The 120,372-nt window shown below is 41.4% G+C and overlaps 2 protein-coding genes and 1 long non-coding RNA gene across 13 annotated transcripts in view; 2 read left to right on the top strand and 1 right to left on the bottom strand.

Moving 5' to 3' along the window:
- The window catches only part of LOC129681913 (interferon-induced protein with tetratricopeptide repeats 1-like), a 10,937-nt gene extending 5,493 nt beyond the window's left edge, over positions 1-5,444 (top strand). Inside the window, exon 2 of the mRNA XM_055614147.1 lies at positions 2,380-5,444. Coding sequence (XP_055470122.1) covers positions 2,380-3,766 — 1,387 coding nt within the window. The 3' untranslated portion in view covers positions 3,767-5,444. The remainder of the gene's footprint in view (positions 1-2,379) is intronic.
- Positions 5,445-20,230: 14,786 nt separating this feature from the next.
- On the bottom strand, positions 20,231-97,812 carry Slc16a12 (solute carrier family 16 member 12). 11 transcript variants are annotated; one of them, XM_055614041.1, is made up of 8 exons: positions 97,624-97,808; positions 88,382-88,521; positions 39,591-39,840; positions 31,503-31,606; positions 28,571-28,714; positions 26,344-26,923; positions 24,143-24,402; positions 20,231-22,710 (listed from the first exon to the last, which is right to left on the bottom strand). In XM_055614041.1, the coding sequence occupies exons 3-8, from the start codon at positions 39,698-39,700 to the stop codon at positions 22,448-22,450; spliced, it is 1,461 nt and encodes a 486-aa protein (XP_055470016.1). In that variant the 5' UTR covers positions 39,701-39,840; positions 88,382-88,521; positions 97,624-97,808; the 3' UTR covers positions 20,231-22,447. The 11 variants fall into 11 exon arrangements, with proteins under 11 accessions (XP_055470016.1, XP_055470011.1, XP_055470010.1 ...); XM_055614036.1 differs by lacking the exon at positions 88,382-88,521 and adding an exon at positions 59,181-59,238; XM_055614035.1 differs by lacking the exons at positions 88,382-88,521; positions 97,624-97,808 and adding exons at positions 59,181-59,238; positions 67,895-67,996.
- A 121-nt stretch (positions 97,813-97,933) lies between these two features.
- On the top strand, positions 97,934-107,859 carry LOC129681850 (uncharacterized). Its single transcript, XR_008720888.1, has 3 exons — positions 97,934-98,073; positions 101,803-101,965; positions 107,684-107,859. It is a non-coding gene; the product is annotated as an uncharacterized LOC129681850 (long non-coding RNA).
- The last annotated feature ends 12,513 nt before the right edge of the window (positions 107,860-120,372 follow it).

Below are 120,372 nucleotides of genomic sequence, written 5' to 3'. Positions count from 1 at the left end.
CACACACACACACACACACACACACACACACACACACACACACACACTTTAAATGCCACATGAAAAGGAGGACTATAGAGAGAACAAGTCTTAGAAGAAGTCCCTATAAAAGAAAGTTATTTCCAACCCTGGCCTCCTAGGCAGATGCCAAGATGTAAAGTTTGCTTGCCATGTTTTGTAGTGGGTTTGTTTTCCACCTTAAACTCTAACTAACTACCATAGCATTTCCTTCCTACTCTATTTTAAAATTCATTACTATAGGAGACTTAAAATACCCCCATTCTCCAGACCTACAACATAGAAATGCTGTCAGTAAGTCAAAGATCCCTTGGCTATACTAATGTCCAAAGTGTGGCCCCTTCCCAACCACTGTCAAGAATAGTTCATATACCTGGATAAAGGCAGGGGAAAGTGATTACACTTTGCTGAGGACATGAGGACAGGATCTCCTTCTACAAGAATGGGAGGCTTTCCTACCAGAACAGGATACAGATCCAGAAGTCTTCAGAGATCCTGACACCTACAGGAGAGAATGCATGAGGATGGAGCAGGAATGTGGCCCTCTGCAGGTCAGGAAGAAAGGCCTGCTAGGTGAGGTGCTATATATGCAGACAGTTTGATTTGAGATTCATAACTTGCTATGTAATGAAAAAACAAAATTTTCTGTGTAAGCCACGTAGTCCATAGTACTTGCCTATGGCAGCCCATGCAGAAGGGCTCAGACATGCATCCACTGTTTTGCTTCCTCATCTTCTTGTGTCCCCATCCCCTATCGTATATATGTCCCTTTTCTCTTTCAGGACTATTCATGCTAGTATCATAATGCATTGATTATCATAGGTTTAGAATGAGTCCAAATCTATGTGTTCAAAATCACTTTCGTTACTAGGGTGTCTTGAAGATTTCATAAAATTTTGGTCAGTCACACAAAACTTCCCATGGGTCAATGGTGCTGCATACTGTTCTTGAAGTATCCAGAACTGAGGTCACATGGACCACAGCAGGTGGTTTTCAGAAAGAAGACCTCCCTGAGTGAAGACAAGATTCGTAAAGTCGAAGTGCGTCCCGGAAGTGGAGGTTCCCAATGGCCCTGAGCATATAGTTAATAATATTGACTGGGGAGAAGCGTGGGGGAAGGCTGAGCTAGTCAGCCAAACCTGGCTGATCCGCGAGGTGACTAAATGGCTGTCATTTTCTATTGGTCTACCCCTAAGGGCTTCAAGCTAGAGTCTCTTAAATGGGAAAGCCCTCACAGGTTCTCACACCTCTATGCTACTATTCTTGGCATCTGACCAGAGCAAAACCAAAGACAGCTGTTTTAAGATATGTGGTATATCTGGCCTCTGGCAGAGAAAACTACCAAGAGAATGGAGGCCCTTTTTGCCTTCCAGCCATGGACAAGACTCAAACCTCCCTGCTCTTACGTGCGTATCCAAAAGCTGAATTGACTAAATTCTACCTCTTATTCTCAACACTAAGGGAAAAATAGGAAACTCTTATGGGGTTTGCATGATGTATCATGTATTATATTTTTATATCCTCACCAATCTCCCCAAACACCAGGAATGGGAAACACTAATGTTATTCCCATATCATAGATGGTTACATAGTGATACTGAGGCACGCAGTGATATGCACCTGGAAAGTGATGGAACTGTTCTGCAGGGGGACAAGAACATGCATTCAGTCTGTATAAGCATCTTTAACAAGCAGATATTCCTTGTAACCATCGAGAGGAGAGCTAAGTCCAATCACTCTCTAGAGGCACCCTGCCTGAACCACCCAAAGATGAAAGGACCAGAGAACAGTCATGCACCCAGTGTCAGAAGGAAGAGAGCTTGTCCGTTTGTTCTGAGTCAGCCTACTTCTTGAGAACGTCGTGCCAGCTCCATGTTTGTGTCTGAGAGGAAGGGAGCAGGCACAACAATGACTTCTCCTCAGTTTTCAGGGATTAATCAACAGAGAGGTCCTATTTATGTCAGCTAAGGGGGCAGGCACTTGTGAACTCATCAACAGTAGGAAAGGAGGAAATAGTTTTTAGAGCAACAAACCTCAGAGTAGGTGTGTGACATGTATGTTTGTGTGTCTGTATCTCTGTGGCCGTGTCCAGCCTTGATGGATATGGTTAACTTACAATCCAAGGTTATGAAATCTAAGATTGTAAGCACAAGTATATATCCATGCTTGCACAAGGAGTCTCTGGCATTTCACATAAATGGAGCTGAGGTCTTGATGTGAAAAAAAAAATCAAGGAATTCTAAAGGAACAGTAGATGTGAGACATTAAGTAAGTAAGTGAGAATGTTGTACCATGTGTTTCGTTTGGTTGCAATCTCTGGTCATTTCTCACCTAAGAAACTATTCTGCTTCCTTCTCACAGAGAGAACGCTGGGGACAATCAGGTCAAGGAGAATCTGCTTCAGCTGAGATGTCACTTCACATGGAACCTGCTATTTGAAGATACTGACATACCTGATCTGGAAGTGAGAATCTCAGAGCAGGTCCAGTACCTTGACATCAAGAACCCAATGGGGATGCACAACCTCCTGGCCTTCGTGAGACACCTGAAAGGCCATAACAAGGAAGCTCTGCAGAGCTTGAAAGAAGCTGAAGCCTTGATCCAGACAGAGCGGTTGGGCAAGAGAAGCCTGGTGACCTGGGGCAACTGTGCCTGGGTGCATTACCATATGGGCAGCTTGGCAGAAGCCCAGACCTACCTGGCCAAGGTGGAGAATGCTTGCAAGGAATATGGAAGTCCCTATCCCTATAGGATGGAGTGTGCTGAGATGGACTGTGAGGAAGGCTGGGCCTTGCTGAAGTGTGGAGGAAAGAATTATAAACAAGCCATGGCCTGCTTTGCAAAGGCCCTGGAGGGGGAGCCAGAAAACCCAGACTATAATACTGGTTATGCACTGGCAGCCTATCGCCAAGACCTGGATGATGATAATATTTCTCTAGAACCCCTAAGGAAGGCTCTCAGGCTAAACCCAGAAAATTCATACATTAAAGTTTATCTTGCCCTGAAGCTTCAGGATGTAGGAGAACAAGCTGAAGCAGAAACATATATTGAAGAAGCCCTCAGCACCACATCCTCCCAAACCTATGTCTTTCGCTATGCAGCCAAATACTACCGGAGGAAAAACTGCATAGACAAAGCCCTCCAACTCCTACATAGGGCCTTGGAGACATCACCTTCCTCTGCCTACACCCATTACCAAATAGGTCTCTGCTATAAGAAACAAATGATGCAACTGAAGACATCTAGAAACAGACAGCCCACCAGGAAGCACAGCATGCAGGCCCTGGCACAACAGGCCATTTGCGCATTTGAAAAGACTTTGAAACTGAGGCCTACATTTGAGATAGCTTATGTCTGCTTGGCTGAAGTACAGGCAGAAATTCATCGCTACGAAGAAGCAGAGAAAAACTTCCAGAAGGCACTGAACATGAAGGACCTTGCGGCTCACTTAGAGCAGGATATTCACTGTCGCTATGGCTATTTCCAGCAATTTCATCAGAAGTCAGAAGACAAAGCAATCACCCACTACTTAAAAGGTCTAAAAGTGGAAGAGAAATCCTTTGCCTGGAGGAAACTACTCAAGGCTTTGGAGAAAGTGGCTGAAAGACGTGTTCAGCAGAATGTTCAACTGGTGGAGAGCACCAGCCTCCTTGGGCTAGTCTGCAAGCTGAAAGGACAGATGGAGGATGCCCTGCTGTTCTATGAGAAGGCCCTGAGGCTCACTGATAAAATGAAACCTGAATTTTGAGTGAGCTCCCCTCTGTGAAGTCAACACACAACTAGGTGTTCCAGCGCTACTTCCTGGTGTCTTTCTCCAGAACTGTATAGCTTGCTGCAATGCCAAGTAGCTAAATGCACTCTCTCTTGCCACCTCATTCTCAACCCCACCTAGAAGGAACTTCAGGCCCCATGCCACCTGCTCACTTACTGTCCAAAACTGACTCCTACTATTCTTGATTCCTGTGAGATGCAGGGTAACAGATCCTGTTTCCCTATGCCTGTGCCTTTTGAAGGAACATCCTCCTCCTTCTGCCTGACAGTGTCCTGGACAAAGAATTCTCTAAAGAAGATTTCTTCTTATATTTTGATTGTGAGCCTAGCCTTCAATGGTTGGGCCATCTCTCCAGCCCAAGATTTCTTCTTTATGTCACCAGAAACTCTTACTCCCATACAATCTCAGAGCAAAACAGATGAGCAAAGGAAAACATTTGAAAACAAGAGAGGTCACACACATACCTTCTAACATGCCAGGACTCCTAGTGGAGGAAGGGGAATAACAACCTAGCCACAGAAACTTTGACCCAAAATTTACCCTGCCTACAAGATGTGATGGGATAAAGATAGAGCTGAGATTGAGGGAATGTCCAACCAATGCCTGGTCCAAATTTAGACCCATTCTATGGGAGAGAGCCAACCACTGGCACTATTAATGATAGTCTGCTATGCTCTAAGACAAGGAGCCTAGCATAGCTGTCCTCTGAAAGACTCCACCCAGATCGAACCAAATGCTTGAGACTCAGAGCCAAACACTGGGCAAATTTAGGGAATCCTGTGAAAAAGTGGGTGGGAGGATAAAAGGACCTGAACATGGCCGAAACTCCATGAGAAGACCAACAGAGCCAACTAATGAGAGACCAGAGAGGCTTGTGGAGACTAGAGCAGCCAACCAGGGACCATACATGGGCTAGGCCCAGATGCCCTACACAAATACAGCTGTTGGGAAGCTCAGGCTTCATGTGGATAGCCTAGTAAGGGAAGAGGGGCCTGTCTCTGACATTGACTCAATTGCCTGCTTTTGGATCACTTTCCCTTGGCAGGGCTATCTCGATAGAACACAGGGGGAAAGGATGCACTCAGTCCTGATGTAATTTGATGAGGTGTGGGTTGGTAGGAGGGATTCCTCCTGTCTGAGGAATAGGAGGGGAAGGTGGAAAGGGGAAGGGAGGGAGGGTAGAACCCAGAGGAGAGAAGGGAAGAGGCTATGATTGTCATGTCATGTGAATAAACAAATTAATTAATTAAAACAACAACAACAAAAAGAAGTCACACATTACTGGACAGTTATTAAGAACCAAGAAGATGTTTGGCTTGTTAGAGAAATGAAATGAAAGCCCTCCTTAGGTTGTAAAGACTGGAAATTACAGAAATAACTTTTTTTCAAAATTTGTACACTAAAAATATTCAGTGAACGTGACTGCAATAACAAATTTGATATAGTTTGTTGATGACATTATAAATAACATACATCTGTGTTTGCATGTTATCTTTTATTCCCAGCTTAATACATCCTGGGGGCATCTGAAAAGAACTGTTTCTATCAGACTGGCTTTTGGGCATACAGTAGCATAAAAGAATATACTTTTAAAAATCCTTTAATCTCTTTTCTCTTGTAATAAAAGCATAATTAAACCTACCATAATAATTAAGTCAACTTTTTCTTTGTTAAAAAAATGTATTTGTTTATTACAATTTATTCACTTTGTATCCCGGCTGTAGCCCCCTCCCTTATCTCCTCCCAGTCCTACCCACCCTCCCTCTTCTTCTCCCCTTATGTCCCTTCCCTAACCTACTGATAGCAGAGGACCTCCTTCCATTCCTTCTGACCCTAGCCTATCCAGTCTCATCAGTGCTGGCTGCATCATCTTCCTCTGTGGTCTGGCAAGGCTGCACCCTTCAGGGGGAGGTGATCAATGAGCCAGCACTGAGTTCATGTTAGAGACAGCCCCTGCTTCCTTTACTAGGGAACCCACTTGGACACTGAGCAGCCTATGGGTTTCTTCTGATACAGGAGACAGAAGGAAGAACCAAGGCAAGGAGGTAGGGCAGTGAGAGCCACGTGTAAAGACACAATGGCAGAGAAGCTGGGTTAAGTTAGAAGCTAGGTGAGAGACTGCCCAAGCAAAAGGCCAACAGCCTTAAACTATATGGATCTCTCTGTGTTTTTATTATTATTAAACCTCAAGCAGGGCCCAAAAGATCCACAATACACGGCAACTCTTATGAAGGAAACATTTAATTATGTTTCATTTAATTACAGTTTCAGAGGTTTAGTCCATTATTGTCATGGCAGGAAGCAGGGCAGTGTGCAGGCAGACATGATGATGGAGAAGGAGCAGAGACTTCCACATCTTGATCTGCAAGCAGCAGAAGGAGACTGCCCCACTAGGCCTAGTCTGAGCGTATGAAACTTTAAAGCCTGCCTTCACAGTGATATGCCTCCTCCATCAAGGCCATATGTTGCAGTAAATAAAAAATAAACGAGTGTTGGTCTATATAATGTTTATTATTAGCCCTAAGATTACCACAGTGGTATTATTTAACCCGCTATCACAAATAATAAGACACAGACACCTGTTAGATTGTATAATTGCCTTATTTACCTTTGGCTGGGCAGATATCCCTACAGGGATATCTGTCTAAATCACCTCACCATCCATCTCCCAGCCCTCATCCAATGCCATCCTCCTTACCAATCCTATCTTCCATCCATAATCTTATAAATACTTGCTTTTATTCTTCTTCTGGGCCTTTTCAAGCCATTATTGGAGTCCTTCCCCCCAGCCCCATGTGGTTTCTTCTACAGGTTAAGCCATCCTGGCATCCTCCTTTCTTTCTTCCCATCTGAGTCCTCTTCAATCCCTGGAACCTCCACCATGCCTACCTCATTCTGCCCTGCCCAGGTACAGATTGTTTAATTAGCCAATCAGGTATAATGAGCTAGGCAGGTTTACACAAAGACCAGTAATTAGCATCAGACCAACCTCAACAGCCGTACTTCCTAATAGTGCCACTCCCAGTGGACCTATGGAGGCCATTTTTACGCAAACCACCACAGTCCCAGAAGACCCCCATTAAGTAAAGATAGCATTCTCCAACTTGATAAATTGAAAACAATTACAACCATATAGAATGTATTAGTTATTTTTGTGTTCTGATAATAAACACCCCAGAGAAGTAACTTGAGAGTGAAAGGATTTATTTTGGCTCAGAGGATAGAGTCCATCCTGAAGGGGCAAATCTGATGGGGCCTCAAGTGGTGGCAAACAAAAGCAGGGAGATCAGGAGACCAGAGTCCATGCCCAGAGCCCGTTACACTAATCAGGCCACACAACTTCTCAAAACAGTACCACCAGCTGGGAACCAGGTGTTCAAATACATGATCCAGTCGGAAGCACAATAGCTAGAGAATGGAAACAAATCACATGTCCTTCAACTAATAAATGAATAATGAAATGTGCTATATGCACACTATGGAATGCTAAATGGAATGAAATGTTATAAAAAATGGAATCATAAAATTTTGCAGGTTGGTGGATGGAATTAGGAAATGCTATATTGACTGAGGTAACTCAGACCCAGAAAGAAAAACATTACATGATCTCTCGCCAGAGGCTGCTAGCTCCTAGCTCCAGTTCTTCAGATGTGAGTACATAGCCTTGAACAACTACAGAAACCAGGAAAGTAAAAAGGGACCATTGCCTGAGGAGAGAGGTTGGGGGGATGGCAGAGAGAGGAAGAGCAGAGTATAAAGGATCTGGTGGGCAGGTTGAGAAAGAGGGGCTCTTAGGACGAGGGAGATAAATACAGAAGAAAGAGAGTAAAATAACAATAAGAGTGCCTGAAAAAATCAGAACCATAATAATAAAGAATCATACTATTAACTATCTACATTCCCCCAAGCTATGACACATACAAATGTTTCATAGGTGTGGGTAAATATACATATAATTTAAATAAAGTTTTCCCATCTAACAAAATCCCCAACACCAGGCATGAGAGAATCTCTTTAAGTTGTTGGTTCAGCTTGTCCAAAAGACTCCCAAAAAATTGTAGGGTATCGCTATTGCCTTTGTTTGTGCTCCATAGGTGGAAGGCGAGCCCCCATTGATGAAGACACCAGGCTGTTCAGACAAAGTCCAGGGGCCCCAGAACTGAAACTGGCCTAAAATCCTCCTCCCTGAGGAGCAGCTTTCCTGACATAGACCACATAGATAAAGCAAGCTACAAACATGCAGTCTAGAGGGCAGAACAGGAAGGATTTGGACAGAATGGCTAAGATTAGCCATGTTCCGTCTTTAACAAAAGTCCACATCTTATACTGATCTACTTCTAATACATAATACTGAAGTGAGGACTTGAAGAATAGCTGGAAATATTTTCCAAAGATCATTATTCACTGAACTACCCGAGAAACAATTACTGTAAGATGAATATTTCTCCTACGGCCAATATTTAGGATTCAGGTTTCTCTCAAAAGAAATCTGAAGCTGATTCAAACAGGCGTTATTTACAAACAATTAAAAAAAAACACAAATACTTTATTTACCAGGGATAATATTATGGGTTGTTTGAAGACATCTTTACAGAAACAGGAGAAATGTGTTAGACCTGGAAGGCTCCAGCCTCCTTGGGGTTGTCTGCAGCCTTGAAAATGTTACGACAAGGCTAAAGGCTGACTGCCAACTCTGAGCAGGTGAGACACTTAGTCCCGCTCTGCTAAGATACCAGCCACGTTCACTTTGTATTTACTTGTAGGTTTACACATACTCACAATCCATTCTGTTTGCTGCTTTTAGAGACATATAGCATGATCCACTATAATGTTTTAACTTTTCAACAGTTTTTCAAGCCTGATAAAATGGTAATTGTATTCAGAAAACAGTTAATAAGGACTAGGAATGCTTAATAACTAAATGTACATGAAGAGATGGGAGTGGAGAAGAGAGTTCATCTGTGTGAATGCCACATAGTAGAAAAAGGTTTGAGCAAATGAGGTTTGAGGTTAAAACATTGGACTTACATATGTTAACATTTCAGTTAATTCCTTTTGTCAACCAACTGTTTAGAGCTAGACACCTAAAACACAAGTCCAAGAGGTAGGCTTTTTTGTTAAACCTCAAACAGCTTAGAATTCAGTGAAAGTAACAAAAAGGTAGCTGAGCCCAGGGTTGGCTTTCTCTGTGAAATGGTTTACATTTAATTCACTGCCAAATTGTTCTCACCAGTTTCTCATTGTAGGCTGTTTTACCTGAAGCATTACATAAGCCGCTTGGGGATAGCAATCTGATTAAGTCAAGAAACAGATGCAAGATAATCTGAAAGCAACTGCAATTAATGCAAAATAAATACCTGGAAGGCTCAGTGTGATGTGTGAGGGGCGTGGCGATCTCCAGGAATGGAGATACTCATTTAGTGTCTCCTTGTTAACCTAGCAATGCCACTCTGTCCTGAGCAACCCTTCTAAGACAGCAGTAATGGTACAGTGTGGTGCAGTTTGGATGCTTGCAGAGTAAAGCAATAAACAAATCCTAGGGCAGAATACATTTTTGCATGGGCAACATGGATGTCCTCTTATTCAGGATCAGATGCTGACATAACAGAGATGTCTTACCAAAATGACCAGTGAATTCCAAGAACACGTTACAACCGTAAATGTGAGAACAGAACTCACTGGGTGCCCTTTTCTAGGATGACGCTTAAATCAGGGTAATCTGCAGCTCCTTCCATTTGGCACACACTGTTGTAGGCTCCAGGCCCCCATGCTCTTCTGGGCACCTTATGATTCGGCGGGAGCTAGAACTGCATTGGAAATCAGAATATCCACCCCACAGTCTGCTCCACCTTGGACTGTCTAGTGGATTAGTCTACTGTGTTATATATAACATTCGAGCATGATAACGTAAAGAAAACATTTCTTTACTTCATGGTTTGGGAAGTTAAATCCCCAAAAGCATAGCATAGCCAACCAGCTCATGTGTGGGGCGCCAGAACACTGCAAGACAGGAAGCCAGAGAACAGGGAGGGGCCAGCTTTAACCTCTCGCTATACCTCACCTTTTAAAGATCCTACCACATGACCAGTGTAGGGGCTTTTAATGATGTGACTCTCGGAGATTCCACAGTCAAACTATAGCCAAGCCATAGCACCCATCATTAGCCTGTGAACACAGCTGTGTAAGTATCTTGTCCCCAAACAGACCAAACGTGGTAATGACCTTCTACTATGAAGTCCCGGCTGAAGGGACTTCCAAAAGTCTTCCCTGACTTTTTGACATGTTCTCTTCTTGAATCTTAAAGCCCACCTACGATCTGATTTTATTACCCTTTCTCCAGTCTGGATCCTGCCTCATGTTTTCAGTTAGGAAAATAAATGAAGGTATTTACAGCCGTGATTCTCAACCAAAGCAGAGAGCTTTAGCAAGTCCAGTGGGAATTCTGGCTGCCCCAGCTGTGAGGTAACACTGACATCTAGAGGCTATACACAAAGACGCAGCCTGAATATTCCAGGACACACACACACACACACACACACACACACACACACACACACGACAGCTTCCCACAATGTCAGAAGTGCCACGGTTCAGAAATTCTGAATTGACCCTATTTCTTGGCGGAATTGCTAACAGCGAGGGCTCATTCTGAAGTGTTGCTTCAGGATGCCCTACCTGCAACTTTGTGGTGATGGTTCTGGCCTTAATACAGCCGCCAGGGGAAGCATGCGTATGTGCGTGCATGCATGCGCACAATGACCCTCCCTTGACCAGCTGAGTTTTTGCTAAGGAATGTGGTCCCCGAGTTGGCTGGGCAGACAAGCAGGAGCTGGAGTCAGGGAGCTCCGAGGCCCAGCCAGGCAGGGGTACATAAAATGTACATTTTTGTGCACACAAATGTTACATGTAAGTGAAAGTAGAAGGGGGACTATGAAGAGGCGTTCCAAAGGCAGGACCAGGAGAGCTAACGGGAAGAAAGACAAAATATTACGTTTTCTCTCACATGAGGTATGTAGACTTAATTATATATACGCCAGTGTGTCTGTGTCTCCTGGTTTTTGTTCTATTGCTGTAATAAACACCATCATCAAACGCCACTTAGGGAGGAAGGGGTTCATTTCATCCTATGCTTCCGCGTTCACAGAGAAGTCAGGACAGGAGCTCAGGGCAGGAACCTGGAGTCAGAGCCTGATGCAGAGCACACGGAGGAACACTGCGGACTGGCTTGCTCACCCCACAAGGCTTGTTTATCTGCTTTCTCCTGCAACTCCGATCGTTTGCACAGGGTTGGCGGCACCCACAGTGGGCTGAGTCCTTCCGTGTCCATCAGTCATTGGTCATGAAAACATTCCACAGACCCATCCAGTGGGGTTGTCCTCTCAACTGAAGTTCTTTCTTCTCAGGACTCTATTTTGTGTCAAGTTAACCACAAATCTCACTTATATGTATTTATACGCAATGTGGGGGTGGAAAGGTGGTTGGTTTCCACTGAGGACTCTGCCCATTTCTTTCCTGTTTCTGTATGAAGTGGATTGATGTTTAGTTTGGGGACAAAGGCATCACCGTTTCATAGTCTCACCTACCAGAATTTCTATAGCTATGACAGTCTTATCAACATCAGCATTGTCTATGCAAGATTAGCATGTGGCTAGAGAAGCAAGGTAAAGCACTCCCTAACCTTTCACATGAGGGTTCCCAGTGATATGATTAGTTACTGGGCCACGAATTGGACAATTCCCAGAGATGGGGCTGAAAGCAATAACTCCTTCAGTTTTAGAATATTCCCACCAGCACCGGTTACTATGAAAATCTATTCAGAAAAGTACACTGCGTTATTGATTAAGGCAGAGAGCAAAGCCTCCATACTGAAAGGAAAACTAATTAAAGTATGCATTATTGTTAGTTTAAGATGATTATTTAAAAAATTCTGTCATGTAACAGATATTGTCTCTGCTGCCAAGCTCCACAGCAAATGTGGTTAATTTCATGGAGTTCTTTTCAAAGTTCTTTGTATTTATTATTAGTGTATATCTGTGTGTGCATGGTGTATTTGTGTCTGTGTGTGTGTGCTGTCACAGGCACTACAGCACACACACTGAGTGAAATACTCAGTAGACAATAGTATGGAGTCAGCTTTCTCCTTCCAGGAGCTGCACATTGGAACTCGGAGGTTTACAGTAAGCATCACCCCCATGCCCACCCTAAAGGAGGCCACCCTCTTTGGAAGTCTTAAGAGTCACTGAATAGTTAGTTGTCAGGTTACCCCATCTTTTGTCCTTGGAAGAAGGCAGCATGCTCCCTCAGATCACCAGCCAGTGTGAGGCCCTCCCCCAACGCCGAGAGCCACGTAAGAAAGCAAAGGGACGCCTCACCATAGCCATCCCATGATGCATGCATGTTTCAAAAAATCACATTGAATATGACAGGTGCATGTAATTTATGTGTGTCAGTCAGAGTGGGGAGAGGGAAGGCAGATGCAGGGATCAGGAAGAGGGAAGGAAAGAGGGAGTGACTAAAATGGAGCACTCTAACATGGCTTAGCTAGGACTATGGCTGCGATGAAGCATCATGACCAAAAGCAACTTGAGGGGAAAGGGTTTATTTCACTCATAGCTTCACAGAACAGTTCATCATCAAAAGCAGTGAGGGCAGGAACTCACTGAAGAGGTAGGAGCTGATGCAGAAGCCGTGGAAGGGTGCTGCTTACTGGCCTGCTCCTCAAGGCTTGCTCAGCCTGCTTTCTTCGTTATAGATCCCAGGACCGCCAGCACAGGGATAGCACCAACTACAATAGGCTGGCCCTCCCTCATCACTAATTAAGAAATGTCTTTCAGCCGGGCAGGCGCTGTGGTACACACCTGCAATCCCAGCATTCAGGGAGGCAGAGGCAAGCAGATGTCTGTGAGTTCGAGGCCAGCCTGGTCTACAAAGCAAGTCCAGGACAGCCAAGGCTACACAGAGAAACCCTGTCTTGAAAAACAAAACAACAATGAAAGAGAAAGAAAGAAAGAAAGAAAGAAAGGAAGGAAGGAAGAAAAAAAGAAAGAAAGAGAGAAAGAGAGGAAGCCATTTGTGTCTAAAACCTCTTTCTTGAGAAAGTCTCAGGAAAGAAAAGAATCTACAACTTAGCTCTAGAGAATCTTTGGGGGAAACGGAAGACAGAATTAGTGGGAAGAAAACAAAGACGAAAAAGAGAAAGGGAAAGAAGGAAATAGCTTCATTTCTTTTTTCCCCTTTTACTGAAAGCAGATTCTTATCAGATTCTTATGCCATACATCACAATTATAGGCTCTCCTCCCTCTTCTGGTTCCTCTCCACCGAAATCTACCTCCCTACCCCCACCCCAGGATCCACTTCCGTTCTGTCTGAACAGCCTTCAAAGAGAAAGCAATCCAACACGACAAATACAATACTATACAATACAACACTCTCATATGGAAGTCGGAAAAGGCAAGCCAACCGAAGGAAAAAAAAGTCCTACGAGCAGGCAGAAGAGTCAGGGACCCACTCATTCTCACGGGCAGGAGTCCCAGAAAAATATAAACTAATGGCTATAATATAGACACAAGGATCTGGCACCAACCAGTGCAGGCCCTGTGCTTGCTGCTTCAGTCTCTGTGAGCGCATATGCACCTTGCTTAGTTGACACAGAGGGCCTTCCTGTCTGGGGTCCTTCTCTCCCCTCCCCCGTCTCTTACGATGCTTGTTCTCTTAAGGTAGTTGTAATCCTAATCGCATCTTCCCACAGTTTCAGAGGAAACAGGCATTCTAAAGTAAACTCAGTCACCACACTTATTATCAGGCTGATATAATAAGCACTATATTTTATATTTCATAATTGTCACAAAACCTGCTCTCCTCGGCCATTAATGTCAATACTTCAAAATCTGGCTACTTACAAACGGTTTGAGATCATGCATCTCACGTTTTTAACTCGGTTCTCCGTCCATCAATGTTTTAAATCACTTCGACACACTGTAGAGTTCAAAACGTAGAAGAAAAGTGGGGCAAGGGCGGGGATGTCATCTTTAGCCTGATAGTAGCACTGTAAGAGGAAGAGGACAGACAGATAGCAGCACATCTCAGTCAGTGTTCCTGCTAGGCAGCCTTTCTCTACAGCGCTGCAATGTCTCATGACATCCAGCAGATGGCAGTCCTGCATAGGATCTCAATATTTAAAAGGTTTCCCATGCTTTTGAAGCTCCTTAAAGAGGAAATTGTTTGGTTCCTTTTTACAGTTAAAAGGTGAATGTTGAAGTAAGCCTTATGCTTTAAAGATTCATCCTTTCAAGGAAGAGAATCCAAATGCATCCCCTAAATCTCAGCAGAGTTCCCAGACACCTCTGTGGATCCCTTCTCTAGAATATCTATTTGGCTCTTGGCTCCTATGGAACCTAAAACTGTCACACAAGGTGGTCAGCTAACCTTAAAGTGTGCCACCCGTAGTTTCCAAAAGGAGACCAACAGAGCCAAAACAGAAAAAAGAAAACAGATCCCCTAAGGCCCTGCAGAGACTGATACCCCAACCAAGGACAATGCATGGAGAGGCCCTAAAACTCCTGCTCACATGTAGCCCATAGACTCAGGCTCCAAATGGGTTCCCTAATAAGGAGAGCAGGGGTTTTCTCTGGCATGAACTCAGTGACAGGCTCTCTGATCACCTCCCCCTGAGGTTGCAGCCTTGCCAGGCCGCAGAGGAAGACAATACAACCAATCCCTATAAGACCTGATAAGCTAGGGTCAAATAGAAGGGGAGGAGGACCTCACTTATCAGTGGACTAGGGGAGGGGCATAGGGGGAGAAGAGAAAGGGAGGAGACAATGGAGGGGGCCACAGCCAGGATACAATGTGAATAAACTGTAATAATAAAATATTTTTTTTTGTTTAGGAATTTTTTTTAAGATTTATTTATTATTTATACAATATCCTGCCTGCATGCCAGAAGTCGCTAGACCTCACTATAGATGGTTGTGCCACCATGTGGTTGCTGGGAATTGAACTCAAGACCTTTAGGAAGAACAGCCAGTGCTCTTAACCTCTGAGCTATCTCTCCAGGCCAATAAAATATTTTTAAAAAGCTTTTGAAACTTCTTTTTATAAATTAGTTTACTTTGTCAATTAGGCAGTTACCTTTATATCATGAAATGGGTGGTGTGTGTGTGTGTGTGTGTGTCCACAGTATATATACACCATGATACCAGAGAAATGTCAGTTTATCACTTCATCTCACCAACTTTTTAAAATTAATTAATTTATTTGCTTTACATCCTGACCAAAGTCTCTACTCCTTCCTTTCCTCCCAGTCCCTCCCTCCCCCCTCCGCTCCCTCCACCATCCTTTTTCCCTTTCTACTTCCCTTTGGTTGAGGGACATCTAAGTTGTTTCCAGTTTCTGGCTATTACAAGTAAAGCTGCTATGAATATAGTTGAGCAAGTATCCTTGTGGTATGTTGGAACATCTTTTGTGTATATGCCCAGGGTGGTATAGCTGGGTCTTGAGGTAGATCTATTTTTAATTTTCTGAGAATCTGCCAAATTCATTTCCAAAGTGACTGTATGAGTTTGTACCCCCACCAGCAATGGAAGAGTGCTCCCTTTGCTCCACATCTTTGCCAGCATGACATGTCATTTGAGGTTTTTGATCTTGGCCATTCTGACAGGTGTAAGATGGGAATCTCAGAGTCATTTTGATGACTAAGGATGTTGAACATTTCTTTAAGTGCTAATAGAGATTACTCTGTTAAGAATTCTCTGTTTATATCTGTATACCATTTTTTAATTAGGTTGTTTGGTTTGTTGGTGTTGAATTTCTTATATTTTTTAATACATTTTGGATATTAGCCCTCTGTTGGATGTAGGGGTTGGTGAGATGTTTTCTCATTCTGTGGGCTGCCATTTTGACCTATTGTCAGTATCTTTTGCCCTACAGAAGATTTTTTCAGTTTCCTCAGTGTCTGTTGTGATGTCCTCCTTTTCGTTTCTTATATTTTGATTGGGAGCCTAGCCTTTAATGGCTGAGCCGTCTCTCCATCCCTCTTTTCACTTCTGATTTTGTTAATTTGGATATTCTTTTTTCATCTTGTAGTTAGTTTGGAGAAGGGTTTGTTGATATTGTTGATTTCTTCAAATAACCAACTTTTTGTTCCATTGATTCTTTGTGTTGTTCTCTTTGTTTCTAATTTATTGATTTCAGCCCTGAGTTGATTATTTCCTGACATGTACTCATCTTGGGTGTGTTCATTTCTTTTGGTTCTAGAACTTTCAGGTGTGCTGTTAAGTTGCTAGTATGGGATCTCACTCATTTCCTTATGAAAGCACCTAGTGCTATGAACTTTCTCTTTAGCACTGCTTTCATTGTGTCCCATAAATTTGGGTATGTTGTTCATTCATTTCCATTGACTTATAGAAAGTTGTTAGTTTCTTTATTTTTTTTCCTTGACCCCAATGGTCATTAAATGGAGTGTTGTTCACTTTCCATGAGTTTGTAGGCTTTCTGTTGTTTCTGTTGTTATTGAAGTCAAGCTTTAATCTACAGTGGTCTGATAAAATGTATGGAGTTATTTCAGTTTTCTTGTATCTGTTGAGACTTTCTTTGTGACCCAGTATATGTTCAGATTTTGTGAAGATTCCGTGAGGTACTGAGAAGAAGGTATATTCTTTTTTGTTTGGGTGAAATGTTCTGTAGATATCTATTAGGTCCATTTGAGTCATAACATCTGTAAGTTCCATTATTTCTTTGCTTCATTTCTGTCTGGATGACCTGTTCATTGGTGAGAGTAGGGTGTTGAAGTCTCCCAGTATTAGTGTGTGGAGTTTGATGTGTGATTTAAGCTTTTACAAATGTAGGTGCCCTTGTATTGGGGGCATAGATGCTCAGAATTGAGATGTTCTCTTGGTGGATTTTTTTCTTTGATGAGTGTAAAGTGTCCTTCCCAACCTCTCTTGATGGATTTTGCTTTAAAGTCTATTTTGTTAGATATTAGAATGGCTACACCAGCTTGCTCTTTGGATTGACTTACTTTACTCTGAAGTAATGTCTGTTTTTGATGTTGAGGAGAGTGTCTTGCATGCAGCAGAATGATAGATCCTGTTTTTGCATCCATTCTGGAATTCTGGTGAGTCTTCAGGTCTAGTAAGGTGTCCCCCTCACGTTTTTGTGGCCTGCAAGACTTCTGGGGTTTTGGATGTCAATGTTGCTCTGGGCTTCCTAGAACCAGTGTGGCCTTTGGGAAAATAAAGGTCTTCTGGGGTCCCTGGTAGCAGTGTGGCCTCTGGGTGTCTCACCAGCTTTTTAAAATGCTCTAGCCCCCTCACTCATCCCCTCCCAATCCTACCCTCTCTCCCTCTTTTCCTCACATCTCCCTCCCCAAGTCCACTGACAGGAAAGGTCCTCTTCCCCTTCCATCTGACCCTAGCCTATCAGGTCTCATCAGGCCTGGCTACATTATCTTCCTCTGTGACCTGGTAAGGTTGTCCCCACCCTCTTGGGAGGTGATCAAAGAGCCAGCCACTTAAGAAGCTTGCATGTCAACCTTGCAGTTGGCCCTCCCTTTGTGCCCCAGGTCTCTTCAGCATTATTATTCATTCTTTTCATTTATTCTTATACATTTTTCATTCATCAAGTACTTTTTGATGATATGATTTGTTTATTTTTGTTTGTTTTTTCATGAACATATTACTTGAAGTATAACTTATACTTAAGATTTGTTAACAGTAATACCAAGGCTAGAAGTAATGTTCAGATTATTGATACCATGTTAATGACTTCCAAATTAATTAAGTCCAAAGAGAGTTTTTGAATGTTCAGGATATTAGACACTGGACCAGTGTCTAACAAATCAACATAATTCCTATTCTTTGGAAAGCTTCTGGGTTTTGAGGGTGGTGATAGTTTGTATGAAAATGGCCCCCACAGACTCATAGGGAGTGGCATTATTGGAGATGTGGTCTTGTTGGACTAGGTGTGGCCTGGGTTGGAGGAAGGGTGTCATTAAGGGTGTGCTTTGGGGTTTCAAATGTTCAAGCCAGGACCAGTATCACTCTCTCTTCCTTCTGCTTGCTAATCCAGACATAGACTTCTCATTTGTTCTCTCCAGTCCCATGTCTGCCTGCATGCTACCTTGCTCCCTGTCATGACAAAAATGGACTAGACCTTTAAACTGTAAGCCAGCCTCAATTAAATGTTGCCTTATAAAAGTTTCTGTGGTTATGATGTCTCTTCATAGTAACTGTATACTGATTAAGATAGAAGAGAGGTAATTTGGAAATAAACACATAGATAAATGTGCATTTATAATTAAGATATAGTATTGAAAGAAAAAAATCAGATGATAAAGGAAATAAGAATCTTTGTTCAAGGCCAGTCTTATCTACATAGAGAATTCTAGGATAATCATAGTAAGACCTTGTCTCAAAAATTAGTTTTAATTGGGCTTAAAATCCCGGAAGGGTAGAGTTTATGATGGCAGAGTGAGGGCACAGAATCAGGCACCTGGAGCAGCAGCTGAGAGATCGTCACATCTTGATCTGTGAACAGGAAGCAGAGAGAAGGCACACTGGGAATGGCGTCAGTCTGTTCAAACTCTAAAACTTGTCCCTAGAGGCACATCTCCTCCAGATAAACCACACCTGCAGTCCCACCAACCGAGGACCATCCTCATCTGGCCTATGGCGAACTGGGTGCTTGGAGGTGCCAACAGAATTCGTGCAGGGTGTGCTCAGGGATGCCTCTCAGGCAGGACCACACCCTGTCCATCTTTTAGGTCATACTCCGCTGCCAACTATGAATGTCCAAGCCCGTAAACATTTGAATTCTAAAATTGGGCTTTATCTTAAGTTTGAACTTTATCAACTTAAGTTAAATACATAAGTTTGTCTACCTTTGCTTGTACAGAGACTGGTAAATTTAAAGACAAAGAAGACAATGATGTCTGCTGGGACCTCAAAATGACACACTCAAAAAGGAAGCCTCTATCTCCCTTTTCCCCCACTTTCAGACTCTTTCTCACCATGACCCACACTTAGATCCTGGCATGACCTCAGCTTCAACATCTCCGGGACCAAGAGCAGCTCTCCATCTTTCCCAGAATTAATTACACTATTTTAAACACTAAATACTAATAATTGGAGCAACAGTGGCCTCCAAAATGTTTTCACTTGTTTGATATTATCCAAGGCCTCGAGTAGAGAAGACCATATTGGTATGAGAGGAAAAGAAATAAATTTTACCTGTGATTGAGGCTCTAAGCCCATTGGAAGAGCAAGGCCCAACATGCTTTTTAAACAAGATGACTCATAAGTAACACTGCATTGCCTAACTATGCCTTCTTCTAGCATTAACCAAGTTATCATGCCAAGTTCAGCTACTTCAGCAGCTGAAGGAACGCATGTGATGTTAGCATGTTAACATATTCAACTCATGTCATCAAAGGGGAGATTGGTAGCAGGGTGTTATAGATGCTAAGGGATGTATTTACCAAGTTCATTGTATTATTCTTTATGCTTTTGGGTATATCTAGAAAGTTCAATATTAAAATGTTTTCTCTTATAAATAGTCTTTCTATCATGATTTAACATTTCCCACTTCTTCTACAAAATGCTTTTCTGTTCTAATGAGAAATAGGATACTTCCCATTCACTTGTCTCTGATAACTGCTCTGGCAACAGACTATATGGTGGAGTTGAACAAAAGTTAAAAACTGTGAAGTGTGAGAACTCAGTATACCTACCCTGAACGCCACTATTTCATTTTCATAAACAGTTTCCAAATTAAATTTCTCCGAACCAGGAAGTAAAAACCAAATAGACTGACAACAGAGCAGAGTGCACAACTAAGGGAAGCTGGAAGGTAAAGCTCACTTTCTCCTCACGACCCTGCTCACCCCAAATTCCCCAAAGACAAGCCTGCATCAATCAACGTAAACTAAGCCACGTTGCTGGAAGAAGTGGGGTTTTGATTTTGTTTTTTGTTTTTCATTTTTTGTTTTGCTTTTTTAGACACAACAGAAAATCCTCTTGGAAGGATCTCTTAGAAATTTCTAGTTTAGGTCCTTTCTTTCTATACTGACTCAAGGGACAGATACATAATCCAAAGGAAGAAATCCAAAGAAGATGACCTTAATGGTCCCAATGGGAAAGATGTAGGATCCAGCATCAGACAGTATCAGACAGCATCCCTGCCCAAAAGTTTGGTAGCTACTGACTTATGAACCTGGTACCTCAGTTTCCACATCCACAAGATGATGATAGCTTAGGTTAATATTGGAGTTAAGTAGGAAGACATATAGAAAATGTTTATCACTATATATAGTGTTCTAGAAGGACTCAATGGAGGACTTAGGGTTTTGTGAATCACATTATCCCTGTCTTAATATGATCCACATAGGCCCACTTTCCATTCTGTCTAAATCCCTTGTCTAAGAAAAAAAAAGTTACAAACATGTGACTCTAAATCAATTTTATTTTGCCTTTGTACTAGAAAAACATTAGCCTACATATCTGATCCATTAGTAAAATTATAACTTAAAGGAATAAATGGCACATTGAAAAGTTAGATTATTTCTTGTTTTCCTACTTAGTCAGTTCCAAAGTAGAACTTACAGTTGAATAAACAAATATTTAAGGCATAGAATCATTCCTCTACAGTTTTATTCTTGATTTCATAAAATGCACTGTTCCCATGAATTCCTTAGCTTTGGAATCAACCACTTAAATACATGGAGGAAAAAAAAAAACAATAAATTTTGTATAGATGCCAAAACTGTAAACTCTAAGAGCTAGAGATTTTTTTACTGGTTCTTCAAAAATGTTGCCCCAAGAAAGTTAGAGTGCAAATTTATTGCATGTATAAAGTCAAAAGATTTGAAATATTTTTATATAAATTTTAATACCTTTGATCACTATCCTAGCTTTTCATAAACACAATAGAGAATTATATTATAGAATCACATAAACAAAAATTTACTATAGTCAATGCTTTGAAAACATACAAATAAGAGCACTTAATTTTTTAAAATCACTTTTAAAATTTTAAAAAATGACACTTAAGGTAAAGTGCTATTCCAAAACAAGTATTTCATTTTAACTTTAAATTTTTACAGATATACTCAAAATGTTTTGAAAGTCGCAAATAACAAAGTAAATAGATACAAAACGAAAGCCCCAGATTGAATAAAGACAGAACATTTAAATTTCTCTGTTAAAATCTACAATGAAGTAGTATAATTTTCTCCATCGAATCAAGCCATTATCTCATTATGAAAGCAATATAGCAACACAAACATGCCGCGGTTCAAGCAAGGACTCAGCCATCCCCTGACTTTCCTCAATGCTTTGTTATTTCTCCCAGCACCATGTCTGGCAAAATTCACTCTGAGGCCTCTTGGGGGCAATAGGTTAAATGGCCTTGAGATCAAAATGTTTTCTTGTGACTTGTATTTAAACTCTTGAACAATTAAAAATCCCCTTTTAATAATTACATAACTTGTCCTTCTTTGCAGATGGAACATGATGGAGGACTCAGGACTCTTCGTTCTGTGGATCTGAAACAGCTGGAGATAAACAGAGAATGCCACCCTTCCTCTCTTCAACCCTTGTCCTCTTCTCCAATCTGAAAATTCAGGAGAGTCAGGCTTTTGAGAATGAGCAGATGATTCTAAGCCAGTGAGTCGGATTTACAGTTATTATCCAACAAGAAACACTGAATGCCATTTTTAGACCATCTGTACGATAGGAAAAAACCGCAAGCCCTCTTCTGGACAACGACGAATCTAATAATGACTGCTTTGCAGAGAAAACTCCTCGCACCAGATACCTGCTGACTTGAGAATTCAATTACTGCTCAGTTGGAATACAGTCAACATTTTTCTAGTCCTAACAGGAATGTGTCTACAATTCAAATCAAAACTTTTTTTTTTTTTTTTGAAGAAGGTGGGGATTCCTGGTCTGTGAAAAGATGGAGCAGTTGCCCCATCCCTTGAATGGGTTGTGCTAGTGACAGAGGGGAGTGTCAGGGACACAGTCTGACCAAGAGAGCTTCCTGTTCAACAAAACAATTTCAAACTATTACTACTAGCCACCCTCTAACATTCAATCCAACCATGGTGTTTCATGATTGTTCAGACTCTGGAGTGATGTCTACACATTGGAAGAGTCACAAGTCGGCTGGGAAACTAAGAAAAGACAATCAGTTGTATATTAACCATTGCCTTCCAAAAAGTCTAAGATACTTCTTTGCCATCTAAAAATTGAGGCACTCTGCCCTCAGGCAATCTCTGCCTCTCCACTCTCTGCCAGTGCACCCCATGCTCACTCAGAATGAGAGGAAAGAGAGAGAGAGACTGGGACTTTGTGATGACAAAACTGCTACTCAGTGGCCCCTGCCCTAGAGTTACCCTTGCTAATTCCACCAACTACATGCTGACCTCTCTGGTGGAATTAAGTTGTGTACTGAGTATAAACCCCGAATGAGAAAATCCTAGGCTACTCCAGATTTCCTTGCTACGGGTTATTTCCCCCTTATAAATATGTTAGCCAAACAATATTCATGATTTTCCTGGGAGGTGATACATTGTCAAAATAAGACACTTCCAAACTCTGAGCAATCTGGTAGCCTCTGGTCCATCAGACTTGAAGATTCCCAGGGATAAGGCCACACTGGTCACGTGAGGTTGCAACCAGACACGGCGGTGGCCATGGATTCCTCGTCTTTCTGATCTAACTCCTTTGCTACAGAGTAGGCCACTGATCCGTTTGTCCATAGCTGCCGCTTGGGATCTGATTCTTTGGCCAGGAATGGCAGCTGTGTTCTCTTCATCCTCTTTACAATTCTGGCGAAGCCAAGCAGTACAGAACTAAATATCATGGCAAATCCGCATAGAAGGAATGCTGCGGTATAGCTGCCTGTCGTATCCACCAGCCATCCTACAACAAAGGCAAAACCACACTGCTGAACTAAAAAATTCAGTTACCAGACTAACCCACTCCCAAATCTAACCATTTCTCAGAATAATCAAAACAGACCACGGCATATCATCCTAACTTCAAACAAAAAGCAGATGGCCTAAAATAGTCATGCAGCAACTGAGAAATACGTGAATTAATGATTGCTGTTAAGTGAGGGACTTCGAATAATCTCTGTATTTGGTAATCACCCAATAAATATTAGTGATCATCAACTCAATGGTTTTAAAAGGATTCAAATTTGTATTTCATAGTCTGTAACTTTAAATATCATTTGAATAATTGAAGTTGGGGTCACTTACATAGGGGGTTAAGTGGACTTGCAAAATGCTAATAGGACTCCCAGAACCCACACGCTGCTTTAATTAACCTAATGGGCTTCAATACCGTACACAGCTGTCAATGGAAGACTAATTTTACTTATACCTCATTTGAAAACCAGGACTTTGCTCCACTCCTTTTTGGCCCTTTGGCTAAGGTCATGTGCGTGCAGAACCTGGTGGTGTGCGCTGCTGGAAATGTACAAACCTGAGGCCATACACCTAAAATCACGTATTGGAGCATCTATAAATTTTTCCTCAGAACATCATTCATATGCCAAAAAAAAAAAAAAAAAATCCACCAGGAAAGCATACAGTTTCTCTATTCACCTACTTCAAATCCAATTGCCAAAATGGAGTGTAAAAATTAATTCACAATCTACAAAGTTTCCCACGATCCATAATCCCTGCACATGTTTTTGTGATGGTCTGATTTACATGTGCATTTCTGTAGGACCAAAGTAGTTAGTTTGCATTAAAATGGAATTGTGATTTCTTGTCATAAATCACTAGTCCACATTTTCTAAAGTATACTTTAGTCATTGTTCATTTGCAGAGAAACCTGCATGTTAGCAACACCTAGTACATACAAATGGTAAAAAACAAAAACAAAAACAAAACAAAAAACAAAAAAAACCAGAGTGCTGTCCTGTACCCGGCTCTCAGAACTACACCATCACATCATCACTCCTCCTTTTGCCCTCACTCCCCACTGCTCCATTTTGGAAGCAAACTTCCTTCTGAATGTTCTCCACTTACTTAGAATTGGAACAAATGTTCTATTCTTTTACTTCTATCAGTAGTAGTTTGAACTGGAACCAAGACCCCAATTTGGGAGTTTCTCTTTCCAAGCTAGCTACTATCCTTACTTGGTTGAGAAAAGATTATAGAAGAAGAATGTGGGTAGGGCCATGATACTTGGGTGACTCTTGCATTCCTATTATCTTTCACTCTTTCCTAACTCACTTGATAAGCTTTTTCTCGTCTTTGGCACATGAGTTGTATCCCTAGGTGTGTGTTCAGTTCTTCCACACCAATAGGATGACAGTGGCTATCAGACTTTGAACACTTACCTGCGATGGGTGGGCTCACCAAGTATGGCACTGCATGAAGGAAGTATACCACGCCGAGTGCTGATGACAGGGAGGTGGTCCCTACTATCTCTGCGGTCACTACTGGGATCAAGGTAACATAGGCACCATCAAAGTAGCCAAAAGTACAAGAGAAAGGCACAAGAAGGGGGAAACTTCGAAGCATTGGGAGACACAGATAGCACAGCCCATCTAGTGCCACAGCAAAGAGGTAGCAAATATACCGGTAATTCTTCAGACACCTACGGATGTGAAGAACAATAATGAGGGTGAGGCACACAGACTCCATAGGAGAAATTTTTAGCCAAGCCATGCAGCTGTTTATACGGGTGACTTCCTATTTGTTGGAAGTCAGGAGAAGGGATTGAAGTCCCCGGAGCTAGAGTTAAAAGTAGTTGTAAACTGCTCAGTGTGGGTGCTAGGAACTAAACTCCAGTTCTCTGCAAAAGAAGCAAGTACTTCACTGCTAGGCCATTTCTCCAGCTCCTGCTATCCTCTGATTGTTCTACTGGCATAAGTAAATGAATTTGTGTCTCTAGGAAGCATAGCGTGATATTGCTTTATACGTGTACAAGGTTGCAAGCTCATGACCTGCATAACTCTAATCTAAAATTCTTTCATCATAAAATGAGATTATCTACCTCAGTATATGTAAAGCTGGTTGCAAAATAATACACAGCCTGCCAAGAGGCTACAATTTTCTAGGCATCTACCATATTAGGTGCTTTGAGCTACGGCAGTCATTGGCACTGAGCACATCACACATGCTTGACAACCCAAGTCCTCATGTCTTGCTGAGACGAGTGGTGAAGGTCTGACCTAGGACTAAATGCTCCATCCAGACTTTCCCAATGGTCTTCCACTACATCCCTTCTCTGTGATTCCATCTCCATCCATGATACCAGTTATCTGAAAGACTGACTGATGCCAGCTCTGTCAATATGTGAATGTTTTCTTTCATTATCCTCCAAATTGTGCACCAACCTCTTTGGCAGATGGAGGTCCTTGAAAAGTTCAGCATTGGGTGACTTTCCCTGGGTCATGGGTTTTCAAGGGGAAGAACTGGCACAAGAACTTAGACCTTGTGCCCAGCCAGCCACACCTCCTTCGACTTACATGTTGCTCCTTCCTGAGTCATCACTGTGCATGGGCATCGCCCTTCTTCCTTCCTTCCTTTGTCCTTCGTTTAAAATGTGGAGGTGCCAGGGCATGGCTCAGTGACCATGTCCAGCACAGGAGGTGCTGGTTTTATAACCAGCCAAGCACAAAAGAAAACAAGTGGAACCTGTCCTCAATATTGTATTATTGGTGCCAGGGAATGACTGGGTAACTACCAAAGTGTAATTTGTGAGAAGCCGTGAGCTCCCTGAGCTCAAAACTCAGATATAAGTAATTCCTCACCTAGGACACCATTAGAACTCTGCAGTCTTCCAGTGAGTCAAGTTATTGATTATTTGCTGTAAAGGTCCTATAAACTCAGGCTCTAAGCTTGTGATATCATGAAAGTATTTTCCCACATTCCGATCTAAGTATGTGCTTAATGACGATGTGTGTTATTTTACCTGAACCTCCTACCTGGACTAGGTTCGGCTCCTCTTTCTGCTACTAGCTATTCCCTGCGATGATTCAAAACTGGTTAAAACCACAGCAGACAGGTAGCAGTTGTCTCAAGGACTAACGTGCATTGGGCTAAGATCAGATCTGTCACTGGAACTTTTAGTTGTCCTTACCCTGTTTAGACTTGCCAACCCAGACAATCTAGAATGAGAGTAGACAAATTAGGATCACATCTAGCTTGTTATCTGTGTAATTTACCTGGCTTTGTTGTTGTTGTTTTGGTTGGTTGGTTTTGTTTGTTTTCAAATGGTTGGAAATAGTAAAGAAAAACAACATTGGGTGAAATATGGAAATTGACATTTCAGTGTGCATTGATAGTCACCAGAACACAGCTGCTTTTGTGCTCTGATGGCAGTCCTGGGGAGTAATGACAAATACGTGTATGTTCTACAAAGTCAAACGATGTCTACTCTACGTCCACTTACATAAAAAGTTTGTCAACATCTGATCTATAAGGGTCAGCAAGAAAGCTCCTCCAGATAGCAAAACTAGCCTCCAGGTGGTGGTGGTGGGGGGGGGTTAGAGTCCCCTAGGGGAAACCAGTGGTGTTTTTCACAGATTTTTACCTTCGGTCAGTTAGCCATCCAAATGTGATGTTGCCAACAATGTCAATCACACCGAGTATGGACATAAGGAAAGCAGCTTGGTGGTGGCTCACTCCGACACTCAAAGCATAAGGCACCAGGTACACGAAGAGAGGGCTGCAGCCGTAAGCCATGAACAGAACAGAGACAGCTAACACGACGAAGTCTGACATCAGCAAAAAACCATATTCCTGCTGCAAAGAGCAGCAAAAGCGGGTCTCTGTCCATTCTTTGGTCAACGGTGAGTAGGGAGATGCCTGCTTACAGTCTTCTCTCGGAGTTCCGTGGTCGTGATTCTTCTCTGGACACGAACGGTCCTCTCTGAGAGTAATCGGACGCATCAGAGCACCACAGACACAGAGGTTCAGAACGAAGCCTCCGAGAATGAGCAGGGCTCCTCGCCAGGAGAACTGTTCAATCAGGAGCTGAACCACAGGAGCCAGGATGAAGGTACCGATGCCGCTTCCGGACAAGGCAATCCCGTAAGCGAGGGCTTTCCGCCTGCTGAAATACTTGCCCACCATGGCAATTGCCGGAGAGTAGCAAAGTGCAAACCCAAGACCTCGGGAGACAGAGAACGCCATGAGTACTGGCTCACAGCGAGCGGCCAGTGGGGAGAATGGTCTGGGAACAGGATGACCGGGACGGGAGAGAATCAGCTCTTTAAGGAGATCCCTTTAGAGCAGCTTGGGTACCCAGCTGAAAAATTAGTCTTCCTGACATTCATCCATACCATGCAAAATACAGGACTTATGTGAATTTCTTCTTAGGAAGAATACACTAGAAGCAATGATTTCTCAAAGAAAAGTAAATGAAGAACTTGGGGAAAAAAGTCACTATTCATGCGAAGACAGAATTTACCAGCAAAATGCTGAATCAAGAAACTGATCCTGCCTCTCTCTCTTTTCCCCACATCCTCTCTGCCTTCCTCCTCTGTCTGTTTTGGTAGGCAAATTTGCTGAATAATTGCCTCCTCTCTTCCCTGCCTGGGAAGACATACCCTTAGGTGATCTGTGCCACTCTGGGTTTGTACAGAAATAGTATATATGAGTTCAGGAAAGTTGCAGAACTATTTCATTTAGGCAGGAAGCATCATAGAATAGGGAATATTATGTAAGAATAAGGAACCTGGAAATATCCCTCAGGGCCTTCAAGGAAAAACAAAACAAAACAAAACCCTGATAGAACTGAGCGTGTTTTAAAAGCTTTTTGGCTTTTACTGCCTCAGCTTAACTTAGAAAATCTAAAGGGATTCACACCTAGGTTTCAGAACTTGTGGGTTATTTACCCCAAATGCACCTAAAGGTAGAGATGAAATAATACATGGCATTTCAAAAGACTGATAGATAGTGCCAGGGAAGAGAAAAGAAAACCACTTTCAGTGACCATTCCTGTCTGCAGTACAGGTTGTCAACAGATTTGAGTTTTCAGATGTGGGATTTTCAGTGCTGAAACCCGACCAGTTCTGAGCGAACTGAGCAGTCAGGCCCTATGAGTTTCTCGGAGTAGATCCAGATGCACAGCCTTATCATGAGGTTACACTCATCCCTGGCCTAATTCACACTTCACTCACAGCGCAGTACCCAGGCAGGGGAGGGTACCACTTTCCACGTCCGTATCTGCGATGAAAAGAACGCCCCTCGTATCCCGCCAGCCAACCTCATCATGCCCCATGCAGTCCCCTTAAGTTTGTGGAAAGTACATGTTCTTCTCTTTCCATAAACATCCGTCATCATTTTCTAAAGTGATGTTTCTATAACACTGAGAAATAATGTGAAATATAAGAATATCTGAGGCAAGGTGCTCTCTTTTTCCAAATTGAAACTCCCATTCAATGGATTACTCATAATAAAGCCAAGACAACTTGGGCTGAACACAGTGTTTGTTGTCTTAGCAAAGGCAGATGGAGAATGACCACTGTTGAAAATTTGTGTTGTGCTTAGTAATTTATCATTTCTTCTGAGTGCAGAATCTTGGACATATACTGCCAGAGAGAAAAGCTAAATTAATGTGGTGAGGCTCAGTCGGGTAAGAAAATCGTATTTCTGACTCTGTGTAATTGCTAAGTAGGTAGCCATAGACTAAGTCAGCTGCATCATGCACCTACAAAAAAGAAAAAAAGTGAGCATTTTATAAATCTCTGTTGTGTTTAGGTGCTTGACACACCCGAACAAGGTGGAAGCAGACACGTGGAAGGAAGTGTACCTACCTGTAAGGACTCCCAGAGTGAGGTAGAGGTGCCTCAGGCTCGTGGCAAAGGAGCTCAGGATGAAGCCAGTAGATGCCAGCAAGCCGCCGAGCATGATTCCCACTTGACAGGATAAGTGGTTACTGACAACACTCCCAAGCGGAGCTTTGGAAACAACAAAGGGGTCAACAGAAAGAAAGGTTTTGGGGGTACCTTGAAGACACTGTGGTGTCGCACTGACAGAGAAGAGAACCATCCACCTTTTAAACGTCAGGCCCACCCCTTAGCTTTGGAAACTGAGACCCAAGGAAAAGTGACCCTTGTTACTTACACTAAAAAAGAGCCGGGCAGAGACAGAGCTTAAACGTCCTGACTTAAATTCAGAATCCTATGACATTCTCTTACAGTCATGCATTCAGGTCTAGAGTAGGATCATTCTGTTCTATTTTTCTGTGCACAAGTGTTTGCCCGCAAGCATTCCCGTACATAATGTACACACCTGGCACCAGTGGGGATCAAAAGGTTGGGGGATCCCCTGGAACTAGATTTACAGAGCATTGTGAGTTGCCATGGGGATGCGTGGAACTGAAGCCAAGTCTTTTCAACTTCTCCTACATGCTCCTAGCTGCTGAGCCATCCAGACCAAGGGTGTTTTTCACACAGGGGTCGATTATTTATCTAAACTGCATGTCACTTGCTCAAGGGTGCTGTATACAGCACAACAGTAATGATGACAGTTACTTGAGTGAATTTTTATTTTGAAAGGGAAAAAGAATGGTATTACCAGTACTCCTAGGAAAAAGTATTGGAAAAGCTCTTTCTCTGATATCCGTTTAATATGACCAGTGCCGTACTGATCAAGTTAAAATTAGGGAGTCACTCCTGATAGGCTCAGTTACCGGGCCAGCATCTCCTACCCAGTTAAAGCCATGGCTGTCAGTAAAAAAACTCTGGGAGAACTGGAATGAGCAAGTCTCTAGAGACTATGCTGAATTCTCAGAGGTTGCTCCTGTGGTTACTAGAAAGCAAAAGCACCTGAGTCGTCTAAACGAAACTTGCTGAGGAAGTTACACCAGCTGCAGGAAGCTGTACCTGTCCTGCTCCTCACATGGCAGATTTTCTTCAGGGAGAGTCCCCGTGCAGCTGTGCAGTGTCTTATTCATGCTCTAAGTTCTCACAGCATATGACGTGGTAAGTAGGTGAATGCATGTCAACGAGTAGGAGCCACGGCCATTCACAGAACAAGAATCCACAGTGTTTGACCCTGCCCGGGGCCTATGCCATCTTATGACCACATTTTTTTTTTTTTTTTTTTTTTTTTTTTTTGCTCTGTGGAGAATCACAAATATTCCCCAGAATGTAACACTGAGGGAAATGAGTCCTGCATAGTCTCTGAGGCCTGCCAATATGAACTCTGTGGCTAACAACATGATCCTGAAAATACAGTGCTACCTCAAAGGGAAAAAAGATGGGCCGCATATGGAAGATGAATGTTTGACTTTGTTAATCCTTATCAGCTGAAAGAGTAAACTCAGTCTGTTCTAAAAACTCCCAGTCTATCCTAGAGCCAAAGAAAAAGCCTTCAACACAATTTCATCGGTTCCTAAATATAGACATTTTAAAATAATGTTATTTTGCTTAATTGAAACTATTAAAAGTAAAGAAAAAATTAACAAAATTCAATATATTAACAGTAAATACATATGAGTCAATACCTAGAATGGAGTCAGATTAATTTATCATGAGTTACTGATTAATACAGTACTTCCCTTTTGCCACTGAAACAGATAAAAATTTTAGATTCATTTATTTTATATTATGTGTATGGCTGTTTATATATGTGGCTAGTTCCAATGGTGATCAGAAGAGGGCATCAGATCCCCTGGACCTGGTGTTCTAATTGTTTGGTTGGCTGCCATGTGGGTCCTGGGAATTGAACCCTTGTTGTCTGCAAGAGCAGCAAATGCATTGAGTATCTCTCCAGCACCAGATAAAAATTTCTCAAGAGATAAAATTTTCTAAACCATCCTAGGATTTATCTTAATGAAAAGATTGAGTGGGTCCAGATTAGAAATGGATTGTTCCAATCTGTGGCAGCCTCAGAAACTCACTAGGAAACCAAGCTGGTAATTTTGGTTCAAAATTTTAATAAAAAGAAGAGTTTATCACCCTCTTCTACAGGTGCAATGTTAGTTCTCATGAAATTTAGAACACTATCCAGGTCAAAGGGAGACCATTTGAGATTTTACAAATGAAATTGTAAGCACAGTGAGTGTGCTTAGCTCTTGATTACACACTATTATTTTTCCCCAATATTTCTCTTATTCATGAAAGGATTAACTCTCTGAATTGAATTTGGAACCTTCTGGTGAAGGAGCAGAAAGAAAGCCAAGACTTGAAATAAGACACATCACTGTTGTCACTTATTTAAGAAGGCTGTATAGAAACGGCTCGTGGACTATTTGTAGCCATACCATCCTGAAAGTACCTGATCTCGTTGAATCTTGGAAGCTTAAGCAATGCTGGTCTCAGTATTTTTGTTTGGAAAATGTCTTACTGTCCAATGTATGCTTGTGTGACTGGAGAATGAGAAGGTAATGAAATCTGGAGACATGCCATTTATACTCTGCCCAGAAATTCCTCCCCAGATCATCACAAGTTCTAAGATACTCAGCATCCAGATGAACCCGATGATTTGTGTCCCTCCCAATGTATTGATGAACTCCCCCATTAGGCATTAGTCAAGCCCATCAATTCCAAATTAAACCTTGTTAGGTTCAGCTAAAGATGAGATTGATCTTCTACCTCTTTGGTCTTACCCAACTTATAACATAGTCCACTTAGAAAATTAATAGTGAAACCAATGTCACTTGACTCTGTCAAAGGTCATTGTCATGTTCAGTTCCATAATTTCCAGTAATTGTTCATTATGATAAATATAAATTACACTCACCACAGAGCATTGTCATACAGTCTACAATGGAATGGATCCATGCTGTTTGTGAATAATCCTGAGCAAAGTACGTCTGAAACTCCACAAAAAATATGGAGATACATCTGAAAAATACAATGCAGGCATTTTATACAAAAGATAAATAAATATGGAACTGAAGCAGAACCTAAAAGTTTTGTTTCAATTAGTTGTTAAGTTTCAAAGGATTTTAATTACTGAGACATGATCAGTAGGAAACCAGAAGTTGACCACTGGGGCCATTCTGAGGAACCAGACAACATGTATCAGAGAGCCTGCTAAGACCATGAAAATGGGAAGATTCTTTCCCAACCTGTAGGCTGTTGTTTTATATTTGATGGCAGTGTTCTTTTCTTTACAGAAGATTTTCATTTTCATGAGGTCCCATTTATTGATTGTTGCTCTTAGAGCCTGTGCTGTTGGTGTTCTGTTCAGGAAGTTGTCTCCTGTACCAATGAGTTCTAGGGTATTCCCCACTTTTTCTTCTAACCAATTTAATGTGTCTGGTTTTATGTTGAGGTCTTTGATCCACTTGGACTTTAGCAGGGTGATAAGTATGGATCTATTTGCATTTTTCTACATGTAGATATCCAGTTAGACCAGCGCCATTTGTTGAAGATGCTATCTTTTTTCCACTGTATGGTTTTGGCATCTTTGTCAAAGATCAGGTGTCCGTAAGTGTGTGGGTTTATTTCTGGATCCTCTGTTCGGTTCCATTGATCCACCATTCTGTTTCTATGCCAGTACCATGCAGTTCTTATTACTGTTGCTCTATAGTACAGTTTAAGATCAGGGCTGGAGATACCTCCAGAAGATCTTTTATTGTAGAGGATTGTTTTAGCAAATCTGGGTTTCTTGTTATTCCATATGAAGTTGAGAATTTTTCTTTCAAGTCTGTCAAGAATTGTGTTGGTAATTTGATGGAAATCGCATTGAATCTGTAGATTGTTTTTGGTAAGATGGCCATTTTTACTATGTTAATCCTGCCAAGCCATGAGCATGGGGGATCTTTTCATCTTCTAATTATATCTTCTAATTCTTTCTTCAGAGACTTGAAATTTTTTTCATACAAGTCTTTGTCTTGCTTGGTTAGGGTTACACCAAGGTACTTTATGTCATTTGTGGCTATTGTGAAGGGTGTTGTTTTTCTAATTTCTTTCTCAGCCCTTTTGTGTTTTGTATACAGGAGGGCTACTGATTTTTTTTTGAGTTAATTTTGTATCCGGCTACTTTGCTGAAGGTGTTTATCAGCTGTAGGAGTTCCCTGGTAGAATTTTGGGGGTCACTCATGTATATTATCATATCATCTGCAAATACTGATACTTTGACTTCTTCCTTTCCAATTTGTATCCCCTTGATCTCTTTCAATGAGACAGAAGTTTTATGTGAACACAGGATATGTATGTCTGTTACTCTTTGCGGCTCCATTTTCAGGGAGTGGTGGGGATGTCTCATGAACACAGAATTCTGGTTGGCCTATAGTCCAAGAGAACTTAGTAAGATGCAAAGCTAAAACATGAATACTTTGCATCCATGATAGTGATTACATGGGAACCAAGAGGAAAGACCAAACAGCCCAAGAGAGGCCATGCTTTCTTTCTACACAAAAATTAAAAAAAACAAAAAAACAAAACAGAAAGAGGCAAAGGGACCCTAAAACTGACAATTCCAATCACCTATGGTGAAAATGGTGACACAGAGAAAGAGGACAAGAGGGTTACTCCTACTTCTGCTCCCTTTCAGAGTGTGCTTAATGAGCAAACATGAGGACCCAAGTTCAGATCCCCAGCACCCATGTAAAAACTCAGTGTGGCATAATATGCTTTTAACACCAGTGATAGGGAGATAAAGCCAGGCAGATCCCAGGGCCCTCTCTGTGCCTAAATGTGTTAGTAGATCACACACAAAAGCACAGCTGTATATAATACACATACAAATATAAAGAGATAGATGATAGATAGGTATATATATGAAAAGAGAATAGAAAGTAGAGAAAATGAGAATGATCCGCAAAACTCAAATGAAAATAGTGGTGATAGTCATATCCAGCATTTCCACTGTTCTGTTGAAAATCAAATTCACATGCGTATGCAAGCTATAAGCCATGAGCTATACAGGTTCAATGGTTCTATACTTAAGTCAATGCTCACATTTGTATTTAAAATTGGCATTCTATAGCATAGATTATCAGTAATTTCATAATATTAATTTAACATTCCCATTTTTATTTTTGGTTAAATAGCACTAAATGCCAAAGGAACACCATAAAGACTTGAGAGAGACTAGTCAAGAAAGAAAAATAATTTCCCATTATAGTTTGACAATGCTCCCCACCTCTTTTCTTTTTTAAACCAAAAGTTTTGCATTTTTGTTTTGTGTTGAGCTCTTTGCCAATCCTGGTGTCAGAAAGCAGAAATGGAAATTTTATAGGTAGCTAAATAGTCAACCCACAAGCAATGGTGTGGAATCTGGTGTTTGTGTTATAAAACAGAGGTAAATGCCTGGAGAAGGGATGGAAAAAAAAAAAAAAACAACCCACAAGATTAGCAAAGAGAGTGGTCAAACTGTGCTATAACCTAAGGCTTCCTTCCTCATCTAGGCCAGAAGAAATAGCCTGCCCTGTCTCCACCAATCATCGGAGATGATGCTCCCTGGAGGACAGGCAGCTTCCTACAGGTGATGGAGGGGGTTGCTCTGATGGCTACAGCTGTGTGCTTCTGTCTGTGCACTATTCAGCTGAGACCATGCTAATGACACATCTCTGTGTTGTCCACAGTTCTGTGCTTCTCCACAGTGTAGGCTGGCAGAATTGCTTCAGTCAAAAAGATATGAAAAGTGCTCTTTCTCCACCCACTGATGTGAGAATCCAGACAACACTTTGCAATAGATCTGATGCAAAGTCAATAATCATGTCACAGGCTGGCGAACTGAAATGCATGTAGGCTCCCTCGACAGCACAGACAGTGAGCATAAACCACCCAGACAACTGTATGACTTTAATTTGAATTAAAATGCTTAAGAAGTTCTTAAAAACATGAATTAATTGCAACTCCGTTACGCCAGTTTAATTCAGAGCAACAAGAAAAACAAGAACCTTCAATCCAGTACAAGAGCCCATCTTCTGATCCTGCTTCCTTCCCCGGATATGGATAGCAAGAACACTCACTAATAAATATCTGCAAAAGAGGCTATCAGCAGAGCAAACAGAGAGCACAGAAAATGGGAGAGAAATTCTCACCAGCCATACTTCAGGCACAGGGCTAATAAGAGTGTGTGAAGAACTGCAGGGGAAAAAAAAAAGTACAAAGTGCTAATCAGCAAATGAACCCAGAAGATGAGAAGTTTTCAAATGAAGAGACCCAGATGGCCAATAAGTATTTTTTTGGGAAGAGTTCAACATCCCTAGTCATCAGGAAAGTGCAAGTCAAAACTTCTTTGCAATGACTGCTTATCTTAGACAGCAATCTGACAAGCATCTGCAAGACTGTAGATAAAGAGGAATGCTTGTTCACTGCCAGTGGGAGTGTAAACTAGTATAACCATTGTGAGAATTAGTAGGACAATTCCTCATATGAGCCAGCTATACTATACCTGTGCATACAACCACGCCCAAACGCCATGGCCTAGCATAGAGATACCTTCACAAGCACTTTCATAGCTGCTGTACACACAATAGCAAGGAAAAGGAACCAATGAGTGAATGATGAAAATGTGGCACACATACCCATTGGAATTTCAGCTATGAAGAAATAGGAAACTTGCAGGAAGTGAATGGATCTGGAAAAGTATGTTAAGCAAGGTGACCCAAACTCAGAAAGTCAAATGCCACCAACTTCTGCACCAAATGTCCCCAGACCTTGTCAATAAACCTTGGAAACCAATATGAGCCTGGCTGATGACAAGTGATCTAATCATCAAGTCTTCCAATCCCTCTCCAGAGCATTCAGATTCCTCTGTGGGTCTCACTCCCCCTTAGTGTTTGTTCAGATTGACTCTAGCACCTTTCCCCTGAACTGTAGCTCACAGCTCCTAAGTGATGTTTCTGAATTCACACTTGGCTGGCTTTAGTACATTCTGCAAACAGTGTTCAGAGTGACCTTCCTAGAATACAAATTGGATCCTGGCATTTCAAACATTTTAGCCTGACTTATGAGGCTGTATGAGCTGGCCTTTGTTTGTCTGTGTTCCTTTTTTCCTTTCTGTTGGATATTTCACTTCAGCCATACTGAACATAGGTCTACCTCTTTTAACATGCTCCCTGTGTTTTACATACTTCTAAACATTCATTATTGTTTTTTTTCTATGACTTGGGTAAAATTATAGCGTTGTTTGTAACAGCAGAAGCAAGAAAACAATATAAAATCCCATCAACAAAATGTAGACACAAGCATGTAATAAAATTTTAAGCAGCTATTTTTCAATGAGATAGAATTGTGTTTGTTGATATAGTACAATCTCAGGAGAAATTATTAAGGAGGTGAGGTTCAGAACAGTGTATTCAAAATGTCTTGCTTATGTAATTAACAGCAATGTACGTTTGTGTTAGCTCAAGGCTGAGGGAGCTTTTGTTTTAATTTTGAGACTGAACTTTAAAAAATATTGTTAAGATTAATTTTTAGGCAGTAGAATTAAGTCAGAAAGTAAGAAAGGAAAATATTTTCAACATGTTTGAATTTTATCATCGGAATACAAGATATTTTGCCTGAAAGTTTATTTTTAAATAGAAAGCAAGAAGTGGCTGTCCTGTAGATGCTGATTATCTATTAGGCAGATAGCCTTGGCTTGCTTTTCATGTTCTCATCTCCAATTCTCTTGGCCGCTTCTTGGTTTGTGACATTTAGATTCCTGGGCTGGCTGAATCACCACACTTCCTCATCTGCCTTTATTCTGCTCAAGTATTCTTCTCTTGGCCTCTTCTGTTGACCTCTTTCTGGTACTCGGCCTTGGCCGCCAGCCACTACCTTCTTTTCTGATTTTTGACTGAATGTTTGGCAGTGAAGAGTGGTGAGTGTTAGTATTTATATAAAAATGCCATGCACACAACAGATCTTATATTTGAAAGAGTTTATTTGGGGGAAGGGAAGCAGAAGAGAGTTAGGGCCTGAGTGAGCCATAAGGGGAGTGAAAGAGAGAGAAATGGGGAGGGTACTACCCAACAGAGAAAGAAGAGAGCAAGAGAGAGAGGGGAGATGGCCAGTTGGTTCTTTTATAGCTTGTGTCTGCCAGGTGCATCTGCCACATACATAGCAGGTGACACATGATGACATCATAGGTTACTAGGCAACCCAGAAGCAGGCTGCCTAAATGCTAACAGTGAGGAAGGGCAGACACTGATGCAGGCTGAGATATATTTCTCCTTCATTTCTGTCAGTACAAATTATTTCTATCCTTTAAGATTTCACTCCAAGGACTTCTCTAGAAAATCTACCCTGAATCTCCAGGCCTGACTTTGTCTCTCTGCTAATCTTACTTTAATTCTGTATTAACCAAAGTTAACATAACTTCTTGATGACCTACATCAGGAGTTTGGAAGACCATCCATAAATGGGTGGTTTGTCTTAGGATGTTGAATCCCTTGACTATCACCAAAAGTCATCAAGCATAATATAACTTTGGTCAATACAGGTATTCTTATTTGTATTTCAGTTAATTGTGCATGAATCTACCATAAGAAACCCAATCTATCCATGGTTTTATAAGCTGCTAGTGCAAAGTCATGTCTTCAATGAATGTGAGATAGACATCAGTGGAACTGATTTTAAATGAATTAAAATTGAAACTTAAAAGTAAAACCTACAAAAGATAAAAGACTTTCAACTTTTGGTGGTATTCAATGGATTCAACACCCTACTAATTATGACAAGCCATCCATTGATTGATGGTCTTTCAGACTCCTGAAGTAGATCATATATATATATGAACTTCTACTCCAAGCTCCTTTTGTAGTTCAAGAAAGTTCAGTGAATGCATACAGTCATTCATGTGGAGCTGTTTGTACAGGAATTGGTGTAATATCTCCTATGGCTGATTATCAACCAAACAAAGAGAGTAAAGACCATCTGTAAAACAAACTTAGAGAGATGCATCCCCTTGGTACCATGACTTATTATCATTGACATGACAGCTCCTCGGATCAGAGGTAACCACCTTCAGACAATACTTAGTAAGGCATTTTTAAAAACCTGTGTCTAATGCTACAGTGGCTCTTGATGACACTGCAGATATGCTAAAAAGTGTGCATGGTGATCAGAAATATAGTATATGTATGAAAATAGGATAAGAAGGTATTTAGTTATATTCTAGAAAGAGGAATAGTGAGTTCTGTGTGTGTGCGCGCACTTTAAGCATCTGTAGATGATGAATGTGTGCTGTAGCAAAAAGCAAGGTAAATTAAAACAAAAATTAAGTCGCTGTTCATCTCTTTCCTGGTAGCCATAGGAAGAGGTCACTCGGTCCTCTTATTAAGCGAGGATGAACATGCCCATTTCACCTAAATCACAAGTGCATACATGTGATTGACAGAAGTGTCTCAGTATTGCAACCAGGAGCTCCATGGACAACCTTGTGAATGCAGATTCATCCTGAAGACTCGACTGGGCAGAACGCTGCAGCATAAGCCCTCCGTATAATGCAATGAGCCTGCTTCCAGAACCTAACTCAGACAGAACTAATAGAACTTTTGTTTACAAGAAGCTACACAAACACACACACAAATGTCTTTTTAATTCCACCTGACACTCAGAATATTGAAGGAAGAAAACTCAGAATCAGCATCAAATTATTTTTTTTAAAAAATCCATAATTTATTAGGACAAACCTCAATGATGGCAAATATGAGGCCCCTTGCAGTATGTACACTAGTAGGCACGTTTCAATATCTTCTTCATTTATAATATCATCAAATAAAGTTTTTATCACAAATACTCTCTTGTTCTGTATAAAATGTATTGCCAGAGAAGAGAAACTTACTTCCCTTTGGACAAAAGTGAGGAAAGAGCAATCCTATGCATATCAGAAGCATTAATTCATAGATACATGAAATGAACTAGTTGAAGATTAAAGTATGTGGAGTACTGTGCCTCTGGAGGAAAATCAAACGAGAATGAAAGTGTCACTGTATAAAGTTGCCTTTCTTCAACCTAAAATCCAGCCACCATCACCACAGCCAAAATACAAGATGAAGAACATGAATTTGAATTCTAGTTTTGATGCCTGCAAGTCTCAATATTTAACAAAAAAAAAGGATTTTTTTTGAAGTTTCATAGTTTCCCTCCTGAGAGGGAATCTGTTTAGAAACAGAATCTAAACCTGTACAAGCTTGAGTTCAATTATGATCTGTTCACAAACCAATTGTAAACTTCGTAACCATACTTCAATCTTGGGAATATTTTTTCTTATTCCTATGTTGCAGGCTTGAAGATATATTGCACTCTATAGTCTTTTGACATTGTATTTTCTCATGTATGGGTTATGAATCACAAACTCAATTGCTTCCATTACAACATCTTAATGATCAATACTTATCCTAATTAAAATTTCTCATTAATATTTTATGTAAGAAAAACAGACTTATAAAGATCATCTTATACATTCCTAAGGCTAACTCAGCTTACGATTAACAATCTTTTGGGGTGTGCATTCAGCAATTCTTTAAGATCCCTAGAAAAGTAATTTTTTAAATGAAAATACCATAGGAAAACATTCCTCCTCTCATTAAAAAAATCAGAACAATTTCCATGTTATTTTATATAGAATGAGTTTATGTGTTTTGCATTAAAATAGGTGCACTATGGAGAGTGGGAAAAATATGTATCACACATTTCCACATTTTGTAGAGCTACACATGAAGACAAATGTCTGGATTAGATTTTGTTCAACATACACAAAAACTCCTAAGCGTCCTAACATAGATCAGATACTGGGGAAGAGAACACTCTTCAGGACTCTGTAGCATTGCCCTATCCTAACCTGCAAAGGAAAAGCTACATGAACAGCACAAAAAATGACATGAGGTCCTCCTTAACAAATGGCATGAAGTCGTCCTTAACAAACCAAGAAAGACCCACTTACCTGGTGACTGCCCTGGTGCAGATGGTAACAAGAAAACAGCCAGCCACAATCATCCAGCCCCAGCCTCCATCAGGAGGGGATGCCGAACCAGCTCTGGCTATCTTCGCCATGCTGCCAATTCTGGATTTCTTCTTTTTCGAGGTTACTTCAGCAGTAGTAAGTTATGATCTTGAATATTTGCTACCAGCCACTTCCTGTTGATATTCAAAGTTGGTACAGGATGCTACCTGGCGCAGGGGTTACTGGCCATCTAAAATGAAAACAAGGACATGCTTTTATTCCATTGCCTTGTCCAAAGGTGTATTTTCACTAGGTAAGAAATTATTGGTCTCCAATTAATATGATTATTTATAACTATGAACACCGGGTCACGGTATGGACCAAGAGTTATCCTGGTTTTTTTTTTTTTTAAAAAAAAAAAAAATCTTTGAATGTAAAAAGGTTTGTTCACCATCCTTGAAAAGTTACTATTCCTTCACAAAATTCTTTTTTTCTATTTTTCTTTCTTTTATATCAATTACAGTTTATTCACTTTGTATCCCAGCTGTAGCTCTCTCCCTCATTCCCTCCCAATCCCACTCTCCCTCCCTCATCTCCTCCCATGTCCCTCCCCAAGTCCACTGATAGGGGAGGTCCTCCTCTCCTTCCATCTGACCCTAGCCTATCAGGTCTCTTTAGGATTGGTTTGCATTGTCTTCCTTGTGGTGGTAAAGCTGCTCCCCCATCAGGGGGAGGTGATCCAAGAGCCAGCCACTGAGTTCATGTCAGAGACATGAACCCTCTTGGAGAACACACTTGGAGACTGAGCTGTCATGGGCTACATCTATGCAGGAGTTCTAGGTTATCTCCATGCATGGTCCTTTGTTCGAGTATCAGTCTCAGAAAAGACCCCTGTACCCAGATTTCTTGGTTCTGTTGCTCTCCTTATGGAGCTCCTGTCGCCTCCAGGCCTTTCTAAGCCCCCTTCTTTCATAAGATTCCCTGATTTCTGCTCATCAAAGCTGATGAGCCTCAGAATCTCCTTTGATACCCTGCTAGATAGAGTCTTTCAGAGGCCCTCTGTGGTAGGCTCCTGTCTTGTTCCCTCTTTTCTTCCTCTTCTGATGTCTGTCCCGTTTGCCTTTCTGAGTGAGGATTGATCATCTTTCCCAGGGTCCTTCTTGCTTAGCTTCTTTAGGTGTACAGATTTTAGTATGTTTATCCTATATCATATGTCTAATATCCACTCACATGGTATATAAGTGAGTATATACCATGTGTGTCTTTGTGCTTCTGGGATACTTCACTCAGGATGATCTTTTCTAGATCCCACTTTTGCCTGCAAATTTCATGATTTCCTTGCTTTTAATTGCTGAGTAGTATTCCATTGTGTAGATGTACCACAATTTCTCTATCCATTCCTCAGTTGAGGGGCATTTGGGTTGTTTCCAGGTTCTGGCTATTATGAATAAAGCTGCTATGAACATGGTTGAGCAACTAGAAGAAAAAGTAAGGAAGAGTCTTAAACTCACTGACACTGGAGACAACATCCTGAACAGAACACCAACAGCAACAATTAATTGTTGGTCTAAGATTAACAATTAATAATGAGACCTCATGAATCTGAAAAGCTTATGTAAAGCAAAGGACACTGTCATCAGAACAAAACAACAGCCTACAGACTGGGAAAGGATCTTCACCAACCCTATATCTGACAGGGGGCTAATATCCAGAATATATAAAGAACTCAAGATGTTAAAAAGCAACAAATCAAGTAATCCAATTAAAAAATGGGGAATAGAGCTAAACAGAGAATTCTCTATAGAGGGATATCAAATGGCAGGCAAGGAAACACTTAAAGAAATGTTCATTATCCTTAGTCATCAGAAAAATGCAAATCAAAACGACCCTGGGATTTCACCTTATACCCATCAGAATGGTTAAGATAAAAAACTCAAGGGATGATGCATGCTGGAGAGGATGTGGAGAAAGAGGAACCCTCCTCCATTGCTGGTGGGAATGTAAACTGGTACAACCACTTTGGAAATCAATCTGGTACTTTCTCAGACAATTAGGAATAGCGCTTCCTCAAGATCCAGCTATACCACTCCTAGGCATATATCCAAAAATATGCTCAAGTACACAACAAAGACATTTGCACAAAATTCTTAATAAAAAAAAAAAAGCCAAGGAAATTACAATAGTGGCTTATGCCAAACCAAAAATAAACATCTAATGTAATATAAACTTAAAAAAAAAGAAAGGCAATGTGTATATGGAGCACCTTTAAATTATTTCCACAACACACCTGCAACTTAAATTTTAAGACAGACATAAATAATAGCACAACCTAATGTATACTTATGTCTAAGTATTATATTTATTTCTATTATATTAGAAAAACATGACAAAACTACAGATGCCATTGTACAGCAATCATCAGTTTCCACAGACAGCTGGAATTTTAGGCTTTCTACCTGGACTTCCTTGTACGGTTGAAAACATTCACCATCACTGCTGAAGAGAAGGAAAAACAGTAAGGGGGAGACAACAGTATGCTTGCCAAAGTGACTCTCAGTCCTCAGCCAAACCAAGGAGTGAAGTTAAGAAGAGTTTCACAGCCCCAGCCTGTAGAACGGATTCAGACAAAGAAAACATGTATGTCACAGAACACAGTCGTAAATATGCTACCATATTAATTCCATCTCCACAAAGTGCCTGTACTACAAGGCAAAGCAAAGGGCAATACAGCCAAGGGGACCTTTCATATCAGAAATGATTTTATTTACTTTGGAATGCTTGTGTTTTCTTTTACTGTTTTCTTAAATCATTCACAGAATATGCTTTAGGTAAAAATTTTCAAAGATAAATTACCGAAAATAAAGAGTTTAAAAAGTGAGAGAAAAAACTTAAGATCATAATTTAAAGCCAATATAGTGGCATATAGAAGAAAGTTTTAAAAATTTAAATATATCTTTTAAAGTATTAGCTTTAATTACTACCAACTCAAAGTAGCCAAACTGAATGCTTTGTTAATCCTTTATTCATACTGAGTGAACATTGTATTGGGATATGTCTATATGATAGATGTGGAAAGAAACTCATACTTCAGCATGCAATGGGTCATAGTGACAGAGTAACAGGACATTATGTAGCATTTTCAATGCTTCTGATTTATTTTTTCCTTTTCCTTTTCTTTGTTTCTTTCTTTTTTTATGTGCAATATTGGGTATCGAACCCAGGGTACGATAGACAGGTACTTTACCACTGACCTACAGCTCTAGTCCTCACAGGCCCTAGTTTTTTAAATCTCTAATTGAGGAGTATTATTGCGTACTGCCCTACCTAGTCACACCCTCTAGCTACAGGACAAACGATGCAAAGCTCAACACAGTAAGTGACACACTACAGAGCTTCTGGTCTCTTCAAAAGATACCAACCCAGACGACAGGGAAAGAAAGTGTAGAGACAGGCTGACACGGGCTGTCAGGTAAGTAGGTGTGGAGCAGAGGGAACCCCACTCAGTTCCTTTCTTCACTCAACATTTCTCTAGTACTTAGCTTTGTGAACCAGCTTTGCCCTAACCCTTAGTAATCGCTCTCCTCATTTCCTCTTTCATTTTCTTTCTCCTTTTTCTATTCTCTTCTGTTCTAGTCTATTCCCTTAGAAACCTATCTGTTTTCTTTTTCTTTCTATTTATTCTTCTCATTACATTACATCCCAATCACAGTTTCCCTCATTTCTTTTTTCCCCTCTTTTTTTTTCTTTTCATTCTAACCTTAGCTGGTGCCACCTTATCTCCTTCCTTCTTTATTGCTCCCACATCTATTTACTTGTCTCTTTACTATTTTTCTCTATTGTTCTAATACTCATCACTAGTCTGAAGACTAAAGAAAGGATATTAATATTGAAAGCTGCAAGATAGTAGTATCTAGCCATAATCTAGCCAAAAATAAAGACAAACCCATCATAGTAACAACAGATGTATAACAACAAGAAGTTAGAAACCAGGAGGATATAGAATGATATATTTCTGGATTTTTCCAATCCATGGACTCTAGGATAGGCAGAAGCCCATCACAAAACTTTGTATTTAAAACATTATGAGTTTCTTCTTTGTGATTCTTTTCTTTTCCTTTTGAAGAAAGAAAAAAGTACACAGAAGATATTTACAATAGACACCAATAGAATTCAGGGGATAACTGGGACACAGTTTAAAAACCTATATTCAGTAAGTTGGAAAAATATAAGGGAAGTGACAATATTCCATATATTTCACATATAAACTACCAATATTAAACTAAAAGAATATGAGCAACTGAAACAGATAATTTATGAGCAACAATAAGGAGGAATGAAAGGATTCCAACTAAAGAAGCACAGGTGCAGATGAATTCACAGATGCGTTCTGTCAGAGCTCTATAGCACTAGCCATGTCCCTAAATCATTGCATAAAACAGAAAGGGAATGATGCTACCAAACTCTTTCATTAGTTTGGTATCCATACCATAAAGGACAAAACAGAAAGGAAATTATAAGCCCAACTCTCTGATACATATGGATGAAAACAGTCTCAATAAAATACTTTTAAGCTGAACTCAACCACACATTCTATCATTCAGCATACATACCAAGATGGCTTCATGCTAGAGAATGCAAGTGTGATTCAGCATATGGAAATCAATAAATGTAATATAGGCTGAGGGACACAAGTCATGTGGTGAAATGGCACTCGACGAAGTTAAACAACCCTTCATGATGAAATACTTGAAGATGGGAACATACATCAATCTAATAAAAGCTACAAAATACCAACCTTCAGCCAACATTATATGCATGAGGTGGGGGGGGTAACTCAAAGTATTTCACTTAGAATCACAAGACAAGGATGTGCACTTTTGCCACTTTTGTTCATAATGTTTGACACCTTGCCTAAAGCAATGAGACAAGAAGAAGGAAATAAAAGGATATAATCAGGAAAGAAAAAAGTCAATGCAGGTGATACTGTTCTTTCTATATGTGAGACTCTGAAGAGCCCTTTAGAAAATTTAGGGCAGATAAACATTTTCAGAAAAGTGGCAGGCTACAAAATTATCATACAAAAATCAGTAGCTAAAAGAAAACAATCAGCGGCTTCTTAGACAAGAGCAAACATGCTGAAAAGGAAATGAGGAAGATAATCCTAGTCCACAAATCCCTAAAAATACCTTGAAATAAAGCTAACAAAGGAAGTGGAGGACCTCTTCAATTAAAATTTTTAAAACACTGAAGAAGGACATTGAAAACACTGAAAGGCTGAAAGATCTCTCATGCTCACCAATTAGAAGAAACGGTATAGTGAACATGGCCGAATACTCCCCATCAAAACCTCAATGACGTTCTTTACAAAGCTAGGAGAGGACAAATCCATATGGGAGCATAGAAAAGCCCTAATAGTCAGAGAAATGCCAAGTGAAAAAGGACGATGTTGGTGTTACCATAACATCTGATTTCATGCTAAACCACAGAACACAGCAACATAAGTGGCTACTAGCAAGAAAAAAAAAAAAAAAACCCTACACATGTATATCAATGGAGTATTAAAAAGCATGCAGAATTACATTCATGGGGTTATAGCCACCGAATTTTTGATACAGGTTTTAAAAAAAAAAGTACGTGGAAAGAAAAGCCTCCTCAACAAATGGCGCTGGGAAAACTGGATGTCCACACTCAGGGGGTTTGATATTAACATTATATAAAGATCTTGAAAAAAACCTACCTCCAATCCAAACAATTCAGTCAATAAATAGGCTAATGAAGTAACAAGAAGTTTTTAAAAGATGAAGTATTCAGCATTCTTAATGCCATCAGAAAAAAATGAAATTTCAAACGATTTTGACATTCTTGTCTTGCCCCAGTCAGAATGGCCACCATTAAGAACACAACAATGTTGATGGAGATACAAAGGAAAATTAAGCTGTTGGTGGGGATGAGAATTAATCCGGTCACTGAGAGAATCAGTACAGAGTCCTAAAAAACTAAAGCCAAAATTGCCATGCCATCCAGCTATGCTGCTCTTGAGAGTATGCCAATACAATCTAAGTGAACAGAGATAGAGATACTTGCTCATGAGTGTGTATCATGCACTGTTCAGAACAGCCAAGTAATGGGACCAGACCAGGAACCCATCAGGAAAAGAGCGGATCCAGTAAGTGTGACACAAAAGACAAATACTGCTTGTTTTCTCTCGTATGTGAATCAAAGTTTCTTACAGATACATAAAGTAGAAGTGGGACCATCTAGGGGAAGGAAGGGACCTCACAGTAGGGAAAAGGAAGAAAAAGTGTGGATACACAATGTACTTGTAATAAATGATCCTTAAGAAACTTATCATTATGAATAATTAATAAGTAAATGGTAATACAATTTACTTTAAAAAAAAAAACCCTGTTCATAAGGAACACTAACAAAATGCAAAACTGTATAAATCTGAGGCTGGAGAGATATTTCAGCCATTGAAAGCAAAGGTTCACAACCAAACACCAACATCAAAGCCCGTGTCTCCCATTTGCCTTCCCTTTCCTACAGTGGCACAATGGTGTAGGGCCTTAATTAAAGGAAAAGCACATCTTTAAAACAGCAAATACAATTGTATAAATCTAAATAAATTTTAGCAACACTCCTCTGTAGTACCAACATGATAACTGAAGGTCTACTGTGAGGTCAAAGTTAACCTGGGTGACCTAGGGAAGGCAAAGCAACACTCTAAGAGCGTTCAGCTGCAACACAGTTCCTCGCCATTTCTCCTGAAGAACAGTCTTCGGAAATGAACACTAATCTCCCCCTCTCACAACGGTGACCCTTCCTCTCAGAAACCCCTTTGCTGATGTATCTGAGCATAATGGCAACGGGTATCTCTGGAAGACCTTGGATAATACAGTTGGACACCTGCCCTGGGTATTTCAAATTTCTTACTGGCATTTCTGTCAACAAGATCTCCACACAATGCTGATACATGACAAAGGAAGAGTGGAGGGGCCCCTACTAGGTTAGAATTCTGGTTATTTCTGCTCACAAAACAATGCATTTGAGTTTCCCTCAGAACAGTTCTTTTAACTGATGTGTCTTCCCAAAGAAATGTGCAGGCTCAGCACAATGAAGCTAGCTTCCTGGATACTTTGAAGTAGCCAGCAGTTCCCATCATATTAACTTGAACATTCTGGTAAATGATTAACCTACCAAATATTTGCCAAAAGCCGGGGGGGGGGGGGAGATCTTTTACTGAGTCACCAGCATACCTAAAACGGTAAACAAAGGATACATCCTATTCTGCCTTCAGAAATATTTTTCTCACCCAGAAACTGTATTAGAATGTCCTTCTAAAACTATCGCTTTCGGTACAAATGGGAATATAGTTCCAATTCACTTCATCTTCTTGGCACTTTAAAGAATTTACTCATTTGCAAAGAGCTGCTAACACTCACCAACTTCGCTCTAAAGCACTGCACTGTGGGGAGGGGTGCATCTCTTTCCTGTTACCCTCAGTGGTCTTTTTTATCTATAGGAAATGTGCAAATTCATGCATGCATCAGCAGCCAGCTGAAAGGAAACGTGGTCCGGGAGTCTCTCATTTTGGAATCTCGAAACAGTCACTTTCCGTTGCTTTCCTCCCTCCGTGTCTCCTATTTCCAGCACCTCACCTGTTGGCAGTATGCTTCCTCTATGAGAGAGTTTGCAGCCATCACAGAGGTGAATGGTTATGATGGAACATTGCTGAGAGGGGAATCAAGATGACAGCGATGGCTGTGTCCAAGTGGCCCTGCTCGGCGGTGTGACCCTGACTGAATCACTTCCTCTCTGCCACCATTTCCTAACTTACAAAAACAGGATGCTGAACGACTGAGACCTAGTCTCTAATTCAGGTGGCCGGTTGTGGTTAAGTCAGCTTTTTGTCGCTGTGTGCAAATGAAAAAAACAAGCCAAATGAGGGAAAATTGATGATGGTTCATGGTTTTAGTTCATGGTTGGCTAGTTTCATTGCTTTTAAGCCTGTGAGGCAGAACAGTATGGCAAGGATGGTGTGGCAGAGCAAAGTTGCTCATCTCATGCTGCTCAGGAAGGGAGGGAAGAGAAAGAGAGACAGAGACAGAGATACAAAGAGAGAGAGAAAGAGACACATTACACAGTGCCCAGTGACTTGCTTCCTCCTACTAGGTTCTGCCTGCTAGGAGCTTATTCGGCTATAAACACATCTTGTTTAAGTTAGCAAGTTCATGAACCAATCACTCTCAAAAACATTACTGGCTGGGGACCAAGCCCTAAACATACAAGCCTCTTTGGAAGATACTTCATATCCAAACCAGAACACTAAGTACATCCTTTTGTAAGTCTCCTGGTAAAGTGAGCACTATCTACAAATTCAAATTAGCTTCATTCTTCCTTAGTACTTAAAAAAATGTGAAATTTCCTGTCTGACTCAGTTTTCAGCATTTATAAAGTATTCCGATTATATAATTTTGAAGTAACTCATGATACACTGCCCCTCATGATAAACTCATAATAAATGCCCAGTTGCATTTGATTTTATATCATTAAGGCTGAGCCAAGAGGCACATAATTTATAGAAATAAATATAGAAATGAGAAGAAGTCCTGTCTAGAATAGTTATGTCTTCAGACAAAGAACCCTGGGACCATCTTATGGGTAAATTGCCACCATCAAGAAAGGAAAAGTAGCCAACACAGGGTGTAAAAGAAATGAGATTTTTAAAGTGAAGAATAGCAAATTGCCCACATTTCTCTGAACAGCATGGGTTTCCCTTTCTCCTCATCTTGACTGGAGGCAAGCATGTAGTGAGGCAAAGAGAGAACTACAGATTAACTTAGAGGGGACGCTGAAACTATGGGTACACACAACTTTCCTGGGCACCCTGTATTGGGTTCAAACAAAGAAATAAAGCCAGTGTCTACACAGTGCCCCTCAAATACGTGACCTGGACGTTCTGTATTCTCAGTGGAGGCACAGGTGGTAGATAGATGAGGCAACCCACGGCCATGGCAAAGAGAGAAAAGCGACTCTGTGGCAAACACACTGAGGCAAATGGGAATTATGGCTGCTTATGAAGGGACTCTTGTGAGGAGACAGAGAATGTATCCATGTTCCAGCCATACAGAATACAAACCAGAGATCCCCCCAGGAGCAGATCCCAATACCTAGACACTAGCAAGATGAATCATTTTATAATGAATTTCAAGGGACCCAAAGAGCGCTAGGTGACCAATGAGGAAGAAAACTGCACGAGCTTACAAGAACTTAGGAAACAACCAGGAACCTAATGAACACCATCTCCACCACCACAGTGATAGTACGTGTGTTCCTCCTAAACCAGACACTCTAAGGAAACAAACCCAAGAGAGGAGACAAACACCCCATGCAAGGAGCCAATCTGTGCACGTGATGAATAATGTGCAAGAAAGACTGCTGGTGGGCAAATAGATCAAACTCTTCAAGATGGTTAAAAATGTGTAAAACTGAGAAATAATTTACATATAAGAAAACACAATAAAATGGTTTATTGTATTGTGATTCATGTGTGAGTGTGTAAGTATGTGTATATGTGTGTGTGTGTGTATGCATTTCCATTTTGTGTGTGTGTGTCTGAGTGGGTGAGCGTGTGTGTGTGTGTGTGTGTGTGTGTGTGTGTATGAAGGCTGGATGAAGATGTCAGACTCCCTGAACAGGCAGGTGTGAGCCACCGTGAGGATGTTAGGAACTGAACTCTGGTCCTCTGGCAGAGCAGCCAGTGCTGTTAACTCCTGAGCCATCTCTCCAGCTGCCAAAAACACACTCATTTTAAGGACCACATTTCAATGTGTTTGGCAAATGTATATACATTTGTCCGAGCACATGACCATAATCATGACATGGAACATTTTACCACCAGCTAATTAATGTTCCATCATGCCCCCATAAGCTAACTCAAGCATAAGGTGAGCGCCGATTTGCTTCTGTCAGTACAGACTGATTTGTCTGTTAAGAATTTCATACAATATGGGACTTTTTTGTTTTAAGTTTAAGGTCTTAAACTTGGACCTCATCTATGTTAAGCAAGACTGAGCTACATCTCTAGAACCTTTTTACAATATTTCCAGCTTCGTTCCATTTGTTTTTTTCCATAGCTGATTCTATTTTGTTGCTCATTGGTAGCCGGCATTATGGAGCCATTATAGTTTGTCTTTTCCTTTCCCTATGATGGACGTCAGTGTTGGCTCCAGTTTTAGACCATTGTAAATAAAAGTGTCAACAAGTGTGTACAAGTGTTTTGTGGACATGCTTTATTTTCTGGAGTATATTTTTAGGAATGAAACTGCTGAGCCTTATATAAGTAACACCTTTGCTTCAGAAGAAACTGTCAAACCACTTGAGATGGTTTCATGATATTGTCAACAACATAGTGCATTCCAATGACCTCTCATTCTTTTTTATTTACTTTTTTAAAAAATTTTATTAATTACAGTTTATTCACTTTGTATCCCAGCTGTAGCCCCCATCCACATCCCTTCCTAATCCCATCCTCTCTCCCTCTTCTCCAATGCCCCTTCCCCAGTCCAATGATAGGGAAGGTCTTCCTCCCCTTCCATCTGACCATAGTCTATCAGGTCTCTTCAGCACTGGCTTCTTTGTCTTCCTCAGTGGCCTGGCAAGGCTGTTCCTACCTCAGGTGGAGGTGATCCAGGAGCCAGCCCATGTGTTCATGTCAGAGATGGTCCCTGGTCCTATTATTGGGAAACCCTCTTGGATACTGAGCTGCCTTGGGCTACTTCTGTGCAGAGGTTCTAAGTTATCTCCGTGCATAGTCCTTGTTTGGAGTATCAGTCCCAGAAAAGACCCCTGTGCCCAGAATTTTTGGTTCCATTGCTCTCTTTGTAGAGCTCTTGTTCCCTCCAGGTCTTTCAATCTCCCCCTTCTTTCATAAGATTCCCTGCACTCTGCCCAAAGTTTGGCTATGCATCTCAGCATGTTTTGATACCCTGCTTGGCGAAGTCTTTCAGAGGGCATCTGTGAGAGGTTTCTGTCCTGTTCCCACCTTTCTCCCTCTTCCAATGCTTGTCTCATTTGCCTTTCTGAGTGAAGACCTCTCTTGTTATTGAGATATGTTTATTTCAGCTGTGCTGGTATAGTTAATGATCTTGTCTTCATTCTGATTTGTACTTCCCTGGTGACTAATTCTGTTAACTGCCTTCCACATAATAATTAACTACTCATAAATCTTCTTGTATGAGTCACCTACCTATTAACATGCTAATATCTTATTTTAATGAGAAATAAGATTTCTTTATTCTAGATATGAATTAATGTGTTACAAATGTTTTCTCACAGTTCATGGCTTGTTCATCCCTTAGTGCTACATTTTGATGAGCAAAGGTTATTCATTTCAATTAATTAGAATTTACTATTATTACTTTTTTACATAATTCTATTTTATGTCAATGGTAAACAATTAAAAATTAGAGTTTAAGGAATGGAAAGGTGGATCAGGAGTCAAGAATATTGACTGTTCTTCTAGGAGACCTAGGTTTTATTTCTAGCACTCAAATGATGGCACACAACTATCTGTAACCCCAGTTTAGGGGAGCTAACCTCATCTAGCCATGGAAGCACCAAGCACCCACATGATATACAGACATATATGAAGACAAAATGCTCATACACATATAATAATATTAACATAAACAATAAGAATACTTTTAAAGATTTACCTAAAAGTTGTAGTTAAACTACTACTTTATAAAAGCTGAAGAATTAGAAAAGCTTAGGAATGAATTTCTCATAATATTTATAGACACAATACTTAAAGATTGAAAATTAGAAACAGCATTGAGAGGAATTTAAGGAGGCCTGAGAACAGAGAAATAGAAAAACCATGTTTACTGATTACAAGACTTGGAGAATATCATCACTTCTGAAACTGACTAATATAATTCCAATGAAATTCCAACCAAAATATCAATAATCTCTTTTGAATAGAGGATGACAAGCAGATTCTAAAATTTGCAAGCAAATAAGAAAGATCTATAGAAGTCAAAATAATTTTTAAGGGAAAGAGTGGGGCCCGGAGAGTTGGCTCTGCAGGTTAATAGTGCTTGTTGCTGTTGCAGAGAACCTGGCTTCAGTTCTAGCACCTATGTGGTACCTCAAAATGGTTTGTAATTCCAGTACTAGGGAATCCAACACCCTCTTATGGCCTCTGCGGACCTAAGGCATACATTTGGTGCCCAGACATGCATGCAGGCAAAACACTAATACACATAAAATAAAAATAAATACTTTCTGAAAAGAATGAACACCAGTGGCAACATACCAACTGATTTTAAAACGTACTCCAAACCAAAGCAAACAGCACCATGTAATACTTACTGCCGAACAGATCAATTCTAATTGATCTGCAATTAGAATAAAAGTAATTCAATAGGGAAAAAAATAAATGCAGGCTCTTACATTACACCATATGCACAACAAACTCCAAATGAATAGCAAATTGAAACATAGAGGTAAAAACTATAAAACTGCTAGAAGAAAATGGGAAAAGATCTTAAAGATCTGGAGAGAGACAAGTATTTTTAGAAAGGACACAAGCAATAGGATACATTTTCCATTCTTACCTTCACTTAAAACTCAGGCTTGTGGAGAAGTTTAGATTTACGATAGACACAAAGAAATTGTAAGGATCCACAGTAGACTCTATTGTCACAGTTTCTTGGAGGGGGGCATTTATCATTTGTAGCACTTAGGGTGTCCCATTTGAAATTCTTCTTTTTAGACAGCCCTGTTTGTGCTGCATCATCTATCATCTTGGTGTTGTGTCCTGGCTACATTTGCTAAACCCTTCTGATTGTAAGCCTCTTGTGGGCATTCACTGAGAAACGCATTGCCTCTTGGTCACATTTTTACACTCCTTTTAAACAAAAATTAAACATAATCCCAACCAAGATACAATCATTTGACATTCTGGCCCTTGGCTAGGTAACCCCAAAGGACCGTGTACATTAGAGACTAATAAAGGGCAAATATCCAAGTATGTTAGGAGAGAATTTTAAAAGTCTGCCTCAGTGTCTTTACATCAGTGCATCAAAGTGTTCCAGGTGGTGGCTTTACAAACTCCCACCCAGGGGCAAATGCACTTCCAAGGATGGAGATGAGAGAAAGTTTTACAAAAAATCAAAAAATCCTGCTCAACTTGCATAGGCTCTTGCCAGGTCCCGGCAGTTATTGCCCACTTGAGAGCCGTTGGTGTTTGGTACTCCTTCAGCTGAACATGGAGTTACTTACGTTTGTTGATAACGACCTTCATCATGTGTCATGGCAAAAAAAAAATTTTTTTTTAATGTTATTCTGGGGTAAAGAAAGACTAGTGTTTTGCTCTTCCTTTTTGCTTCTCTCTCATTAGTCCTCAGACAGGTCCTTGTAATAAACAAATGACTACTGGCTTTCGCCGGAAGACCTTGGATGTCTGTCAAGAACCTTTGGGCACTAAATTGCAACACTGACCTTTGCTAAAGAGGATGTGACAGTTTCTACTTTGTGCCTGGTATTTGGAAGCTAGAAACACTTTATATAAAACCCAGAATGAACTCCAGAGTGGTTCTCATGGTATCTGGCCCATAGAAAGGAAGGAAAAGGTACAACTAGTTTTGCGACCAGTACAGAAACCAAAACATTCCCCCCTACCCTTAGAGCTGCTGATCTAGGTCATCACACAAAGCCAGACAAGTGCTTGTTCTAACCTGTTCACTATGTAGTCCATAACCAAGAATCTGCCCCAATCTTCCACTTTCTACAGGAACTGAGTTTTTTTTCTCTCTCTCATTTGGAAGTACTCTTGTAAGTGGGAGCCCCGAGAGGCGTCTTCTTTGGGATGACACAGACTGACATAGATAGTGGGATGTAAATGGCTGAGATGGAGATAGGCATGCCATACAACCCACTGTAGGCAAAATGCCTGACATAAAGCTCGTGGCTTGCTATCCATACAGTCCAGTACATATATTTTTTTTTGTCTAGCTCGGTGTTATCTTGCATACTCTCCAACCCCAGTTTATAGTCTTAACAGACTATGGCATTATTAAGTCAGGTCATATTATACTAAAGGCATCTTGGCTCCAGAGGAGAACCAAGGATTTGAGATATATTGCACAGTCTTTTTTGGTCACTAAGAAGCCTGTTATTGAAGAACAGTACAACCTGTCTACACATTTCCTCACTCTGTAATCATGGTGCACCAGCGCCGTCATACTGTTGAGACAAGAGGGGCAGGAAGTCAAATTGTTCGGCTAGCTAGATGTTAACCCTTTGTATTATAGAATATTGTGAGAACTGTTGCTTGGAGGTGTGCCTAAGTTGGTAGCTGGAAGCAACTAGGAGTCAATAAGCATTGAACTTCCCCAACTCCCTAGTCTGAACATTTTCTCAAATCACACAGGCAAGTGGTACAAGGAGCTTGAGAAACAGGGTAGGAATTCACCCAGCCTCTCTCTGTTCTTTGTAGCCACTGTAGTCAACCTTCCCGGAACCTAAGTCATGAAGCCCTAAGTGTCTACATCCCACTGGAGACACAAGGCTGAGCCCAGGCTCTGAGAGAAGAGTGGGAAACACGTGTAGAAATGGAACGGCGCTGCCAGGCTTCTCGTTCTTTCCTTTTGCAGAGTGGTTAAAAAGGAGCGTGGGCCTTGGGAGGGTTCACCTGCAGAGCCTGGCATGCTGCCTGCTGTCTGCCCCACATTACACAGGCCATCAAATTCCACAGGCCCTCGGAGATGTTTATTTTTGTGTTCTGTAGACTCTGTTCGCTGCTTGAGACACAGCAGGTCACACAGAGGACAAGGTGTAGCCGAGACCGAGGATTCTTCCTGCGCCCTAAGACTCAGAACCCAAATTTCTTTCTTGAAATCAGAAAGTTACAAATAGTTTTACAGAACTTACTTTAGATTTGGCTTAGTTATCTTTCTTCCTGTCCTCATAATGTCAGTTACAAATAAACCATTTCATTCCACCTTCTAGTTTTGAACCCCCAAAAGTCTTCTCACCACAAACATCTCAGAACTGAAGTCCCAACTTTTCTGCGCATGAGTGTGATCCCTATATTCAAAATTATGACCTTTGCCAACCTGAAAATAGTCATTAGTAATGTAAACTATCTGATGGAATATCAAAGACATCAGGGAAAGTGAACTTTATATTTTCTAATAAACTGTATTTCACGGCTCACTGAGGCATTTCCAAACATTTGAAAAGCATGGTGATGTGTAATGTGCCCCACCGACTGGCAAACCTGCACATTTATATGAATGTACAGCTCCTGGACTTGTCTGTTTGTCTACCAGGCCCGAGGCTCCCGGAGCAGAAGCCCCTGTGTTTACTGAGAACAGTACTGGTACTTCGGGGAGCATGGTTTCCTACCAGTGACAATATGCAATGTCCAACAGGAACTAGGAAGTGAGAGGAAATTCAACAACAGCACAATTCACAAAGGTATGGGCAGGGTTAAAGACCCAGTAAAAGTGAGAGTAAAAACCAGCATCTATCCTCATGTGATGCCTAAGAAGCCACGCACAGAGAGGGTGAACAGCTACTGAGCCCTTGGTGTGTTGCTTGCTGTAGACGGTTTTGGGGAAGGGGACGCAGCCCCTCGACGGGATGTGACAGTGAAACAGTGAAGGAAATGTATGCGTGCGCCATCCTCAGACTCCTCCTGCTTTCAGAGCACCAGGGTGGGGCTTCCTGTACCCAGCTGATACTGTCCATGCTGCCAGAGAGCAGGGCAGGAATAGGCTGGAGAGTGAGCCTGAAGAAACAAATGGCAATGGCTACACAGTAGCATCACCCAGAGGCTGGCTGGCCTTGCATGTACTCGGTTGTGGTCAAGGCTGGAGCACCAGCTCAGCCCCACACTTGAACTACAAGACTCTGCAGCTACTGAACTGGATCTTTTGGTGTTTTTAATATAAAATTTACTTGTGAAACTGACCGCCCCTTTCTCTGTGAGTCGGAGTGCCTACTGTCTCAGCCAGCTGTCACCTTCAAATGCATGATGCAAAATCTTACTCTCTGCTTCTCATCTTCCTGCCAAGTTTCAGGTTTCTATTGATTGATATGGTGCCTTGAATGCACATGTCTAGAAAAACACAGTTATTCATTTCTGGAAATACCTTAAATTTAAAAAGTCAAGTTCTTCTACAATTTTATACATGTGTACAACACATTTAAATTATTCTCTCCCTATACCTTCTCTCATCTCTCCTATCCCCATCATTTCTCCCTCCTCCTTGCCCATCCCTTTCCCAGATCTATGATTTCTAAAACGGAAAAGAACCCCACATTCCTCTAAGCAAAATTTCCCCTGCCGAAAAAATTCTAAGGTCTCCTTACCTCAGTTATAAAACTGTTCAGTGAGGTCTTTTAAAGCCACATTTTACACACACACACACACACACACACACACGCACACACACACACTTTCACAAAGAATAAATGTGACATCATATATTTATATACATATATATACATATACATGTATACATGTACATATATATGTTTGTATGCGTGTGTATGCACACACTCTACAGTGCAAGTATGGAGGTCAGAGAATGGTTTGCAGGAGATAATTCTCTCTCACCGCGGGTTGAACTCAAGTCTTCAGCTTTGGTGGCAAGTGCTGTTAACTCCTGAGCCACCAGTACATGTTTAAGAACACGGAGCTTTGCCGTGGCATGAGGTTAGTCACGTATGCCTCGCAACACAACTCTTAGACTAGTTATAAAGTCATCATCTGCCCCTCCAAAACTCTCCTGTCACATACCTTAAGAGTAATAGTTCCTCTTCAATGGGTCTGAACTCCAGTTACAAGTTAAAATGCATGGCAAAGCATATGACAAAAAATATTCATATGTGAAAAATTATTCATTTCTGTCCCGAGAGTGTCAGCAAATGCAGTCTAATCTTTACCTATTTGTTTCCTTCATTTTCCAATTTAGAAGTATGAGGTGCAGATACATAGAGTCTGTATGTAGGTGCTCAAGACATCAACTAGAAGCAGAAGGTGTCGTGTGGTAGACTTGACAAGCCTAGTTACCACTCTGGGCTTAACACCCACCACCACACAGAGACCTTAAATAAGTTACTATATCAAACAGCAGCATATGGAGAAAATTATTAGTAAACAAGTCTCTTAATTGTTAATATTTATTAGGAAAATAACTGAAAACATATTTTTCTTATAATATCAAAAGGAAAAATTGTCAATAATAGACCGGACATCTTCATTCATTGTCAATTTTCCCTCATTGAGATGATACAAAAGAGTCGAATGTTAAGGAAAGAAATAAGACTATAAAGCCAGGAGTAATGTGTCCCTCCACCGTTTAAAGTGATTTTCACTTCATTGCAGCATATAGCTGCTTCTCTCATTTGAACTGCACACGGAAACTCCTTACATGAAGATTGTATCAAATACATGTGCTTCTGTTTCGTTCCTTATGATGATTTTTCCTAAGTGTCGTGTAGATGACATCTCCAGCCATCAACTAGAATAAAGCCTTACAAAGTACAGTTCTGAGAACCATTACAGCACACCAAAAGGCACATACTGGGCTCAACACAAAAAAGAAAACATAAAAAGGTACGTACTATGACTGTGCTTTCTTAGTGAGACTTTGTCTCAAAAATAAAAACAAACAAACAAAAAACCCACCCCAAAACAGACTGATTCGTTCACAACCACCCCATAAGTACAGGACCCCTGGAGCTCTTTCACTTCCAGACTGTAGCTGAAACCCACCTCACCCTGGATGGTCATATTGGGACACTTCTCAGCAGCAACTCCAACATGTGCAAAGCCAGCTTCTCTGGGATAATGCTCTGTAAGTCAGCTTTCCCTCTATCATGAGCCACTCATGGCATGAAGTTGGGCATGGTCCAGAAGGACTGCTACATAAGTGACATGGCCCAGGACAAAAGAGGTACCCTGACCCTGAAGTACCCCATAGAACACAGTTTGTCACCCATGGAGAAGGTCTGGCGCTACAGCTACAGTGCCTGTGAGGAGCAAGAACCCGCCCCGCCAACCCAATAGCCAACCATGAGAAGATGGTCCAGATCATAGTTGAGACCTTCAGCACCCTAGCCGTGTATATAAACTATCCAGACTGTGTTGTCCCTGACACCTCTGTTTCTCCCACTGGCACTGTGATGGACTCCAGCCATCACAGTGGGTTGCCCACACTGCCCATCTAAAAGGGCTTCCCTCCTCGCCACTCCATCCTACAACAGGACCTTACAGACTGTCTCATAAAGATACTGACCCTGCGTGGCTACAGTTTCACTACCATGGCAGATTGAAAATTGTGCATGATGTCAAGAGACTGTGCCATGTCACCCTGGACATTGAGCAGGAGACGACCCGGCACTGCGACCTCTCCCAAAAAAGAGCTACAAGTTGCAGGACTGCCATCAGCATGGCAACAAGAAATTTGCTCTCCCAGGCATTCTACTTTTTTTTCTCATTTATTTGTTTTATTCTCCTTATTCCATCCCCCTCTCCTTTTCCTTAGTCCAGTTCATGCATGGTCCTTGGTTGAGGCTTCAGTCTCAGCAAACCCCTCTGGGCCCTGGTTAGTTGGCTCTGTTCTTTTTCTTGTGGAGTTCCTGTCATTTCTGGTCCTTTTCTCTTGCCATCCACTATTCCCCAAGACTCCTTATGCATTATTGCTCAGTGTTTGGCTGTGAGTCTCAGCATCTGTTTTGAAGTACTGCTGGGTAGAGGCTCTCAGAGGATAACTCTGAAAGGCTCCTGTCTGCAAGCTTAGCAGAGTATTGTAGGAGAGGGGGCACAGAGAGTTAAGAAAGTAGAGATCAGATCTGAGGAGAGCAGGGGAGAGAGGACAGAAGCCTGTAGAGAAAAGAGAAACTGAGGGTGGGGACATCTCTGTGACAAGCTGAAGACTTAAGTCAGGGTATGCTTCTCAGAGGATATGAGAGGGACTCAAGCACAGACTCCTAGTAGCAGAGGCCATAGAGACTGAAGAGGATACCCTCTAACTAGGCGAGTCTTCCAGTGGGGAACACCAACCCACCCACAAAATCTTTAACCCAAAATTTACCCTGCCTACAAGATGTGCAGGGATAAAGATAGAGCAGATAGAACAGAGATTGAGGGAATGCCCAACCGATGCCTGACCCAACCAAAGACTCCCCCTATTGGAGAGTGCCAACCCTAGAGACTATGAACGATACTCTCACAGCCTTTCATTCTTTCAGCCTTTCATTCTGGATATGGAACCTTGCATCATTTCCAAACTACCTTCAATTCCATCATGAAATGTGACATCACATTCCCAAGTATCTCAATGACAATGCAATGTTGCTGGATGGCACCACCATCTACCTAGGTATTTCCACCAGGGTGTGGAGAAGTTCACTGCCCTAGCTCCCAGGACGATGAAAATCAAGGCTATGACTCTGATTTGGCGCAGGCACTCTGTATGAATGCCTACTCCAATCTGACCCTGTTGGCCACCTTACAGCGAAAGCAGATCTGCACTCAAGAGGTACCACAAGCCCCATCCCTCTGTCACGCACCACATAGGCTTCCAGCTGGGCTGTGAGGGAACTGCTTTACACATCTTCTTGACAACACCTAAAACACAGAGAAAGGAGAGATTGCCATGGTTTTTACTATTATCATTACCTTTTAATTTTCGTGGGAGTTTTGTTTTGATGCCTTTTGACTCAGGGATAAAAAGCTGTAAGTGAAGGGGAGAGCATTTGGTTGAAGGGAGTATCCCCCAAGATTCTGCAATGTGCCTGAGGACTTGGATCAAACTATTTAAACACACACACACGCACACACGCACCAAGAATTCATGATATAGGTACATGGCAACAGGAAGTCCCTGGATGTCTCAAAAGCTGCCTACCGGTTGGCCACCTAGTCTACACTCTCAGTCCACACAGAGGAGATGAACATATCATTTTTATGTCAACTATGTACCCAAAAGTTTTAAGTCTTTTCCTTAGTTTTTAACAGCCCTTTTTGTTTTCCTACTTGAGACACCTGAAGGCTCAGGCTTTTGGTCTTCCTGAGAGCAGGCTGTAGTATGAAGGCAGCCAGGGCTTGCCTGTGCATTCACTTGAGGCCAGTTCAATAAAAGCACCTTACAAAAATTAAAACCATAAAGTAAATTAGTATTGTGGCTTATAGATGTAATCTTACAACTCAAGGCAGAGGCAGGAGGATTGCTATGAGTTCAAGATAAGCCTCAGTCACAGAATGAGCTCCAAATCACCCCACACTAGAAAGAAAGACTCTGAAACAACAGCCATATAAATAAAAGAACCAACTGTAAACAGGTCACTGGCTGAAGGCTCTTGCCTCCCTCCTCTACACACACAGAGAAAGAGAGAGAGAATAATAAATCCAAATCAGAATTTTTAAAATCAGCTTATGATCTTCTACAATCTATTTGGCCGGGATACATATATACATAGATAGAAATAAAATAAGCTTATGATCTTCTACAATCTATTTGGCCGGGATACATATATACATAGATAGAAATACGTGTTCTTGTACGAATAAGATAAAAGGCTTATCCCAGCCTGGTCTTTCACTAGACTCTTCCAAACTGTTTTCCTCTTACAACGTGATGCAATATTTGATGAGTAAATAACACAGAGGACAAGTCCACTCTGAGGACAGCTGCCCCGCACGGAACGAGAATGCTATGTTCCCTCAGCATTCTAGGCTCCCATGAGGAAATCGCTTTGGTTTCTTTGATGAACTTCAGAAAATGCCGATAGTGGAAAAATAGACTGACTGGGGGCTAGGAGATAAAATCAAGGCAATATTTGCAAGATGGAAATCAGTAAAGGCTTGAATTACGCTGAATAGCTCTCAGATTTGTTCTTAGCTTCATATGGGCAGCAGCCCTCCTCGCTCTTCCAAGTGCCTCAGCAGGCTTAGAATCTTTAAATAAGACAGTCTGAGGAGAGCAAATGAACAGCGAATGAACATTTTGATTTCTAGCAAATAACCATACATAAGGCTGAAAAATACATTCCAGGCTCTAATCACTCATGTTGTCAGCCCTTACTCTGCATCTGGAAAAGGCCCTCGGGCTATACAAATCTAGTTTATTGGGTCTCATTCCTCAAGATTGACACCAATTAAAAGTTTGGGCAGAGTGCAGGGAATCCTATGAAAGAAGGGCAAGATAAAAAGACCTGGAGGGGACAGGAGCTCCACAAGGAGAGCAACAGAGCCAAAAATTCTGGGCCTAGGGGTCTGCTCTGAGACTCATAATCTAACTAAGGACCATGCATAGAGATAACCTAGAACCCCTGCCCACATGTAACTCAGTGTCCAAGTGGGTTCCCTAGTAATGGGAACGGGGACTGTCTCTAACATGAACTCGGTGGCTGGCTCTTTGATCACCTCCTCCTGAGGGGGAAGCAGCCTTACCAGGCCACAGAGGAAGACAATGCAGCCACTCCTGATGAGACCTGATAGGCTAGGGTCAGAGGAAGGGGAGGAGGACCTCCCCTATCAGTAGACTGGGGGAGGGGCATGGAAGGAGAAGAGGGAGGGAGGGTGGGATTAGGAGGGGATGAGGGAGGAGGCTACAGCTGGGATACAAAGTGAATAAATTGTAATGGATAAAAATAAAATAAAAATAAATAATTAAAAATTTAAAAAACAAAACAACAACAAAAAACAGTTCAACAGAGGCTGGTGAATGGCTACAGTCTGTTCTGCCAATCTAATACTCTTTTCTTCTCAGGAGCATGTCTACGATAGTGGCCAATGAGTTTTCCTGCAGATTCCATGTTAGCGAATTTGCTTTTATGGGTCCCAGCCCTCACTGACAGATGATCAACTTGTCACAAATAGGGAACATCACAGTTAAACCTATAACCAAGCATAAAAAGCCCTAGTTAAAAGTCTAACAACAGAGAACACCAAGTCAAAAGAAAAGAGGAGAAAAAAGACCCAGAAAATTTAACACACTGAACCAGTCTTTCTATAAGGGAACACATCTGCGTACATTCTTGGCCTGACTGCCAAGCTAGGTTGCAGGTGTGACCCGGGTCTACATTAGTCCACCTAGGCTGCTTAACAAAATACCACACACTGGAAGGCCGAGACAACCGAAACTTATTTTCTTACAATTCTGGAGTGTGTAGGTCCATGACTAAAGTTCCAGAAAACTCAGCTTCTGGAAAGAGTTTTCTTTCTGGTTTAGAGACAATACCTTCTTGCTCACCTGGTCGTCCTTAGAGCACATGCATGAGCAGAGGAGAAACTTGGGCTCCCCAGTATCTCTTCTTACAAACTGCTTTGGTTTGAACATAGTTTTTCCTTTGGCACTCATGCTGAAATGTAATCCCCATTATGAGCTATTAAAAAAAAAAATAGAGCCAGTTGGGATCTTTGAGAAGCAATTAGGGCTCTGCCTTCAGGAATGGATCCGTCCAGTAATGCCATTAATGGCTTAATATTGACATGGGTTACTTCCGGAGTGTGTTTACTATAAAGCCAGTTTAGTTAGGTCTTTCTTACACTTTCTGTTTCTCACCATGTGGTGCCTTGTGCTGCATCGGGATTCAGCATACAAGAAGGCCATTATTAAAATGTAGCTCCTTCATCTTAGACCAGAACCATAAGCCAAAATAAGCCTCATTTCTTTATAACTTACTTTGATGGTTAGTTTTAATTTTCAACTTGACACAACCAAGAATCATCTGGGAAGACACTCTTGCTTAGGAATTATCTAGATTAAGTTGACCTGGAGGGTTGTGTTGAGTGTTAATTGATGTAGAAGACCCAACTCATAGTGGAGAGTACCATTCCCTAGGCAGGGGATCCTGAATGGTATGAAAGAGGAGGAAGCCAGCAAGGACAAGCAAGGATTTGTTTGTTCTCTCTTTGCTCTTAACTATGGATGTAATGTGACTAGCTTCTTGAGTTACTGCCTTGACTTTGACAAAAATGATAAACTTGGAATTATAAATCTAATAAACCCTTTTGACCCCTATGTTGCTTCTTGTCAGAGTATTTGTCACAGCAATACAAATGAAACTGAGACTTACTATGTCTTAGATACTGTGGTTTTTTTTTTTTTTTTTTTTGGCAATAGAGAACAAAGTGAGACATAAGGAAACTAATTCTATTATACCCAAACCTCATTTAGCTATAATGACTTCCTTGCAGGCACCATCTGCAGACCCGGTCACATTGAGGGTTAAGGCTTTAGCATGTGGGTTTTGGGAGACACAGACATGCAGCCTGTGACAAATTCCTTCAGCTTATTCATGGAGAAGTTTGCAGAGTCCCCTGCTGGCCGTAGCTTAGAGTCATAGGGCAATCATGGCCACATGCTTACTGCAGGTTGGCTTAGGATCAGGATGAGTTTTGAGGTCACCCTCCCCTAAAAAGGACAGGAAGCCCAGGTTTAATGAAGTGAGTAAATCACCACATTGCTGATCGGGACATAATAAATCACAGCAATTCTCAAAAGCAGAAGGCACGCTAGTCATTAGTGCTGACATGGCACTCATCACCCCCCTGCCCTATTTGAGACATGTATGTTTCTATATACGTTGGCTCATTTAGTCTTCGCAGCAAGCTGTTGTGACACCGTGGCTGAGAACACAGTTCTGGGACATCCAAATCCCTGCATTTGAATCTCAACTTGTGTGTTTTTAACAGCCTACTCTTCATTAAGTGCTTAGCCTACTCTGAGCCTATTTTTTTTCCACCTACTAAATGAAGATAAACAGGAAACTGTGAAACTCCAAAAAAAAGCATTTTTTTTTCATGTCTGGCAATGTGTAAGATGTATTGAGAAATTTTGTGTGCTCTCCTGTAGAATATTCTTACATTTTACCGTAGAATGATTTGTCATCTTGTGACAGGACGCTTCTGTGTATCAAGAAATCCTGCTCCACAAGACATAACAAAATCCCTAGTCCTAAGGATTTCCAGACATTTAAATCCACAAGTTTGGGGACTCTGTAAGTAAACTAACACTCATGTCCTGGCACAGGGAAGGGATACACACCTCCCAATTCCTGCTACAGTTGCTTTTATCACTACTGTCATTTTGAGGATGAGAAAACCTGAGACAAAGAAACGCCAGTCTGTTGACGTCACTGGCTGGAAAGTGCCACAGTGACCATGAACTCTAAAGCCTGGGCTCTCAACACCTGCTTTACTGTCTCCACAAGCAATGAAGGCTCCATTAAAATAAAGGATAATCTGTCTAAGAAGGCTTTTAAAATTGATTTAGGACACGGTGGAACACACCTTTAATCACTGCACGCAGGAAGCAGGGAGCTCTGTGAATTCAAGGACAGCCTGATCTACATAATGATTTGTAGGCCAGCCAGGGCTACTGTAAAACCCTGTTTCAAAAAACAAAAAACAAAAGTTATAATAAAATACTTTTAGAATTTTTTTCCTCATCCATTGGAAACATTATGTACCTTAACGGAAAATAAGCTGAACTTTGAAGGAAGTTTAAAACAATCTGTGCCCCTGGAAAGTATGTTGTGCTTCATGCTGGGCACCTCCGTAATCTGTTCATTAAATGAGGGGTACCCATCTCATTCCAAAGAAATGAATTAGGCTGGAGCTTGAGAGGTGCTGGAGAGCCACACTCTGCTGGGAAGAGGAACTAATGTCACACACACCGGTAGTTCCCAAGGAGGGCTAACTTGACTCTCAGAGAACATTTAGCAAAATATAGAGACAAATTTGGCTGTCACAATTGGGGTGTGAGTCAGAGTAAAACATGAGTCAGAGAACAGAAAGCCCAACAAACACAGTATGTTTATACATAGAAAAACAGAGGCCTAACCAGATCAGCCGGTGTACACTGGAGAAGTTAAAAACTCATTTAAATAGAAAAAGTTTTTGCAGTTCAAACACCAGTTAGGAGATATCTTGGTATCTAATTGACAGAAGCCAAGAATTCTGACAGACATCCTACAATACATAGGACATTCCTGGAAAAAAAAATGAGTAAAAAGAACTATGTGACCCCAAACGTCAATAGTGACATGATTATGAAACTGAACTGGACCCAGAACACCAACTCATGCAACATCAAACCTACTTTCAGGTTCCTGCCTTGAGTGCCTGCCCTAACTTCCTGTCATGTTGGACCATAAGGTGTAAGATGAAAAACAAAACAAAGTGAGGGAGGAATGGGGAAATCTTTCATGTGGACTCCATTGCCTCCCCGAGCCCTGATTTCATCTGCTCATGACATCTACTGGCTCTTCCTGCCCCAGGTTCCTTGAAATACCTTAAGCTCCTTGTTCTCTGTTCATGTGAACCATTCTACAAGACCTCTCTTCTTCCAAAAACCAGTTAAGAAGTTGATGTTACCTACAACCAAAGACACTTGTCACAGGCTATGGGGGAGTTGAGCCCAGTCCAGGAGAATGATTAAGTCAGGAGCCACAGCACATGTAAATATGCTGGTTGAGAAGGTATACAGAAAGACAAGAGAGACAGATGGAGAAGAATGAACTGAAGGAGAAAAAAAATAACCAGTCAGGGTAAAGATGCCCCCCCCAACCCTCATTAAAGCACAGTATATCTGTGAGCAGGAAAAAGAGGAGCCTAAATGTATCATACAGATGAACACCAGAAAGGTCAAAACAACCTTTTAAAATGCAGTTGTGAAACAGATTTGCATGGATGTGAGTATACTCAGCCTAATTAGTCCTTTAAATAATTTAAAAGGGAAATCAAGGAAAGCACCACAGACTTGCCTAAAAAAAAGGAACCTTGAAGAATTAATTGCTACTTCTGGCTGGGAATGGTGGCATATGCCTTTAATCTCGGCACTTGGGAAGCAGGGACATTTTTTTCATTAGCGATTTACATGAAGGGCCCAGACCATTATGAGTGGTGCCACCTTTGGGCAGGTGGTACTAGATTGCACTAAAAAAAATAAAAATAAATAAAAATTAAAGTTAAAACAGGCTAGGTAAGCTATGTAAAACCAGCCAGAGAGCAGCCTTCCTGGACAGCCTCTGCCTGGATAGCTTCGGCTTCTTTGGTTCCTACTTTCAGGTTCCTGCCTTGAGTGCCTGCCCTAACTTCCTGTCATGTTGGACCATAAGGTGTAAGATGAAAAACAAAACAAAAAAACAAAACAAGCAAACAGACCAAAAAAAAAAAAAAATCCTCTCCTCTCTAAGTTGCTTTTGGTCGTAGTATGTTTATCACAACAATAAAAAGCTAAGACATTATCTTTCCAGTGTTTCATAGGCCTAAACAAACACATTCTATCCCTTTTTGCTCAAACATTCAAATAACCAGATGAGTCAGCAGCCACATCAGAAGCTGGGTGAAGATGTAAATGAGTTTGCAACACAAAGCATACAAGAGAAGGACCCTTCCTTAAATCATTTTGTCAAAGCAGACTATGACAATGCCATGGATTCTCTCAATGCCAAAGCTTCTGATACAGCCTGAGATTAACATCAAACTGTGAAACTGAGGGCATACAAGCCACAAGAGCACGGCAAAGTAAACCACACTCAACTCACTTCCTTGGCTCCATTTCTGTTGAGCAAACTAGTTTAATTAAGTACACATCACATAATTTTCTGAAAGAACTCCAGAACAGTAATGGTTAGTATTGAGTTTTTGGTTATCCAACATGAAACCCTACTGGGATTACTAAACAGAAGCATTTTAAGTTAGGCAATTAGATCACTCAGTCCAGCAACACAAAGGACATGGAACCAATTATTAACAAAGACTTGTCTTATCTCATACATACTGTTGATAGGAGGAGTATTAATTGGTTTATTTTTCTAAGGTCTTTTAGGAATGTTTATCAAAAGCAATTAACCTCTAACCCTATGCCTTCACACTTGGAAATTTGTTGTACAGTAGCCCTCCCCGCAAACACTCTGATGTTTTTGTGTAAGTCCATCAGCTCACCCTGGAACTGAGAAGCACTGGATTGAGTTGCCATTAACAGAGGATTAGTGCGTTAGCTATGACGGGCCCAGCATTTCGAACACACCCAAGTCTGCTTCCTCCTAATGCACCACTGATAATAAAACACTGAAAAGGACCTAAGCCACAAGACAAAGAGAACAGGAGGAAAGGTGATGGCAAATAAGAGATGTCAAATAAATTTTGAAAGCTGGGAACTGAGTGAACAGATGGTATTTGACTTAGTAAAACAGAGACTGTTGAGCTTCAGAATGCAAACTAAACTAGCTTACTCCCAGCTCCTGGCCTCTATCCCTCCTGTGTCAGAGGTCTAAACAAATGCATTTAATGCCCTCCCCAAACCCTTTTTAAGTTTTGAATTTGCTAGTAGCTGAGGCTAGTTTTGAACTCTGGATCCTTCTGTTTCTACTCCTAAGTATTGGGATTTGCAGGTATCTACTATCACACCTGGACCCATTTTTATCTCTCTTTGAACAAACATTCAACTAATAGCAGATAGGAGACAACACATGATAGAAGTGACCAATTTGCAGATCACACACACACACACACACACACCAATAATGGAAGAACAGAAAAAATCTCTAAAGTCTACTGAGTATGGGATGGGCTAAAAATAAAATTAGTGGGAAGTCCTTGAAAGTCCTAGCCCTGTCCCCTGATAATTAGCCTTCCTTTCTGGAAGAAAACTGGCCCTGAGTGTGTTTATTCTGTAGAAATGCCACAGACTATCTTTGGAAGGAGCAGACAGATGGGTGAGCTGGGGAAGGTGAAACACCAGAACAAAGCAAACGGGTTATCTTGCTGAATACCCTAAACCCTGCCAAATGCGACTTCATCCAGGGATCTCACTGCCAAGCAAATACATTTGATGACACTGACCAAGCTAGGGGAACAGATCCTGACATTTGGGTGCATTCTCCAGGAGCTGTGAGAAGCCACCATGTGGAAAGCTGCTTACTCAACAACAAAATTTGCCAACTCCCTTGCCTTCTAATAATTGTGCCAGTGACTCATTCTGAGATGAACAGACAGCTACAGATCAGCAAATGATTCAAAGTTTAATTATTAACATTATTAAGAATTTTATTAATCATTAATATAAGATTAGAGAGAGGAATCATGAAAGAGAAGATGGGAACTCAGAGACACACACTTAATTCAGAGCATGAAAGGGCAGGCAAGCATGTGAAAGAAACGTTTTAAAACATCCTTTGTTAGTAAATCCATTGAGGAGGTGAAATGATGGCTATGGGGTTAAAGGCATTTTGTTGCTCTTGCAGAGGATCTGGGTTCGGTTCCCAGTACTTACATTATGGTTCCCAACCATCCAGGACTCCAGTTCTAAGGGCTCCAACATACTCTTCTGACTCCATGGGCACCAGGCATATGTGTGGGTGCACATGCATACATGCTGGCAAAACATGTATCCACATAAAGTAAATTAAGTAAACCTAAACAAGAATTAAAAACAAATAAATCCAAGGAGACAAGTGGACGGTGCATAAATGAGAGAAGAATAGAAACCTATCAAAAAAGAGACATCAGGCCATCCATATGGCTTAGCAGGAAAGATCACATGCCACACACGCCTCATCCCGAGTTTAACTCTCCCAACCCACGGCGGCAAGAGAGAGTCAACATCCTAATGCATGCCCTGGTATGCACGTGCCTACACACAGGTGCGCATGCTCACATACATACAGGCATATGCAGGAACACACACATTTCACATGCCTGGTGTTAATTCAATGAAATTTTGAGAAGAAAAACATTTAAAAACTTAAATAACCTTTCGAATTTATAATACGATAATGAAAATGTGGGATTTGGAAAACAAGGACGGTAAAATACCCCCATGAAATACACGAGAGCACAAAGATATATGCAATATTATAAAAAATGAAAAATTCATCAATCAATTAAGAAAACTCAACATCCAAGTAACAGTATTCACAGAAATGAAAAGAAATAAACAATGAGAGAACTACAATAAAAACCCTATCCTATACCTCAGCTCTAAGGAAGTTAAAATCAAGACCCACAGCCCCACATTTCATACTATTGACCAAAGTCAACTAAATATGTAAGGCAAAAGCATGAGGAGCCTAATGTAGCACTTCTCCTTATCCATGATTAAACAGTTACCTGCATCAACCATGGTCCCAAAACACTAACATAAGATCTCAGAAATAAATAAGCCTTAAGTTGCCAATTCTGAGGATCATGATTAAAGTCCACACTGTTCTCCTTTGTCCCAAACCCAGAACGAGTCATCCCCTATATGTAACCTACCCTGTGGCAAGGTAGAAAGACCACATTCATATAACTTTTATTATAGTATTTTGTTGGAATTCTTCCGTTTTATTAAATCAGTTTGTAGTGTTAAACTCTTGTCTCATCTGTAAATTAAACTTTATTGGGTGTATGTGTATAGGAGAAAAGCATAAAATATAGAGTTCAGCACTATTTGTAGTGCTCAATAAGAATCTTGGAAATAGTCCCATGGGGCTGGGATGGATTCCTGGATCTCTCGTGGTTAAAAGGAATAGGAAGAATTCTAAAACAAGGATCAAAAAGCTCCAACCATAAAGAATATAACTGTGACATTTGATTATATTGAAGCCAATTATGATGTGTATCAAAGAACACGTTTTCTGGAAACAAGGTCTCATATATCCCAAGTTGGCCTCAAGCTTGCTATGGAGCTGAGGATAATCTCTACCTTTCCAGTGTTGCTATAAGAGGCATATACCCCCACATTCTCAGTACTGGGGATCAAACCCAAGGTTTTGTGAAAGCTAGACAAGAACTCTATCAAGTGAGATACATTCCCAGCTCTTGAAGGCTGTCAGGAACATAAGAAAGTAAAGACAGAGAGTGGGAGGATGTATCTGCACTATATATAACCAGCAAAGGGCTCCTACCAGGAGGAATGCCCGCCGAGCAGCGCAAAGTCTTGTGCAGAAATCCACACCAAAGAAAGGTAGGGGGTCTGATGAAAGGATTAACCACATGAAGACAGGCTTCATGAGAAGACCTCATTTGTAATCACAGAAATAAAAGTTGCAAATGCAAGGAGAGATAGGTACTGTGCTGTGTGCATGTGGTTACTGCACTAGGAAGATGAGGAAGCTTGGTTAACATGTCCAATTCAGCCTGGTTGCTTTACTTTAGCCAGGTCCTGTCTCTGAAATAAACAATGCAATGCAATGCAATACAATGCACGGCAATGCAATATAATACAGTACAATGAGATGAGAAGTTTATACTGCAATGTAAGTAAACTGTGTTTGTCTGTCTGCTGTAGTGAATAGTTTATCTTTATTGGTTCATTAAGTCATAACAAATTTGTCACACTAATGTACCCTGTTGATAACAGAGGAAAGTGTGACCAGATGGAGTATATGGGAACTCTGCGTCTTCTGACTGATCATCGTGCTGAGAGAAAGTGACTGTGAGTACTCAGTCTTATAGGGCAACTTTATCAACATCCCCACTCCAAGGCTCAGAGAACACTGAGGAAGAGAAGAGGGAAAGAATCAGGCAGACAGTGTGTGTGTGTGTGGGGGGGGTGCTTTGAAATGCTATCTTCTGCACAGCTACGTGTCCTGGCTGAGGCACTTACTGCATTTACATAAAGCCAACCACCATTGCAGCATGCCCATGAGGCCCCACCCTTGCTGAGGTGCTGTTTTCATTGAAAGTTGCTGGGGGAGAGGGATTCATTCTTCTTTGTGGCTGTGGTTACTGGAAAGTTGCTCATGCTCCAGGGGAAGCCCCACCCCCCCGCTTATGGGCAACATTAATTCGACTCAATGGGTTGTTTAAAAGAAGGAGAATAGGAGGAGGTGGCTGTGGGGGGGTCAGCATGAAGTTGGGAGGGGGTGTGTTGGGAAGGATCCAGAGGCAGTTAGAGGGGAGGGATAGGAGTGGCAGTGAAAGTATTTAATTGTATAAGTGTATCAAAGCCTCAAGAATAAAAATTTTAAATACAAATAATTAAAAAAATAAAAACATTCTTGAAAGATGGAATCTATGAAATTCACATGCTTACAATGGGACACCCTCCCCCCCGACACAGCAAACTGATAAACAGTAATTCTGAAGAGTAACAACAGCAACTGTTAGAAAGGACATGAAGGCGGGGACTTTTTATACGTCATTGGTGGAGGTGAAGCCTTATTCAATAATGACAGGCATTAAACGTGATCTCTGCTAGGCCAAGAGAAATGAGCACACAGATACACCTCAGGACAGCTGTGAGAAATGCAGGAAGAAATCCTTGACATTTCCAGTGTCACTAAACATCAGGCACTCAAACGAGGGCCATTGTACAGATGGACACACACACGTCAACAGCTCACCCAAGGTCACATGGATGTTAGACTGTGTGGGTGAATCAGCGCAGTGTCCCTACAGATACCACTGACGCTGCAATTCACACGGAGCTGCTGGTTTTCTCAACTCCTCATGAAGAAACTATGATTTAAGATTAATATCCTGACGGCATTCCTAGGATAAGTATGGTGACAAAGACATAGAGATAGGGAGAAGGCAACACTGGGTTTTGGACAGTACATCACAGCTTAAAGAGTTAATGACCTCCTCCTTGCCTTGAGAAGAGCACCTAGCCTCCAGTGTGTGGTACCTTCAATGATCTGACGCCTTCAGATCTTCAACCGTCACCTATCACTGACCCCATCTCTTTTAAACAGCTTTCCAGACATTCACTCCATTCTCAGAAAATGACAGCCTCATTTCTGCCTCAGGCTTGATCTTCCCTGTAGGCTCTTCCTCCCTATGATCACAGAGTCAGCTGCCTCACTCCAGTCAGGTCTCTGTTCCCGTGTCTCTTTCTGCGCCACTGAGGTGACCCAGTGAGTACAGGCAAGTGTTACACAAACCACATAGCCTCAGTTTGATTCTCAGAATCAAAGCGAGGATGGAAGCAGAGAACTGATCTACATATTTGTCCTCCAACAATGCTGGGGCCCACGCATACACATCACGCACACAAACACGCACAAGCTGGAGACGGTGCACATGCCTGTAATCATAGCACTCAGGAGGCAAAGGCAGGCGGACCACTGGGAGTTTGAGGCCAGCCCACTCTACAAAGTGAGTCCAGGACAGCCAAGGCTGCACAGAGAAACCCTGTCTTGAAAAAAAAATCAAAACAAAACAAAAACACAGAAACAAAATAAAAACGCAAAAACAAAACAAAAGTATACACAACAAGAACAGTAATAGTACTAATAAAAAAAACAAAACAAACCATTTTAAGTCTCTTTCTGAGACTTCCCACAATGATATATGCCTGTCTCCAGTCCCTCCTCTCTCTATAGTAAATGAAGCTTTTCATTCACCTCATTACACACTTGTCATTATTTGTTTTATTCATTAATTTGTTTACAGTTAATCTTCAGACTGACACTGTAAACTCCAGAAGGAAGAAACTTCCTCCACAGGCATCAAAAGGAATAAGGTAACATTTCTTTCACATATGACAAATGCTACTGAATTATATAATACATATATCAAATGATATTTTTGTGTAACTGGTTTCTATATTTTTGTATTCTTTTAATTTATTTTAAAAATACCCCATTAAACTAATGAGCCTCTAGCTAGCATCATTATGTAAATACAGGCTTGTTTGATTTTGGAAAAGTTAGAAGAAGAAGAAGAGGAGGAGGAGGAGGAGGAAGCAACTCCCTCTGACAAAGAAAAAACCCATAATAAATGACATCTGATCCACAGTGGCTAGTCTGATTCCATTTGAAACTATAAAAGACATCTGTAACCCTTATCTCTGCCCCCACTGACCTACAAAAACTGCTTTCTTCAAGGCTTTTTGCTTCTTGTATGGACACTCAGCTTGAAGGAGATGAAACATGAAATGATTGCACATTGTAGGACGGAGAAAAAAAAAGGAAAGATCTACTAAGGGCACAACTATGTGCATTTTAAAACTTATATAAATAAGAGATACAAACCGGGGCTGGAGAGATGTCTAAGTGGTTAAGAGCCCTGCCTGCTCTTTCAAAGGTCCTGATTTAATTCCCAGCAACCACATGGTGGCTCACAACCATCTAGAATAGGATCTGGTGCCCTCTTCTGTCATATAGGCATACATGCAAATATAGTACTCATATGTATAGAAAATAAATAGTAAGAAAACACTTTAAAATAAAAAGGCACATACCACTGGTCATAGGTAGTGACTTAAAAGACAACCTAGGGGCCAAGAAGGTCAAGAGACCTACGTATATTCCCCAACATTTCAGGCTACGTAGATCCTAATAAACCCACAAATTTTGAAAACATCATTAAGTCAAGGGGAGGTGTAGTTCAGTTGCAAAGCTCTTCACTAGTATGCAAAAAACCAACCAACAAACACACCAGGAAGGAGGATAAAGAAAGAAGAGTATGGAAGGAGAACGAAGAATATTACAAGCAAAACAAATAAACAAACAAACCCTCACTGTCACTGTCCAGCATAAGAATGTCTATCTCTAGCCTAAAATAAGATTGTATATCGCTAGCCTAAAATAAGAATGTATATCGCTAGCCTAAAATAAGATTAAAATTCAAAATTTTAACTATGGTTTCTACCATATATATATAACGATACTATAAAGTATCGTTAAAGTGATATATATATATATCACTTTAACGATACTTTATAGTTTGAAAATAATCATAAGTTGTCTTGGTTTATTTTCTGCTGCTGTGTTAAAATTCTCTGACAAAAGCAACTTAAGGGGAGCAAGGGTTTAATTCAGTGGACTGTTCCAGGTTACAAGTCCATCGTGGCAGAGAAGTCAAAGCAGCAACAGGAGCTTAGAGTAGCTGACCACATTGTGTCTGCATAGGGAATGGTGTTACATAATCGGGACTATCTCTCACAGAGAAGTTGAGATGCCCATCTCCCACGTGGTTTTACCTTTTGTCAAGTTGGCAATTGTCACTAACCATCATGTAAGTAAAACATCTTCCTAATTGGAGGACCCTCCATAACTGGTGAGCAACAGCCAAGTGAGATTGGCAGGAGTGCTGCCAATGGAGTTTGCACTGTCCCGACCACATCTGGGTCACTGTGCTAGCCAAGACTATTGTAATGGGAAGGAACAGGCTGCCTCGGAAGAGCCATGGAGCTAGATAAGCCACTGTGTCAGAAAACTGGAAAAGGAAGGAAGGGGACAGATAGCTAAATCCTGCAGGCTCCAGCTGCTTCTGCATGGAAAGCCTGAAAAATCTGAACCCAGGGAAGAAATGCCTAGGTGTAAACTAATGAAAAATGTAGAAATAAACTTGGCCTCCCCATGTCAATACTGAGTTGATCTTCCATTTCAACTCCCTCCCTAAAGTCAGCAGTCAGCTCACTTTCCCATCTGAACAAAGGCGTCATGTGTTACCTGGATCCTAACAGCCCAGGGTCAGGTAGCTTCAACATTCTCTTTTCTACTATTTCATACTCTTGGTCCTCAAACTAAGCTAGCCAGAATTATACCCCTGAAACAGTAACAAAAGCAAAGGCACATTCCAGAAAATGCATTGACGATTGATTAAAATGGCACATCTCATATCCTCTCTTAACTGTTTATAAAATAGCCCTTGACCAGTTGTACCTGAAGCCTGGTCCATCAAACTCCTTAACACTGAAAAACAAAACAAATCTTTCTAATCTGCTTACTCAGCCTGCACATAATCTGACTAGAAGGAAAAAAAAATATTATGAATGGGGTAGTCTTTACTTTTTTAAGGTAGTACTTAGCTCCATGAAAATATTTTTTGCACTTTTTTTTCCTTCAAATTGTTCCATCTTGGCTGCTGTTTAGGCTGAGATAAGCACTTGCTGTGGGCTTTAAAACTTACCGAAAAATTACAGAACGTGCAGTTTCACAGAACAGGGAGCACACTCCCCTTCTTGCAGTCAGCTTAGTAAGTGAACAAACAGGGAAGGAGAGGTCTTCGTGCTAAAAATAGAGAAGGTGTGTAGGTGGGCAGAGAGGCGAGTGTGGAGGCCTGATTTGCACATCGATGGTTTAATGTACTGCCAGGGAGCCCAGGTTCTGCTTCACTGAGCAGAGAAGGACATGGCAGTGGGTCTCACATCACAGTAGCATCTCAGGCTCCCGTAAATTGTCACTATTTGTAGTAAATATTTCAGAAATTGTATTTATTTTATTTAAGTACTTATTTATCTATATGTGTGTATGTTTAAATATAACTTTTTAAGAATAAAATTGTAACTTCACATGCATTATGGTGGTTATTGTATGAGCGAAAGGAAATACTGCACTGGCAAGGATGTGAAGGAATTAGAAGCCCCAGTGTCTTTCTGGTAAGATTGTAAAGTGATGTGATCTCTGTGGAAAACACTGTGGTGCCTCCTCAAGAAGTTACAAAGAGAATTACCATCGAGTCCAGCAACTTCCCTCCAATAATTAGAAGCATTCAAACCGTTATGTGTACACCCATGTTTACCACAGTGTCATTCATAATTGTGGAGAGTAGGAGCAACCCAACCCAAATGCCTACTGGCAGGTGAGCGGATCAACAGAATGTGTTCTACACACAGGATAATGCCCATCTTTAAAAGGAAGGAAACTCTGACATATGCTGCAAAGCAAGTGAAGCCTGGAGGCATGGTGCTAATTGGAAAGGGCTGTATGATTCCAGTGATGTGATGTGTCTGGAAAAGTCAAAGTCATACGTACAGGAAGTAGAACAGAGGTTGCCAGAAGCTGGAGAGAGGGAGAGAACGGGGCTAGCGTGTGGAGTTTCAGTTTGAAAAGATAAAATTATAGAGACAGATGCTGATAAGGGATCTGCAACAGTTTGAATATGTTCCAGACATCATCATCATCATAATAATAATAATAATAAACTATACTCTGGCCCTGCCCTGGTTTCCTGACCCACAGCTCTTAAAATACTTGAAATTTTAAGAAAGCATAAAGATCTTGGAAACCAGAAGTGTCTTCTTGTATGATAATGAGGTGACTGCTGGTTGGGGCCTCCCTGGGAGGGGGGCCTCCAAATGGAACTGGCTATGATCCATGTGATTGGAGGGTTGGAACATGCTTTGACACTCCACCCTTAACCTTGGAAAGCGAGAGGGTCTGGAGAGTGATTTCATGACCAGAGGCAAATGATTTAATCCACCATGCCTAAGTAATCATGCCTCCATAAAACCTTAGAAAGATGGCATCTGGAGAGGAAGAGACAGAAAAATGCATCCATATGCCAGGAGAGTGGTGCAATTCCAAATCTCCCCAGGAAGCCCCTGCTTGTCCTGGGCTCTGACATCACCCTACTCTATCTTTCCAACTGGGTGCTGGTTTGTATCTTTGAATTTATTATTTGGAATAAACTTACCTAATCACATAAATCATATTCCTAAATTCTGTGGGTTGCTCTACTGCATGAGCAAAGGTAAGAACCTTTGGACCCTCCGACTTGCAGCCAGACTGCTCAAAGTATAGATAAAAAGCTGAACTTGCCATCAGTATCCCTTGCACAATAGTTTCCTCTGAATTTAAAATTTCCATCTTGTGGGGAAACTGAAGATACCAGATGTTACAAAGGAAGTGAAGCGAAAGGATGGTCTAATGGGAGGTGAAATTTTCTATTCTGCTGGGAAGTTTGTTAAGCTTAGGGAGTAAACAACTCAAAAGCTTTAGGAAGTCCCTGAAACTGACCACATTCCCTGGGCTCCTTGTTCCAATACATAAACTATACATAACTCTAAAGACTGCGACAGACTCTCTCAAATAAACTGAGGTGCCTAGAGTGCAAGGGAACGAAACAGAAGATCAGTCAAGCCACCTGGGAAAAAAACCAGACACCAGCTGAGCTACCTGGAAAAAGAAAAAAACAGAGACTAGACGAGCTGCCTGGAAGAGGCTCAGACCAACTAAACGACCTGGAGGTGACACGTTGACTTGCTGAGCTGCCTGTAGGCTACACAGTATGATCCAAGTGTCCAGCTTTCATGGGCTGCCACTCACTCACACTGGAGTGGACTTTTGGTGATACAACTGTCTGAGTCACTTCTGCTCCTATAAGTTAATACACACGCACACACACACACACACGCAAAACAACAACAACAAAAACCTCATTGGTTCCCCAAGGCAGACTTTGTAGTATCTGTACTCTGGTTTGTTATTGTTTTCCTTTCTAGGGTGAGTAGTTCACATCTCCCTAGAAGTAGTGTCACACAACAGTATTGGACTTGTGTAAATCTGTGGGGCTAAGCACTTTTTCTAGCGGCACCTTATGGCTAGGTAGATAGAGTCAAAACTAATTGTAGGATACTAGTAGGCAGGTAGAGGAATTGGGGGACTCCTTAGAGTTGAGAATTCTGCCCACAAAGCCTTCCATCCAAAGCAGCCCCCTGACTCTAGATCAGAACCATGAGCCCAAGTCATGGCTTTCCCTTGAAGGTTCCTCAGACTGTGATATTGTGTTATAAGCAATATATTAACATATTAACTAATATGCTAACATAAACAGATCATATCAATATGTTATGAAAAATCTGTCTTTAAAGGCAGACAATCAAGAATATCTGTTAGATAAACTGGACTAAATCCCAAGAGAAAGAGATAGGATCCAGATGCTATGGTTTGCTGCTGAAAGGTTCCTGTGCTAAGAACTAGGAACCTGGTGCTACAGTGTTGGCAGATGGCTCCCTTATGATATGGAGCCTGGCGGAAGATAATTAGGTCATGGGACACCCACTGCCTTCATAAGGTGTTAACTCTCATGTCATAGGAGTTGATTAAGTCCCATCAACCTACATTAGTTATCACAGGAGATAGCTAATTTATCTTATAATATGAGGCCATCCCACATACTTGGCCTATAGAGTGTTCTTTTTTTCTCATTGTGCTTCTGCTCTATGTTGCCACGCAGCCTGAGGCCCCTAATGTCATACCACTTCCTCTATAAATCTCTAGGTCCACAGTAACAACAAAACAGACAAAGACATGGTATGAACGCTTGGAGGCTGGAACACAGCAGGATACAGAAATCTTAACAAACAGAACTTGCTAGATTCAGTGGCTTTGGATAGAGCCTGAAATCTATAGTTTATGGCATGTGCCAAGAGAGGCCTCTGCTGGTCCAGGGGCTACACACATTCAGGAGCAGGTGCCCTTAGGATGGGTGGAAGAGAGAGGAGATTCAGGTTTCTAAGGGAGGCTTGAGGAAAGTTGTATGGAAAATGAGACCATCTAGCCAGAAAGGTACAGAAACATCCAGAGCAGGCATCACTATGGTCAAAGAAGAAAGGAGTGACCTCTCATGGTTCACCCGAGCTGTCACAGAAAATGACCAGAAATGGTGGCTCAAACAGCAGACCTTCTTCTCCACCATTCTGGGGGGGGGGGGAGAGAATGAACTGAAGAGACCATCATGGAGGCTCTGGTAAGGCTCTCATTTCAACTTGCCATCTTTGTATGATCACATCTCCTCGGAGCATGCACTTGCTCTGTGGGAAGAGATATTCCTCCTCCTCCTCTCATAATGATGTTAATCTTAATTTGGAGTTTTCATGAACTTGTTTAAACAGAATCATTTCCCAAAGGCCCTCCTCCAAATACCATCCCATTGCGGAGTGGTAAAGAAAAGTGCTGGAAGACATTGCTCTGAATCAACTAACTCAGCACAAGGCCCAACCAGCCAAAGCAAAATGGAATCACTGGTCCTCAAGTTCCACATCAGTAAGTAAAACCAAGCTGTTCATGCGACTTTTTTTTTAAGCTCACACAAGGGAATCCACTCAGCTTTGATATGTACAAAACAAGTAATTCTAAGCCAGGCATGGAGTCATGCATGCTTGTAGCCCCAGCATTTGGACACAGAAGCAGGAGGATCTTGAGTTTGGACCCAGCCTGGACTACAAAGCAAGATACTGTCTGGAAACGTTCAGGGAGGGACTGGTCTATACCTCAGTGGTAGAGTGCTTGAAGAGCCTGTGAGAAGCCTTGGGTTTGCTCCTGCCCTCAAACAAGTTAGCAAACTCTTGAAGAGGTAACTTTGAAACAACCAATCTGCTCTTCACTCTGGCTGTGATTTCGTAAGACCTGTGCATAGTAAGCCAGACTCTGTGGCTGGTTCATCTGAACACATGTTCCATTTTGTGGCATGAGATGCTGTCTGGTTCTAGAGTCAGTTAAGATCTGACACCTAAATCTGTTGTCATTCTGACTTTTGGCAATGGGTGGGACTTAAATACAAGTTTCTGGAGACAGTTTATAATGTTGACCGTCTGGGCTTTGTAGAGATGTTAAGACACACTAGGAGTTTGTCCCAGGAGAGGCTTGGCAGTAATTTCAAGGGACATGGATATCAAGAGTCACATGGATATCCAAGGCCATTTCTGTAGCATATACAATTTCTAGGCCTCTCAGCTCTCTCCAGTGGAAAACTCCCCACACTAAGGAGTGAGTCCTTTGTCTGGCAGAACTCAACCTGTGCTACACATCTGAAGGAGTTCTTGGCATGGAAGCCCACGTAACAAATATCCTTACCCTTACTGCTCACAGATTTGCTAGAAACATGAAAAGCGTCTGAGGCTTGGAAGACAGGCAGAAATGCTAGAGACAGCCAGTCCATACCAGCTACCTCTCAACACTGATCAATACGGCCTCAACCCAGCAGAAGCCCCACTCATTAAAGTAGAGGATAAATAAAGCTACCTATGCTCTGTGTCCACCATTTTCAAAAAAGTTTTTGGCTTCTAAACTCCAAGTTTATTGTAAAGATCCCTGTTGGAGAAAGCCCTGTATACTTGGGCACTTCAGACTTCAGACCTCTTCAGGTTCCATTTTCTACTTACATACCACAGAGTCACAAAATACAGTACTCTCTTTCCCCTTTCCCCATATCCTGGTAATGCTTTGTGCTCCATGTCACTGTACCCCTTCCTGGCAGGCGTGACCCATTCTTTTCTCTTTCTTTTGCCATACTTTACATATTGGGTGTATAGAAAGTAAGCAGGTGTCACATTATATGCTGGGTGGTCCCAACTATGACTTTTTAAAAAATGTTATTTAGGGAGCTGTGGAGATAGCTCAGCATGTAAAATGTTTGCTTTTTGAGCATGAGAGGCCAAGGTTGGTCCCTAGAACTCCCATTTCAAACAACAACAAAAAGCTGGAAGTGTAAGGGTGGAGATAGTTGAATCCCTGGGACTCAGTGACTAGCCAACCTAACCCACTCAGCAATTCCCAGACCATGAGAGGCCTTGTCTCAAAAAGCAAGATGCAGAACATTGCGAAAAGGCACTTGAAACTGCCCTCTGGCCCACATACATGTGTGTGTGCGCACACACACACAGACATGCACACTCAGTTACCTAGGAGTAGTGCGAGACCTATGGCTGATTTTCTATTGCTACAAAGCCTTGTTATCAGCATTTCTTGGGGATGTAGGAAGAATTGGTAAAGCATACCAGGAATTGCTGAAAAGATCATATGGGACATCAAGTCATACAAATGGAAGCCTTTCCCCCTCCACCACAGATCCAAAACAAGCATCCTATATACATACTGTGTCAGCAAAAATGTGGAATCTCTCACTTCGAGTTTCCCATCAAATTGCTCATCAACTGTTTCAGAATATAGCAAGGGTCCCAGCGTGAGAACCAGAGCAATGAATGGAAAGCAGATGTGTCTGTGTGTCAAGCCTCCAGGGAGTCTGTGCACATAGGCTCAGAGCCCCAGAAGGAACTCACACTAGGGAAGAGTGAGTCAAAATGCCCAATTTTAGCTTCTTCCTAGAACTTGAAGGATGGATGGGAAGGAGTTGATATGGGCTGTTTCTTTAAAGTCTAGAACAAGCTGAGCCACTAAAATACATGCACACACACACACACACACACACACCAAACAATTTTATTATAAATGCAAGGGAGATGAGGGATAGGCTAGACAGTATCTGAACAACTCAAATTTTCTGGAAATAATTGTGATCACAATAATATAAAATATCACAGAATAAGAAACCACATAGCCCAACCATGACACTATGAATGTATGATATTCATCATTTAAAGCCACTCATGGGCCAATTAGTCATCTTGACACAAGAAAAAAAAAAAAAGGAAGCCCTTTGACCTAGCTATCCTTATGGAAAGACTACCTTAAGAACAAACCAAATATGGAAGAAAATTTGCATCCCAGCAGCACTTAAAGCAAGGCAGTTTACAACCACAAAACAACTGTTTTTTATTTCCCAATTTCATGCCTCACCCACGGCTCCTCTTTCACTAAGTCTAACTAAGGAGTGACTTCTCCATGAACTTCAAAAGGAAGAGAAACACCCAAAGAGGGGCATCCCACATGCTCTCAGCCTTAGAGAGAAATACAGGCAGCAAAGGCATGCTGAGAGCCAGAGAAATAGTCTTCTCCAGGGAAGATCACACCAATTGGGTATCTAATAACAAATGGACAAACACACACACACACACACACACACATATATATATATATATATATATACATATATGTAACATTATATGGACTGAGAAGGTTGTGTTTATATTTGGTTATACAGAGAAAGAAAGGAAAGGGAAAGGGGTAAATTATAAATGCTATAATTATAATCTCAAAAAAATCAAAAATTTATTAAAAATAAATATTTAATTGTTTGTAAATATCTCTTCTACTTCAAAAGTACAAACATGGAAAAAGCTCATATTTGAGAAAATTAAAGGCACAATGCAAAGAAAAACATCAAATGTTTTAAAAGCATTCACACCGTTACAGAAACGCCCACAGATACGCAGACAAATACACAAACATAAACTCATACACTATAGCTACACATACATCATTCATATATAACATATACACAAACACATACAGACACACCCACTCATGCATATATATACACACATACACACACAGATACACACAGAAACAAACACTCATACACATATATACATGTGAACACACACACAAATATATATACGCTCAGAGACACACACATGCACAAGTCTGACTGAACCTCATGCTCCTGTCTCTGACCTTCTCTCTGTTCTTAAGAAACCAAATCCACTAAAAATGGCTAATCAGAAATTACGGCAACCAGGGATGACATATATCTTTACTCCTAGCACTTGAGAGGCCAAGGAAAGTTGATCATGAGCTCACGGACAACCTGGGATACTTACCAAGGCCCCACATCAGAAAGGAAAAAAAAATGTATCTTGTGTGTTCTATAAGCATGGACTCTTCTAAAGAATAGTGGCCCAATTCATGCTAATGACTTGAGTAAAATTTTCCTGGAACATCCATGAAAGGCTTCTCCATGGCTGAGGAGACATAAAGACATGGTCTCTCTGCATACGCTAGAAATACCCTGCCTTCACACTGTTGTAGGCACCTCAGGTACAGAAAAGAATTAAATCAGTATAATTCCAAGGAAGAAGCATGAGGCAGATAGGCCCAGACCTTCTCCTGGATTTCCCAACACATGAGGGAATGGAGCCAAGCCCAGGTTTCTGTTGCTTGCATTCCCCAAACATCCCACCTGACAAATTTTCAGTTCATGTCACTCAGACCCAGTCCAGAGTCTGGTGTCAGACCCAGTCCAGAGTCTGGAACTATAAATCAGTCCCACACCTCCCACGTGGGATTGCGTGCACTTAGCCCAAACCTGATTCTGCTGTCTCAGAATCCCACTTGGGTAGAGCAGAAAGGGAGATCATGCAATGTCCAGCTGCCCAGATGGAACACATACTGCTGATTTCCCACCACACGGCTAACTATAGAAGCAGAAGACACCACACTGCGTGACACTAAGGCTTTCTGGCCCTTCTCCCATGACCCCTGCCTCCACATGTCATAACAGCTCCACTGCTGGAAGCCAGACAGTCTTCAGCTGCTTCTCTCTACCCAGAGTGTCATGTTGCACATATTCAGGGAGAAGAAGTTGGGAAGAGAGAAGAGGCAGGAGATTTCTGCCGAGCACATTCTCCTCTCAGAGCAGTGATGATGTTGGACTAAAGAACCCCAAGTTACTTGTACAATGTATTATTTTGCCAATGCCGTACATTCAGGTCTCCTCCAAACACTAGAGTTCAAGACGCAGGCTACTCAACTGTAGTTTTCTGATGGTCTTAGGTGAACCCTGTGAAAAGGTCTTTCATCCCAAAGGGGTCGAGACCCACAGGTTGAGAACCACTGCCTTAGAGGCTAGACTTCAGCATGGGCCATTCCTGTGGCACTTCCTGTCACCTTGAACTAGCTGCTTGTCTCATTGCTCTGGCAAAGTACCTTACAAAACAACCTAAGGAAGGACAGATTTACTTTGGCTTACAGTTTGAGGCTATACAGTCTGTCATGGCAGGAAATTTGCGGCAGCAGAAGCAAGGGGCAGCTGCTGTTCACGCTGTGTCTGCAGTCAGGACTCAGAAATCCATGACTGTGCTCAGCTCACTTTCTCCTTTTAATTCAGTTCAAGACTCCACTGAGTGTGGGTCTTCCAACCTTAATTGTCCTAATCTACATAATTCCTCACAGATACACCCACAGATTTGTTTCTACAGTGATTCTAAATCCCATCAAGCTGACAATCAAGATTAACCATGACACAACCTTGCCCCAAAATGTCAACCCCTGATTTACCATCCATTAAAAGATTCCCTGTTTTCTCCCTCTTCCTAGGTCTACCCCATTTGCATTTCTGATCATCTTACCCAGGGTCCTCCTTCTTGCTTAGCTTCTGGAACAGGACAGGAGCCTACCACAGAGGGCCTCTGAAACACTCCACCCAGCAGCGTATCAAAGCAGAAGCTGAGACTCATAGCCAAACTTTGGGCAGAGTACAGGGAATCTTGTGAAAGAAGGGGGAGAAGAAATACCTAGAGAGGACAGGAGCTCCACAAGGAGAGCAACGGAACCAAAAAATCTGGGCACAGGGGTCTTCTCTGAGACTGAAACTCCAACCAAGGACCATGCATGGAGATAACCTAGAACTTCTGCATAGAAGTAGCCCATGGCAGCTCAGTGTCCAAGTGGGTTCCCTAGTAATGGGAACAGGGACAGTCTCTGACATGAACTCAGTGGCCTGCTCTTTGATCACCTCCCCCTGAGGGGGAGCAGCCTTACCAAGCCACAGAGGAAGACAATGCATCTAGTCCTGATGAGACCTGATAGGCTAGGATCAGATAGAAGGGCAGGAGGACCTCCCCTATCAGGGGACTAGGGGAGGGGTATGGGAGCAGAAAGAGGGAGGGTAGGGTTGAGAGGGGCTGGGGGAGGCTACAGCTCGAATACAAAGTAAATAAATTTTACTAAATTAAAAAATAAACAATTTTTTAAAAATATTAATTAATTAATTTAATTAATTAAAGATTCTCAACCTTTCTTCCCCTGTAACTGGTAAGGCAAGTTTGGAAAGCAGAAATCTCCCGGATTTTCAGATTATGAATTGAAGCAGACACCAAGCACTGGGTATCCTGACTCAGCCACCATGCTGTACCAGTTTCTCACTCATTGTTGCCGTTTGAAACTCTAAGCGCATACCATTTCAGTAGTACAGACAGAACCATGTCAGGAGTTCTGTGCTCTGCTTCTACCACTTTGTAGCTATGCACTCTCCGACAAGTAGCTCAACCTCTCTGGGTGTCACCTGCTTTAATTCAATGTTAAGATAATGATTCTTTCCCCACAGGGATGCCAGGAGAGTTTAACAAGTCACATATGTAAAGTGATTTTTAACAATGCTTGGAGTGTAGAAAGTATCCAAAACATGTCAGTTCCTATTAGGTAGAAAGAGCTGAGGCCTTCAGGATTTTCCTCCACTTCCGTTTATTTGGCTTATTCAGGGGCACTGGTATCCTCTTCACTTTATGTCACAAAGAAAATTTTGACTTCTGGTATTTTATCTCCCTCACTACATCCTGAGCTTGCACTTTTTCCTGGTATTCACTGGGCTGCAAGTTCATTCAGGAGTCTGTCTTCTTATAGACAGAAGCAAGGATATGAGGACCAAAAGACAGAGCAAAGAGGAAACCTCCCCTCAGCCTATTCCTATTCTCTTCCTTTCTGGGGCCTACCCTCCTTTGTGGTTGCCCACAGCCTGTCCCTGCCCTTTCTCCCTCCCACTTCCATGGAACAGCTTTTGCCTCCTGCCTCCCCTAAATGCCACCCAAGCTGTTTTTGGTTTTACCACCAATGACGTCCACTGTTTAATCTGTCATTCTTAACCAGCTGACACTTTTGTAGTGCTACATCCATCTCTCTCCTTATTAAAGCTGCTCTCCTGAATTCCATGACAGGAGTCTCTCCTATTTATCCTTCCTCCCTACACAGCCCTGCTTCTTCATTTCTTGTGCTAAATTATCTTCTTCTGGCCACTCATGATATGTTATATTACTTATTCAAGGAGAAATTCAACACTTAACCATAAATCAAGGAACTAAGTCTATTTTCTGTTGCTATAACACGGTCACACAGGCTAGGGGAGTCATAAAGAAAGGAAGTACAGTTTGGCTCACAGCTCTGGTCCAAGATAAGGAACTGTATTTGTGATGACTTCCTTGATGGCACAATCCTGAGGCCATCGAGAGCATCACATGGTGAAGACAGAATATGGTAAGAGACCTAGCCAAACTGGATTTTATAGCAGACCCACTCGAGAGACAACCCATGCATCCATCAGTCTATTAATTACATGATAGATTAATCACTTCATAAAGGCAGAACTATAATCCCCTCTTAGAGATCCCATGTGGTCCACCCCTCCTTATCCCATAACAAGAGTGATTTCAGCGTAGATTCCAGGGACAAGCCATATTCAAACTATTGCAAGTACCATGACAGTTAACAGAGCTGGTTAGGCAAGAACCACTGAAATTTTCCTCAAAAGGACTATTCACTATATGACACACATCTACAAAAATTTCCCTCCCAAAGTTCTGCTACAGTGACAGTATGAATAAGATACAGTCCCTGCTCTCACACTTGGCTCAATGGAAAGGGCCAACATATGGCCAGGCTGAGCATTTAAAAAACAAAACAGAACAAAACAAAACAAACAAACAAACAAACAACAACAAAAACAGTGTAATGGCCAAGATATGCCCTGGGTGCAATAGGAGCAAACCTTGTTATTCTCTTCCATTCTCTCTTGTATTTTGCCCAGGTAATCACAACTTGGCATTTGATCTCAGCTGATTGTATTAGTACATGGTGCTCAAAATTTGGCTTCCTTGCTCAGAATATCAAAGTGCCTACTGACATCTCTACTGCATGTCCTGCAGAACACTGAGCACAAAGAATGTTAATATAAAGAGAACTGTTCCTGTGAATCATTAACCTCATTTCCACTCTGTGTTTTACAGACTCCTAGTTCTTCACCCCATTGGTTTTTTTTCTAAAACCCTCATTCAGAGTTATCTATCTGAAGAACAGGCTAATTTTATCACCATGACATCTGGTATGACACTACCAGAGAAGCTGGGCATAATGGGGCACACCTTTAATCCCAGAATTCAAGAAGCAGAGGCAGGTGGATCTCAGTGGGTTCAAGGCTGGCCTGGTCTACAGCGTGAGTTCCAGAACAATAAAGAAATCCTGTTGAAGAAGAAGAAGAGGAAGAAGGAGGAGGGGGAGGATGGTAGAAGGGGAGAGAAACAAACAAACAACTACGGAAGCAAAATGGAAAAATTGTATGATATGCAAGATCTTAACCAGGCTCCTGTCTGTTCTCTGGTTCCTCCAGGACCCTAGCTATGTGTCCTGCACGTGACCCTTGCAGCATCACTGAAGAACTAGATGCACCTTCACTCAGTGTGTATTTTTTCCAACCCAGTGCCTTTGTACACGTTTCCCCGCATGTCTAGAATATTTCCCTCTGAAATCTACATGTCCTTAATGGTTTGGCCCCAGAAGGCTGTCTGAAGCGCCTTGGTCCCTGAACACCCACACAAGGAGACGGCAGGCTGGTGAGTCATGCAGGTTGCTTAACCTGGCTGTGTCCTAAGGGGGAAGCCTGCAGGCCGTCAGCATGAGCTGGAGCTTACTAGGCAGGCTGTGAGTGTCTGCCTGATGTGGAAGTAAGCTCATTCAGCTACTTGACAAGATGGATCATATTATTTTCACAGAAAATTAAAGTTTTACTTGAAATTTTACTGACACCGTTATCTCTAAAACATTAGAAGATAAAGTTGTCTGAATGTTATCATTTTCTGGATGAAGAAGACAGAAATGCCAGCCTAAAGAAGCAAAAAGAAAAGAAAGGAAGACACAGGACTTACTTTTGGCACAATGATCAGTCCTTTATCCCTGGGACACTAAAAACACCAAGGAAGCTGCTCTGGGCAAGTGCCTCGTTGATAGTGCTTATTCTTTATGTAGGTCATTTTACTTTTTCTAAAATATGCATGAATTCTTGTTTTATCTCTGTTTTGAGACAAGATCTCACTATGTAGACCAGGATGGCCTTCAGACTCGAAGAGATCTGCCTGCCTTTGCCTACTGAGTGCTGAGATTAAAGGCTCACACCGTCATGCCCAGCTCATTGTTCCTAAGTTTTTAAGTTAATGCAGCTGTGGCTGGTGATCCTTGCAAATAAATTTCAAGCAGGTGGCAAACACAGATGTATCTGGTCAAAGACACACAAATCACAGACACATGGAGAATTGAGACCTATCCGAGGACCCTGTGGTACCACATGCAAAACCCAGCAGATACCATTCCATAAAAGGTGAATTTAGACACAGGGGTAGTGAATAAACCATACTACTACTTAACATCATTTTATATGAAAGCTGAAATGTCCATGCCTGTGACTCAATCTATTAGTACGTTAAAAAGGGTTCCCTGTAAACCCAGCACTTGGGGAGGCAGAGGCAGATGGATCTCTGTGAGTTTGAGGACAGCCTAAACTACAAAGCAAGTCCAGAACAGCCAAGGCTACACAAAGAAACCCTGTCTTGAAAAACAAAAGGAGGAGGAAGAGGAGGAAAGGAAGAAGAGGTCCTCTAAATTTTCAGTTTGGTGTTCTCAGAGAAATGTCCTTGCCTTCTAGTCTTTGACCTCACCGTGCTACTGCCCATGCATACACACATTAGCACACATGATCCAATTCTTTGGACAGTTATATGTGCATGTATGTGGGAGAAATAAGGGAACAAAAGGTGAGTTGAGCGTGGTGACTTATGTCTGTAATCATTGTACTGAGGAGGCTGAAATGTAAGGATGGCCAGTTTGAAGCTGACTGGGGCTACATGAAGAGTTCTAAGGCATCCTGGGTTACAGAGTAAGACCTTGCCTCTAACCTTTAATTAAAATTAAAAATGGGTTTCATTGACCAAACTTTTGTATTGCGTTAACATGAAGTCGGAGAAGTGTACGCAGTTTGGCCTAGCTCGTACCCAGAATTTTATACTTGAACCGTCTCATTTCTGTCTATAAACATTCTCTTGTAAAATATTTATCTTGGACAGAACCCCTGTATTTGTCATTCGGAATGTATGCTTATTGTCCTGAATATCCAACTGATCACTGGCTATCTCTCCTCAGATCCCAACTTATTATTAAATCACTACTATTAAACTCTCCCCAACACTTTTTAACACAGATACACAATAGTCATACCGAGAAGAAGCAGAGGCTGTCAGAATCCAAACTAAACTGTATACAAACACAGACACAGACAGACAGACAGACAGACACACACACACACACGTGCGCGCATTAACTTAGAAACATGTCTCAGTTGCTAAAACCTTGCTTTAGCTGAGAGACTGCTTGTTTGAGAAACATTTTACCTGGAAGCTCAGTCTGTGAAAATGGGAATAGCACCCCTTCTCAGGCTGTCAAGGGGACCCCAGAAGAAAGCCTAAGGCTTGAAGCCAGCCTCCATCTCCTGCCCACCCAGGGCCCAGGGATCCTTCAAAATCCTAGAAATCTGCAAAAGACAGTTCAAAAACCACCAGTCAAGATCCATAAATGTATTGCTTTTTTACATTTTATTTATTTACTATTTATGTGTGTGGGCATACATGTACCATGGTGTACATGGGGAGGTCAGAGGACAACGCTTTGAAGTCAGTTCTCTGCTTTTACCAAGTGGGTCCAAGGATCAAGCTCAGATCATAAGACCTAGCAGCAAGTGCCTTAACCTGCTGAGCCGTCTCACCAGTCCCAAGACGTACATTCTCTTTTGATTAAAAAAAAAAGTTTCTTTTCGGTTGTTCTGTTGTTTTGTTTTGTTTTGTTTTGTTTTGTTTTGTTGGTATTGAGAATCAAACCCTGGGCCTCACACATGCTATGCAAGCACTGTGGCACTGAGCCACCTCCCCAGTCCCAAGGTTACTTCTAAGTAGTTTGATTAGCAAGTTTTGTTGGTTGGTTGCTTGCTTTCCAGGCTCTGTGTTAATCACCTCACCGCATTTTCTCAAAGACATAATGCCTAAAGGCAAGGACAACCTAAAATTCATGAACCTTTGTTAGTCACATAGGACAATATTCAAACTTCTATCTTTCTATTGTAAGAGCCCAGTATATCTTTCTTATATAAAAGTCCTATATTTTGAAAACCTATTTTGATACAACCAAATAAAAAAGAAGATATGCAGAGAGAGATTTGACCAATAGGGTTTGCAACTCAGTTAATTTAAAGAAACATATAGCAAAAGCGAGGTATGATGACATGCACTTGTTATCTTAGCACTAAGGAAATTGAAGCAGGAGTCACAAGTTAGAGGCTAGCCTGGACTACCAAGTGGCTTTGCAGGCAGCCTTAGCTCACAGCCAATCTTGGTTTTATACCAAAACCCTGTAAAAGTGGTGGGGGAGGAAGGGAGGGAAGGAGGAAGAAATATCTTGAAGACATTTTAGAGGAAACAATTGTTACAAAGGTCAAATGATTAGTCTCAAAATTATGCCCATGGGAAAAACAGTTACCAAAACCATGTAAAAGAAGCCTGGCCAATTAATTGGTTGGTAAGTTATGATTCTACAGTTTGGTGGCATCCATGAATAGGGCTTGCCCCTGCCAAGTCCATGGGGCCTCAGTGTGACAGAGTAAGAGAGGACAGAATCACTGAAAGAAGGACCTGAGGGAAGGAGGATCACTGGGGGTCCTTGGAAAGGACAGCCACTGGTCTTGTAAAGTGAGTTAGTTCCTGAAAGAGTGGCCTAGCCTTACCCCAAATCATTCTCGGGCTTCCTGCCTGTCCCCATCTGTGACCTCTCCCTCTCACATGCACTCCCACCATGACACCATGCACCATGATGTGAGACAGCCAGGCAGACCCTGCCAGAGTCCTGAGCAGATAATGCTTACTGAACTTGCACTTTCAGGCTCCAAAATTGTCAGATGACTAGACCCTTTTTGCTTTACAAAGTATCCAGCTTCAGTCAGTTTATAACAATAGAAAAGCAGACTGGGATAGTTAATTTGTTGTTCATATATTATATAAAAATTAGGTTAGTGAATTCCACAAGGAGGAAAATCTGTCCACCATTGAGTAAGGTTTCCCACATAATAAAAAGGATTTTTTTTTTTAAGGAAAGAAAAAAAAAATCTTACTTAACTTTTTATTAGACATGTTTTATAAATACCCCCAAAAGACATAATTTGAAAATATCATAGCAACTATTTGCTTCAATATTTTTCTGAAGAAGTATAATATATGTAATATTAATAATATAATATATATTATAAAACCAAAGATAACACTGAGGATCAATGATACTGTGTAGCCCTGGCTACACAGGAGTTTCATGAACTCCTAATGCCATTACCATACCCCAGAACTACTTAGTAGGAAGACTTTGGGGTGACAACATTGATATTTTTGTTCTTTCTGGTGATTTTGATATATAGGCAGCACTGAAAACCACTGACTTGGAGACGTGAATCAACACACAGATACAAAGTTCTCAAGAATCAACCAGAACAAAGCACTCTGATTCCAGCTAGTCCCGTCTGTGAATGTGAATTTCCCAGTTGTAAGAACTGAATACGGACAGTTGAGACTGGACTCAATAGCTTTCTATCTGAACTTCTCTTTCGTAAAGCAGTTTGGATTGTTGTGAGAGCAAGTTTGTGCATCTTGGTGAGTTCCTCCATGTTCCACGATGTGACTGTTTTGAAATTCCAGATTTAGAGAGCTGAAATTGCTATTTCGAGAAATACAGCTGGATTCAATAGATAAATATGATCTCATTTCCATGGAAAGTATTTCATCAAATGAAGCAGAGTTGCTAAAACAATACTAGTTGTTCCCGAAATAAGTAGTTGCACTTTTGGCTTATAATGTGTCAGATAATCCATGAAATGATGAAGTGCTCTCAAGAATATATCGAAGAATCACACTGTATGAAGGTTTGGTGTGGTAAGTTTTAAGGGTTGTTATAGTTAATGTATCATGTTGCTGTTCTGTCTACACACTCAAATCAGGGGTCCCCACCCAGGGCTTACAGAGAAACACACTTCTGACTTTTACAGTGATTTAGAAGTCTGAAGACTGTGTTCAGGTATCCCACATAATCTGGGATGCAGAATTCTGTATCCATGAGAGGCTGATAAACAGGGAGGCTCATGCATATGCCAAAACATGAGCTATTCTTGAAATAAACTGAATTAAGCTCAGAATCTGACACTTCAGAAACTCTCAACTGAAAGCAACCAGAACTGAAACTCAATAGAAAAGCTGATGCAATATATTTTCAGCATCTTATTCAGCTTTTAAATGAGTAAATGTAAATTAATTCACTAGCCTTTGTATATGGATTCATGATTGGTGTTCTGTGTTGCATTTCCTGGTTAAACTGAGCTTACATTTCTTGGTTCTGTTTCTTCAAAAAGCAAAGTGAAACCTTAGAGAAACTTTAAAAAAAAATAGCTAAGTGCAAAACTCTACATATTTTTTTTACTGTACTTCCTTAATATTTTAAAGCTGACCACTCTGTCTCTAAGCTGTAGTTTTTCATGTTGCCATTTTCAAACTTCATGGTCTTTTATTGTACATGTGTTCATGTATGTGTGGGTGCACATATGTGGGGGTATGGAGGCCAGAAGACCACTTAGGGTGCCATTTCTCTGGTACCATTGACATTATTGTTTTAGACAGGTCTCTCCATAGTCTAGAACTCACCAAATATGGAGATTGGCTGGTCAATGAGGCCCACTGGTCTACCTGGTTTATTTCTCAGTAGCACTTGGACTATAGATGCATACTACCACACACAGAATTTTTTACATCAGTTATGGGAATTTGTGTTTTAACACATCTGCAAACCAAGTGCTTCATCAGACCAAATTATCTCCCCAGCTCTTTGCCTTTTTAAATTGGGATAGAATCAACATAGCAGAAACTCCAACTTGATGGTCTTCGGTTTTCTTTTTCTTGTGTCACCAAGGATCAAGTGCTGATCCTGACATGCCAAGCAAATGTTCTAACACTAAGCTGCATACCTGATTCCAACTTAGCCATTTTAATGTATTCAATTCATTGGCTTTAGTGTAGTCATAGTCTCTGCAAGCAACTTCAGCATCTAAATTCAGACCCAAGGCATCATCCCAAGAAACCCTGCACCATTACCAGACTCTCCCAGTTCCCCCACCACCATCACCTGGCTACTACTGATGAAATTTTTTCTTCGTGAATTTGTTTCTCTGAACTTCTGGAGTCGTACACCGTGTGACCTCTTGTATCTTGCTTCTTTTGCTTGCTTCTTTTTCAAGGATCACGCGTTGGTACTTTTTTAGTTTGCCTGACTTTTGTGGGCTGTTATAATCTGATTGTTGAACATCCCCATGAAGTCTATGAGTTAAAGGTCTGATCTCTAAAGTAATACTAATGGAAGGTAGGAGAGCCATTGAGAAGTGGGGTCTTACAGGTTATCTTTAGGCTACTGCAGATGTGCTTTGAGGAGTATTGGAAGATAAAGTGAACAGATTTTTTGGCCATGTACTCCCAATCAACTACCATGCACACCCATACTAAGACACACATCAATGGGCCTGCTCCATCTTGGACTATAATCTCCAGAACTTGTAATCCAGGTAAACCTCTCTCTGTACAAGTTAATTTTCCCACTTTGTCCATTATGATAACTTGAAGGTGGGTAATACATGGCCCCATGTAGCAATCAACTTATTTCATGGAAAATAGTGTTCTTCATTTAACACTGACATTAAATTAGTTCAGGAAGTTCTTCATTAAATAGCAAAATTAGAGTAGCAAATGCAGCTGGCATACACAAGACTAAGACTGAACATTACTGCTACAATGTACCTAACCTGGAAGAAGCATGACGAACCAGCTTACAACAATGGACTCTGTAGTAATCTCTATGCTTCAAGCAACAACCAGTTTGTGTTGCTAAAGGAAAGGAAAACACCGTTAGCCCAATGTGAGTCAATACTGCATTACCTGGGACAGGGAGGGATATACACAGCAGGGTACAGAAGTGACGTGCTTGTCACAGAACCCAACACTACCAATCAGTCTCTAAAAGAAAGGCTTTGTCTTCAGAATGGAGCAGCTGGGCAGGGGTGGTGGCAAACAACTGTTATTTTAGCATTTCAGGTGGATTTCTGTGAGTCAGCCTTGTCTGCATAGCCAATTCTAGGCCAGCCCAGCTACATAGGAAGACCTTGTCTCAAAACAAAACAAAAACAACAAACAAACAAACAAACAAACAGCAAGTGGTCTTATGCATGTTGTTACAATGCCATGAGTTCGTATGTGCAATTCTCTGCTCTGTTGAGAAAACACTGATTCCCTGTGGTCATCCACCTCCTTTGGCTCCTACAGTCTTTCTGCTCATGCCTTTGCCTCTTCTAAAACATTCCCTAGGCCTCTGGAGAAAGGATATAGTATTGTGTCCCATTTGGGGCTGAATGCTTCATAAGATCAAACTAACAAAATTCCAACATTAAGGGAGATGAGGGCATGAATTCCCTTGGGGAATCTATTGGTAATTTATAGCAGTCTGAAGAATGAGAATTGGTTTTCTTTAATGCTGTGACCCCAGGTAGGCTGACTACCATCACTCCAGTGGATGGTTGAATATTTAAGACTATATAGGCAGCACAAATTAGACTCCATAGGATAAGCGCGTGCACGCACACATGCACGTGTGTGTGTGTGTGTGTGTGTGTGTGTGTGTGTGTGTGTGTACACAAGTTGGGTGGGTATAAAATGGAGGGTGGATCTGGGAGAAGTTGAGAGCGGAGTAAATATAATCAAATATATATCAAAATATAATGTTGATAATCTCAAAATTAACTTTTTTAAGTAGAAGAAACAGGTAGGACTAAGGGGTACTTCAGTCATAGAGTGCTTTCACAGCATGAAAGGCTTGGGGTTCAGTCCCCAGTATTATTAAAAAAAAAAGGAAACAAAGCTTTACCATGCTAGTCACCTTTCAAGGAGCCACGCAGATTTGTCTACCTATATCTGTTTAAGTTGTTACGGACCTTTAACTCCTCACATCCTACACACTGGTTCTCCTCCCATTACATTCCCAAACACAAGGATCTCTTCCCTTTACACCCCCAAGTGCAGGCTCTCCTCCCATTACTTTCCCAAGCACAAGCTCTCCTCTTTTTACATTCTATCTCTCATGGTAGCACTGATTATCCTTCACTGTTTTTTTCTGTGAGGCCAAGCTGTAGGCAGCTTCAGCCTGCAACTGCATATTTTGTCTTTACAGCCCCTCCTGCCATGAGCAAAATACAATCTTTACAAAAATTATTGCTAGGTAGTCCAATCAATACCTCTTAAGTCAACAAATGAATGTGCTTATGGAATAATTAGTGAAACACAACATTCTAACTACAACACTCACTCCCCTGGACCATCTATGATGGAGCAAATGTAAGTGAACAAAGAAAGAATCCAGGTATGGTGGCAAACACCTTTAATCCTGTACTTGAGGGGCAGTAGGCAGATCTCTGTGGGTTTGAGCCTATCCTGGTCTACAAAGTAAGCTCCAGGCTAGCCAGGGCTACATAGTGAGACCTTGTCTAAAAACAACAACAACAACAAAACAGGAACAAACAATCTAGCAAAGATCAGAAATTCTGACCTTACCTAAATATTTCATAAAGACCACTTTTAAATAGTGGATCATTCTATGAGGTTTCCTGATATCCTTTGATATGGGGGAAATAAAAAATAGAAACAAGGAAGCTGGGGAAAGGGCTAAGTTCATAAAGTTTTTACTAAAGCACAAGGCTCTTGAGCAGAGACACCAACACCAGGGAAAAAGCAAAACGTGGCAGCATTTGTCTGTAAACTCGGCATTGGACATTGGAGACAGGCGAATGCCAGCCAGTCTAACCCAAAGGGCAAGCTCTGAGTCCTGTGAGAAAACCTGCCTTGAGTCAGTCAACCAATCAATCATCAGGTAAAGAAGAGAGAGAGGAAGATATCCCAATGTCAGTCTCTGAACTCCACTCATAGCTGCATGGGCAAGCTCACCGGTACAAACATATAGCTACCACACACACACACACACATACATACACACGGAACAGAAATTTTTGTTGTGTTCAAATCCTTCAACACCTTCAACTGTGATTTGGTTTTTCTCTCTTAAATTTTACCACAGCAGTGGGTGAGTTTTTAGATAGGCATGAAAGGTACTCACTCACAAGAAAGTAGCTTCCAGTTTGGAAACTTTTTTTTTAATAATAATAATAAAAACCTGCCATGTTCATTTAGATCATTTAGATAACTCACTATTAAAAACAACAAACATGCCTGAACTTGCAAAATGTGCTGTTTGAAGAAAATGCAACTGAGAGAATTAGAGAATTCTTAAAACCGGAATGTGTAATTCAAAGCCAAAAACTACCACGGTGATAGCTTTACCAATAAGTCGCAAGACTGTGTGTCCAAAGTCAGTTCATAAATGGCAAAGCAACTCTGACAGTTGTTTGTTTGCCCTGATTATAAGATCAGCAAGATGATTGGATCTGAACACAAAATATTTGCTTTTGTTTCCCTTCTGAACATGAACTTGAAATTCCTTTCTACCTGGCTAACAAAATCCTAGAGACGATTTTGATAAATGAATTTCTGAGCCAAGGTCCTTTGTTTGGTTCACTGATGCCCACCAAACGCTCAGAACAGCACCAACCATACCATTGGCACCCCATAAATACCTGTTACATCCAACTAAACTGAAAATCAGGAGAAAATATAAAATATGCGATATGCTGCAACAGTATTCGTTAAGTCAATCCCCAATTTTAAAACTTAAGCCACGACTTCTGTTCCAGATCATTGTGTCACTCATGACAAACCTCCGGGCCACATTTCTTGCGACAGCTCAGCAGCGTTGCAAACCACCCAAATCATGTTTTCATCACTAGCCACTTATCACCAGAGGGAGCACAGAATCAGAAGGACTCCAAGAGCCAGTGTAGGAAGCTTTCTCCTACTCATCTCGGTTCCTTTCCTTCTTCTCGGAATTCATCTGGGAAATATCAGCATATTCATCTTGATACAGAGAGACTTTAAAATGTTACTTAAAATTGAGGATTTTTCCTTGCTTCCTTCCTTCCTGCTTCCTACCCCCTTTTTCCTTTCCTTACTTTTTTTTTTTTTTTTTTTTTTTTTTTGTGTGTGTGTGTGTGAGATATGGTCTTCAAGTGTAGCCTTTGTAAGCCGGATAATCACTATGTCACTCAGGCTGACCTTGAACTCCTCTGCCTCCATCTCTGGGGTTCTGGAATTACAGCCATGTACCATCATACCAGGCTTAAAGGGTTCCTACTTTTAACAATTTCGCAACAAAGGCCATTTGACCAAATCAACCTCTCATCTATTTTAGAACCTTCCCAGGTGTACAACAGATGAGTAAAAGGCAGGAATGGGGAAAATATATGCTCGGGCCATTCTAGTCGTATGCGGCAGGGGGCTGTTGTTAAAATACCTAGAGGCGAAATGCCCTGAAGACTGACGGGGAAGACAGTGAGAAAGCCTGAATGTCAATATTGGTCCCATCTGCACTTAAAGGTATGAGTTTTGCCAATCCTTGCAGAGCTGGAGCTGAGCTTCCCAAGGGTTTGAATCTAATAGATTCTCTAAAACTCCTTTCAGTTCTAAGGTCCTGGAAGTAATAAGTGATTAAGTCCAGTCGCTCAGTAACTGATCCGGAGTTCATGATTTCCACAGTCAGAGGCCAGGCACCATGGGTGGCTAGGATACCATAAGCCCTAGTTTCTTGTGACTTTGTAGAAAAGACAAATTACACAGCCAACAGCTGCAGATTTCAAACGCTAGTGAGCTCAGATACCTGTAGCCATAAGGTCTTCCTAAACTTGGCAACCCTGAAGATTTTATTTTCCCTTCTGGGCTAGCTCTGCGGAGCCGCTGCAATACCCACATAGCTCTCAGCAAAGCTGGGAAGAACTAACCAGAGGCCAGACAAAACGCAAGCGAGCGGTTCCGAACGCTGAATCACCAGTTCGCAGTAGACACACAGGGCAACTTTGGGGTAAGGAGCGACTGGAGAAATTAAGTTTAATTCATTTCAAACGTAGAAGGCTGGTGTGTTCTGAAGAGACCGCAGAAGGGTAATAAACGTTTGGAGGGTAGGAGAGGGTTAAAAAGCAAGAGCACCGACAATCCAATGGGGGAAAGGCGGCCTGTCTTTCTTGGGAAATGTGCATCTGGAAACCGCAGGACACAGATCAAAGCCACTCTCTCCAGCCACCTGCCCAGAAACTCAGCCAGACACTGCGGGACAGAGGACAAGTGGGCATGTGCTTCTTTTCTAAACCCAACAGGTGGCCAGACTTAGGGTCTAGACACAGCAGAGCGCTGGGACGGGTGTAAAATGAGCGCCTGGGTCCTTCCTGAGCTCTAGGTCCAGCCCTGCCGTCCTACCTGGATGCCACCTGCACTACCGAGTCGCAAAGCAGGCAGGCGAGAGAGCAGGAGCAGAGCTTTCCGAATGGGGACAGCGCCAGGAGCAGGCGCGCGCTCCACAGCCCTCCGCCCGGTCCCTGCCCGCCCGCATCCCGGAGCCCGCGTGTCCTCACCTCGCGGGGACAGCTGCAGCGCTGGCGACGGCGAGCCCACATGCCCCCTGCGCGGCGGCCCCTTTCCCGTCCCCGGGAGTCTGGTCGCGCTCGAGGGGCGGGGAGCGCACTGGGCGGAGGCGCCTCAGGGGCCGGGGCCGCAGGCAGAGCCGCCGGACAGTGTCGCTGGGGAGATCCCACCGCCCCGCCCTCGAGAAGCAAAGCACTCAGCTATGCCAGCCCCGAGGGTGACTGAGCATACTGGCGAAAAGGCCTTGTCCCGGGATCGGACCACGGGTGAGGGGCGCGGGGAGGAGGGGTGCCTCCCGGTTATGTAATGCTCCGGCCAAGTCGCGAGCTTCCTTGCTAGGGACTGCAGGGCTCTCCCTGGAGCAGCCTGGGATCTACACTGAAGGAGGAAGCTGGATGTCCTCAAAAGCAATATTTCCCTGAGCGATCAAAGAACAGAAGGTACGTGCATCTGGCAGGGGCCTGACCTGCCAGGTTTAGTCCTAAGGACCTGAGTTAAACTCACCCCCAAAGCGCATGACTTTGGGCCATCAACTTAACTCTGAACCTCAGCTTCATCTGTAAAATAAATTTAAAAAGAAAAAAGTTTGCTTCATTCTTGTCTAGAGGAAAAAAATGAGGTGTAGGCACCAGGTACATTAACAGTCAGGGGAGGCAGTTAGGCGTTCTCTTAGGCCAAAGCGAGGTCTCCTAACTGACAAGATCACACCTATACTTCTGCTACTCAGTGTGGTCCTTGGACTGACAGAAGTTAGGAGCTGGTTAGAAAATTCTTCTGGATATTCTTCCTCTGTGAGCTGTAAGATCACCGGCCAGGGGGAAGATATGAGAAAGCAGAGTTCATGTCAGAGACAGCCCCTGCTCCCCTCGCCAGGGAACCCACGTTGAGACTGAGCTGCCTATGGGCTACATCTGAGCACCCCTGCTAGGTCCTCTTCATGCATGGTTGTTGGCCTGCAACTCAGCAGGACCCCTGAGCCCAGATTTTTTTGGCTTTGTTGGTCTCCTTGTGGAGCTTCGTCCCCTCCCAGTCCTCTATCTCCATCGTCTTCCTTAAGGCTCCCTGTGCTCTATCCAAAGTTTGGGTGTGAGTCTTTGTATCTGCTTCAATCTCTGCTGGGTAGAATCATTCAGAGGACATTTATGGTAGGCTCCTGTCCTGTTCATTCTCTTCTGTAGCTTCCAGTGTCTATCCTGTTTGCCTTCTGAATGAAAATTAAGCATCCTCCCTGGGGTCCTCCTTATTGTTTAGCTTCTCTAAGTCTGTAGATTTTAGTACATTTATCCTATACTATATGGCTAGTATCCTCTTATAAGGGAGAACATACCATGAGTGTCTTTCTGCTTCTGGGTTACCTCACTCAGGATGATCTTTTCTAGTTCAAGCCATTTGCCTGCAAGTTTCATGATTTCCTTGTTTTTAATAGCTGAGTAGTATTCCATTGTGTAAATGTAGCCCAATTTCAGTATCCACTCTTCAGTTGAGGGACATTTAGTTTTTTTTTTTTTTCCAGAATCTGGATATTACAAATAAAGCTGCTATGAACATAGCTGAGCAAATGTCCTTGTTGTATGGTGGAGCATCTTTCAGGTATAGGTCCAGGAATGGGATAGCTAGGTTTTGAGATGAAGAGACTCAATAGGCTAGGGTCAGATAGTAGAAGAGGACTCCCCCTTTCAGTGGACTAGAGGAGGGGAACAGGGTCTAGAGTGAGGAAGGGTGGGGCTGAGAGGAGATGAGGGAAGGGTCTACAATCAGGATATAAAGTAAATAAATTGTAAAAAAAAAAAAAAAAAAAAAAAGCAAACCCCTAAATCTGGCAGTTCTGATGAATGTCAAAGTTTGAAAAGGAATTAAGCCTTTGGGGGAAAAAAAATGAGGTGACCAGGAAGTCATTGGTCAGTAACAGGCATTTGGCCATGAAGGTTCTGTGTTTTAAAAACAGGTGTTACCGTGTGGCCCAGGCTGGACTTTCAATCCTCCTACCTCAGTGCCCTGGTGCTGGGAAATGCTGTGGCATTTTAAAAACAAGCAGGGTGAAGGTGTGGCTGGATACATCTGAAGGTCTGAGTTCCATCCCTAGCATTGCACAAACAAAACTCAGTCTAGTCCTGGCCCTTCTCATCTTTCCTGTTTCATTCTGTGTTTCCTTTTTTGTTGACCTTCCTACACATTAACTATAGAACTGCATTTAAGGACTATTTTCATTAGCCTGAAACTCAAAGTTTAGATCTAAGGGATTAGTAAATGTGTGTTTAAAATACACTCAAGGAGGAGAATTCATTAGCATTGAAAATGAGCTCATAAATGCAGGGGCATCCATAAACCCTGAACCCTTAGCTATGAAAAGGTCACTCAGTCAAAGGCTTGGGTACCCATTCTTTGAGAAAAATAATTCTGCCAGTTAAACACTGTTTTCAGGGGCAAATCAGTCTTGTCTTCTGCTTAAATAGTATAGGACAACCGGTTCTTTTTAGAAGTTTTAGAGAACAAAACAAATCTTCAGACTTCCTTCCAAGTCACCACTCACAGGACCTCTACCAAAGCCCAGAGCTATTTTATTTATTGGTTCAAGAGCTATGTCTCTGTTTGTTTGTTGTTTTTTTTCTTTTATCCTTGATGGTATTCAGATTTTTATTTGCCTCTCTGACTGCTCCCTGCCAGAAGGAGCGTTAACCTTTGGGAGATTACCATACACAAAGCCCTAGGCTCAATCCAAGTACCAGGTAGGTCAGGTGCAGTGGTGGCGTACGCATGTGTGAGGAGGGTCAGAAGTCAAAGGTTATCTACAGCCTACTGGTCGATGCTAGCCTGGGCCACACAAAACCTTAGCTCAAATAAAGAAATAAATTCGAATAAGTCGATAACGTGGAGCCTTAGTGACACAATCTGTTTAAGAGGTTGTTCGCACATGAAATCATTTAGCGGAAAAATTTAGAGCATTCCTACTTAGAGCCAAGCCTTGCATTGGGCATGAAGACTAAGGCATGGACTGAAGGACAGCACCCTTGCTCTCATTAAGCTTTTTCTAGTCTAGAATGCAAGGGCTCATGAAGAATACCTAACATCATATAGAGGGCGATGAGCCCTCTGTGATGAATAAAGCAGGACTTGACGATGGAAGACTGGCAGGGGGGATCACTTAGATGATGAACACAAGGGAGGTCTTTCATAAGAGGCGATGTCTGACCCTAAATTTGAAGAATACAGTCAGCTAATCGTGGCTATCTGGAGTGAAAATGTTGGCAGAAGCAGGTAGTGCAAAGGCTGTCATCACAGGGCTGTCTTTGACATCACAGTACTCCACTGTGCCATCATAATGTTCCATTCTTACGTAACAATGCTGTATTGTGGCATCGCTGTGGGGCACTTTGCTATCACAACGCCCCATTTAGCCATCACAGTGCTCTACTGTGACTTCACAGTACTCCATTATAAGATCACTGTATGAGATTACAGTGAGATTACAGCCCCACTGTAGCATGACAATGCTCCATTATCACAGTGCTGTGCAAAATGCTTCATTGTGACGTCACAATGCTCTCTTATGAGATCACAGTGACTGTGATATCACACTGTGACACATGATAGTGTCCACTGTGACTAGAGAGTGCACCATTGTGACATCACAGTACTTCTTTACGAGGTTACAATGCTCCACTGTGACAGCACAGTGTTACGTTATGACACTGTGTTACAATATGACATTTTAATGTCCCATTAGAACAGCACAGTGCTCTATTAGACATCACAATACTCTGTTATGAGAGCACTGTCATGTCATACTGTGACACACAATAGTGTCCAGTGTAACATGCTCCACTGTGACATCACAGTACTCTACTATGAGCTCACAAGGCTTCACAGTCACATGACAATTCTTCACTGAGCTAACACAATACCATCTTGTAACACCACAGCCCATTAGTGTTCCACCGTGACATCAGTGCTACCCTGTGACCTCATAGTGCCCTGTTGTACTAGCACACAGATGTCTTGTATTATCACAGAGCTGCATGTGACATCACAGTGCTCCATTACGACATCTCAATGCTCCACGAGAATAAAACAGAGCATAAAGTGTTCAGTAATTGTGGGTTGCCCGTAAGTATAACAGGAATATGCAGAGTCCCTGTAGAAAGCCACTTCCTAAGAGGCTCTGCCTTCAGACAGGTGCGGGCCACATGGAAGGAAGGTGGACAGAGGAAAGAAACCTCCTTTCTCCTAAGCTGAAAAGTCAGAGCTGCTGGAGGTGGGGAGAAAAGCCCACTGGCTCATACTCCTTGGAAGAAAAGCAAAGGTGAGAGCCTGGAATCCAAGCAGGGAAGGAAGGTAAGGCATCTTCTAAGCGGCGGCGCTGTGGGGCAGAGCTTTCTGCCGCGGTGGAAATGTTCTGCCTCTGCAATGTTTCAACAGCACTGCGAACCCTGGTCTGTTTACACTTAGGCTTTAAACAAGGAACTAATTGGATTGGGGTTTTGTGCGTGCTATTTGTTTTTTAGCGCTAGTCTGTTTTGTGGGCTGTATTTCAAAGGCTCCCTACCAGCCTGTAGCTAGTGCTTCCCGTGATGGTCAGCAACAGAACACACCCTTCATCACAGCAGGCTCCTTAGCCAGGGAAGCTTACAGGCTAGGTTTAGATGAGGAGGTCTTTACCCATATTGAACTTGTGATTAACAAAGATTCTTTGCTGAGCTAATTCTGAATCTCCTCATCAGTACAGCAAGAATCCCTGCTCCCTCACATCTGATCCCCCTCCAAATCTGACCAGTCTCTCCTCCTCCACCAGCACTCCAGGTGATAGCTGATCACTATGGCCAATCTCCAGCAGGAGTCAAATAGGTTGGTTTTAGCTATAATCTTCTTTATCCCTGATTTTTCCTCTGGGTGGTTTTCAGTTATCTGACTTTCACCCTGTTCCCTTGCCTATAAAATCTGACTTGCCCATAGAGTTATACACTCTGTTTCTCCCCTTAAGATATCCTGTTGCAGTGGTCCCTTAACCTGTCAGTGTTCCTGGGAACATTCTTCTTTACTATGGCATCATTGAATAATGCTTTCAGCTAACAGGTGGCATGGTGCTATAGTCACATAGGTACTAATTAAGCAGTCTTCCACTGATATGATCAGCAGACCTGACCATTCAACTGCCCTTCCTCTTCTTCTCCGGCACTGAGCACTGCTGGTACTCTCCAGCCTGGAGGCACAGCATATTAGCTAAAAGTAATTGATGTTGCAATTGCTGCCACTGATAGCCAATAAGTAACATGTGTGTTTGTTAACTAAAATTAAACTGCATTAAGCTATGTGCAGGAGCTCTCAACCTATGGGTCCCGGCCCGCCCTGGGCTCAAGCAACCCTTTCACAGGGTTTGCCTGAGACCATGGGAATACACAGATATTTACATTATGATTCATAACAGTAGCAAAATTACAGTTATGAAGTAACAAAAATAATTTTACGGTTTCTGGTCACCACAACATGAGGACCTGAATTAAAGAGTGGCAACATTAGGAAGGTTGAGAACACTTGGCTTCATAGAATTAATCTTCAGAGGAGACTCTGAGAAACAGGACACCTACAGTATATCCATTAGGGAAAGAGTGTTTGTTCCTGTTACTTAATCAAACAAGATGTGTGGATTCAGCAGAGTCAAATGAGAACATGGGCCCCGGACCAGGAAGATGTGCAGTGTCCACATCAGAGTGAAATCTACCAAAAGGCACAACACAGGCATATAACATTCAGGCTTTTGCACAAATAGAATCTGAAGTGTTATTTCAAGGCTAATAAATGTGTTAAGGATAACTATAAACACCACGCCTATAATGAAAAAAAAATATGTGCCATCAATTACATGGAACTGAAATTGGTAAGGGAAAAAGTGAAATTCATCTCTGGACTCTAAGAAACACATTTTTAAATATTTTATTCTCAAATTCCTATTCATCTGGCCTTAAAAATAATACCATGATAACTCTTAGACATTTTCCAGATAGATCCCATTCTCTTTATTGTATTCGTTAATTCCTTTTTGAGTCTTCACTTCTATTCTCGCGAGCGTTTTCCTAGAACTCAGTTTCTGCTTCCCTGAGCTTCTTTCTTACCACATCCCAGGCCCCTTCTTGCTGTCAACAGCATGGCATTTCCAGTCCTGACCTCCCTCTGAACTCCAGCTCTTGTCACCTGACACTTACTAGATATTTTCCCTCGCAGTCTCCCCACTCTAACACGTCCAGTTTTAAAGTCCCGATGACTGCAATTGTCCCTTAGCTTACTAACAGCTTTCAGGTTGTACCTGGCCATCACTTCTGTCTGTATTGGTCTCTGACACTAAAATTCTTTACCAGAATTAGAAACTATGGAACTACTTCATCGATTTATATTCTTCGTGGAGTCACAGTATAATGGAAAAAAAAGTTAACTTTGGGATAAATCTGTTTCTGTCATGTTGTGGCAAGAAATATCTTAACCCACATCCTTCAGATTTCTCATCTATGAAATGAGATAATCAATAACACAAAAAAAGAAAAGGAAAAACCTTTCCCTCTTCTGCATTAACTCAGTGAGACTCTAACTACTGGCACTGTGGATGTTTAGACTTAATAATCTATATGATTAAGATGCTCTGTGCCTCATAGAATGTTCAATAGCATGCCTGGTCTTTAACCATTAGATTCCAATAGAAAGCCTCCTATTCATAACGACCAAAACTGTCTTTGGTACTGCCAGACACCCCCACAAGGTCAGAGGAAGGCCGGGAGGAGCCACAGAATCTTACTGTCAGGGTACTCACGTTGCTTGAGGTGATGAATAGACGAATCGTGGCAGATGCAGTTCTGACCCAGAGCCACCATCTGCCAAATGTGAATGCCTACTCATCTGTGAAGACCCATCAAAGAAAGGTGTTCTCTAAAAATTATAGCTGGATATCTCATGGACATCTCTAAGGGGAAAGTAAAGTATGTTGTCCCGAATTTGACATTATAAATATACTGTTGGAATTCAAACAACACTAAAAGAAATGCCTTATATCCTCTTGGTTGTGAATTGAATGTGAAATGTCCTTCAGTAAGGCCCACTGGAAGACCTGGTCCCACCCGGTGGTGCTTTTTGAGAAAGTTTGGATCACTGGGGATGGGCCTTCAAGTTTTATAGGCCACCCCCATTTCCTGTTCACCCTCAGCTGCCAGAGTGTTGACCCAACACTACCACTAGTTTCCTGCTCCTGCTGCCATTCCCTTTGTGCCTGCTGCCATGCCTTCCCAGGCGTGATGGACTGTGTCCCTCCAGGAATTGTGAGCTAAAACAAACCATGTCTTTTTTAAGTTACTTTTGTTGGAGCATTTTCTCACTGAAAAAGAAATGAGGGCCTATTTTAGCAGTTTTATTTCCCTGTCTCGTGTCCCAGCTCCTCGGGGGTCACTAGAATGGCTTCCTCCCCTTTACTTCAGCTGTTCTTCTCTCACTGCTCAACTTATACGACCAGCCTTCTCAACACTGCTTGTTTCCAGCATCCCTTCTACCAGAAACTTTTCCCCTGTTGCTCCTCTTATTTTGTCCTCTCCCTCTCTCTGTCTCTCTCTGTGTGCCTCTGTTTCTCTCTGTCTCTCTTTCTGTCTCTGTTGCTCTCTCTCTTTCCCTTTTGAGATAGGATCTCATGATATAGATAGCCTTACTCTCATAATACTCCTGCCCCAGCCTCTTGAGTGCTAGGATTACAGGTATATAATCCATCTCACAGGCCATCTCATGGACCCAATTTTCTGTATCCAGATGACCCTCATTTGCCAGTTAGCAAAGTGTGTTCCACTCACCCTTCAAGACCATGCTCCTGACGTCACCATTTTATCAAAGCTTCCTCCCTCCCTCTCCCTCTCTCTTCTTTCTTTGACTGAACACAGAGCCTTCCGTGGTGTATCACTGAGCTTTGTCCTTAGTCCTGTCATAACCTTTCTTGTCCTATAAGATCACCACATTCTTGCGAATGTCTAGGGACTGGCCCTTCCTCCTTCAACCCTCTTGCTTGTAGATATCTGACAGGATTCTTCAACTTCTGTTGGCGCCTGCAACTTCCTTTGAAAACCATCAGAAGGAAAAAAAAAAGATGATTAATTGTTAGAGAAGGGAATGGACAGGCAGTTAGAAAATAAATCACATTCAGTAAGACAGCAATTTAGAATCCAAGTACCAACCTATAGACACTCACAGTGTAATGCTTTCAACTTTTTGTTTCAAATTTTCAAAATAAATAGTAAAATAATAATAAGCTGATATTAAAAATAAGCCTTCTAAGTTTCCACAAAGCCTCTACTACCCCAAGTCTAGCATAATAATTAAGAAAGCAAGCATAGATATCAGACAGATATTAGTTCAAGGCCCAGTCCACTGTTTGTCTGCTGGGTGACCTTGGAAAAGTTGCATGTCAACTTTAACTTTTAGTTTCTTCACTAATTTATTCATCTTCCCCGTACGGCTGTTGTGGAAGTTGAAGGACAAATATAACTGTGAGGTACCTGGCACAGTAACTGAAGCTAGTACTAAATACATTTTAGCTAAAAATAAACACAAACATTCCTCCTTTGAACACCTATAGTATACAATACTTGATGGGAAACAGTTCCTCTGTCCTGTTCACTGTTCCTCGGATGCTGAGGGGGTGTGATTTCTTCTTCTCATTCTTCTCTCATATAATACATCCCGAATGCGGTTTTCCCCTATAGCCCTCCCAGTGCCCTTCTCCCATCACACACCTCTCCTCTCACCCAGATCCACTCCTCCTTAGTCTCCCTTCAGAAAAGAGCAGGACTTCCAGGGATATCAGCCAAACATGACCTAACAGGTTGCAATAAGACCAGACAGCCACATATCAGAGCTGGGCGATGCAGCCTAATAGGAGGAAAAGGGTCCCAACAGCAGGCAAAAGAGTCAGCGAGACCTCCCCACACACTGTTAGGTGTTCCACAAAAAATGCAAGCTAACAACCATAGCATATTTGAGAGAACCAAGCACAAACCCATATCGACTCTCTGGTTGCTGTTTCAGTCTCTGAGAACCCCTCGGAGCCCTATTTAGTTGATTCCGTGGGCCATGATCTCCTAGTGTCCTCAACCCCTCTGGCTCCTACAATTTTTCCTTCCCCTCTTCCATGGGTTTCCCAGGCCAAGAGGGGAGGGACCTGATGGAGATCTCCAATTTGGGCTCTCTCTCCACTAAATGTTTGGTTGTGGGTCACAGAGTATGAATTTAATTAATCTCTACAGAGCGAGTTGTGCAACAAGTAAATTCTAGTTATGTGTCACTTCTCCTGATGGCCTCTGATGTTTCTCAGGTAGATTCATTCAACTAGTGTCTGTGAGGCAGCTACTCTAAACATCAACAACCCCTTGCAGAGCTCTGACAGGCCTACTCCTCACCTAATTCTTCATTAGTGAAATTAGAATATTGTCTCAAATCAAATGTGGAAATAATAGGGCCAATTCCCCAAGGCCTGACCCATGGACTTTTAAACCTATTTTTCTTGATCTCACTAGATCTACACTCAGGCTTTGTATCAATACTAGAGTCAATGGCATTGGGCTTCGCTTTCTCATTAGTATGATCAAAATCATCCAATATGTCATTTATTCTTTTCTTCAAGTATGTGTTTTGTTTTAGCATTTTGGTTTTCTCATATTTTATTTAAATAAAGTTATTTACTTTCCTTAGCATTAAGAACACCCCTTTAAAGGGAGGTTTGTGAGGTATTTATTAATATTAATACTGACTTGCCAGTGATGTCCCATGCTTTGTGAATATGTTATTTTATTCAGTTTTCACCATATCTGTTTGCCAATTGGTGAAAAGTAACTCCAAGTAGGCAAAGAAATCATACAGCATTGTACCTCTGTAACAGTGCTGGTCTGTGAAATAGATCTAACTCTGAGGAAATCAACGGCAAAGATGTCAGGATTTTCTACACCATTTCTGCTTCCGCTGTAGTGTCCAACAAGAGATGGGCACTCTTGATGGGTAACCCCTACCTACTGACTACTCTTGTGATTGTTTCAGCAAAGAAGGGAGAGAAATGACCGTGGGGCCGGCCTATTGGACTATTGGAGTTCACGTGGGGACAGCTTGAGTCAGCCAGGCTCAGACACTGAGTGAGTTCAGCCAGCAGGTGCATGGATGAGCCCACCAAGACCAAATCAGATCCATAGAATTGCCCAGCCAACTACCTATTTGTGTGCACAGTAAGTAACCACTGAGATGTTGAGTTTGTTGTACAATATTGTCTAATCAAGAAATGGAAAACATAAATCACACAGCTCTAGGCATTAAATATACCTTCCAGTAGTACTAAGAGAAAAAATTTTGCAAGCACATCTATCAGAATGTTTTCTTTCATGTTTCTTTTTCAATTTTTTGTTATATCATTTATTTATTTGGAGTCATGCCAAGGTTCAGACATGGAGGTCAGAGGACAGCTTGCATAAGTCAATCTTCTCTTTCACTAAGTAGGTCCTGGGACTGAATTCAGGTTGTCAAGACTAGCAAGACAAGGCACTGAGCCATCTTTCCAACCCTCTTTGACGTTTCAGTCCTGTTCTTATACTCTTTTCAATTACTCTGGAGGAAAATAAATATCTTTATGAGTGATGTATTAGAAGAAAAGAGAAATGTGCACTCCATTTCGACCACTGGGTGAACCCAGAACAAACAAACTAGCTAGTATTCTGGAGCATCTAGTCTGTTTAGCACACGTACACAGTACAATGGTGTTTTAAAACATGGTTCCTATCTTCGAGGAATTAACATTTCATTGGCAGTATCACCAGCCATGCAAGTAAAAGAAGCTAAATGATAAAAAAAAATTAAATAAAACACTTCAAATAAAAAGGGGGGTATGATCATTTTGTTTCAAAAGAAAAGATATTTGATCCTTCTGGTAGAGTAGGCCAGCTCTTGATAGGAGAATTCAGAGAGGAAGCATGAATGGGAATGAAGCTCATAAGATGGAGACTGGCTTGTTGCAATATTTCAACAGAGTATGCAAGAAAGCAGTCTTCGTTAGTGAAACTGGGCGTGATGATACTTGCAGTGCAAGTTATATTTGGGGGTGAGTCAATAAGTCATTTGATGAGAACAGAAAAGAAAACATTGATAGAACAACGTGATGGAATAGATACAGAGTGGATACAGGGTGGAAGAGGCAGGCGAAGCCAGCAGGAGCCTGTTGATCATTAACAGCCTGTGAACTGTTTAATACTGAACATGTGGAGCTTGGGGCAGAAGTAAAACATGCAGTTAGCAGTTGAAAAATCAGGTCAGCGACCTGGGGGAAAGTCCAGGTTTCAGGTATGGTTGGAAAATCTTCAGTGTCTGAGAGGCGAGATGAAGCCAAAGCAGAGGGGAAAGACTGGCCTTGGGGAATGCCAACAATGTCTAGTGTGGGAGATAAGGAGAGTACAGGGCTGACAGCTAAGTTGAATGGAGCCAGAGCCCAATGAGTTCCATAGTGTGGGAACCACGTAGAGAAGGGAGAGGCATGTGTCAGCAGACAGGAAACATTCTCTTTCAAGAGAAGACTGAATGATAATGAACATGACCTGCTCACGGCCATGCCAGATGCCTTCTCTGTCTTTGGTTGGTCCTCACAGAAATACTTCCCTAAAGAAGCAGTGGGGAATGACTGGTCCTGTTTAGAAAAGACACACAGCCATCATTGTCTGGGGCTAATTTACCCTTCCATACTCTCTGTGGTGGGGCTTAACAAATTAATTACCCTTTCTTCATTTTGTAAATTTAGGAAGTACACATTGAAGAAAACAAAGTCTCCCAGTGCTGGAAATATAGCGTTGAACACAAACCCCTAAGATCAATGCCCAGTGTTATGAGAGCACCCAGTTAAATAAACAATAGCCAAGTCTCCTGGAAGCACATCTTTTCCAGGACTTGTTTATTTTTAGTTTTGTTTACATGCAGGTGGGGTTGACTGTGTGAGTGTATGTGGATGCCCACAAAGACCAGGAGAGAGCGTTGGATCCCCTGGAACTAGAGTTAGCAGGCAGTTGTGGGCTGCAGCCAGGTATGGGTACAGGAACTGAATTTTAGAAAAGTAATGAATGCTCTTAAACTACTGAACCTTCGCTCCAAGCCCCTATAAGTACATTTAAATGTTACCCAAATGACAAGATCAGGCTAGTAATAATAATAAAATAGTTAAATCATAAATACAAATAATATTATTAATACTTTGAATATTAATAATTTTTAATTTATTAATTTATTCATATTACATCCTGATCATAGCCAGCTCCCAGTACCACCCTCCCTCCCTCTTTCTTACTATCCATGTCCCCTAGACCACAGAAAGAGGGAGCCCTCTTGCCTTACCAACTGACCCCAGACTATCAAGTCTCCTCAGGACTGCCTGCATCCTCTTCCTCTGTGGCCTGGCAAGTCCACCTCGCCTGGAGAAAGTGATCAAGGAGCAGACAACAGAGTTCATGTCAAAGACAGCCCCTGGTCCTCTTACTAGGAGACTTACATAGAGGCTGAGCTACCTGTCTTCTACATCTGAACAGGGGTCTGGTTCCTCCCCATCTATGGTCCTTGCTTGGTGCATAAGTCTATGCAGGCCCTCCTGGGCCCATACTTTATGGCTTTGTTGGTCTTCTAGTGGCTATCCACTCCAGGTCTTTCTGTCCCACTACTTTTCCATAAGACTCCCTGTGCTCTGCCCAAAGTTTGGCTATAAGTCTCAGCACCTACTTTGATCCCTGCTGGGAAGTTTTTCAGAGGACATCTATGGAAGGCTCCCTTCTTGTTCCCTCTCTTCAACCACTTCCAGTGTCTATTCTATTGCTCTTCTGAATGAGAATTAAGCCTCCTCCCTGGAGTCCTCATTGTTACTTGGGATCCTTGGGTCTGTGGATTGTAGTATGGTTATCCTGTATTGTATGGCTAACATCCTCTTATAAGTAAGTATATACTATACATGTCTTTCTGGTTACCTCATTCAGGATGATCTTTTCCAGATTCATCTATTTGCCTGAATCTTCATGATTTCCTTGTATTTTTGATAGCTGAATAATATTCCATTGTGTAGATGTACCACAGTTTCTTTTATCCATTCTTAGGTTGAGGAACATCTGAGTTATTTCCAGTTTCTGGCTATTATGAATAAAGCTACTATAAACATAGTTGAGCAAGTAGCCTTGTTGTATAGTGGAACATCTTTTGGGTATATGCCCAAGATGGTATAGCTGGGTCTTGAGGTAGAGCTGTTCCCAGTTTTTCTGAAAAAACACCAGACTGATTTCCAAAGTGGTTGTACAAGTTTGCACCCCCTTCATCAATGGAGGAGGGTTCCCTTTTCTTCACATCCTCTTCACCATGTGTTGTCACTTGAGTTTTTGATCTTAGTCGTTCTGATAGATGTAAGATGGAATATCAGAGTCCTTTTGATTTGCATTTCCCTGATGACTAAGGACATTGAGCATTTCTTTAAGTGCTTCTTGGCCATTTGATAATCCTCTGTTGGGAATTGTCTGTTTAGTTCTGTACCCCATTTTTAATTGGATTATTTGGTTTATTGGTTTTGAATTTCTTGAGTTCTTTATATATTATGGATGGTAACCCTCTGTTGGATGTAGGGTTGGTGAAGATCTTTACACAGTCTGTAGGCTATTGTTTTGTTCTATTGACAGTGTCCTTTGCTTTATAGAAGCTTTTCAGTTTCATGAGGTCCCATTTATTAATTATTGATCTTAGAGTCTGAGCTGTTGGTGTTCTGTTCAGGAAGTTGTCTCCTGTGCCAATGAGTTCAAGGCTCTTCCCCAGTTTTTCTTCTAACAGATTTAGTGTGTCTGGTTTTATGTTGAGGTCTTTGATCCACTTGGACTTTAGTTTGCTGCAGGGTGATAAATATTGATCTTTTTGCATGTTTCTCCATGTAGACCTCCAGTTAGACCAGCACTGTTTGTCAAAGATGCTATCTTTTCCCATTGTATGGTTTTGCCTCCTTTGTCAAAGATCAAGTATCCATAGGTGTATGGATTTATTTCTGGATTTTCAATTCTCTTTCTATGCCAGTACCATGCCGTATACTGCTCTGTAGTACAGCTTGAGATCGGGGATAGAGATACCTCCAGAAGATCTTTTATTATAAAGGATTGTTTTAGCTATTCTGGACTTTCTGTTTTTCCATATGAAGTTGGAAATTGTGCTTTCAAGGTCTGTAAAGAAATGTGTTGATATTTTGATAAGGATTGCATTGAATTTGTAGATTGCTTTTGGTAAAATGGCCACTTTTACTATGTTGAACCTACCGATACATGAGCATGGGAGATATTTCCATCTTCTGGTATCTTCTTCAATTTCTTTCTTCAGAGTCTTGAAGATTTTCCATATAAGTCTTTCCCTTGCTTGATTAGAGTTACACCAATATATTTTATATTTTTGTGTCTATTGTGAAGAATGTTGTTTCCCTAATTTCTTTCTCAGCCCATTTTTTTTTTTTTGTGTGTGTGTGTGTGTGTACAGGAGGGCTACTGATTATTTTTAGTTAATTTTATATCCAGCCACTTTGCTGAAGGTGTTTATCAGCTGTAGGAGTTCTCTGGTAGAATTTCTGGGGTCACTTATGTATACTATCATTTCATCTGTGAATAGTGATACTTTGATTTCTTCCTTTCCAATTTGGATCCCTTTGATCGCTTTTAGTTGTCTTATTACTCTAGCTAGGATTTTAAGCACTATATTGAAGCGACATGGAGAGAGAGAACAGCCTTATCTTGTCCCTGATTTCAGTGGAATTTATTTACGTTTCTCTCTGTTTAGTTTGATGTTGGCTGTAGGCTTGCTGTATATTGCCTTTACTATGTTTAAGAATGTGCCTTGTATTCCTGATCTCTCCAAGACTTTAAACATGAATGGATGTTGGATTTTGTCAATTTTTTTTGGCATCTAGGTACATAATCACATTTTTTTTCTTTCAGTTTGTTTATATGTTGAATTACATTGATGGAGTTCTGTATATTGAACCACCCTTGAATGCCTGGGATGACGCCTACTTGGTTATGGTAAATAATGATTTTTATGTGTTCTTGGATTAAGTTTGTGAGTATTTTGGTTGAGGTTTTTTGTTTTTTGGTTTTTGGTTTTTGGGGTTTTTTTTTGCATCAATATTCATAAGAAAAATTTGTCTGAAATTCTCTTCTTTATTGGGTCTTTGTGTGGTTTAGGTATCAACATGACTGTGGCCTCAAAAAAATGGGTTCGGTAATGTTCATTCTGCTTCTATTTTGTATAATAGTTTGAAGAGTATTGCTATTAACGCTTCTTTTAAGGGCTGGTAGAATTCTACAGTGACACCATCTGGGCCTGGAAATTTTTTTGGGGGGGAGACTTTTGATGATTGCTTTTATTTCCTTAGGGAATATAGGACTATTTAATTTATTTATCTAATCTTGATTCCACTTTGGTAAGTGGAATCTATCATGAAATTTGCAGGCAAATGGTAGGAATTAGAAAAGATCATCCTGAGTGAGTTATCCCAGAAGCAGAAAGACGCATATGGTATATACTCAATTATAAGTGGATATTAGACATATAATATAGGATAATCATAGTAAATTCTGTACACCTAAAGAAGCTAAGCAAGGAGGAGAACCCTGGGTAAGATGATCAATCCTCATGCAGAAAGGCAAAGGGGATGGACATTGAAAGAGGGAGAAAACAGGCAACAGGACAGGAGCCTACCACAGAGGGCCATTTAAAGACTCTACCCAGCAAGGTATCAAAGGAGATGCTGAGACTCATAGCCATACTTTGGGCAGAGTGCAGGGAATCTTATGAAAGAATGGGGGGGGGGGAATAGAAAGACCTGGAGAGGACAGGAACTCCACAAGGAGGGCAACAGAGCCAAAAATTCTGGGCACAGTGGTCTTTTCTGAGACTGATACTCCAACCAAGGACCATGCATGGAGATAACCTAGAACCCCTAGAACCCCTGCACAAATGTAGCCCATGGCAGCTCAGTGTCCAAGTGGGTTCCCTAGTAATGGGAACAGGAACTGTCAATGACATGAACTCTATGGCTGCCTCTTTGATCACCAACCCCTGATAGGGGAACAGCCTTACCAGGCCACAGAGGAAAACAATGCAGCCAGTCCTGATGAGACCTGATAGGCTATGGTCAGAGGGAAGGAGAGGAGGACCTCCCCTATCAGTGGATTTGGGGAGGGGCATGGGAGGAGATAAGGGAGGAAGGGTGGAACTGGGAGAGGATGAGGAAGGGGGTTACAGCTGGGATACAAGGTGAATAAACTGTAATTAATAAAAAATAAATTAAAAAGAAAAGTGTCCATTTCCTCAATATCTTGTTATATCTCCCTTTTCATTTCTGATTTTATTGATTTGGATAGTGTCTCACTGCCTTTTAGTTACTTTGGCTAAGGGTTTGTCTATATTGTTGATTTTTCTCAAAGAATCAACTCTTGGTTTTGTTGATTCTTTGAATTGTTCTAATTGTTCCTAATTTATTGATCTCAGCCCTGAGTTTCCAGCCATCTACTCTTGGTTGCATTTTTTTTTTTTTTTTTTTTTTTTAGTGCTTTTAGGCATTAAGGTGCCTCTATGAGATGTCTCCAATCTCTTTTTGAAGACATTTAGTACTATGAATTTTCCTTTTAGCACTGCTCTGTGTCCTATAAGTTTGGGAGTTTGGGTAGGTTGTGCCTTCATTTTCATTGAATTTTAGGAAGTTCTTTCTTTTCTTTTCTTTTCTTTTCTTTTCTTTCTTTTCTTTCTTCTTCCTTCCTTCCTTCCTTCCTTCCTTCCTTCCTTCCTTCCTTCCTTCCTTCCTTCTTTCCTTCCTTCCTTCCCTGACCTAGTTTTCATTGAGTAGAGAGTCGTTCAGTTTCCATGTGCGTGTAGGCTTTTGGTTATATCTGTTGTTGCTGAGGTCCAGCTTTAGTCCATGGTGGTCTGATAGGATACAAGGGATTATTTCAATCTTCTATATCTGATGAGGCTTGCTTTGTGACCTAATAAATGGTCAGTTTTGGAGAAGGTAAAGTGCTGAGAAGAAGGTATATTCATTTGTGTTTGAGTGAAAATTTCTGTAGATGTCTGTTAGGTTCCATTTGATTCATGATATCTGTTAATGTCATTATTTTCTCTGTTAATTTCTGTTTGGTTGACCTGTCCTTTGGTGAGAGGGGGGTGTTGAACTGTTAATGAATGGGAATCAACATACGATTTAAGCTTTAATAATGTTTCTTTTACAAATGTGGGTGTCCTTGTATTTGGGGCATCATTGTTGGCAATAAATGGTATTGAGCTATATAATGTTATTTATTAGCCCTATAGTTGTATTGCTGTCATTATTTAACCTACTATCACAATCAAATAAAACACAGACACTTGCTAGCTTTTATAATTGCCTTAAAACACCTTGGGCTGGGCAGACAATTCCATCTATGCCATTTCAATAATCTCACCATCCACCTCCCAGCCCCCACCCAATGTCATCCTCTTTAACCATCCTCATCTGGGCTATCTTCCATCCATAGTCTTATAAATTCTTGCTTGTATTCTTCATCTGGGCCTTTCCACACCATTATTGGAGTGCTTTCTCCCAGCCCGTGTGGTTTTTCTTTTCTCCTTGCTAACCCATTGTGGAGTTTTCCTTCTTCTTCTCTTCCTGTCTGTTTGTCTTTTTCCTGTGATTCTCCTGTTCTTCAGATTTTCTGCTCTTGGTATTGGATTTGGGCTGGGAGATGGATGGCAAGGTTACTGAGATAGCTTAGGTGAAAAGATCTGCCCAGATCAAGGTAAATAAGGCAAATATAAAATCAAACAGGTGTCTGTGTCTTATTAATTGTGATATCAGGTTAAATAACCCCATAATAATTATAGGCCAAATAATAAACATTATATAGCCCAAACCCATTTTATTTACAACAACAGTGCATAGATGTTCAGAATAAAGATGTCATCTTGGTGGGATTTTTCTTTGATGAGTATGAAATGTACTTCCTCATCTCTTTTGATTAATTTTGGTTGAAAATCTATTTTATTAGATATTAAAATGGGTACTCCAGCTTACTTCTTGGATCTGTTTGCTTGGAAAACCTTTTTCCAGCCCTTTACTCTCGGGTAATACCTATCTTTGTGGTTCAAGTGTGTTTCTTGTATGCAGCAGAATGATGGGTCCTGTGTACATATCCATTCTATCAGTCTGTGTGTTTTTATTGGAGAGTTGACTCTGTTGATGTTGAGAGAGATTAATGACCAGTGACTGTTAGGTCCTTTTATTTTGATGTTGGTTGTAGTAGTGTGTTGTGTGCTTGTCTACTTTTGTTTTTGCTGTAGTGAAGTTATTTATATACTGTATTTTTGGGGGGTGTAGTTAACATCTTCAGGTGGGAATTTTCCTTCTAGTATCTTCTGTACATATCTATGATTTGTACATAGATAGTGTTTAAATTAGTTCTGTCATGAAATACCTTGTTTTCTCTATCTATGGTGATTGAAAGTTTTGCTGGGTATAGTAGTCTGGACTGGCATCTATGGTCTCTTAGGGTTTGCAAGATGTCTGCCCTGGCCCTTCTGACTTTTATGGTCTATGCTGAAGAGTCAGGTGTGCTGATAGGTTTCTCATTATAGGTAACTTAGCCTTTTCCCCTTGCAGCTTTTACTATTTTTTCTTCGTTCTGTACATTTATTGTTTTGATTATTATATGGCTGGAGGATTTTCTTTTCTTGTCTAATCTATTTGGTGTTCTGTAGGCCTCTTGTATGCTTATAAGCATCTCTTTTTTTAGACTGGGAAATTTTTCTTCTATGATTTTGTTGAAAATATTTTCTGGGCCTTGGTACTAGAAATATTCTCTTTCCTCTATTTCTATTATTCTTAGGTTTTGTCTTTTCATGGTGTCTTTGATTCCTTGGGGGTTGTGTGTCAGAAATTTTTTAGATTTAACATTTTCTTTGATGGATGCATCGATATCTTCCATTGTGTCTTCTGCACCTGAGATTCTTTTCTCCATCTCTTGTATTCTGTTGGTGATGCTTACCTCTGCAGTTCTTCTTTTCTTCTATAAGTTCTCTCTCTTAAGGATTTCCCCAGTTTGTGCTTTCTTTATTGTTTCTATTTCCATCTTCAGATCTTGAACTGGTTTATTGATTTCCTTCACCTGTTTGTTTGTGTTTTCCTACATTTCTTTAAATGGTTTGTTCAATTATGTCACTTGTTTGTGGTTTACTACATTTCTTTAAATGATTTTTTTTCAAGTTTTTCACCTTCTTATTTGTGTTTTTCTATATTTTTTGAGTGATTTATTCATTTCCTCTCTACAGGCCTCAATCTGTTTGACTGTATCTTCTGGTATTTCTTTATGCATTTTATTCATTTCCTTCATTATCATCTTCATAAGCATAGATTTATGGTCATTTTCTTGTGTTTCAGTTATGTTAGGGTATCTAGGACTGCTTGCCATGGAATAACTGGGTTTTGGACATGCCACATTGCTTTGGGTTTTGTTGATTGTGTTTTTATGCTGGCCTTTAGCCATCTGGTTGTCTCTGGCATTAGCTGGTAGTTTCTGGTGCCTGCTGGAGTTCTGGAGGAGGCCATGTGGAAAGAACCCTGGACAAGAATCTCAGTGTTCCTGCAGAAGCACTACTCAGGTTGATGGATATGGTCTCTGATTGGAGAGTGGTTCTCAGGGGCTTGCCTGAGCCTCTCCTCAGATATATGCTCCTGTGGACTAACTGAACTTCTCCAGAGCTCAGGGTCTCCCTTCTCACGGAGAGAAGTCTAATTTTCCTTATTTCTAAACAGTAAGTTATTGCATCCTATTGTGCTGGCTTCCTCTCACAAAATAGATTTTTATACATAATAATACACAGAATTAATTCATATAATTTTCAGTAATATTATTTAAATAGATGGAACAACCCCTCAGAGTTTCTACCAATATAAGTGATATCTATTGTTTATATTTTGTTTTCAGTGGTATAAGGCTAATATATCTTATATTAAGGATGATATAAAAATATTATATATAAGGATGATATTAAAATATGCTGCTTTGTTTTAAGTTCCTTCTGATACCTAACATAGCCATATGGGCCATTTTGGTCCTGTCTGAATGTTACATCAGGAACCTGCATCTTACAAACTTTCACAGTGACTCATTCAACACAACACAAACTGAAGCTGTGGCCTAGGAACTCTACAGGGAGATGTGGGCTTTTGGAAAGGAAGAGGGGGCCCTAGCTGGGACCCAGGTTTTTCCCTTTCCACACTTCTCTTTAAGAGTCATCACTGATTTCCCACATCAACCCATCAGCCAGTAATGCCAATCATAACATCAAAGTAAATCTCAAAATCAGACTTTTCTTTTCTGTTAACTCTGTTACCTCCCCCAATCTGCTTGCCCTGTTCTCTTCCCTGCACTACAGACACCTCCTACCAGATCCACTTGCTTCTGCGCTTAGTTTCTGCAATCCGTTCTCCCTAGGATGTTCTTAAAACCCAACTTGGATGACATTGCCAACATCAGCTGGTTCCCAGTGCACTGTGACAGTCTGCACTCCTCTGTGCTTCTGGTCCATAAGTGTGAGTGTTGAAAGTAAGTGCTCCCCAAGACTCACTCCTCAGCTAAGAGATAGCATCATGAGCTCCATGTGTGAGCAAATGGCTTCCTTGCAGCAATTTTGCCTCTAAAGCCTAGGAGGCTTTTTAAATTTTTTTCTTATTGCTTTTCTAAACTATTCTGTGATCTGGTAAGCTGCAACTTAATCCAGGATCCTAAGTACCAACTGCCTTGAGTTGCTTTACCCCTATCTTATGTTTACTGTAAGTGTTTATAAATCACTCTCCATAGTCTAGGATGGTCTTGAACTCCTGAATAATAGGAGTATAGGTAAGCACCACACCATTACACCTAGCTTGTGATTTCGTGTGTGTGTATGTATTTCTTTGTTGTGCATGTGTGTGATTATACATGTGTTGTGGGAGTTGGCCATCTCTTTCTACCATGTGGATTCCAGAGAGAGAACTCTCTTAGTTTCAGTGGCAAATGCCTTTACCTGCTGAGCCATCTCACTGGCCTTTTAATTTCATGAAAGCCCATTTATCAATTATTGATATTAGTGCCTGAGTGACTGTAGTCTTATTCAGCAGTCTTTGCCCATGTTGGTGTCTGTATCTTGAAGCATTTCCCCCTACTCTTTTCTTCTTTATTGCAATGTACTCTGTGCCATGGTTGAAGAGCAGATAAGTCTAGCTCATTCCTACTACTCTATACCTTTTTCAGGTAATTCTGAAGAGGAGGAAGATATAATTTCACTCAACATTCATTAGTTTGTAACTGACATGGATTCCTGTAATGAAGGATAGAGTCACAGGGGAAACAATTACATGTATTTTTTTTTCAATCCTGTCTAAGTCAAGCCAACCTACCTACACAGTTATTGATTACTTTCCAAGAGCCAGGAAGTAAGCTGAAAATATGCCAGTGCTGGAGCAGGCTGGATATTAACTCCACTCTAATAAAATCAAAAGCCAGGAAAATGAAGAGGAAGCAAGGCTTGGCTAGATTAGATGGTAAAGTCTGTGTGTGGGATTCCTACTGCACTGCCAGCTTGACATAAGAATTAGCCATGTAATAAACATTAGTAGAGAAGATGCAAAGAGATATCAATTTTTAAAATGTTACCAAACTCTTTTTAGTCCCTAGTTAAATGAAATATCCATCAAATGCATTTGAATAGCTCTCAAATTTGCAGCCACCATGGAATTCACTTAAATGTTCCTTCATCTGCTCATCTGCATCTACATGTTTATTGAATTTCCTATGTGATATTGCACTGCTTTTTCTTAATTTAATAGTAGACTCATAAGCACTCCTTTTATTAGATTTATGAAATAAATTTCTTGGCTTGCCTGGTACTTCTTGTGATGTCATCCAATAGCTGTTTTCCAGTTGACTGTCATGTTTACAGTTATGCATGTTTGATAAGGACATCCCGGTGCCTACTTAAGACCCAGCCACTGTAGCGCTTCTTTTGTTTTCTTACTAGCTCCTCTGTGATAATCATTATTTTCCACATTAATACCACCATATACCCATTGTGTAAACCACATACATGACTGCCAAGTTGAAAAGCAATCATTTTCCATCCTCAACTGGTTGAAGCTAACGGTAGTTATCCCCATGTTTTTCAGACACATTCCTGCTTTTTGCAGATATTTCATGACGAAGTGAAAAAATAGATTTTTATGATAATGTAGAGCAGGGTCATTAACTTCCCTGAGTCTGGTACCTCATCTGGAAAGTCAAGAAATGAACTAGGCTCCAGGTTAAACTCCAGACTACAAAGCAAATATTCACTCTTCAAGTGAGTTTGACTTGATGCTCAAAGCATTAAAAAGATTCTCACCAGGTGTCAGTTACGGTGAAACATGTCTACAACCCTAGCACTCTGGAGGCTGAGGCAGGATTATGAGTCCAAGGTTAGACTGTGGTACAGTGCAAGTTCCAGACAAACCTGGAGTGAGAGACCTTGTCTTAAAAACTTTTTTTGCCGAAAAACAAAACAAAACCATTTTTTGCCTGGAATTGTGATGTACACCTGTAATTCCAGCACTCAGGAGGCAGAAGCAGAGGCAAGGGCAGGGGCAGGGGCAGGCTCAGGGGCAGAGGCAGAGGCAGAGGCAGAGGCAGAGGCAGAGGCAGAGGCAG

Source organism: Psammomys obesus, unplaced genomic scaffold (assembly GCF_907164565.1).
Source record: "Psammomys obesus unplaced genomic scaffold, mPsaObe1.curated_primary_1811, whole genome shotgun sequence".
Taxonomy (NCBI): domain Eukaryota; kingdom Metazoa; phylum Chordata; class Mammalia; order Rodentia; family Muridae; genus Psammomys; species Psammomys obesus.
This window is presented reverse-complemented; position numbering and strand designations above follow the sequence as displayed.

Bases quoted from the DNA above. Each gene is read 5' to 3' on its own strand.
- Slc16a12 (XM_055614041.1), bottom strand. From the start codon at position 39,700: ATGGCGAAGATAGCCAGAGCTGGTTCGGCATCCCCTCCTGATGGAGGC. The intron at 28,715-31,502 runs GTGAGTGTAATT...TTGTTTCCAAAG, and splicing joins CTGTATGACAATGCTCTGTG to CTCCGCTTGGGAGTGTTGTC. The intron at 22,711-24,142 runs GTAAGTGTTCAA...CCTTTGTTGTAG, and splicing joins GGTGAGCCCACCCATCGCAG to GATGGCTGGTGGATACGACA.